This window comes from Pristiophorus japonicus, chromosome 17 (genome assembly GCF_044704955.1).
Source record: "Pristiophorus japonicus isolate sPriJap1 chromosome 17, sPriJap1.hap1, whole genome shotgun sequence".
NCBI lineage: Eukaryota > Metazoa > Chordata > Chondrichthyes > Pristiophoridae > Pristiophorus > Pristiophorus japonicus.
This window is the reverse complement of record NC_091993.1, coordinates 67,652,160-67,796,338: the sequence shown is the minus strand read 5'-3', so window position 1 is coordinate 67,796,338 and position 144,179 is coordinate 67,652,160. Positions and strand designations below refer to the sequence as shown.

The following is a 144,179-nucleotide window of genomic DNA, read 5'->3' as shown; positions in this document are numbered from 1 at the left end:
AACTATATCTATAGTTATATTGAGGGTGTTTGCAACACCGGAAATAGTTGCTGAAGGTTAAACACACCATGCAGACAGGGTGAGGAGAAAGGTAAACATTATCATTGCTTCAAAATTCCCTTTTTGATAGCCATGTGCGAGACATCATCTCATTGCACAGCCCACTGAAGCCAATCCTCCCCATATCTGGCATTAATTAATTTTGCAGACCAAAAAAGATTAATTTAAATGGATGTTATTTGTATTGTTTTCATTTCTGTGTGTAGGGTAGGTACTATGTGCCATTTTAACAGACTTGAATTTGGAGGGAGGGGAGAAATTGGACCTCATTGCGCCCATTTTCCGGCCTGAAAATCAAAGATGACAGCCAGAATATCATCTGATTTTTTGCAGTGAGTTGTTTGGTGACTGATAAGACCTATTGCTGTTGGGAATGAGTGTCGGCAGATTGAACAGTGGATCCCCGATGCGCCAGGTTGGAAATATTGATTTTTGAAGGGAGACTTCCTTAGCTGGTCTTTGCATTCAGCATTAGCAATGCGTAATGCCTCATAGTAGGGGGTGCCTTCATGGATGGTTTATCGCCATGACTTCTTATCTTGAGATAAGATCTAAATAGAGGCAAAGTTTAGGGGGCCAACCTCTGAATAGCATCAGAAATAAGTCTGCTACTATATTGTCTCAGGCGTAAAGGCTTCCTGACAATCAGCTAAATCAGACATTAGGCCCCTGGAGTATGCTAATAAATGGCCGAATACCAGAAATTGATTTGCCCTGATTGCAGCAAGCGTTGGGCCTGCTGCATTCAGCATTATCTGGTCTATATGCGGCCGCTACCAAAAAGGTAAGTTTAAAAAATACCTACTTGAATGTGGAGCAGGAGTTCACCTCGCAGCTCCACATTAAAACTGCCATTACCACTCACCCTTCTAATTCCCTCCTATACTCCCCAGACTTGCCTTAGACCCTTGCCCGCCATCCCTGCTGACTTACCTTGCTACCCCACTGCGACTGATGAGCTGTCTCTGGGGCCATGGCTGGTGCCTGCAGCTCACTGGTATGATACTAATGAGGCCGGCGGATCAATTTGCTTGCCGCCAACCGGATTAGACTCAATTTGGGTGTGATCCAATTTCTGGGCCGGGGTCCCCCGTGCCAGTTCACCTCTGATTTTAAAATATGTAGGTTTTCTGAGTGATTCATTAATGTGATCATAATGATTAATCTTTCACATTTAAATCCTGATTTTGAAACAGGATCTTAATTAAAGCATCTTTATTATAAACATCAGAAAGGCTTGCATTTCTGTTGCCATCTTTGATAATCCAATATGACTACTTTGTAAACAAAGTGTTCTGAATTGCAAACCAGAATGTCCCTAGGGAAGCTTCTCTTAAGAAACATGTCAAGTTGTTTGTTAATCAGCCCAATGTACTTAAGAGTCAGAGTGTAGGAAATATCATTATTGCTTTGGTCAAGCTTTGGATGGGAGTGGGATCTGTTTTGAGTTGTGTTTTATCATTCGGAAGTTTTTCAGGGCAATAATTCTATACTTACAGGGATTCCTGGCTTTATTGGAAATTTTGTCCCAAAGAATACCAAAAGGAAAACAGCCATAAAGACCAGATCCAATCCCAGGTCTCAGTTACCTGATTTCAATCGGGCTGGCAGTGCTGCAGTTTACCCCGCTGCCCCTGGGCTACTCAAGGGAAAATCAGCCAACATGTCCACTCCCATTCTTGCTGGAAAATGTATGTGTTAATGGAAAGCCAGGTCAGAACCCGGCTCAATGGTGCTCCACTTAAATTACCTGCCAATCTTCACTATCTAGAATTATACATCAAAAGTAGCCATTTCCTGTTAGAATGTGAAATGTATTCAAGGGTCTTGAGCCGAGAAATTCGGTGATGCCTATTTTTGGGCATGCGAGGCCGCAAAATGCAATCCCTGCACCTGAATGGTGAGGCCGAGGCGCATCCGATCTTAAGTCTCATGCCTCATTTCCATGAAGTCAAGGAGCGACAGAGAGCCAAAGGCAGCTCACTGGCGAGCACGATGGAAGATCAAGGTGAGGCTGGTGTCACAGCTGTCCTTAACTGAGTGACGGGGGTCAAAGGAATTGGGCTGGAAGACAGAAGTGGCCGGACTGGGGAGGGAATAGTGGCTGGGGCAAAAAGGTGGTAATTGGGCAGGGGTTGTGGGGAAAATGGCGGCGATCTGGGGGGGGAGGGGGGTGGAGTGATGATCGGGTGGGGCTGGGGGTCGGGGGGAGTAGTGGCTGGCAGTGATTGGGATGGGGGGGGGAGCAGTGGCTGGCAGTGACTGGGGTGGGGGTTGGGGGGGTAGCAGTGGCTGGCGGTGATTGGGGTGGGGGGGTGGGGGAGCGGTGGCTGGCTGTGATCAGGGGAGGGGGTGGGGGGGAGCGATGATCGGGGTGGGGGGGTGGAAATTGTTGGCTGGCTGTGATCGGGGGGGGGGGCGCAGTGCCGGTGATCGGGGTGAGGGGGGGTAGGAGTGGCTGGCTGTGATCGGGGGGGGCTGCGGTGTCGGTGATCGGGGTGAGGGTGGGTGGGGGAGCGGTGGCTGGCTGTGATCGGGGGGGGGGAGCGTGGTGGCTGGCTGTGATCGGGGGGGGGGGGGGCGCGGTGCCGGTGATCGGGGTGGGGAGTTGGGGGAGCAGTGGCTGGCTGTGATCGGGGGAGGGGGTGGGGGGGGAGCGATGAGGTGGGGGGGGGGGCGGAGAGTGGTGGCTGGCTGTGATTGGGGAAGGGGGTGGGGGGAGCGATGATCGGGGTGAGGGGGTGTGGGGGAGCGGTGGCTGGCTGTGATCGGGGGAGGGGGTGGGGGGGGAGAGAGTGGTGGCTAGCTGTGATCGGGGGGGGTCGTCGCGGTGCCGGTGATCGGGGTGAGGGGGGGGTAGGGGAGCGGTGGCTGGCTGTGATCGGGGGAGGGGGTGGTGGGGTGGGGGGGGAGCGATGATCGGGGTGGGGGGGTGGGGGTGAGCGGTGATCAGTGGGGGGTGGGGAACGGTGCTGGTGATCTGGGTCTGTGGGACTGGCAGCAACCCTCGTATTTTGAATGTGGCTTTGGACGGACCATTCCTGCTCCTCTCGGCTCCACATTCAGGTAAGTATATTTTAGAAACCTAACTTGTTGGGTGGCCAGCAGCGGTCCCTTTAAGAAGTGCCTGTTAGGCCGCATGCAGCCTGATTTTCCTGAGTACAGGGCAAACAGATCTTGCGGTAGGGGCCTTAAACAGGCATTAGCTTGTTATTTACATTTGCAAAGGACCTAACACCTGTTCCACGTGTGGGCACTATAGTCACTTTGTAACCGTTACTAATATTGCGGGCGACACTTCTGGCTCGTAATGAGTATGCTTTTCCTGCCAGCCGTACTGGAAGCCGTTGAGCACGCATAAAATGGGCGCTGTCCAGTTAGATTGACCATTGCCTTTAGGAAAGGAGGAGTGAAAATTGGAAGGAAATTCCTTTTTGCTTGTTGGCTGTTTTTAATCTTCAGTTTCATAATTGAATAGTAATAATTTTCTTCTTTACATAGATTAGAAAGCTGTTTTATATAATTTTGCATTTATCTGTTCTTTAAATAGCTGCGCATCTTAAAGAGGCATCGCTCCCATAGGGCTCCTTTTAACGAAGTCTCACCTTCATGACCCATTTAAAGAGGAAGAAACATAGAAACATAGAAAATAGGTGCAGGAGTAGGCCATCCGGCCCTTCGAGCCTGCACCACCATTCAATAAGATCATGGCTGATCATTCCTTCAGTACCCCGTTCCTGCTTTCTCTCCATACCCCTTGATCCCTTTAGCCCGCAAGGGCCATATCTAACTCCCTCCCTCAGTGCACCTTTCATGGCAGGACCATTTTTAAGTAGTCTATGCATCAGTAATCACGCTTTAATAGAGATCAGCAGTATAGACTCCATCCCCCTCTCAAGCCACTGTCTCAGGCTGAAACAGACTGTTTGCAAACTTGGCAACCTATTTGATCCTGAGTTGAGCTTCCGACCACATATGCTCTCCATCACCAAGACTGTCTACTTCACCTATCTAACATTGCCTGATTCCACCCCTTGCCTCAGCTCATCTGCTGCTGAAACCTTCATCCATGCCTTTGTTACCTCTAGACTTGACTATTCCAATGCTCTCGTAGGCAGGCTCCCACATTCTACCTTCCGTAAACTTGAGCTCATCCAAAACTTTGCTGCTCGCATCCTAACTCGCACAAAGTCCCGTTGACCCATCACTCCTGTGCTCGTTGACCTTTGGTCTGGCAATGCCTCAATTTTAAAATTCTCATCCTTGTTTCAAATCACTCCATGGCCTCACCCCTCCCTATCTCTGTAAACTTCACCAGTCCTGCAACCCTCTATCATCTCGGAACTCCTCCAATTCTGGCCTCATGTGCACCCCAGATTATCTTTGCTCCATCATTGGCCCTAAGCTCTGGATTTCTCACCATAAATCTTTCCTCCTCATTCTCCTCCTCTCTATCTCTATTTCCTCCTTTAAGACACTCCTTAAAACCTACCTCTTTGACCAAGCTTTTGGTCATCTGCCCCAATATCTCTTTTATGTGGCTCAGTGTCAAATGTTGTTTGATAATCGCTCTTGTGAACGCCTTGGGACATTTTACTACATTAAAAGTGCTATATAAATGCAAGTTGTTGTTGTTTAGTGCTCCAAACAAGATTAATGGACAGAAGATGTGTATGATCACACATAGAAATTTATATAGCGTCTTTTACATGCTCAGTACATCCTAAAGTGCTTCACATTCATAGGATTACTTTTGCAATGTAGTCACTTGTTTTGTAGACAAATGTGGCAGCCAATATATGCATAGCAAGATCCCACAAACAGCAATGAAATGAGTGACTAGATAATCTGTTTCAGTGGCTTTGATTGAAAGTTAAATGTTAACCAGAACAGTAAAAAAAAAGGCGACTTATTTCGTCCACTTCAATAGGCAAACCAGGCCTCATTTGTCTTTTCATTTGCTCTCAGGATGTGGACAATCCTGACAAGGTCACATTTATTGCACATTCATAATTGCCCTGAGAGGGTGGGAGTGGGCCTTCTCCTTGAACCACTGTCATTCTTCTGCTGATGGTGTTCCCACAATGATGGTAGTAGGCAATTCCAGGATTTAACCGAGCAACAATGAGGAATGGCATATATTGCCAAGTCAGGTTGGATTGTGACTTGGAGGTGATGGTGTTTCCGTGACATGCTGCTCTCATCCTTCTCAGCGATAGATATTGTGAGGCTGGGAGATTTTGATGAAATAAACTTGGCATCCGGTAGTTAATATCTTGACCTTGTTTGATCTACAGCTGTGAGACTTCATGAGGTCTGGAGTTAAAGTCGAGGACTTCTAGGACCATGCCTATGACTGTAGACAGTGGACTGGACATTTCCAGCGATAGTTATTGAGGAGTCTGGGATATTGGTTGATAGAGATGACTTTGTGAATATGACTATAAGCTATAAGCTGTTGCTTGATTAGTCTGTGGGACAGTGATCCCAACATGGCACCACTTCTTATATGTTATTGAAGAGGTCAACTGGGCTGAAATTGCCTGAGTCTTGACCTGATCCAATGCCTGGGTCATTGCTGAAAAATGACTGGTATTTTTTCAATTGAATGGATTGCAGCTAAGACAGAGTTTATTAAGAGTCAAACAGAGAGGCCGGAATTTTGCCGGCACAGAGAGGGTGGGTTCGGAGGTGGGTCCGCGTGACAGCGGGTCGGCAGTCCGCTGTCAACCCGCCTCCACATTAGTTTCCCAAGTGCCGGGTCTGTCAACACTTTACAGACCCGACACCAAGCAGCGGGGGAGGCAATTGACATCATTAAGAGCTTGTTGAAAGGTACTTAAACAACATTTTACCATGTACTTAGCATTTTTCCAGCTTTTTAATGAGGTTCACAGTGCCCGGGGATCACGTTAGGTAAGTAGGGCGGGTTTTCAATGACTCTCCATTCTTCTGAATAGGTGACAGCTGCAAATGTGCTATAAAAGCTACCATTTAAGAGCTGTTCACTTTCCAATCTTAGAAGCTGGAGCCTTCAGGATTTAGAAGACACTTTTGAGCTTTATGCAGTTTGGAAGTGTTTGGAGTAAACGCTCTAAGCACTGTCAACTGCTTGGAGCATCCTTTCTCACAATTGACAGATCGCTTCTGTCATCTCAACTTCAGCTGCTATCAATTTCATAAGCATCGGTGCCCTTGAAGAAATCCCACCTTGGCCCTCAGAATCCCACCATGATCAGCTCTAACACCAACATCACCAGACATACCAGCATCACAAGCACCAACAACAACACCAACCTTCTCCGCAATCACCTGATGCTGCACAGCACACAGGGCATCAGCACCTGACCACATTGCTACCCGGGAAGCCAGGGATGGCCTCCCCATGGTAAAATTTACTTTATTTGACGCTGTACAACTTGGCTGCCACATGATACGCCAGGTTGGCACCACCCCACACCAGCACCATAAAGCATCCCTAAATGCTCAAGCCATTCCTTTCACACTCATCACCATTGTGGGGGATACTGTTCTGCATCACCATTCACTACAACTCACTAAGCCCCTTCACACAAATATGTCCACGAAGGCAAAGTGTTGAAAATAAAGATTTCAATGTTTGACAACACATTACCAGAAACCTTACATGAACAAGTGCCTACCCTTGTGTGTTGTTAGTTGGTATGATTGGACTAGGATGAGGTTGAGGTCCTGTGTGAGGGGTGGCTACTGAGATGAGGAAGTGATAATGTAGATAGAGAGAGAGGGATGGATGGAGGTACAAGGTAAGTTGGTATGAGTAAGGATGTCCAGGAGTAGGGTAGGGAAGGCAGAGTGATGAGGATGTGATGAGTGGCACAACAGGATGAGGTTGAGTGTGGCTTTGCACCAACATTTCGTGATCTACTAAGATCATTGAAAGGTTTGCGCCACTGCAGCCAGGTCCTCCTGACCACATCCCTGTTTATGCCCTCCTGTGCAATGTGCAACCAGGCTGCATTGGTGTTCTGGGGAGGTCTCTTCCACCCATTGGAAGGGACGAGAACCTCCCTGCATGCCGTGACTCCCTCCATAAGCATATAGGGGGAGTGATGGGAGAGCCTGGGTGCAGCCCTGTCCCTCTGTGCAGTGATTGTCAGTGTTTGCAGTACCTTAATGCTGTAGAACACTAACAGCACAACTGTCAAAATGAATGGGGACATGGTCCCTTTAAGGAAACCGTCTGATCACACGTCATCGAATGAAGTCATTAAACCCGCTTCCTTTTAACTGGCCGGGAACCTCGCAGGGCGAACTTACCAAGCCCCATCAACGTAAAATTCTTTTCACAGAGCGCGATGGAGCCAGGAGCGGGGTCACAACCCGCCACCTACCCTGACTGCACTGGACCCGCCTCGGTAGGTGAAATCGCGACCATATTGTGGGATTAAAGTCACATTTAGGCCAGACATTAGCAAACCATTTGGATTTTTGTGATGATAGCTAACAAATTGGCAGATTAATTGAATTCAATTTCTCAACTTGCTATGGTGGGATTTAAGCTCACAACCTATAGGTTGTTAGTCTAGTTTCATAATAACGAGGCAAATTCTGGAGGAGGGATTGAACCCAACACATTCTGACCACTGAACCAAGCTGGCACATCATGCTGAAGAAGATTAAAAATACTTATGTTCATCACACATAAAGCGACACGATAGATGCGCTCATTCAACCCATCAACTCATTCTATTTCATTTGAGTCCATTTGTACTTCCCATGTTAAGTTCACGGTGTGTTTCCCACTGACAAGCAGAGCTAGTCCATGGGCTATGTTGATGGGGACATGCCTTGCCACTTACCACCAATAGTATTCCAGGAAGGTAATCCAGACTGTAAAAACAAAGTGCGATGTAACCAGAACAAACGCATTATTGCTGTGACTGGGCCATTTTCCATAGCATCTGGATCCAGGTGGATCACAACAACATTACTGCCTTACACCACATGATCAATTCAGTCGACATATTTCAAGATCCAACAGGAGTCTCAAGGAGCAGTAAAGGGATATGATCATGGTAATCCTATTGTGATTTTAATCTTGATTATCACTGACTGCTAAGAATATGGCAAGTGTACTCAGAATTTCATAATTTACTCAAGAATGGCTCAACGGGCCAAATGGCTTTCTTCCGTGCTGTAACCTTTCTATGATTCTATGATTCTAAGATTCTATCTCCCAATTACTAGAAATCAAAGCTAGTCTTTCTCTGAGTGCTAGTAATCAGGGATCCATCTCCCACTATTAGGACCCTGGGTATTAGGGTCTTCCTCCTCCCATTAGAGTGCCAATAATCAGGACCTTCCCAATAATGCCATCAGCTAAAAAATATTTTTTTTAAACTTAAAAAATCATACATCTGTGTGTCACCGTTGCTTGGAACAGCGTGATATCATGCAGTAGCACTGGAAACATGCGCCATGCATAGACTTTGTCAGGCCCGAAATTCAGTACCGCTAGAAAGCTGGTGCTTCCCCGACCTTTTTGTGGCCATTAGCGCCGACATTTTTTTGTGGCTGGGCCAATCCACATTCAGCTCCAAAAGTGAACAAATGGGTTCCAGCGCTAATGAACCCTTCCAAAGTGGAGTTTTCAACGGTGTGGCTGTCTTAATTTGAGCATTATCATCATTGGGAAATTCAGCATGCAGGTAAGGGTTTTTGTTTGCAGCAAGATCCTGAGGGGGGAAGGAGGTTGGAAGGAGTCTGAAAGGATGAAAAGAGGTTCAAGGAGAGCCAACAGGTTCACTGATATGGAGCTGGAGACACTGATGGACCGTGTGGAGGACAGAAGAAGAATACTGTTTCTTGACGTGGAGAGACCTGGCAGACAGGCAGTACATAATAAGACCCTAAGAAATAGGAACAGGAGTAGGCCATACGGCCCCTCGAGCCTGCGCCGCCATTCAATAAGATCATGGTTGATCTGATCATGGACTCGGGTCCACTTCCCTGTCCGCTCCCCATAACCCCTTATCCCCTTATCGTTTAAGAAACTTTCCATTTCTGTCTTAAATTTATTCAATGTCCCAGCTTCCACAGCTCTCTGAGGCAGCGAATTCCACAGATTTACAACCCTCTGAGAGAAGAAATTTCTCCTTTTCTCAGTTTTAAATGGGCGGCCTCTTTTAAAACAGAGATGAGGAGAAATTGCATGGAGGGAGATTGCAGGGGAGGTGACAGGCACCTCCATATATCTGAGGACGCACCCTCTCAGGAGGGGGCTGGCCAGTCTGCACCCGGCCCTTCCAAGGTGACGATAGGTCGATGTCTCCTAGCTCTGGGGCGACGGGGATCCTCCTCCTCCTGCAACACCTCCTTCGCCTCCTGACCTCATCCTCCTCCTCCTTCTGCGCCTCCTCCACCTCATCAGGTGGTACTACTGGCTCGACCCCCAATGGCTGTCCCCTCATGATGGCCAGGTTGTGCAGCATACAGCAGACGATTATGGAGGCCTGTTGAGGAATGTACTGCAAGGTGCCACCAGAGCAGTCCAGGCACCGGAACCTCTGCTTAAGGATGCCTATGCACTGCTCGATGATGCACCTGGTGGCACAATGAATGTTATTGTATGCATGCTCTGGTGCTGTCCTGGGGTTCCACAGAGGAGTGAGCAGCCAAGTGGACAGGGGATATACTTTATCCCCATGCAGTCAATCGCAATCCTGATTCGGGACAGTCAAGACAGCGAGCACACTGGTCTGGTGCAGAATGAATGAATCATGGCTGCTGCCCTCTTGCCCGCTGCCTGTCTGCATGGTGCTGATGGCGACACCTTTTCCTGCGTGCCGTCCTGCTTCTGACCAGGTGTCACCCTCCCAACACTCCTCCCATCCTCAGGGTGAACCCTGCCAAGCGGGTCTCTGCAGCCCACAGGCCTTCACTAAAGAGTGAGATCTGAAAGTTGTACAAAATTATGTGCAAACCTCTGAGCAGCACTCAGCAGGTTTAATGGAGCCAAAATAATTAATAAAACTATATGAAAAGCTAAATACTGCGGATCATGGAAAATGACATTAAAAACACTGATAAGTAATAAAATTATTTACCTACCAAAAGGCCCCAGTGGTGTCACGTTCGAGCATCTCATCGAAAACCTCATGGGGCTACTGCCGGGAAAAGTCCTACCCTTTCCTTGGCGAATTTAGCCGTAGTAGTCCCTTTCCAGCAGCCCGTACACTGCTTCCTTCTCTGTTGGTAAGTCACCTTTGCAGCGGCTTCACCCTGCCGTTTCCGGCAGAAGTGAACAGCGCTCAAATCCTCCTCGAGCTGAATATGGCTTGGGGAGGGAAAATCATCGGACTGCGGCGGCCAATCGATTCTTTCGATCAGCCGCCCAAACCCCGCAGTAGCTGTCCCTTTGGGGATGGTGAATTTCGGGCCCATAATATCTTAAACCTCTTCACCATCCTGTTTTTAAAGGCAGTCCAACCTGGGCCCAGTGTGCTTGGATTGGATCAGAGTCAGGTGCGCCTTGTTGCCATTTCAGATTATTATTCAGTTTGTTTAATGTCTCTACTCTGTAATTTAATCATTTTATCAGAAAAACAACCTTCAGCTCTTGTGTATAAATTCAACTCATTCCTTCAGGTCAGTTACGAATAGGAATAGGGAGCAATGACCAAGCTCTTAAACTACCAGAAGAATCAATTTGGACTGACCTATTATGAATTATTGGATTCTTAACTAGTTTTAAAATTGTCGAACTCATTAAAACTCGGACTAAAGCCCAGATATCGAGTAAGATTACTGGCTGTGAGTACTATCCTTATTGTTCTGCTACGCACTTTTCTTCTGCTCTCTTGAAGGTTCTGAGCCTTCATGGCGTACAGTTCCATGGATACCAGACATCCTGAGGAACCTAAACAATGAATGTGGCTTTCAATCAGAGGGAGGAGGGTGCGGGGGTGGCGGGGACCACCGTTGAGGCTGATCCTCTCCACACTTGAGATCCACACATGCACTTTTCAGCAGGGTTACTGGATAACAATCAGAAGTGATGTTCTCCCTCTTCCTATCTTCTTCTTAGGCAGTCTATTGGAGTCGAGGATGACTTGCTTCCACATTAAAACTGAGCTCTCAGGTGACTGATGAGTCCAATGCGGGACCTAGTCTCTGTCACAGTTGGGGCAGATGGTGGTTGAAGGGACAGTTAATGATTGAAGCCCCAACCTCAATCAATCATAGGCAGTGCCTCGGAATCGAGGAAGACTTGCTTCCACTCTTAAAATGAGTCCTCAGGTGGCTGAACAGTCCAATACGAGAACCACAGTCTGTCACAGGTGGGACAGATAGTCGTTGAGGGAAGAGGTGGGTGGGACAGGTTTGCCGTACGCTCCTTCCGCTGTCTGCGCTTGATTTCTGCATGCTCTCAGCAACGATACTCAAGGTGCTCAGCGCCCTCTCGGATGCACTTCCTCCACTTTGGCCAGGGACTCCCAGGCGTCAGTGGGGATGTTGCATTTATCAGGGAGGCTTTGAGGGTGTCCCTGTAACGTTTCCTCTGCCCACCTTTGCTCATTTGCTGTGGACGCGTTCCAAGTAGAGGGCTTGTGTCAACCTAACGGCTCTGTGTCTAACTGATGCCCAGCTGAGACCAGCGCACACACTGTTGATTGGACGGAGTCTTTGTGGTTTTATTATGGTTCAATATCACACTAAGTGGTGCATGTTCACAACTTTTTGCAAAAATAGGGATTAAGAGAAATACTATGGACCTATTTTCACGTCTCTATTGCCCTGCTTATACCTGAAAACAGGGCGGTAGCAGGATGAAATCTGCAAGAAAAGAATATGGAGACTTACACCTGGAGATCCAGACATTCCAATACCCAGGCAGGCCTTGATTTCGGCGGCTAGTGCTCTTGCCGGCAACAACCCAATTAAAGGTATTGAAATAGGGTCAAATAATGCCGTTACAACCACAACGCGATTTTCATGTTGATCAGCGCTGCCAGTGTTGCCTCCTCAATCCGCCTGCAAAACATGGGCGGTACAGGTCAGGAAGCGGCCATTTCCAGCACTACTTAAAGGAATAATGAGCTGCTGTTAAGGGAACTCTAGAATCATTCCCCCCTATTCCTTTAATAGTTTTGCGCTTAAGGCTTCCTTAACTTCAAGTCCTTGCTGCTGTATGTATTCTTTAAATTTCTCCAATGCTAAATAAGCTGCTATTGACTGGCCACCCCCCCAGCCCTGATTTTTTTACAGTCCTTCTCTTTAAGGTGTTGCTGCAGTTTCATGATCAGTGTCTGCCCTGCCGGAGTTTCTGCCCTCCCAAAAGAGCCGCTGCCTGTAAGCAGCGTGATTAGTGCTGGCGGCTCACCGATTCAATGCCAATGACTGGGCCTCTCGCTGACAACATCGGCTGGGTGGGATGAGCAACGCGATCATTGCCTGACCGATCTGTGCTACACATGAAATGAAAACAGGAAATTATGAAAATAAACAGGAGCTTGATCACCATCTGTAAAGAGAAATAGTGGGTTAATTATTTGGGTGTAGACCTTTCGGCAGATCCCCAACATATTTCTACTGTCAGTGTTGCTTCATCAAATCCAGAGGTGCAGGAGCTGTCATTGGATGTAACATATACAAAGAAACATTGGATGGAGAATTGTCCAGCATCAGCTAACTTTCACAAAATGCAGGTACTGAACAATTTTCTTATAATGTGTGATTTGTATATGTACATAAAATCATAAATAGGCAAGACAGGGTTTTAACTGCAGGACTTCAAATGGCAAAATCTGGATATTGGTCAGACGTAGCTGACCAGAGGAAGGAATGAACAAAAAAGGTAGGCAAACTCATCCTCCAAATACACATAAAATGCTCCAGTGACTTTCATAGATATGAGCTAGAGATACACTGAGAAGTTTGGGAGCAGGCTGCCTGCTGCCCCCTTGCTGGCAGAGTAAGGAAATAAAAAACAGAAGAAAATGAGTAAAAATAACGCAGTATGTAACGGTGATACTGCACAAGTGAGAGCAACAGAATTATCTGGTCATTTTTCTGAGTCCCAAAAGCTGCCATCAAAAGCATTGGGAGAAGCAAAGCTGTTTATTATTGGATCTCAGTATTAAGGGCCAGTAGAGAGTCTCACATACATAACAACAGCCACTGCACCTCAAAGCAATTCACTCTATGTGAAGCACTTTGATATATTTTTGGGAGATGTAATAAATGCATGTTTTTCTTTTGATGAAGAAAAACTGAGAGCAGTGCTTAGATTATAGCTCTCCAGCATGGCTCTCTCAGTGCTGTAATTTCTGACCATGATTGCACACCCCCTACCCCTGTCCCTCTGCAAAGCCGCTGTTAGTTTGGATGATAAATATTGTGCTGCATGTTGAAATGCGACATTAATTCCTGTGAAATGCAACATTCAAAATCCAATAAGCTGCCTTAAGTTAGCCATCAGCCATACAGAATGTTGATTTGACCAAACCTCAGGCAGCTGCCAATCTGATGAGATTTGAATCTGTTTAACAGAGGTTAAAGTTAAAGTGGAAAATGTTTTAAAGATTAGATCACATTCAGCGTAGAGATAAATAATTCTGCGGAATTGGAAAGGGGCTACAGGTTCCCACAGATTTTTATTGTCCAGTGACTATAATTTCTTGGCAACTGTCCAAGGAACTTATTGAATTTTATTCCTCCCTCCTTTTGACTTTTGTCACCACAAATTTCTCCCCTCTTCTTCTGAAGGCAGCTATTCATACTGGGATGCAATTCCATTCAGGATTGGAGATCCCAGCAGATTTTGCTCCTCTCTAACCCATGCTCGCTGAGGATAAATGTAGTGTCTGCACTGCCTCGCTGGTTGAGGTCAGTAAGAATCTTCCTGAAAAGAAAGAAAGGACTTACATTTCTATAGCGCCTTTCACACCTCAGGTCATCCAAAAGCACTTTTGCAGCCAATGAAGTACATCTGAAGTGTAGTCACTGTTGTGATATAGGAAACACAGCAGCCAATTTGTGTACAACAAGGTCCCACAAAAGAAATGGGATAATGAAAAGATCATAATCTGCTTTTGTGATGTGGTTGAGGGATAAATATTGTCCAGGAGACCAGGGAGAACTCTCCAGCTCACCTTCAAATAGTTCTGTGGGATCTTTTAGGCTCACTAGAGAGGGCAGACTTGATTTCATATTTCATCCAAAAGATGGCACCTCTGACAGTGCAGCACTCTCTCAGTACTGCACTGGAGAGTCAGCCTGGATTATGTGCTCAAGTCTCTGGAGTGTGATCATAACCCATAATGTTCTGACTCAGAGGCTAAAGTGCTTCCATTGAGTCATGGCTGACACCTGAAATGTGTGGCTTTGTCCTACATCATAATTGATTGGGATAGTCCCTTCACTTTTTTAGTATTATTCAAATCCCTGTAATAATTTTAGATATGTAAATTCATCTTTATTGTTATCCCCATAGAATAAGGCCAGACAGGTACTTGCCTCAACATTGGAAGTACTTTATTATTTCTACCCCTTTGACGTGTATGCAAGCGTAGGTTAAGCAATATTCTTTCACAGTGTGCCATTATAAAATTATGAATTGTCCACATCCAGACTTGAAACTTGAAACAATTTCTAGCGTACTTAATTTTCAAATAAATATATTTTTGTAACTGAATTTTGGACTTGGGAAAGAGGAAAAACGCACCTTTATCTTTCTGAGAATTGGCATCTGATGAGTTGCCATGTCAATAAAATGCTCTCAGGTAGCACCAGCAGCAGGTCGGGGGTATAAGAGGAGGAGCCAGCCACTTCAAGATATAGCACAAGCTGTTCCAGGAGGGTGATAGCTTCAAGGAGGGCGACTGGGTAATGTCACCAAAACTCAGGTCGCTGATTGGAGCGTGGGCAGGAACTTCGGCGGGGCCCAGGTACAGCAGAGGTGCGGCGAATGATCGTGGTGGAGGAGCGGAGAGAGATCGAGGCCAAGGAGCGACGTGATCAGGGCCCAGGAGAGGTGAGAGTTCTGGGCCCAGAAGAGGCGAGGGCCCAAGGACAGCACGGGCCAGCCAACACTGCGATATGTGTACACACTAGGTCCGTGCAGCAGAGCTGGTCTCCAGTCGTCTTGGTTAATCCTTGCCACTGGACTAAGACCTAGCTCTGTCAAGCCCATGTGGTGGCTGATGTGCAACAGCCACCACACGTTAAAAACATCCACGCACAGGCATCTTCCACCCTTCAATATGTAGTTCGCGACCTGAAATAGAAACATAGAAACATAGAAAATAGATGCAGGAGCAGGCCATTCGGCCCTTCGAGCCTGTACCGCCATTCAATATGATCATGTCTGATCATGCAACCTCAGTACCCCACCCTTGTCTTCTCTCCATACCCCCTGATCCATTTAATAGAATATTAGGACTTAATCGAAACACCTGTGAACTCATCTCTTTTTGGTGTGGAAGCGGGTCATCCTCGATACGAGGGACCGCCTAAGAAAGAGAAGAGAAAATACTCTCTGGTTAAAGCCGTACATTCTCGTCATTTCTCTATATTGTGATTGTGTCTGTAGAATATTGCAACATTTTAAAATATGAATTAATTTTAAAGAGAGAGTCCCACCATTAAGATCTCTTTCAAAGAGGGGTCCTAGTCATTTTAAAGACAGAAATTCACTCTCAGGATCTCTTTCAAAGAGAGAATTTCAGAATGAGTAACTCTTTTAAAGAAAGAATCTCAAGGTCAGGCCCTTTTAAAGTGGAAAGGCCCATCACCACCTTCTCAAGAGCAACTAGGGATGTGCAATGAATATGTTCAATAATGTCTTGCCAGCGACACCCACATCCTGAGAATGAGGGCACCCATCATTAGGACTCATTTTAGAGGGTGAGCCTTACTATCAACACTTCCATGAAAAGTTTTTTTAATAAACTCTTTTTTTCTATTCTGTTCATTAGTCTGACCATCCATTTGTTTTTTCTTTATCACTTTTTTGAATGTACTTTTCTGGACAGGGTGAACTTGGATGAGGGAAGTTACAGAAAGTGACAGTGAAGAGTGAAGGGGCTGAATTACTATCAGTGGGAAGAGTCATTAACTGAGAAACAGTTCCTGATGCTTGTCATTTCCACTGTGTGTGCGAAATCAGTTCCCTCTTCTGCAAAGCTCACCAAGCCAGATCTCCTGATGGTAGCACATCACCTGTCCTCCCCCCCTCAAAAAAACTCCCTCCTCCTAGAAATCGACGGGAAATGAAACAGAAGATAGTTAAACTAGTTATAATAATTACTTCAAAAAGCTGATATTTGATTTAAATTAAATTAATTATAACATGGGAGATGAATAATTCTAGCAGCTAACTATTTCTTATGACATAATCCTCACATTGCAATTGGGTAATAATGTTACTTGTTAGCCAAATGAAATAGTTAAATGAAGTAGTACTGCTATGTTACTCATAAAACACAGACTTGGGCAATTTTAACCTAATCTACCCTTCAAGAAACCGACGGGATCAAGTGCAACTCTGGTTTCCCGCTCCCAACCACCCCGAATTTAATCTTCATTGAAGTCAACAGAGTCAACAGTAATATTGGGCGGATGTACAATGATTAAAATTGCTCCCACTTAAAGCAAGTGCAATGAAGCCACAGGCCACCCTTTGTTTATTATTATTGTTCTATTCTTTGTTCTGGTGTGATTATTACTACGCTTACTGGAAAATCCATCTACTGGCCCTTAGCCCATTACCTTAATTTAACTGTGTAATATATTCTTTACAACATCACAAACACAATGCACACAAGATAGCGCTACAGGAACTTATCAGGTGACCTTGTCATATATTACATGAGCAGTTGTATTACCACAGTAGTCCACTAGGTGAAGCAGTAGTCCACTAGGTGGAGCTTGATATTACACTTCTCCCTCCTTAATGAACAAGTAATCATAAACAAATAATCATCATACATAACTTGCATGGTTATACACAACAAAAGATATGGACTTATTTTTCCATGTTTACAACTCAAAATAACTACTAATTTTCTGTTTCGAAGAGATACCTTCGCTTTCGAACAGAACTTTCCAAACTTGGTGTCGAACTTAGACTTATTCTAGGCTGATCCTGAGGGATGACCTTGGTCTACATTTTGACTCTCTAGAACTTCAAACTGTTTGTCTGCCTGACTTGGACTCAGACTTAAATTTTGACTTTCTCTTATTTCTTATTTCTTAGACTTTTTCTTGTACATCTGATGTAGGATTTTCTACTGGTACTCTACTTGTAGCAAGACTATCTGACTCATCAGAAATAATCGAATAATTCCAACTTTCAACGACTTCCACATCTGTAGGTAAAATATGAGCAATGTGAACAAACCTAACCGTTCCATGATCAAACATCTTGACCAAATATGTGCGAGGACCATATATCTGCATTACTCTTCCTGCTACTTTAACCATTTATGGTGATGGTTCTTCACTCTCATCTTTTGATTTAATTTTACACTTCTCTCTCTTACTCTACCTCTATCATGATTCTTTTTCTGTCTTAATCGTTTCTCTTCTACGGACTGTGTCAAGTTTGGCTTTAACGATGAGAACCTGGTTCGTGGCTGTCATTTGAGAAACAACTCTGCTGCTGTTCTACCAATAGTTGTATGAGGAGTATTACGATAAGTAATTAGAAAATTTGCCAATTTGTGGCCAAAAACAACTGCTGTTTCTTTAGATTTGGATCCAATATTTGTTTGATGAAAGCACATTTACAATTTGCACTGTGCACTCTGCTGCACCATTTGAAGCAGGGTGGTATGGCAGATGAAGTATAATGTGGATAAATGTGAGGTTATCCACTTTGGTGGTAAAAACAGAGAGACAGACTATTATCTGAATGGTGACAGATTAGGAAAAGGGAAGGTGCAACGAGACCTGGGTGTCATGGTACATCAGTCATTGAAGGTTGGCATGCAGGTACAGCAGGCGGTTAAGAAAGCAAATGGCATGTTGGCCTTCATAGCGAGGGGATTTGAGTACAGGGGCAGGGAGGTGTTGCTACAGTTGTACAGGGCCTTGGTGAGGCCACACCTGGAGTATTGTGTACAGTTTTGGTCTCCTAACTTGAGGAAGGACATACTTGCTGTTGAGGGAGTGCAGCGAAGATTCACAAGACTGATTCCCGGGATGGTGGGACTGACCTATCAAGAAAGACTGAATCAACTGGGCTTGTATTCACTGGAGTTCAGAAGAGTGAGAGGGGACCTCATAGAAACGTTTAAAATTCTGACGGGTTTGGACAGGTTGGATGCAGGAAGAATGTTCCCAATGTTGGGGAAGTCCAGAACCAGGGGTCACAGTCTAAGGATAAGGGGTAAGCCATTTAGGACCGAGATAAGGAGAAACTTCTTCACCCAGAGAGTGGTGAACCTGTGGAATTCTCTACCACAGGAAGTAGTTGAGGCCAATTCACTAAATATATTCAAAAGGGAGTTAGATGAAGTCCTTACTACTCGGGGGATCAAGGGGTATGGCGTGAAAGCAGGAAGTGGGTACTGAAGTTTCATGTTCAGCCATGAACTCGTTGAATGGCGGTGCAGGCTAGAAGGGCTGAATGGCCTGCTCCTGCACCTATTTTCTATGTTTCTATGTTTCTATGTTTAGCACCATTCCTGCTATTGAACTGTGCAAATTCTTCTGAACAAAATTGTGGCCAATTATCAGACACAATTTCTTCTGGGAGACCATATGAAGAAAACAATTTTTGAAAACTGTCTACTTTTTTACTTATTGTTATTTTCCGCATCGGAAACACATCTACCCACTTCGAATGGCTATCAATCACAATGAACAATTGTTGTCCTTCTAGTTCTGCAAAATCTACATATAAACTTTGCCAGACTCAGAGGCCATTTCCATGGCTGTAATGGTACTGATGGTGGTTTCTTACTTACTGATTGACATGTCGGACAGTGGCTGACGATGTACTCGATATCTTTATCTAGACCTGACCACCATAAGTAACTGCGTGCAAAACTCTTGGTTAAGCACATTCCCAGGTACTGGTCATGAAGGTCTCCTAATAATTTGGACCTGAACTTTTTTGGAATAACTACTCTTGCATCCCACATGATACAATCTTTATCCACTGATAATTCATTCCTACAAGCGAAGTATGGATGAATATCTTTCTCTGATACTTGGTTTGGCCAGCCATTTGGCCATCAGACAGGAAGCAAAGAGGAGGAGTAAATGGGTACTTTTCAGAATGGCAGGCAGTGACTAGTGGGGTATTGCAATTCTGACGGGTTTGGACAGGTTGGATGCAGGAAGAATGTTCCCAATGTTGGGGAAGTCCAGAACCAGGGGTCACAGTCTAAGGATAAGGGGTAAGCCATTTAGGACCGAGATGAGGAGAAACTTCTTCACCCAGAGAGTGGTGAACCTGTGGAATTCTCTACCACAGAAAGTAGTTGAGGCCAATTCACTAAATATATTCAAAAGGGAGTTAGATGAAGTCCTTACTACTCGGGGGATCAAGGGGTATGGCGAGAAAGCAGGAAGGGGGTACTGAAGTTTCATGTTCAGCCATGAACTCATTGAATGGCGGTGCAGGGTAGAAGGGCTGAATGGCCTGCTGCTGCACCTATTTTCTATGTTTCTATGTTTCTATGTAATTGCCGCAGTTGGACTTGCCTCCTTTCTTGAAGATGGTCACGATTACAGCGTCCTTGATATTTCCTGGCATGCTCTCCACCTTCCAGATAAGAAGATGAGGTCATGTATTCATGCCAAAAGTGCTTCTCCGCCATGCTTTAGTGCTTTGGCGGGAATTCCATCTGCTCCTATTGCCTTGTTATTCTTCAGGTGATGCATAGTCTTTTCTACCTTGTGCTGGGCTGGGGTTTTGCTGAGATGGTGGCAGGTAGCATGGAGTCAAGGACACTCGTGTCAAAGACAGAGTCTTGGTTAAGGAGATCTTTGAAACTATGACGTATTTCCTTAGAGAGTACCATGTTAGTTCACTGAGGCACGTCATAGTGAACTAACATATTACTCTTTACCAACTGGCTTTTACACTTTTTGAATGCTGCGTCGCATTCTTCTGACCACTTCCAATGGAGCAGTTTTTTCAACAGCTCATTCAGTGGATGTAACACTGTAGCCAAATTTGGTAGGAACTTCCCATAACAGTTCAAAAAAACCCTAAATGATTGAAGTTCAGTGAAGTTTAGGAGTGGGTGCATTTCTGATTGCATCCAGCTTTCCCTTGGTTGGATGTAAACCATCTTTGTCTACTCTGTGCCCTAAGTACTCCACTGCGCTTTGAAATAACTCACACTTGTAAGCAGTCACTCATACTCTGTGCTTCTCTAGCCATTAGAGGACTTCATTCAATGTTATTATGGGTTTTCCTGTTTGGTGCTGAAATCAGAATGTCATCTAAATAACATACAACCCCTTCAATGCCTTGCAAAATCTGGTTCATCACCGCTTGGAATATGATGGGGGCGGAAGATACTCCAAATGGTAGCCTATTGAATTGCTATAGGCCCATATGACTATTTATAGTCAAGCATGACTTGGATTCCTCATCTAGTTCAAGCTGTAAGTAGGCATTTGTGAGATCTAACTTTCTGAGAAGATCTGACCAACTGTCAGTGTTGTGAACAAATCTTTCAAATTTGGCAATGTATTGGGTAGATTACCCTCTAGAACCTGGTTTATGGTTACTATATAATCATCTCACAACCTTACCTTACCATCTGACTTAGGTGCAACAACAATGGGTGTAGCCCAATTACTTAGATCTACCTTAGAGATAATGTTGTCAGTTTCTAGTCTTTTGAGTTCTTGCTCAACATTCTCCTTGAGTGCGTATGGTAGGGACTTGGTTTGCAGTAAGCTGGTCTAGCGTCCTTCTCTACTCTGACACTCGCCTTGAAGCCTTGGATCAGACTGCTTGATGATGTCATCTTTTGATGCAAATCACATTTCAACGTAAAAAATCTCATTCCAATCCAGCTACTAAGAGAGGCAAGCTCTGAAACTGATCCTTGTATTTCACCGGTACAGTGATGCATCCTATCACAGGGATTTGCTCTCCTGAGTAGCCTCGCAGGTCTACCTTCGATTTCTCTATTGGAAAATCACGCAATTTGTCGTGATATCGTGATTCCGGTACTAGGCTCAAGTATTCACCAGTGTTGATTTCCATGGATATCTTGGTTCCTGCAACGTCTACTTGGATGACGATACATCACGAATCACTGTTAGATACCTTCGTGCTCCTGACGACATGTATCTCCAAAACCTCCTCATCCTGTTGCTTCTCTTCCATGCTATGTATTCTCTGGCGATTTCTACTTATCGCCTTGAAAGTTGGTTTACTCTTCAGTCAGTATGCCTTTGCAAGATGGCCAGTTTTCTTGCAAATATGCCTTCACATATGGACTGCTTTGAGCATGAGGGGTCCCAGACACCAATAGCATGACTTCAATGCTCTGTTACCTTGGCCAGTTGCTGAGGCCTTGGGGCCCAACTGCCTTTTACTTTTAACCTGCAGGTGATTCACCTTGGTTGCCTGATGACTGGAAATGGTACAAAATTCTCAGGAATATTGGTCGGCCATATCCATTGACATAGCTCTCTGACAAGCTAAATCAAAAGTCAAGTTAGGAGTTGTCAATAACTGATTGTTTCACTTTTCATCCCACAAACAAAACGGTCATGCAATGTTCGGTCCTGAAAGTTTCCGAAATGACAATGAATAGATAGCTTTTTTAAAGCTATGCTGTACTCACTGATACTCTCGTCAGTTAATTGATCTCGTATTGCAAAACCTTAATTTTCAGCAATTTCCAGGGGCTCAGGACTGTAGTGCTGTTGGTTAGCACCTCTGTCAGTGGCCTGTCCTTCGACTTTAATATGTCCTTACTATACAGTATAAATGCACACGAGGCCCATATTTGAGAGAAGATCACTCTGTGACCAGTTAACAATATTACCAAGACTTCAAAGGCAGATGGTGGGTGAAGCTTCCCCTTTTATACCGGAAAGTCCAGGTTAGGAGTGTCTCCCACAAGTTCGTCCCCTGTGGTCAGTGTTCTCAAGGTGTACAACTTAGGTCAGCTTATACATGGGTTACAGTGACAGTTGAATACATGACATCACCTCCCCCCCGAAAGTCTTATTGGGATCACAGGTTGAGTCTCTCTGGTGGTTTACGCTCCCTTGTAGAGCGCCTGAGTTGGGGCTCCGTTGTTGGGCGCTGGCCTGAGTGTCTGCTGTTTGCGGTGCCTCAGGCCTGTCCGGACTGCCCACAGTGACTGGGCTCTCCTCCACATGGTTCCGGTGTTTGGTCACCTGTAGTGGAGTAAACTCTACGTCGTGTTCTTCCTCTGCTTTTTCTATGGGGTTGCTGAACCTCCTTTTAGTTTGATCCACGTGTTTGCGCAGATTTGTCCATTGGTAAGTTTAACGACCAAAACCCTATTCCCTTCTTTGGCAATCACAGTGCCTGCAAGCCATTTGGGCCCTGCAGCGTAATTAAGGACAAAAACAAGGTCATTGACATCAATACATCGCGCCCTCGCATTCCTGTCATGGTAGTCACATTGTGACTGACGCCTGCTCTCAACAATTTCTTTCATAGTAGTGTGTTTAAGGGATAACCTGGTTTTGAGCGTCCTTTTCACTAGCAGTTCTGCAGGTGGAACCCCTGTGAGCGAATGTGGTCGGGATCTATTGGCCAACAGGAGGCATGATAAGCGGCTTTGTAGGGAACCCTCTTGGATTCTGAGCATCCTCTTTTTGATTATCTGCACTGCTCGTTCCGCCTGGCCGTTTGAGGCCGGCTTGAACGGTGCCGTTCTGACATGGTTGATTCCATTGCCTGTCATAAAGTCCTGGAATTCAGTGCTTGTGAAGCACGGGCCATTGTCACTGACCAAGAAGTCCGGTAGATCATGGGCGGCGAACATTGCTCGTAGACTTTCTACCGTGGCAGAGGATGTGCTTGAATTTAAAATGGCACACTCAATCCATTTGGAGGAGGCGTCTACTACAACCAAAAACATTTTTTCCATGAAAGGACCTGCGTAGTCCACATGGATGTGTGACCATGGCTTGGTGGGCCAGGACCAGGGGTTAAGGGGGGCTTCCCTGGGTGCATTGCCCAGCTGAACACATGTGTTGCGCCTGCGAACACAAAGTTCCAGGTCTGCACCTATCCCTGGCCACCAAACGTGTGACCTGGCAATTGCCTTCATCATGACAATGCCCAGATGCTCATTGTGAAGTTCTCTGATAAATACCTCTCTGCCCTTCTGGGGCATGACTACTCGGTTTCCCCACAGTAGACAATCAGCCTGAATCGAGAGTTCATCCTTGCGCCTATGAAACGGTTTAAACTCCTCAGGGCATGGCCCGAACGTAGCTGCCCAGTCCCCATTCAGGACACATTTCTTAACTGAAGACAGTAGCGGGTCTTCATTTGTCCAGACTTTAATCTGACTGGCTGTCGTAGGTGAGCCTTCACTTTCGAAAGCTTCAACAGCCATGACCATCTCAGCATCATGCTCAGTTGCCCCCTCAGTGGTAGCCTGCTGAGTGCATCGGCACAGTTTTCAGTGTCCGGTCTGTGCCAAATTGTGTAGTCATAAGCGGCTAACCTAAGTGGCCACCTCTGTATGCGGGCCGATGCATTCGCATTTATGGCCTTGTTGTCAGCCAAAAGGGACGTTAGGGGTTTGTGATCTGTCTCCAGCTCAAATTTCCTGCCAAACAGGTACTGGTGCATTTTTTTTACTGCATATACACATGCTAGCGTTTCCTTTTCTACCATCCCATAGCCCCTTTCTGCCCGGGACAGACTTCTGGAAGCATAAGCTACCGGCTGTAACTGACCATTGGCATTCACATGCTGCAACACACACCTGACCCCATAAGACGACACATCTCACATTAAAACTAGTTCCTTACACGGGTCATATAACGTTAACAGTTTGTTGGAGCATAAAAAATTGCGTGCTCCATCAAAAGCCCTTTCCTGGTTGTCCCCCTAGACCCAATCATGACCTTTGCATGGGAGCACGTGCAGCAGCTCTAACAGCGGCTCAATTTTGGAAGAAAGTTGCCAAAATAGTTCAGGAGCCCCAGGAACGAACGCAGCTCCGTCGTGTTACGGGGTCTGGGTGCTCTCTGGATCGCTTCCGTTTTGGACGGAGTAGGTCTGATCCCGTCTGCTGTTACCTTCCTCCCCAGGAATTCTACCTCTGGAGCTAAGAAGAGGCACTTTGCCTTTTTCAGTCGCAGCCCTACCTGGTTCAGTGTGCCTAGCAACTCCTCCAGGTTGTGGAGGTGTTCTTCAGTATCGCGACCCGTGATGAGGATATCGTCTTGAAAAACCACCATCCTTGGAATCGGCTTTCCATATTTCGCTGAAAGATTGCGGCGGCTGAACGAATCCCGTACAGACATCTGTTGTACTCAAACAACCCCTTGTGTGTCGTGATAGTGGTCAACTTCTTCGACTTACTCGCCAGCTCCTGGGTCATGTAAGCTGAGGTCAGGTCCAATTTTGAAAATTGTTTGCCACCGGATAGTGTCGCAAAGAGGTCCTCCGCTCTCGGTAGCGGGTACTGGTCTTGGAGTGACACCCGATTGATAGTGGCCTTGTAATCATCACATATCCTGACCAACCCATCCGCCTTGAGCACCGGCATGATCGGGCTCGCCCAGTTACTGAATTTGACTAGCGAGATGATGCCCTCCCTCAGCAGGCAGTCCAATTCGCATTCTATCTTTTCCTGCATCATGTACGGCACCGCTCTGGCCTTGTGGTGTACTGGCATGGCGTCCGGATTTATGTGAATCACTACCTTTGTCCCCATGGGTTGAAATAATGAGTCAAATTTGTCCAGGACCTGTGAGCATGATACTCGCTCCACAGAAGAAATTGCATTGACATCGCCCCATTTCCAGTTCATGACAGCAAGCCGACTCCTCCCCAGAAGTGCGGGACTGTCCCCCGGGACAATCCAGAGTGGCAACCTGTTCTCCGAATCTTTGTGGGTCACGACTACCGTGGCGCTGCCTAGCACCGGAATGATCTCCTTTGTATATGTCCATAGCTGTGCGTCAATCGGCAATAATTTTGGCCTCCTGGCCTTGGACATCCACAACCTTTCAAACCATTTGATACTCATCAGGGACTGGCTGGCCTCCGTGCCCAGCTCCATTAATACTGGGATGCCATTGAGGAGCACTTTCATCATTATCGGTGGCGTCCTGGTATATGAACTGTATATGTGCTCCACATGAACTCGATTCCAGCGATTTCCCCCAGTATTCAATTGACCTCGTAGGGCTTACATCGGGCCCGTCCTCCTTGTACATCAACCTGGCTGCAGGCTTCCTGCACATACGTGCCAAGTGACTGCTGACATTGCAGTTTCTGCAGGTATATTGCTGATACCTGCAAGCTCTGGCTGGGTGTTTGCCTCCACACCTCCAGCATGAGCTAGAGGCCCCATTGTTGGAAACAAAAGGCCCATTACCAGTCGATCGTCTCTGACTGTCTCTGTAACTGTCCTTAAACGCACCATTAACAGGTGTTGATGGTCCCATTACTGGCCGCATTGTCCATTGCGATGGCATGAATCGCCGTTCAGTTAGCTACTGTCTCTGTTGAGTTCCCCCTTTGGGTTCGACTGCCTGCCCCTGGGGCATGTCCGATTGCCCTTGTTTGCCTCGAGAACTGTGTGCCACGTTAACAATATTGACTCTCTGGTCGTTTGCCGCATTTGAGCCAAGATTTTTGCCATAAATCATTCTGGTCTCTTCCTCCCCTGAGATAATTGTCTGGGCTATCAGAGCTGCCGCTTCCAAGGTCAAGTCTTTGGTCAATCAGTTTCCTGAAAACCCCAGCATGCCCCGATGCCCTCAATAAAAAAGTCTCGCGCATCTCTGCTCTGCATGCATCTGGGAACTTACATAGGCTCGCCAGTCGCTGGAGATCTGCCATGAAGTCTGGAATGTTTTGCCCTTCTCGCCGCCGGTGCGTGTAAAACCGGTGTCTCGCCATGTGCATGCTGCTCGCCGGTTTATAGTGTTCCCCGATCAACTTACTGAGCTCTTCGAATGTCTTGTCCGTCGGCTTCTCTGGCGCTAGAAGGTCCTTCATCAGGGAGTACGTTCTGGATCCACAAACCATCAGGAGATGAGCCCTGCGTTTGTCGGGCGAATTCTGTCCCAACCATTCCTTAGTGACAAAACTTTGCTGTAGTCTCTCAATAAAATCGTCCCAATCATCACCAACACAGTACCTCTCTTCTATGCTGCTAGTGCTCGCGTGGTTTAAACCCAAGTTTCTCGTCGCCAATAATATGTCCTTACTATGCAGTATAAATGCACACGAGGCCCATACTTGAGAGAAGGTCACTCTGTGACCAGTTACCTTTATTACCAAGACCTCAAGTGATGAAGGTGGGTGGAGCTTTCCCTTTTATATCGGAAAGTCCAGGTTAGGAGTGTCTCCCACAACTTCGCCCCCTGTGGTCAGTGTTCTCAAGGTGTACAACTTAGGTCAGCTTATACATGGGTTACAATGACAGTTGAATACATGACAGACTTGATGGGAACAAGCACATTTTACAGAGTTTCATCCACCTCGGGGCCTGCTTCAGTCTGGTAAATAGCCCGTTTTCTTTCTAACACCACCCGGTTATGGAGACTTCGACGATACTATTTTTGGTGAAAAACATTTCCAGCCGCTCCACATATGCTCTAATAGTCTCTCGGTCATGTTGGAACTCATCCAAGCGCCCTATTATTCCCTTAGGCACGGCCATCTGGACTCTTCAGTTCAGCCAAGTGTGTTTGTAATTTACCATAGATTTTAGCTGTGCTGCAAAACAAATAACCTCCCAACGTCGATCTGTCAGTTGGCAGAAACATACAAGCTATCGCTACAGGAACTTGTCAGATGACAATGATGCTTTTACTGTGTTACATGAGTAATTGCATCTTCACAGTAGTCCACTAGATGGAGCAGTGGCCCACTAGGCTGAGCTCTATATTACAAACTGGATTAATCTGAATGCTCTCAGTCACATGGTCACTTGAAATTATCAGCAAATGTTATGTTTTACTTAAGGCATCCTCCTTCATATTATTTGTAGGGATACGAGCAGGGAGCTCTGAGCAAACTCCTATGGACCATAAAATGCTACATGAGTTCCTCGTTAATCCCTTGAACAGTGGTAAATACAGATGAATACTCTGTTAGTGCTTTCTACTTTTTCCACAAAGACAAGAATGTTGGCATCTCATTAAAGTGCCGATTAGGTCAACTTTTGATGTTATATCAAATATAGTATACTGCAGGATGAGTTATCTTGTTGACAGCAGCAGTAGTTTGATAGCATTCAAAGAGATCAGGAAAATTAAGAGGATAAGCTCCATCACTCCAGTTTCAGCTCCATTACCTCAGTACTGCATTGAAATAATTCCATAAACAGATGCTTCTAAAATAGGCTGTGATCTTCAATGAAGTTCTGAGTTACTGAGCAGCTGGGGTGAGCGTAGTGATCTTAGCAAGATTAAATCCTGTGGTCTTTAAGAAATAAGTTTCAGTCACTGTTAATGGGATGTCAAAATCCTTGTCCTCATTTATGAATTCCTCCATGGCCTTTGTCCACTCTACCTCTGAAATCTTACAGCTTATACCCTCTTTCCTCTGCTCCACCTTTAGCAGCAAAACATTTGGCCATCATGACCATGGAATTCTCTTTCAAAGGGCTAAAAATTTGGGTGCGCCCCGTTTGGGGGCAGTAACACTTGCGAGGTGCGAGACTTAGTGCCAGGCACAGAAATTGGGATTACCGGGGGTGGTAGCGGGACGGACGCCTTGGGAGCGGGCGCACGGCTCAGCAGCGCTGCCACGTAGGAGGGTCGCTTAAAGGGAAGGGCCCAAGCTGCATACTCTGCATTAATGAAAGGGTTCTATCTGGACCACCGGGAGCAGGGGCACTGCGCGATCAGCCCGGCAATCAAGCAGCGTGCCGGGCTAACCAAACGCGGCACGGATCACACATCCAAAGCAGCAACGGGACGCACAAGAAAACCGGCCATTTATTTTTTGAACAGCAGCCCGCCTCCCCTTTAACTTTCAGCCCGCTAACGCAGCTTCTGGAGGCGATGCCCAATTTAGGGCCCGGGGCGCTAACAGGGTGCTGCGCACGGTGATGACGTCAGCCTGTGAGAGAGAAATTCAGCTCATGGCCGCCTGTGTCACACCTGAATTTGGGTGAAGTGTAAAACAGGTTGTCGATTTGTTATTGCCTATTTTTCGCTACAGCTTAAGACAAATTTCTACCCAATTGCTTTTGTCAGTAACTGCAAGTTTTCTCAGCTTGTATGGACAGCACCATCTCCCTCACTACACTTAATTTCAGGAGATGACGGTGTAACAATGGAGACCATGGAGTTGAAATTCCTTTATGGATGTTTCAGGCATGAAATGGGCGCCACACACAAAGTGCAAAACAGGTGACAACAAATCGACAGCCTATTTTACACTCCGCCCAATAAAGGTGCAGCACAGGCATCCATGAGTTGAATTTCTCCCCCCCCCCGCCGCCCCCTCCTCATTCCACAAAAAAACATTATTTTAATGGAGTGAGCCTGTCAAGTCGCCATAGGTAGCTAACCCATTTGAAGAAAAGAAAGTAAATGAATATTGAGTTGATCGCCTCGCCGGCAGCGGTCTGAAGGTAAGGATGGGAAAGGGGCGTGGAGTAGCAAAATGGGGACAGGCCGATTGGTTTACTATGGAGTCAGCGGAGAAATCCTGTTCTTGCAAGCTCCACAGTAGCAGATCACTTAAGAATCCCGAGTGGAGCAGGACCAACTGCAATATCCAGTTTAGCAGAGGGGACCTAAAACAGGCGTTAAGCTCTCACAAATGGTCTAATGCCTGCTTTAGGCGGCCATCAGGAACGCCTGAAAAATGACCTAAACCAATCTATCAGGTGCAATGTCCCCTCTAAGCTACGCGGCTGCACAGCTCTCTGCCGGTCCTGCACAGCCCATGTGTGAAACTGTGAATGTGCCACGCAGGCCCTTAGAGGGGCCGCCCATTCCCCAAAAAATTACCGGAAACATTGATCAGGTATCCTTTGGGAGCAGGATATTGGTCTCCAAAATTAGCCCTCAATAGGCCTGTTTTACACCCGTTTTACACAGTGAAGTTCAATTTTTACCTCTATGTATCAACCTCAAGCTATCCAGCTCAGTGAACTACTCGGAACTGGTGAGAAATCCATTCCTATATTTTCCACAGTTCATTTCTCAACGAAGATGGAAATTACTTGGCAGTACTTCGTGTTGCTCTGTACTGTTATATAACAGAGTCTCCAAGTCTCAAGCATCTGGCAATGTTTGTTATATATTTATTAAAAATAAAAAAAAATGTGCTTTAGAACAGATTGCTTCATTCCTTCCGTGCACCAAAGATCAAAAACCAAGGCTCAGACATTTCATTCTCAGAACTTGGCATGTGAAAAGCATGTCAGTGACTTTCAGTAAGTTAACTCCATTACTTCCCGTGAGTGAAGTCAGAAACAGTGAACCACTGAGCCAATCACTTGTGGCCAATTCGTAGTGAAGACTGAAATTATCCCTAAATTCTAACTTTGATTACTATAAATAACATGGACATTCTAATTCTGAAATGGTACCAGATCAGACCCGAATCAGGGGTTGGTTTCACCCAGGACAGATTTTGATGTAGTTATCTCTTGATATAATAGCCACTATTGTATCAGTTTGGCTCATTGGCATTAGTCCAAGGCTAGAAGGTTGAGGGTTCAAACCGCACTCCAGGTTTTGAGTATATAACCTAGTCTGACATTTCGCTGAGTGGGTGCTGTGTGGTTAAAAGTTATGCTGAACTCTGGCTCTACCTACAACAGCATTTTAAGAAGAGCAAGAAGCTCTCACACTGGCCTGCAAATATTTCACCTCAATCAATGTCACCAAAAGCAGATTAACTGGTTGTTTATCTTTTTTGCTGCTTATGGCACTTACTTTAAATAAATTGGCTGCTGTGCTTGCCTACATAGCAAAAGTGACTACACTTCAAAAGTAAGTCATTGATTGCGGACGCATTTTGGGGCATCCAGTAAATATGAAAGAAGTTATAGAAACATAAGTTATTTTCTCTGCTTCCTGATTCTTCTCAACCTTGACACTGTCCTATTCTATGGGCATTTGCTCTTTATCTCAGTTTCTGAATAATAAAATATGTATGACCACTGGTATAAATGGCCTTGCCATAGAATTTCAAAGTGATTAACTGCACAAACCTTTTTGTGTCCTTCTGCGCATGTGCACTGTGGATCCGCATCTTTTTGCGCACTCAATCCGGTCGCGCATACAGAGTACGGTATATGAGGAAGCCGGAAGTGCGGCCGAACCAAGTATCTGAGCCTGCTACTGGGGCTTTTGGGTTATCTTTCAAAATCACTGACTATACTAAAGGAGCCTCCATACTTTTAGAACATAAGAACATAAGAAATAGGATCAGGAGTAGGCCATACAGCCCCTCGAGCCTGCACCACCATTCAATAAGATCATGGCTGATCTGATCATGGACTCAGCTCCACTTCCCTGCCCACTCTCCATAACCCCTTATTCCCTTATCGTTTAAGAAACTGTCTATTTCTGTCTTAAATTTATTCAATGTCCCAGCTTCCACAGCTCTCTGAGGCAGCAAATTCCACAGATTTACAACCCTCTGAGAGAAGGAATTTCTCCTCATCTCTGTTTTAAATCGGCGGCCCCTTATTCTAAGATCATGCCCTCTAGTTCAAGTCTCCCCCATCAGTGGAAACATCCTCTCTGCATCCACCCTGTCAAGCCCCCTCATAATCTTCTACGTTTCGATAAGATTACCTCTCATTCTTCTGAATTCCAATGAGTAGAGGCCCAACCTACTCAACCTTTCCTCATAAGTCAACCCCCTCATCCCCGGAATCTACCTAGTGAACCTCCTTTGAACTGCCTCCAAAGCAAGTATATCCTTTCATAAATATGGAAACCAAAACTGCAAGTAGTATTCCAGGTGTGGCCTCACCGATACCTTATATAGCTGTAGCAAGACTTCCCTGCTTTTATGCTCCATCCTCTTTGCAATAAAGGCCAAGATACCATTGGCCTTCCTGATCATTGCTGTATCTGCATACTATCCCTTTTGTGTTTCCTGCACAAGTACCCCCAGGTCCCGCTGTACTGCGACACTTTGCAATCTTTCTCCATTTAAATAATAACTTGCTCTTTGATTTTTTTCTGCCAAAGTGCATGACCTCACACTTTCCGACATTATACTTCATCTGCCAAATTTCTGCCCACTCACTAAGCCTGTCTATGTCCTTTTGCAGATTTTTTGTGTCCTCCTCACACATTGCTTTTCCTCCCATCTTTGTATCGTCAGCAAACTTGGCTACGTTACACTCAGTCCCTTCTTCCAAGTCATTAATATAGATTGTAAATAGTTGGGTTCCCAGCACTGATCCCTGTGGCACCCCACTAGTTACTGGTTGCCAACCCGAGAATGAACCATTTATCCCGACTCTCTGTTCTCTGTTAGTTAGCTAATCCTCTATCCATGCTAATATATTACTCCCAACCCCGTGAACTTTTATCTTGTGCAGTAACCTTTTATGTGGCACCTTGTCAAATGCCTTTTGGAAGTCCAAATACACCACATCCACTGGTTCCCCTTTATCTACCCTGTTCGTTACATCCTCAATAACTCCAGCAAATTTGTCAAACATGACTTCCCCTTCATAAATCCATGCTAACTCTGCCTGACCGAATTTTGCTTTTCCAAATGTCCTGCTACTGCTTCTTTAATAATGGACTCCAACATTTTCCCAACCACAGATGTTAAGCTAACTGGTTTATAGTTTCCTGCTTTTTGTCTGTCTCCTTTTTTAAAGAGGGGCATTACATTTGCAGTTTTCGAATCTGCTGGGACCTCCCCAGAATCCAGGGAATTTTGGTAAATTACAACCAATGCATCCACAATCTCTGCCGCTACTTCTCTTAAGACCCTAGGATGCAAGCCATCAGGTCCAGGGGATTTATCTGCCTTTAGTCCCATTATCTTACTGAGTACTACCTCCTTAGTGATTGTGATTGTGTTAAGTTCCTCCCCCATATAGCCCCTTGACTACCACTGTCAGAATATTGTTAGTGTCCTCTACCGTAAAGACTGATACAAAATATTTGTTCAGAGTTTCTGCCATCTCCATGTTCCCCATTACTAATTCCCCGGACTCGTCCTCCTAAGGGACCAACATTTACTTTAGCCACTTTTTTCCTTTTTATATACCTATCGAAGCTCTTGCTATCTGTTTTTATATTTGTGCTAGTTTACTTTCATAGTCTAGCTTCCCTTTCTTAATCATTTTTTTAGTTGTTCTTTGCTGGCTTTTAAAAGCTTCCCAGTCTTTTGACCTCCACTAGTTTTGGCCACTTTGTATGCCCTTGTTTTTAATTGGATACCGTCCATTATTTCTTTAGTTAGCCACGGATGGCTATCTTTTCACTTACACCCTTTCTTCCTCACTGGAATATATTTTTCTTGAGAGTTGTGAAATATCTCCTTAAATGTACACCACTGTTCATCAACCGTCCTATACTTTAGATTATTTTCCCAGTCCACTTTACCCAACTCTGCCCTCATACCTTCATAGTCTCCTTTATTTAAGCTTAGTACATAGAAACATAGAAAATAGGTGCAGGAGTAGGACATTCAGCCCTTCGAGCCTGCACCACCATTCAATGAGCTCATGGCTGAACATGCAATTTCAGTACCCCATTCCTGCTTTCTCGCCATACCCCTTGATCCCCCTAGTAGTAAGGACTACATCTAACTCCTTTTTGAATATATTTAGTGAATTGGCCTCAACAACTTTCTATGGCAGAGAATTCCACAGGTTCACCACTCTCTGGGTGAAGAAGTCTCTCCTCATCTCGGTCCTAAATGGCGTACCCCTTATCCTCAGACTGTGACCTCTGGTTCTGGACTTCCCTAACATTAATAAGAACATAAGAACATAACATAAGAACATAAGAACATAAGAACATAAGAACATAAGAACACAAGAACATAAGAATTAGGAACAGGAATAGGCCATCTAGCCCCTCGAACCTGCTCCGCCATTCAACAAGATCATGGCTGATCTGGCCGTGGACTCAGCTCCACTTACCCGCCCGCTCCCCATAACCCTTAATTCCCTTATTGGTTAAAAATCTATCTGTGATTTGAATATATTCAATGAGCTAGCCTCAACTGCTTCTTGGGCAGAGAATTCCACAGATTCACAACCCTCTGGGAGAAGAAATTCCTTCTCAACTCGGTTTTAAATTGGCTCCCCCGTATTTTGAGGCTGTGCCCCCTAGTTCTAGTCTCCCCGACCAGTGGAAACAACCTCTCTGCCTCTATCCTGTCTATCCCTTTCATTATTTTAAATGTATCTATAAGATCACCCCTCATCCTTCTGAACTCCAACAAGTAAAGACCCAGTCTACTCAATCTATAAACATAAGGTAACCCCCTCATCTCCGGAATCAGCCAAGTGAATCGTCTCTGTAACCCCTCCAAAGCTAGTATATCCTTCCTTAAGTAAGGTGACCAAAACTGCACGCAGTACTCCAGGTGCGGCCTCACCAATACGGGGGAGCCAATTTAAAACCGAGTTGAGAAGGAATTTCTTCTCCCAGAGGGTTGTGAACAGTTGCAGCAGGACCTCCTTGCTTTTGTACTCCATCCCTCTCGCAATGAAGGCCAACATTCCATTCGCCTTCCTGATTACCTGCTGCACCTGCAAACTAACTTTTTGGGATTCATGCATAAGGACCCCCAGGTCCCTCTGCACCGCAGCATGTTGTAATTTCTCCCCATTCAAATAATATTCCCTTTTACAGTTTTTTTTTCCAAGGTGGATGACCTCACATTTTCCAACATTGTATTCCATCTGCCAAACCTTAGCCCATTCACTTAACCTATCTAAATCTCTCTGCAGCCTCTCTGTGCCCTCTACACAACCCGCTTTCCCACTAATCTTTGTGTCATCTGCAAATTTTGTTACACTACACTCTGTCCCCTCTTCCAGGTCATCTATGTATATTGTAAACAGTTGTGGTCCCAGCACCGATCCCTGCGGCACACCACTAACCACCGATTTCCAACCCGAAAAGGACCCATTTATCCCAACTCTCTGCTTTCTGTTAGCCAGCCAATTCTCTATCCATGCTAATACATTTCCTCTAACTCTGCGTACCTTTACCTTCCTCAGTAACCTTTTGTGTGGCACCTTATTGAATGCCTTTTGGAAATCTACGCTGGTTAGAGATCCAACTTTCTCACTCTCCATCTGAATTTGAAATTCAATCATGCTATGATCACTCATTCTGAGGGGATCCTTCACTCGGAGATTGTTTATTAATTCTGTCTCATTTCACAGGACCAGATCTAAGATAGCCTGCCCCCTGGTTGGTTCTGTTACATACTGCTCCAGGAACCCGTCCACTCTATGAACTCCTCCTCAAGGCTACCCTGACCAATTTGATTTGTCCAATCAATATGGAGGTTAAAATCACCCATGATTATTGCTAGAATATTGCTGTGATTATCTACACAAACATTTTCGCAGCCTTCTGAGAGAGAGAGGAAATCAGAGATGGGAGAGAAAAAGAGGGTCTAGGAGCGAGAGAGTCAGAGAGAGAGTGGCGGGGGGGAGAGAGAGAGTGGAGGGGGAGAGAGAGATTGGGGGGAGAGAGAGAGAGAGAAAGATTGGGAGAGAAAGAAAGAGCCAGAGAGAGAGTGGGGAGAGAGAGAAAGTGGGGGAGAGAGAGAGGGTAGAGTGAGAGGGAGGGAGAGAGGGAGAAGGTCTAAAGGGGGGGGGGGGAGTTGAGAGCGACAGCGTGATCCAGATGGTAAAATGGATCACGTTCTTCTAACCCCACCCCCTTTACACTCGCACCACCTTCTCCCTCTCTTCCCCCTACACCTGGTTGATTTCATGGAAGGTTCGGTGCATGTGTGGCAAGGACATCATTGGACTGGATGAAATCCCGAAGTCACGACACTGTCACTATTTGCTTTTTACTCAATAAACCTGTTAGCAATCCATGACCCACACACAATGCCCCATCTACGGTGTGTGGGGGGAGGTCAGTTCAGAAACTTGTTGAGGGGAGAAAGTCATGAATCCGTAGTGAAGAACTTGGGCAGGGGGAGATCAGGAACCCTGTGGGGGGAGGGAGGGTCGGTGGGAGGAGGTCAGGAACTTGGGCTGGAGGAGGTCAGAAACTTGGGCTGGGAGGGAGGAGGTCAGGAATTTGGGTGGGGAGAAGAGGTCAGGAACCTGGGCGGGGGTGGGAGAATGTCAGAAACTTGGGGGGGGGGGGGAGAAGCTCAGAAACTGGCTGAGGCGGGAGGAGGTCAGGAACTTGGGTGGGGGCAGGCGAAGGTCAGGCATTTGGGCTGGGGGGAAGGAGGTCAGGAACCTGGGCAGGGGAAGAAATTCAGAAACATGGGATGAGAAGCTCAGAAACATGGGCTAAGGAGGAGGAGGTCAGGAACTTGGGTGGTGGGGGGACGGTCTTAACCCATGAGAGTGAGCCCTAACTGTTCCAGGTAAGCTCTGTTCTGTCTGAAGTCAGAATGGCTCAAATTACACTTTGCAAAGAGAAACTGCTGGGTGTGTCTTATTCTTCAATGGGACCAATCAGGACTAGTCATCAAGGGGGTCTAATCAGAGCTTTAGGTGTTGCAAATTACCGCATCCAATTTTCACTGCCTCCACCCTCCTACCCCAATAACTCCTGACCACCAGTTCCTCTTCCACCAATCAAAGCCCATAATCATTCTGACTGCAGTTTTTAAAAAGCATTTAATTTTTATTGAATTCTGGTCCAAAGATGGCAATTCATATTCGAACAGGTGGACAGGAGGGAAAACTAGATGAACAAAGAGAAAATTGCTGGACAGGAAGAAAAAACGGTTGATGGGGGACGGGCAACTGGTGGACAGGAGGGGAACCTGATGGACAAAAGAAGATAATTAGTAGAGAGAAGGGGAATCTGATAGATAGGAGAGAAAGCTTGAGCAGGAAGGGCAAACTGGTGACAATGGATTTGGTCTTCTCAATATTTAGTTGGAGAAAATTTCTGCTCATCCAGTATTGGATATTGGACAAGCAGTCTGACAATTTAGAGACAGTGGAGGGTTCGAGAGAGGTGGTGGTGAGGCAGAGCTGGGTATCATCAACTTACATGTGGAGACTGGTGCTGTGTTTTTGAATGATGTCACCGAGGGGCAGCATGTAGATGAGAAATAGGAAGGGGCCAAGGATAGGTCCTTGGGTAGCACTGGAAGTATCAGTGTGGGAGTGGGAAGAGAAGCTGTTGCAGGTGATTTTCTGGCTACGATTAGATGGATAAGAATGGAACCAGGCGAGTGCAATCCCACCCAGCTGGATGATGGTGGAGAGGCGTTGGAGGAGGATGATGTGGTGAACTGTGTCAAAGGCTGCAGACCGGTCAAGAAGGATGAGGAGGGATAGTTTACCACAGTTACCACACATAGGATGTAATTTGTGACTTTGATAAGAGCTGTTTCGGTACTGTGGCAGGGGAGGAAACCCAATTGGCCAGATTCAAGCATGGAGTTCCATGAAAGATGGCCATGGATTTGGGAGGCGACAATATGTTCAAGGACCTTGGACAGGAAAGAGAGGAACTGTCTGAATTAACTCTGAGTGTTTATCTCTGTCTCTCCTCTTTTGCTTCTGTCTATCTCTTTTTCGTCTCTTATACAGCACTTATATTCTAACTCTTATTTTTTACATTTCTGTCTGTAGTCTTTTGCTTCTCGTTTTGTCTTTTTTTCCTTTTCTTCTTTCAGGTGCTTGGTGTGGCTCAGCGTGTCGGGATGTGGTGTGGCTTGGCATGTCATGGTGTGGCATGGCGTGGTGTGGCATGTCGTAGTGTGACTTGGCATGTTATGGTGTGGTGTGGCATGGCGTGGTGTGGTGTGGTGGAACATGTCGGAGTGTGGCTCAGCATAGCATGGTGTAGCATGGCATGGCATGACATGGTGTGATGCAGCGCAGCATGGTGTGGTATGGAACAGCATGGTGTGGTGTGGAACGGCATGGTGTGGTGTAGCATGGAGTGGTGTGGCACAGCATGGTGTGGTGTGGTGTGATGAGGTTTGTGGAGCAAATATGGCTCTCTTTCCATCTCTTCCTCCCAGCACTCCCTCACTTCCATTGCATTCTCCATCCTTTCAACTTCACATTACCCTTTCCATTTTTCAGCATGCCATCACTCCCATTGCTATCCCAATCTTCCCCTTTGAATTACCCACTCAGCTCTTATATCCTCCCTTATACTCATTCTGTTGACACTCACAACATTCCATCCGTTGCCCCCTGATTGCCACTCATGCCCCCTAGTGCGTGTAATGAGAGACCAGAGGGTCCCTCATCCTCACTCAACCTTATTCCCTGCGTGCCCCCTCCCCCTGCTGTTTCCATCAAAGATGCTTTGTTAACGTTCAAAATTAAACTTGCTTTTTTAAAGAATTCAAATTAGGATGAGAAAAGATGCCTTGTCCTTCTCTATCTTTCTATCTCTCTATCATTGTTTTATAGGGGCCAATAATGAGTATTTTTACATTTTCTGTTAACAAAAAATAGGTAGATAATTCGTCTTTCTTGCAACTACATTTTTGAAAGAATAATGCAAATTAAAATGAAGTTAGGTTCTCAGCTTAATTTCCATTCAGAAGTTTGTAGAATTCAAAACAAAAGCTACAACACTTGTGTAGTCAGTATAATTTGCCTTCTTTTTCTCTGTTTCTCACACCCACAAGCACGCACAACCTTCCTGTTCAAAAAAATCATTATCGACTTTACCTGAAAAAAACTTTCAAATTTGTCCTCTGGATTTTCAAGAAAACATGAAGCAGAAATTATTAAAAACTGAAGCAAAATATTCGAGCAGTTCATCTATTAAAAGCATCCTGGGAAATTGTGTATTCTGCACATTAAAAGACACAAAGGACAATTCAATTGATAAATGTAATTATATTTCTGTGAAACATGTTAAAATATTATTTGTTTAAAACCTTATTTTGGACATTGATAATTTCAGCTATTGAGAAAAAATAGTGTGCAAGACTTTTTCAGAAAAAAATTTGACAGATTTGTGGGGAACAATAATAAAGCATCATGTGATGGTGCAACAGGAAGCTATAAAATTAATGTTGAAGCACCTATTAGAGTGCCACAGGGAAACGGAACAGGCCAGTGTGGATATTTTAACTTGAAAATCGTGTCATGAGTATGTAACCTAAGTACGTTTTGCAATATATTATAGATGACGCCAGATGAGCAGTGGAATAGGTTTGCACACTGTCTTTTTACCTGTATGTCCTGGAATGATATCTAGTCCAGATTGCTGGCTATAATGGTCCTTTAGGTCTTGGCAGTCTCCGCCGTGTTCCTAAAGGGCATAAACCCACAGCGCGCAAGTGTTTGTAATTTGGCATAAACTTACTAAACTGGCAATCTCAATCAGAAAGGACATAAGGATGGCTCGTGCGGAAATTGAAAGGTCACACTAGTTCAGCGGTGGGTGCTATTCTCAAGTTGCAGAGGGTAGCGGGAGCTTCACTTGGCATGAGGCCTGTGCTATACCTGACCTGACATTGCCGATACTGGGTGAGAAAAAAACTTTCAATTTACCAGAAATGACATGTATCACCATAATGAGCACCAAAAATATAAATTTAGAAAGTAACAAAGGGCACTTTGGATGCACGGAACTGTGGAAGTTTATTGCTGTAAGATTGTGCAATGTAAACATGGTCACTGAAAGCAGAACCCAGACTGAATACTTATAGCCTTAGAATGCTTAAGGGATTAATTAGTGAAGTACTTTACTTTTGCTCAACAATACCATGACTGGGGAGAGGAGGGGGGTGAGGCGGGGCAGATGTACATCTACAGTTGAAGTTATGCATATCGGGTATCAGGAGTCAAATAAGAACCAGCAGATTCCTCTCATAGCTCAGTGAATATATTCAGTAAGTGGATGCACCATACAGATCAAGGGGGTGAAATTGGATAGTGCCAGCTTGCCGGTATAAATTGGTGCAGGGAATGATCCTTGCATTGGAACGGATATCCTAAGGCACACTCGATAGCTGGCCCCAATTAAACTATACTGGCATACTACAGACTTCTGCTGCACATTCCTAGGCAGCTCGCTGGCGTAGCATATTAAGTTTCAGGCCCCTGTGTCGCTGGAAGTATCCCTCAGGTAGGTATTGGGAGGGTAGCTTGCGATCGAGAGGGATGGTAGGCAGTGGGGGAGGGATCGGGAGGTGATCGGGAGAGGGTGGGAGGCGATCGGGAGGGATGGTAGGCAGTGGGGGAGGGGTCGGGAGGTGATCAGGAGAGGGTGGGAGGCAATCGGGAGGGGATGGGAAGTGTTCGGACGGTAGCCAAGCGGGCGCAGGCAACAGTCTCCGGGACTGCTGTGGAGCCAGGAGGGGTATTCCTACACCTCCTTGGATTCACATTCAAGTCAGTATGTTAGTGGCTTCCTGCAGTCTCTTTAGTTGGACTTGGGTATCCTAAACACAGCTGGCTCAGCACCAAGCTGCATTCAGGGCAGTCCAGATTTGGGAAGTGGACTTAAAACAGGAATTGAGTCCCTTATTTGAATATGCAAAGGACCTAACGCCTGTTTCAGGCGATAGCCCTGAACATCTATACTTCACCCTAGCGGGCAGTGCACTTTGGATCCCATGAAGTCTCATAGCATCAGGTGAAACATGGGCAAGGAAATCACCTGCTGATTACCACCTACCGTTGCCCCCTCCACTTCCCCGCCTCAGCTGATGAATCAGTACTTCTCCATATTGAACTCCACTTGAAAGAAGCACTGAAGGTAGAGAACATACTCTGTGTGGGGTTCTTCAGTATCTACCACCAAGAATGCCTCCATAGCTCCATAACTGAATGTGCTGGTCAAGTCCTGAAGGACATAACTGCCAGACTGGACTTTCGGCAGGTGGTCAGAGAAACAACAGCAGGGAAAAGCATATTTAGAAACATAGAAACATAGAAAATAGGTGCAGGAGTAGGCCATTCGACCCTTCGAGCCTGCATCGCCATTCAATGAGTTCATGGCTGAACATGCAACTTCAGTACCCCATTCCTGCTTTCTTGTCATACCCCTTGATCCCCCTAGTAGTAAGGACTACATCTAACTCCTTTTTGAATATATTTAGTGAATTGGCCTCAACGACTTTCTGTGGTAGAGAATTCCACAGGTTCACCACTCTCTGGGTGAAGAAGTCCTCACCAATCTAGCTGTCACAGATGCATCTGTCCATGACTGTATTAGTAGGAGTGACCACCATACAGCTATGGGCCAGCAGCAGCAGCAGAATTATATTCCGCCATAATCTGTAACCTCATGGCCTGGCATATCCCTCACTCTACCATTATGATCAAGCCAGGTGACCAACCCTGGTTCAATGAGGAGTGTAGACAAGCATGCCAGTATCAGTACAAGGTGTACCTAAAAATGAGGTGCCAACTTGGTGAAGCTACAACACAGAACTACATGCATGCTAAACAATGGAAGCAGCATGCTATTAACAGAGCTAAGCGATCCCACAACCAACGGATCAGAACAAAGCTCTGTAGTCCTGCCACATCCAGTCATGAATGGTGGTGGATAATTAAACAACTAAGGGAAGGAGGTGGCTCCATGAATATCCCCATCCTCAACAATGGTGGAGTCCAGTAAATGAGTGCAAAAGACAAGGCTGAAGCATTTGCAACCAGCTCCAGTCACAAGTACAGAGTGGATGATCCACCTCGGCCTCCTCCTGAGATCCCCGCCATCACAGATGCCAATCTTCAGATAATTTGATTCACTCCACGTGATATCAAGAAACGACTGAGTGCACTGGACACAGCAAAGGCTATGGGCCCCAAGAACATCCTGGCTGTAGTGCTGAAGACTTGTGCTCCAGAACAAGCCGCACATCTAACCAAGCTGTTCCAGTACAGCTACAACAGTGGCATCTATCCGACAAAATGAAAAATTGCCCAAGTATGACCTGTCCACAAAAAGCAGGACAAATCCAATCCAGCCAATTACTGTCCCATCAGCCTACATGCAATCAACAGCAAAGTAAGGGAAGTTGTTATCGAGCGGCACTTACTCACCAATAACCTGTTCACCGATGCTCAGTTTGGGTTCCGCAAGAACACTCGGCTCCAGACCTCATTACAGCCTTGGTCCAAACATGGACAAAAGAGCTGAATTCCAGAAATGAGGTGAGGGCATCGCTGCAGGAGTTCCTCAGTGTAGTGTCCTCGACCCAACCATCTTCAGCTGCTTCATCAATGACCTTTACTCCATTGTGAAGTCAGAAGTGAGGAGGTTCGCTGATGATTGCACATTAGCAAACATTCTCATTCGCAGTTCCATTGGAAAATCCTCAGATAATGAAGCAGTCCGTGCCTGCATGCAGCAAGACCTGGACAACATCCAGGCTTGGGCTGATAAGTGGCAAGTAACATTCACGACACACAAGGGCCAGGCAATGAGCATCTCCAACAAGAGAGAGTCTAAGCACCTCCCTTGACATTCAACGGCATTACCATTGTCAAATCCCCAATCAGCATCCCGGTGGTCATCCTTGATCAGAAACATAACTGGACCAGTCACATAAATACTGTGGCTACAAGAGCATGTCAAAGGCTAAGTATTTTGCAGCAAGTGTCTCGCCTCCTGATTCCCCAAAATCTTTCCACCATCATCTATCTACAAGGCACAAGTCAGGAGTGTGATGGAATACTCTCCACTTGTCTGGATGAGTGCAGCTACACAACACCCAAGAAGCTTGGTACCATCCAGGACAAAGCAGCCTGCTTTATCGTTAATACGTCCACCACCTTCATCATTTACTCCGTCCACCACCGGCGCACCGTGGCTGCAGTGTATGCCATCTTCAAGATGCACTGCAGCAACTCGCCAAGGCTTCTTTGACAGCACCTCCCAAACCCGTGACCTCTACCACTGAAAAGGGCAGCAGGCGCATGGGAGCACCATCACCTTCAAGTTTCCCTCCAAGTCACACACCATCCTGTTTTAGAAATATATCACCGTTCCTTCAATGTCATTGAGTCAAAGGTCTGGAACTCCCTTCCTAACAGTACTGTGCGAGTACCTCCACCACACGGACTGCAGTAGTTCAGGAAGACAGCTCAATACCACCCTCTCTAGGCAATTAAGAATGGGCAATAAATGCTGGCCTTGCCAGCAATGCCCATATCCCGTGAATGAATAAATACATTTTTTTTTCATTCTCTTACTGCTGCTGGTGATATTTTTGTGGCAACGAAGTCAAATTGGAATTCAATCAAATTCCAATTGAATGCAATCTGTAATCAATCAGGAACACAATAATGCACAACTGTAAGCTTGGGCATAATACAATGGGGTTTTACAAAAAAAACTGTATAACATAAATAAGAAAAAGTTCTAAACTGATTATTACCATGATTAAAATATTCCCCTATTGAAATGAAATGCAAAATGCAAAAAAGTTCTGCCACTTGTTAGAGATGTAATTAGATTCCATTTCTCAATAAATTTGCAGAAATGTATTATATAGCTCACATCCTATAGTTATTTACTAGAATCTGTTCTTATCAAATACAAGCCTCATTATAAATAATCTTTTTATTTATCAATTCCAGAGAATGGGATGAAATCTTTAATGTTGATTTTTTTTTGGTCAAATTTCCCGATGGGCAGGTATAATGCAGGGTACACTGCTTGAACTGTTTTAGATACGAGTGTTCACATTTTTACAATTGCAGCATTTCAATTTTGAATAATTAAGTTTGTTATAACTGGCTTTCCTCTTTTTTCAGTGCCTATCAAGGAGTCTTATCAAAATACCTGAATAATAAACAGTACATAAATGAAACACTGGACAGGGTCAGAGGCCAACATGGCTGCACATAGCCACTTAGCGCTCTCAGATGGATACTGCCTTGCAGAACCACCCCAGCTATACGGTATGTATAAACTCTTCACAGTTTCTTGTAAATGGAAGATAAAAAGGCCAACTTCTCTTGTTAGCCACAGTTGGACCACTTTTCCTGTGGGATTTTTGTGCCTTAAAGGAATGTAAAGTTGTTGTAAATTATGCATTAAATCTTTAAATGCTATCCATTGCTTGTCTAGTATCATACCTTTTAATGTAGTTTCCCAACCTACCTTAGCCAATTTGTCCCTCATACCTACGTAGTTTGCTTTGTTTAGATTTAAGATCCTAGTTTTGGATTAAACAAAATCATTTTCAACCTCAATTTAAAATTCTATCATATTATGGTCACTCTTCCCTAAAGGCTCCTTTACTACAAGCTTATTAATTAACCTTTTCTCATTGCACAATCTAAGATCTAAAATAGTCTGTACCCTAGTTGGTTCATCAACATACTGATCTAGAAAACTATCTTGTATACATTCAATGATTTCAGCCTCCATACTATGGCTGCAAATTTGGTTTGCCCAGTCAATATGTAAATTAAATTCCCCCATGATCACTGTATTACCCTTGTTACATGCACCTCTAATTTCCTGATTGATACTGTGCCCTACATTACAACTACTGTTTGGGGGCCTATAAACAACTCCCACCAATGTTTTCTGGCCCTTGCTGTTCCTTAGCTCCACCCAAACTGATTCGCCTTCTTGATTTTCGGAGCCAAGATCCTTTCTCTCTATGGTCTTTATCCCATCCTTTATTATCAGGGCTACCCCTCCTCCTTTTCCATTTTGCCTATCTCTTCTAAAGTTAAATATCTGGAATATTTTGCTCCCAACCTTGGTCACTTTTCAACCACAACACCGTAATGGCTATTAGATAGAAACATAGAAACATAGAAAATAGGTGCAGGAGTAGGCCATTTGGCCCTTCGACCCTGCACCGCCATTCAATAAGATCATGGCTGATCATTCCCTCAGTACTCCTTTCCTGCTTTCTCGCCATATCCCTTGATCCTTTTAGCCGTAAGGGCCATATCTAACTCCCTCTTGAATATATCCAATGAACTGGCATCAACAACTCTCTGTGGCAGGAAATTCCACAGGTTAACAACTCTCTGAGTGAAGAAGTTTCTCATCATCTCAGTCCTAAATGGCCTACCCCTTATCCAAAGACTATGTCCCCTGGTTCTGGAATTCCCCAACATCGGGAACATTCTTCCCGCATCTAACCTGTCCAGTCCCGTCAGAATCTTATACGTTTCTATGAGATCCCCTCTCATCCTTATAAACTCCAGTGAATAAAGGCCCAGTTGATCCAATCTCTCCTCATATGACAATCCAGCCATCCCTGGAATTAGTCTGGTGAACCTTCGCTGCACTCCCTTAATAGCAAGAACGTCCTTCCTCAGATTAGGAGACCAAAACTGAACACAATATTCCAGGTGAGGCCTCACTAAGGCCCTGTACAACTGCAGTAAGACCTCCCTGCTCCTATACTCAAATCCCCCAGCTATGAAGGCCAACATACCATTTGCCTTCTTCACCACCTGCTGTACCTGCATGCCAACTTTCAATATCTGATGAACCATGACACCCAGGTCTCGTTGCACCTCCTCTTTTCCTAATCTGCCGTCATTCAGATAATATTCTGTCTTCGTGTTTTTGCCCCCAAAATGTATAACCTCACATTTATCCACATTATACTGCATCTGCCATGCATTTGCCCACTCACCTAACCTGTCCAAGTCACCCTGCAGCTTCTTAGCATCCTCCTCATAGCTCATACCGCCACCCAGTTTAGTGTCATCTGCAAACTTGGAGATATTACACTCAATTCCTTCATCTAAATCATTGATGTATATTGTAAAGAGCTGGGATCCCAGCACTGAGTCCTGCGGCACTCCACTAGTTACTGCCTGCCATTCTGAAAAGGACCCGTTTATTCTGACTCTCTGCTTCCTGTCTGCCAACCAGTTCTCTATCCACATCAGTACATTACCCCCAATACCATGCACTTTGATTTTGCACACCAATCTCTTGTGCGGGACCTTGTCAAAAGCCTTTTAAAAGTCCAAATACACCACATCCACTGGTTCTCCCATGTCCACTCTGCTAGTTACATCCTCAAAAAATTTCAGAAGATTCGTCAAGCATGATTTCCCTTTCATAAATCCATGCTGACTTGGACTGATCCTGTCACTGCTTTCCAAATGCACTGCTATTTCATCCTTAATGATTGATTCCAACATTTTCCCCACTACTGATGTCAGGCTAACCGGTCTATAATTACCCGTTTTCTCTCTCCCTCCCGTTTTAAAAAGTGGTGTTACATTAGCTACCCTCCAGTCCATTGGAACTGATCCAGAGTCGATAGACTGTTGGAAAATGATCACCAATACATCCACTATTTCTCAGGCCACTTCCTTAAGTATTCTGGAATGCAGACTATCAGGCCCTGGGGATTTATCGGCCTTCAATCGCATCAATTTCCCTAACACAATTTCCTGCCTAATAAGGATATCCTTCAGTTCCTCCTTCTCACTTGACCCACTGTCTCTTAGTACATTCGGAAGGTTATTTGTGTCTTCCTTCGTGAAGTCAGAACCGAAGTATTTGTTCAATTGGTCTGCCACTTCTTTGTTTCCCATTATAAATTCACCTGAATCCAACTGCAAGGGACCTACGTTTGTCTTCATTAATCTTTTTCTCTTCACATATTTATAGAAGCTTTTGCAGTCAGTTTTTATGTTCCCTGCAAGCTTTCTCTCATACTCTATTTTCCCCCTCCTAATTAAACCCTTAGTCCTCCTCTGTCGAATTCTAAATTTCTCCCGGTCCTCAGGTTTGTTGCTTTTTCTAGCCAATTTATATGCCTCTTCCTTGGTTTTAACACTATCCTTAATTTTCCTTGTTAGCCACGGTTGAGCCACCTTCCCCATTTTATTTTTACACCAGACAGGAATGTACAATTGCTGAAGTTCATCCATGTGATCTTTAAATGTTTGCCATTGCTTATCCACTGTCAAACCTATTCATTTATATCTCCGCTATTACTTCGTCTATTTTGTTGCGAATGTTTTGTGCACTCAGATACAGTACCTTTAGCTTTGACTTATTTCTATTCTTCCCTGATATCACCGTAGTCACTGATGTCTGATTACCTTTGTTACTCTCTTTGTCCCGTATGCAAATAAGTGGCCTAGGTCCTCTCTCCAAGATTGGTCTTCCCTGAGGCAACCACCTCCATCGCCATCATAGACTGCACTCAGTGGAATCAGTCTTAGAGATTGCCGCCAACCAAGGAGGCAAGTAACTCACTTGAATGTGGAGCTGAGAGGAGCAGGAGTGCTCGTCCCCATTCCACATATAACCACCCTCGCGATCGGTTTCATTTCTGACCCCAGATCCTCCAACATCCCAACCCCGTCCCCTCCCCTCCTCCTACCTGGTCTCCTGTGCCAACCAAAGCTCCCTCTCATTCTTTTTGTGCGTGATCCCTTTAAATTTGTTGCGCGACTGCGCATGTGCGTTATCTCTTCCAGCGGCAACAGCTTGTGAGCGGCCTGCGTGGGACCTAAGAGGAACTTTGCTCCCAAACCCTCACAACCCCAGATCCCTTTAACCCAAATCCGACCTCTGCTCTGACCCCTGCACCTGCAGGCCCCCCCTTGACCCGATTGTGACCTCCCTCGCCGCAACTCCAGGCTCCCGACTCGATTCCGATCCCCTCCAGACCCCCACAACCGGATTCCGACCTCTGGCACCCGCAACTCCGGATCCCCTGTCCTGATTCTGACTGCTGGCCTCCGCAACTTCAGAATACCTGACCCACAGCCCCCTTCCTGCGTTGTCAAGCCTCCCCCCGCATCCCCGAACCGACCCCGGACTTACTTACCTGAGGGCCACAGCAACGCTAGCAGCAGCCCGATTTTTCTGTATTCTACGCCCTTCGCTGGCAGATGTTGCAGCATGCTGGCACTATTACAGTGAGGTCCGAAGCCCAATATCAGTGAAGCCTCGGACCTCATCGTTCAGGTGCATGGATCGCTCCCCTAGTCTCCCCCGCATCCACATTTCTAGGACTAAATACTGGTACCAGTATATTTGCAAAAAAAAATACAAAATTACATCTTTTTAAAATTTGCTTCACTGTTGCCGCGTTTAAAAGAACCGTTCTCAGTGAGTGGCACGGTCGATCTAGTAAGCTCTCCAACCACCGTGTAGTCCCGTAATTTGTCAAAATTGAGTAACATTTGACGGAAAATTGCAAAAATGGGCAGGATTTACAATAGAAATTAAGCTACTTTTAAGACAACCTGGCACCCTGGTGTAAACTGTTGCATTTACCAAATCACCTATTGTAAGCAAAATCCATCAATAGCGATTTAAATGCAATTAAGAACGCGTCTGTTTGACATGAACCGTATTTGTAATTGATGCAGCAGCTAGAAATAGTTGTAAATGTTCAATTTTTCATAAGTTTGCATCAAAGGAAACGCTGGCGCCTATCATCATCATAGGCAGTCCCTTAGAGAGGAAGATGACTTGCTTCCACTCTAAAAGTGAGTTCTGAGGTGACTGAAGAATCTAATGCAGGAATTACAGTTTCTGTCACCGGTGGGGCAGATGGTGGTTGAAGGGACGGATAGATGGGGAGCCTGGGTTGTCGTGCCGCTGTCTGTGCTTGGTTTCTACTTGCTCTCGGCGATGAGACTCGAGTGCTTAGCACCCTCCCGGATGCTCTTCCTCCACTTTGGACGGTCTTGGGCCAGGGATTCCCAGGCGTCGGTGGGGATGTTGCCCTTTATCAAGGAGGCTTTAAGGGTGTCCTTGAAGCATTTCCTCACCCACCTGGGGCTCGCTTGCCGTGTAGGAATTCAGAGTAGAGCACTTGCTTTGGGAGTCTCGTGACGGGTATGCGGACAATGTGGCCCGCCCAACGGAGCTGATCGACCGTGGTCAATGCTTCGATGCTGGGGATGTTGGCCTGATCGAGAACACTGACATTGATGCTTCTATCCTGCCAATGAATTTGCAGGATCTTGCGGAGGCAACGCTGGTGGTACTTCTCCAGTGTTTTGATGTGTCTGCTATACGTAGTCCATGTCTCTGAGCCATATAGGAGGGCGGGTCTCACTAGTGCCCTATGGACCATGAACTTGGTGCCAGATTTGAGGTCCTGGTCTTTAAACACTCTCTTCCTCAGGCAACCGAAGGCTGCGCTGGTGCACTGGAGGCGGTGTTGGACCTCATTGTCAATGTCTGCCCTTGCTGACAGTAGGCTCCCGAGAAATGGAAAATGGTCCACATTGTCCAAGGCCTCATCATGGATTTTGATAACCAGGGGGCAGTACTGTGTGGCGGGGTCAGGTTGGTGGAGGACCTTTGTCTTAAGGATGTTTAGCATAAGGCCCATGCTCTTATACGCCTCAGTGAAGGTGTTGACGATGGCTTGGAGTTCGGCCTCCGAGTGTGTGCAGACGCAAGCGTTGTCTGCATACTGTGGTTCAATGACAGAGGATGGGCGACCTTCGATCTGGCCTGGAGGTGGCGGAGGTTGAACAGATTCCCATTTGTTCTGTAATTTAGCTCCACTCCAGTGGGGAGCTTGCTGAGGGTGAGATGAAGCATTGCAGCAAGGAAGTTCGAGAAGAGCGTTGGTGCGATGATGCAGCCTTGCTTGACCACGGTCCGGATGTGGATTGGGTCTGTGGTGGATCTGTTGGTCAGGATTACAGCTTGCATGTCATCATGGAGCAGGCGGAGGATGGTGTAAAACTTTTGAGGGCAACTGAAATGGAGGAGGGTGCTCCATAGTCCATCACAGTTGACAGTGTCAAAGGTCTTTGTACAAGGGCTGGTGCTGTTCCCTGCATTTCTCTTGTCGTTGTCGTGCGGTGAAGATCATGTCTGTTGTACCCCTTAGTGGACGGAATCTGCATTGTGATTCTGGGAGGAGCTCTTCAGCCACAGGGGGAAGGCAATTGAGGAGGATTCTTGCGATGACTTTCCATGTGGCCGACAGCAGAGAGGTTCCTCTGTAGTTACCACAATCGGACTTGTCCCCTTTCTTGAAAATGGTCACAATTATGGCATGTATGAGATCTCCCAGCATGCTCTCCTCCTTCCTCCTTTCTCTTACCTGGTGCCTATAATGTACAAGCAACACAAGTATCCTATAATAGTTATTTAAAGAGGACGCACATGCAATCTATACAGCTGCTGGACCAGACAAATGACTCCAGATCTTTTGTCGCTAAAACAGCTTGCCACACCTTTGAACATCTACTTTATTGCTATATTGGGGCCAATTTCCCTTGGTTTCTCTGCTTTGGCTGTGGACAGCAGCAATGTACTTCAAGTGTGCTGCACCTGTCCAGGTTGAAGCACGGCAATTTTGATGTTCCTGGCAAGGTCTTGTGCCAGCAAAAGAGGGAGAAAAGTATATTGCAACCCTGGGCCTGAGGGCCAGCAACTGCTGCTCTGTCCAGTAGCATTCTCGCTGGACAGCAGCAGTCAGAAGGATCAAGATCTGAAGATCTGCTCATCCTATTTATCTTTCTGTCAAGCCTCTCTTAGACTCTCTGGTCTTGGTACAGTACATCTCAAGCTTCTTGTGATGAATTTACACTATGTAGGTTAATGCAGGGAAAAGAGTTGGGAGGCTAGGAATTCCCTCTTCCATACATTTGCCTGATGGGCCTATGCCTATTGTAGGTGCAGGCCCAATTGTCCCCTCCCTAGGAAGACCCAGATATCCAAGGGCAATGTAAAGAGGGTGAAGCTCTATTATGCCAGGTCTCCACCTCTTCCTGATATCTGTGCCCAAAAATGGACATTGCCCAGAGCAAAAATGAGGAAAGTTATTCTGTTACTTGATAACATGTTTGTAAGTGAATTATCAGAATGTTGTACATTCTGTGTGTGTGCATGTGCGTGCTCAAGAAGAATATTTTTCATATTTTATTTAAAACAAGTAATTCTTATTGGAATTTAGTTGACGAATCTCTATACATTTCACTGCCAAAAATTGAAATGCACCTAAAAAGTCTGGAAATATCGCAACATTGGAACCAATCCACAAAATAATAAATAGCTACAAAAGACAGTTTTTATTCACAGTTGGTTTATGCTGAAGAACACTATCTGCAACCTATTACACCTGAAATGAATCTTGATGTTTGCTGAGCGAGAGCTGATTCAAATTAATAGTAAAGAGAGTTGTTCTTATGCAGAGCACATTTTAGGCGATATTTTCCTGTCCATCTTCATGTTATTTGGGAGCCCTACAGTTACTTCTCTTTTTAATGTAGGAAATCGCCTTAGCACGTACAATACCACTAAATTTGACTCCGAGACACAAGGCAAAATCCTAGCCTTGATAATTATACTTGGCTAGTTCTGTTGAGATGATCAATATGTGTATGGGATGAAGGGCAGCAGCGCAGAATGCTGGCTGCATCATGGTATAAATGGTGTTTGTGGAGATATCCATCTGCTTCACCCATCTTTCCCGTAGAGAAAACTGCATTTATATAGAAAGATAATGCGGATATAGTAAAGGGAAGAAAGTAGAGAAGGAAACTAGTCTATAGTTACATTAAGTGAGAATTTTGTGTTGTCTGGAAGTTGTCAATCAAAGGGATTACCTGAATTAAAAACTACAAAGGAGCTAATGCATATCATTAGTTGATATGGCAAGATAAGACCGATGCTGATTCATCTCCCTATTGATTTAGCCTCAGCTACCATTGCAAGTAACTACTCGTGATGATAGTGAGAGTTCTTCCTCAATCTGGATCTTTTGAGGAATTGAAGATCTTCTTAATCCTGATGGTGTGATTGCAATGAGAATTTTAAGTGAAAAGATTATCGAGGCTTCCTAAGTTAATGGCTATCTATTGATACTTATTCAATTTCTTCACATTGTCAGAAATATTTCTGATGACTCAAACATAATTTTGAATTATTTAATTTGAAGTGCTTTATCATATTTATCAAAATTCCTTGAAACTATTTCAATGTATCATCCTTCCAAGTGCTGACTTTTTTTTAAACTAGTAGTATTTTGGCAGGCCGCTGTACACTACAAATTGAATCTGCTTTGAAGAGCAGGGCAAGATGCTCATTGTGTTTAAATAGTAACAATACATTCCCGAAGACTAATGCACAATTGGCTTTAAAAACAATCAGCTGAGTGGGTTCTTCAGATTGTCACCAAACAGCTGTCACTGTGATGGGTCTGTGAATAGCTTTCTCCCAACCTCCAGCCTGTTTTTGTAACATAAGTAGCGCAGACTCAAGGGTTGATTGTGGATTATCATTTTTATTCCATAACTCAGAAATCCCACACAACTCAGAAGCTTCTGAATATTGCCTAAATTATTTAAGTTACATGGGCAATATTGCAATATAGATAATACTTACAAAACTTGTGTTTCAAAACATCATTCTAAATAGCGCTTGATTAATTTTTGGAGTAGTTTTTATTTAGCCAGCTGAGAGCTTTCACTAACTCCATACTCAATTATAAAATTATAGTCTCGAAATTACTGTTCGTAATATGAGAGGACGAATACTTATCTTGTTTGTATGACATTTCTTTTCCCATGATTTTAGCAGACATGTTAACCCATTTCAAATAGAGGAGTTAACACCTGTGTTAAGATCGGAAATTCATACAAGTACATTGACTGCTCATCGACTAATATCAGGCAATAGTAATGAATGGGTTTGTGTTTTATCTGGTCCTGTAACATCATGCATTATTTGACTTGGTTGAGTACAGCAGCATGCTAAGTGCTCTGATGTAACATTTTTATATATTTTGGTGAATTTTCGGTGAACCTTAACCTGTTTTTTCCCTCTTTTATATGCCGATGAACTAACAGTGTATTTCAAACATTTCTATGAGGCTAGAAATTACTGTTGGTGATAATAGGAAACGGATACTTAATATGTTCGTATGACATCCCTCTGTGCCCTATTCTAACAGGGATTATCCTATTTCAAATAAATGCCCTCCATTAAAGCAGCAGAGAGAGGAAAGTCATTGGAAAATGATAAGTATTTATCTGCAATTATCAATCATTTCTGGTCCTTAATGCTTTTTTGACTGAGCTAAAATGGTTTATTTTCTTGCATGAAAAATAAAATCTATTGCTCACTGCAGTCATTAAAAAAATGATTTGCAGGAATGGGAGGCTGAAATAGGGAAGAAAACTGGCCATCATTACCCGGTCTGACCTATACGTGACTCCAGTCCTACACCAGCGAGGTTAACTCTTATCTGCCTTCTGAAGTGGCCTAGCAAGTCAATCAGTTGAATCACCACCTTCTCAGGGATGGGTAAAAAATGCAGGCCTTGCCAGCGACACCCACATCCTGAGAATCAATTTTAAAAAGTAGCACACGTTAGTAAAATACTAAATATGGGAAACCCAGTACAATTTTTTAATTAATTAAAATTCATCACCACACAAACCCCACTGCTGTTTTATTTCTACACCCTAAGAAACCAGTGCACGGAGAGGAGTACTGAAATAATGTCAGTTAATGCATTCACACTAGGGAATATATCTTAATTATCTTTAAAAAGTGGCTGCAACAAAGCAATAGTAAAGAAACTATTACAGCTGTGAGGAGCGATGATGATATGTTAGAGGGATCATCAAACGAGGCCATATGAGTCGAAATGAAAAACAATAAAGGGCCGATCACACAGCTGGGAGTGTAAAGAGTAGGAGTAAATGGGTACTTTTCAGAATGGCAGGCATTGACTAGTGGGGTATCGCAAGGTTCTGTGCTGGGGCCCCAGCTGTTTACATTGTACATCAATGATTTAGACGAGTGGATTAAATGTAGTATCTCCAAATTTGCAGATGACACTAAGTTGGGTGGCAGTGTGAGCTGCGAGGAGGATGCTATGAGGCTGCAGAGTGACTTAGATAGGTTAGGTGAGTGGGCAAATGCATGGCAGATGAAGTATAATGTGGATAAATGTGAGGTTATCCACTTTGGTGGTAAAAACAGAGAGACAGACTATTATCTGAATGGTGACAGATTAGGAAAAGGGGAGGTGCAACGAGACCTGGGTGTCATGGTACATCAGTCATTGAAGGTTGGCATGCAGGTACAGCAGGCGGTTAAGAAAGCAAATGGCATGTTGGCCTTCATAGCGAGGGGCTTTGAGTACAGGGGCAGGGAGGTGTTACTACAGTTGTACAGGGCCTTGGTGAGGCCACACCTGGAGTATTGTGTACAGTTTTGTTCTCCTAACTTGAGGAAGGACATTCTTGCTATTGAGGGAGTGCAGCGAAGGTTCACCAGACTGAATCCCGGGATGGCGGGACTGACATATCAAGAAAGACTGGATCAACTGGGTTTGTATTCACTGGAGTTCAGAAGAATGAGAGGGGATCTCATAGAAACGTTTAAAATTCTGACGGGTTTAGACAGGTTAGATGCAGGAAGAATGTTCCCAATGTTGGGGAAGTCCAGAACCAGGGGTCACAGTCTAAGGATAAGGGGTAAGCCATTTAGGATCGAGATGAGGAGAAACTTCTTCACCCAGAGAGTGGTGAACCTGTGAATTCTCTACCACAGAAAGTTGTTGAGGCCAATTCACTAAATATATTCAAAAATGAGTTAGATGTAGTCCTTACTACTAGGGGGATCAAGGGGTATGGCGAGAAAGCAGGAATGGGGTACTGAAGTTGCATGTTCAGCCATGAATTCATTGAATGGTGGTGCAGGCTCGAAGGGCCGAAAGGCCTACTCCTGCACCTATTTTCTATGTTTCTATGTTTCTATGTACTATAGACCCCCAAACAGTGAGAGGGAGATAGAAGAGCAATTATGTAGGCAAATTTCTGAGAAGTGCAAAAACTATAGGGCAATAATAGTAGGGGATTTCAATTATCCTAATATGAACTGGGACAAAATTAGTGTGAAGGGTATAGAGAGTGCGGAATTCCTAAAATGCATTCAAGAGAACTTTTTAGCCAGTATGTAGCAAGCACAACACGGGAGGGGGCGGTTCTGGATTTAATTTTAGGGAAGGAAGCTGAACAGGTGGAAGGGGTATCAGTGGGCGAGCATTTAGGTGCTGTAGGGGGTGGTGTGTGGGGTCACGTTTACCTCTCGCCTTCTGAGCGGTTCGAATCGCTCCCACTCCCTGTGTTCTAGACTTTGGATTTATTTGGGGGATGTGATAAAGTGCAAGAGACAACTGGTTTGGTGCAAAGAACTTCAATTTTATTAAAGATAAGAAAATACAATGTCAAATTTGTAATCATTCAAATAAAGAACCCTATATCACAAATTCAAAGGGGTTACAGAAATAATACACCCCCCCACCTCCCAATGCCTAACTCTGACTAGGTTAAACTCCAAGGCAAACAGGGACTATGCTCACCAATCCTTTATTGTCAGCTGGCAGCAGTTTGCGATTTCGGGGTTCGCTGGACTCTGTATGGTTCTGCTTGCCGTACCCCGAACGTTGTAGAGGACTTCTCACTGCATAGTCTTTAGTTGGGTGGTGTCCGCTGATGCGGTAGGACACATATTGGACTTATGGGGTGAGTACCCACTTTCTTTCGTTAGAAATAGATTTCAAAAGTCACTTTAGATAATGCTTCACCTGTTGGTAGTCAGAACTAGATTGTAGAGTGGAAACTTTCAAATCTTCGGTTTCTTCTTTGAGGAGTTTTGTTTCGGAGTTGGTCGATCGCGGTGTTTCGATGGTACCACGTTGGCTGTGGTCAGTTGCTGCCGCGATGGTGATGTCCGGAGTTACTAGGGCTGCTTTCTCTGCTGTGGTGATGTTCTTCCTTCTTCTTCGATAGCAGAGCAGTGTGGCCCAGGAGTGTCGTCGAGGCTGGAGAGGCTTGTTAAAACTGCTGCGGTGGTCTCTCTCCTTTCTCCCTCTGATGCATTGCCATACATTCGTTAAAACAGGACCCCAGTTATACTTTGGGAGCTGTTCTAATCTTCACGCCAAATCATCCCAGTTTCTTTGTTTAATTTTTGGCGGGCTTGATATCTCTTTGTCATATTTTGGCGGGCCCATTAATGTTAACCTGTCGCGGATGAGTCGATCTTTACATTTGTTTCTTGATGGGGAAAAATTAGCTTTGGTATTTGTAATGTCTGCCTAGGCCTGGGTTCTCCATGCGGCTGGATGAGCCATTGTCATTATGTATACGCTGGATTGGTTTCTTGCTCAGCGTGATGGCTGGCTATCTCTGGGTTGATTGTTGCTATGTTAATGTCTCCTGGGAGAAGGATTTTCGAGTTTACACAATTCCCCAGACAATTTGTTTTAGTTTCAATACTCAAAACTGGTTTATTTTGAAGGATAGTTATCCTTTAATTCTTAACCCTTCCCACAAGGACCCAATCTTATAAAATCCCAAATTCGATTAAAACTCGTAGTTTCTTCCATGTGCACTTTAGGATCTCAAACTTTCTGGTAGATAGTTCCAAATTAAATTTCCTTTCCAATGAGTCCAAACACTTTGGAGGTGGGGTGGGGGGGGGATTTCCCACAAATTTTGCAACACTACAGTGCTAGTGACCATCATTTAGTTAGATTTAATATAGTTATGGAAAAGGACAAGAATAGACCAGTAATAAAAGTTCCAAATTAGGGAAAAGCCAACTTTGCTAAGCTGAGAGGTGATTTAGCCATAGTGGACTGGAAACAGCTACTTGAAGGAAAATCAGTGTCAGAGCAGTGGGAGGCATTCAAGGAGGAGATCTGGAGGGTTCAGGACAAATATGTGCCCTTAAAGAAAAAGGGTGGGACTAAAAAATCTAGAGACCCCTGGATGTCTAGGGACATACAGGGTATGATAAAGAATAAAAGGGAAGCTTATGACAGATACCGAGGGCTAAATATTGCAGAATCTCTGCAGAGGAGTATAGAAAGACCAGGGGTGAAATTAAAAAGGATATTCAGAAAGCAAAGAGCATGAAAAATCCTTGGCAAATAAAATCAAGGAAAACCCAAATATGTTTTATAAATATATTAAGAGCAAGAGGATAACTAAAGAAAGGGTAGAGCCTATTAGAGACCATGAGGGTAATCTGTGTGTGGAGATGGAAGATGTGGGTATGGTTCTTAATGAATAATTTGCATCTGTTTTCACAAAAGAGAGGGGCGATGCAGACACTGCTATTAAGGAGGAGGAGTGTGAAATATTAGATGAAATAAACATAGTGAGACAGGAGGTATTAAGGGGTTTAGCAACTTTGAAAGTGGATAAGTCCCCAGGCCCAGATGAAATATATCCCAGGCTGTTAAGCAAAGCAAAAGCAGAAATAGCAAAGGTTTTGACCATCAATTTCCAATCCTCTCTGGCTTCAGGTGTGATACCAGAGGGCTGGAGGACTGCTACTGTGGTATCTTTGTTTAAGAAGGGGGAAAGGGATAGACCAAGTAATTACAGGCCAGACAGACTGTAACATCAGTGGTGAGAAAATTATTGGAAAAAATTCTGAAGGACAGGATAAATCTTCATTTAGAAAGATACAGATTAATCAAGGACAGTCAGCATGGAATTCTTAAGGGAAGGTCGTGTCTGACTATCTTGATTGAATTTTTCGAGGAGGTAACCAGGTACGTCAATGAGGGTAGTGCGTATGATATAGTGTATTTGGATTTTAGCAAAGCTTTTGATAAAGTCCCACATGACAGACTGGTCACAAGAGTAAAATCCCATGGGATTCAGGGCAAAGTGGCAAGTTGGATCCAAAATTGGCTCAGAGGCAGGAAGCAAAGGGTAATGGTTGATGGGTAGTTTTGTGACTAGAAAGATGTTTCCAGTGGGGTTCTGCAGGGCTCTGTACTAGGTCCCTTGCTTTTTTGTGGTATACATCAATGATTTAGACTTGAATATAGGGGGTATAATTAAGAAGTTTGTAGATGATAATAAAATCGGCTGTGTGGTTGATTATTCATAAGAAAGCTGCAGACTGCACGAAGATATCAATCAACTGGTCAGATGGGCAAAACAGTGGCAAATGGAATTTAATCCGGAGAAATGTAAGGTAATTCATTTGGGGAGGGCTAACAAGGAAAGGGAATACACATTAAATGGTAGGACACTGAGAAGTGTAGATTAACAAAGCGACCTTGGAGTGCTTGTCCACAGATCCTTGAAGGTAGCAGATCAGGTAGATAAGGTGGTTAAGAAGGCATATGGAATGCTTGCCTTTATTAGCCGAGGCATACAATACATGAGATGGGGGGTTATGCTTGAACTGTATAAAACTCTGGTTAGGCCACAGCTGGAGTACTGTCTGTAGTTCTGATCACCGCATTACAGGAAGGACATGATTGCACTGGAGATTTATGAGGATGTTGCCAGGAGTGGAGAATCTTAGCTATGAGGACAGATTGGATATGTTGGGTTTGTTTTCCTTGGAACAGAGGAGGCTGAAGGAAGACCTCATTGAGATGTATAAAATGATGAGGGGCCTAGATATAGTGGATAGAAAGGACCTATTTCCCTTAGCAGAGGGGCCAGCAATCAGGGGGCATAAATGTAATTGGTAGACGGTTTAGAGGCGTTTTGAGGGGAAATTTCTTCACGCAGAGGGTTGTGGGGGTGTGAAACTCACTGCCTGAAAGGGTGATAGTGGCAGAAACCCTCACCACATTTAAAAAGTACTTGGATGTGCACTTGAAGTGCCGTAACCCGCAGGGTTACGGACCTAGAGCTGGAAAGTGGGATTAGGCTGGATAGCCTCTTGTTGGCCGGCACGCACATGATGGACCGAAATGGCCTTCTTCCATGCTGTAAACTTCTATGATTCTATAATTCTATGATTCTATGAGAACCAGTCCCAATGCCCCAGGAATCTAAAGCCTCCCTCCTGCACCATTTCTCCAGCTACACATTCATCTGCTCTATCCACCTATTTCTATACTCACTTGCTTGTGGCATCTAGAGCATTCCGGAGATTATTACCTTTGACGTCCTGCTTATTAATCTCTTTCCTAGCTCCCTAAAATCTGCCTGCATGACTTCGTCCCTCATTTTACCTCTGTCGTTAATACCGATATGAACCACGATATCTGGCTGTTCACCCTCCCCCCTCAGAATGTTCTGCAGCCGTTCAGAGATATCCTTGACCCATTGTACCAGGGAGGCAACATACCATCCTGGAATCATGTCTGTGTCACAGAATCACATGTCTGTTCCCCTAACTATTGAATCCCAATCACTATTTCTTTCCCGATCCTCCTACTCCCCCACATCCCCACACCTCCCATACAGATGAGCCACCCATGCTGCTGGGGACTTGGCTCTGGTTTTACTCCCCAGTGGAGTCATCGCCCTCAGCAATATTATACCGGTTAAAGAGTGAGATGCACTCAGGGGACTCCTGCACTATCTGCCTGGTCCTCCTTGAATGCCTGATAGTCATCACTTCCTCTTTGCCTGCAAACACTTAAGCTGTGGGATGACCACCTCCTGAAACATGCTATCCACATAGCTCTCAGGCTCTCGGATGCACTGCAGTGACGCCAGCTGCTGTTCAAGCTCTGAATCCTGGAGCTTGAGCTCCTCCAGCTGACGACACTTCCTGCACATTTGGATGTCCAGGACACGGGAAGCATCCTGGATTTTCCACATGGCATAAGATATGTGGTACCCTGCTATGCCTCTATTTGATAGATTATTAACTAACTTAACATAAATAAACTCAAAGACTTAAAAAAAGTACTCACCAGCTACTCACCAATCATCTCCTTCCCTTGTGCTGACGTCACTTTAGCTATTTTTATCCTGATGTCACTCTTTCAAATTCTGCCTGTGTTGAGTTGCTCCCACTGCCTGTTGCTCCTGTGGCTCCCTGGGGAAGGTAATATACTCACTCACCTTGGAGAACTGTGCATCAATCACTTTCTTGATATAATGATTCACCGCAAACTGACAAATGCTGGCATTTTTGCCAGTGATCCCTGAATGTTACATGAGGTATAGAAGCTCAAGGTCATGGTAACCTTAACAGTGACAGGCAGAGCTGTGCCAGCCCTACAATGTAGCTGAAGGTCGTTCTCAACCTCTCAGGCAATCTTTCTGTTGAACCAAAGGCAGCGAAGGCACTGCTCCTCTGAATGGTGTAGGTAGATGTAAAAAAGGTCCTCTGGAGATGAAAATATCCTTCCCAGGTGCTTCCACCTCTGGTAATGCCTGACTTTTCTGCCATCCAAAATGGGGCCCTGCTTGCCCTCCTCTTCTTCCTCCAAGGAACACGGATATGGGGGAATTGCAAAGCAATTCAAGTTACAGACTTCCACAAACTCTGAGCAATATGTCAGTAAATTGCAAGTATTGCTTTGAACATTAAAACTCTCAACGAATTTAAGCAGTTAGTTTAAATGGGGGCTGGTAACATCTGACCTGTGACCAATGGCAATGCACGAAATAAGGGTACAGGTCAGGATAATATCAACTTGTCTTGTTTTGCATCTGATTTAAATTTGATAACCTCCCCATAAACCCTGACAGAAATCCAGGGGCATCACATTGGAGCACAGGATGGCGTACCCCTGAAAATGGCCTTTCTGGAATGTGAGAGCCAGGAACTTACTTTAGTTTGAACCCTTGTCTAACATAACTGTGCACTCCACAGCTGGATCAATCCAAGTTTATATCATTTATACCAGTTAACTAACTTCTTGGATGGTTGAGAAGTGTTGGATCATTATTGCAGGTGTGCCATGATTGGCTGATATTGTTCATTACAGGTAATATTTACATAGAAACATAGAAAATAGGTGCAGGAGCAGGCCATTCAGCCCTTCTAGCCTGCACCGCCATTCAATGAGTTCATGGCTGAACATGAAACTTCAGTACCCCCTTCCTGCTTTCTCGCCATAACCCTTGATCCCCCTAGAAGTAAGGACTTCATCTAACTCCCTTTTGAATATATTTAGTGAATTGGCCTCAACTACTTTCTGTGGTAGAGAATTCCACAGGTTCACCACTCTCTGGGTGAAGAAGTTTCTCCTTATCTCGGTCCTAAATGGCTTACCCCTTATCCTCAGACTGTGACCCCTGGTTCTGGACTTCCCCAACATTGGGAACATTCTTCCTGCATCTAACCTGTCTAAACCCGTCAGAATTTTAAACGTTTCTATGAGGTCCCCTCTCATTCTTCTGAACTCCAGTGAATACAAGCCCAGTTGATCCAGTCTTTCTTGATAGGTCAGTCCCGCCATCCCGGGAATCAGTCTGGTGAATCTTCGCTGCACTCCCTCAATAGCAAGAATGTCCTTCCTCAAGTTAGGAGACCAAAACTGTACACAATACTCCAGGTGTGGCCTCACCAAGGCCCTGTACAACTGTAGCAACACCTCCCTGCCCCTGTATTCAAATCCCCTCGCTATGAAGGCCAACATGCCATTTGCTTTCTTAACCGCCTGCTGTACCTGCATGCTAACCTTCAATGACTGATGTATCATGACACCCAGGTCTCTTTGCACCTCCCCTTTTCCTAATCTGTCACCATTCAGATAATAGTCTGTCTCTCTGTTTTTACCACCAAAGTGGATAACCTCACATTTATCCACATTATACTTCATCTGCCATGCATTTGCCCACTCACCTAACCTATCCAAGTCACTCTGCAGCCTAATAGCATCCTCCTCGCAGCTCACACTGCCACCCAACTTAGTGTCATCCGCAAATTTGGAGATACTGCATTTAATCCCCTCGTCTAAATCATTAATGTACAATGTAAACAGCTGGGGCCCCAGCACAGAACCTTGCGGCACCCCACTAGTCACTGCCTGCCATTCTGAAAAGTACCCGTTTACTCCTACTCTTTGCTTCCTGTCTGACAACCAGTTCTCAATCCACGGCAGCACACTACCCCCAATCCCATGTGCTTTAACTTTGCACATTAATCTCTTGTGTGGGACCTTGTCGAAAGCCTTCTGAAAGTCCAAATATACCACATCAACTGGTTCTCCTTTGTCCACTTTACTGGAAACATCCTCAAAAAATTCCAGAAGATTTGTCAAGCATGATTTCCCTTTCACAAATCCATGCTGACTTGGACCTATCATGTCACCATTTTCCAGATGCACTGCTATGACATCCTTAATAATTGATTCCATCATTTTACCCACTACTGAGGTCAGATTGACCGGTCTATAATTCCCTGTTTTCTCTCTCCCTCCTTTTTTAAAAAGTGGGGTTACATTGGCTACCCTCCACTCCATAGGAACTGATCCAGAGTCAATGGAATGTTGGAAAATGACTGTCAATGCATCCGCTATTTCCAAGGCCGCCTCCTTAAGTACTCTGGGATGCAGTCCATCAGGCCCTGGGGATTTATCGGCCTTCAATCCCATCAATTTCCCCAACACAATTTCCCGACTAATAAAGATTTCCCTCAGTTCCCCCTCCTTACTAGACCCTCTGACCCCTTTTATATCCGGAAGGTTGTTTGTATCCTCCTTAGTGAATACCGAACCAAAGTACTTGTTCAATTGGTCTGCCATTTCTTTGTTCCCCGTTATGATTTCCCCTGATTCTGACTGCAGGGGACCTACGTTTGTTCGTTCTTGCAGGAATTACATGGTGTGCAATTTTGCTTTTTTATGACTGGCTAAAAAAAGCAGATCTCATAATTTTCATGAAAATAATAATTCAGTACCAATTGATAAATGTCACTCAGATATCATGCGATTGCTGATGTGGGGAATGAGAATACCATATTGGTATTTTAAGGGATGCTCATTTTGCATCAGCACATTATAGTACAGAAATAGTACGAGACATGCTCCATTATAATGGCAGCTTGCTGTTTTAGAGCCACACAATGCCTCTAAAAGTAAACAATAACAAACTTTTCATTACTACAACATTTCAACTGAATTAAAAGTGAATTTCTTCAAGTTAAGGATAGTTCAATAAATTCACAGAGTGGCTGTACATTGGAAATGTTCATAGGTTTATGTTCACACTTTTTGCTAAACAGTAATTTCTAGTTTGTTTTAAATCCAGAGGTTATGACAGATCAGATCAGCTATCCGCTTCAAGACCCAGATCTACAGATGACTCCATACAGCCAGTATCCCAGCATGCAATTCTCTCCGATGGCAACACCCCAGCCGCAAACACACTATTCTGCCCACAATTACTACCCACAATATTCACCAGAAGGACATTATTCATCGAGCTCATATGAGCTAAACAAACCACAGTACCTGGGCCCCAATGATGTTGATGGAGGAATACCTGTGATGAAAAGACCTAGACTCAACCATTCATCTTTGCGAATAAAGGGTGAGGAGGAGCTGTGTGTGGTGTGTGGGGACAAAGCTTCAGGGTATCACTATAATGCACTAACCTGTGAAGGATGCAAAGGTAAGAATGCATAACTATCTTTTTATATTACAAGGCTGTATCTTCATAATTCAATGTCAGCTGTGGCTCAGTGGGTCGCGCTTTCGCCTCTGAGTCAGAAGGTTGTGGTTCAAGTCCCTCTCCAGAGACTTGTGCACATAAATCTCCAGTGCAGTGCTGAGGGAGTGCTACATTGTTACAGGTGCCGTCTTTCAGATGAGACATTAAACCAAGGCCCCGTCTGCCCTCTCAGGTAGATGTAAAAGATCCCATGGCACTATTTGAAGAAGAGCAGGGGAGTTCCTCTCGGCATTTTGGCCAATATTTATCCATCAATCAGCATCTCTAAAACAAATTATCTAGTGATTAACACATTGCTGTTTGTGGGAGCTTGCTGTGTGCATATTGGCATCCGCGTTTCCTACATTACAACAGTGACTACACTTCAAAAAGTACTACATTGGGTGTAAAACGCTTTGGGATATCCGGTGGTCATGAAAGACGCTATATAAATACAAGTCTTTTTGTTCTTTCCTTTTCTAACTACTCATCATTAATGAGATATAAGTTTGTACTCACCACTGCAATAGATCTTTCACCTATCTAAGTGTGTCCAATTGTGTGTACAACTGAGGCTGAGAAGTTTTCTGTTAGCTTACTGAAAGAGATGAAATTTGAAGATTTTCTGCTATAAAAATATACAAAACAATAAAAGTTATGTTTTACAATTTAATTACACTGTTTCAAATACTTATTAACACGTTACAACTGTAATCCCTATGAATGGAAACAACCCAAAAACTCAGTTCTTTGGCATCCTTTAGTGTAATTTAAAAGCCAACTACATTTACAACAGAAAATCAATGTTTGTCCACTCCGTTATCAAACCATTGCACGATGCTGGAATTGGTCATTGTGTAAGTACTTTTCCTCTTAACATACAACTATTCTCACTGATTCACCATATGTAAATCGCTAAACACAATAAATACAAGAGTTCTGGACTGGACAATAGCTTTGTAATTCAATTGTGGTAGCAAAAAATGATCACCGTAAAATATGTGTGTGCACCCATGTATCTGTGCATGAGTATTTGTATGCCTCTGGAATATGTTATGCATGCGTTTCTGTATACATCTGCATATATATGCATCTGTGTCTGTAGATATGGGAAAACAGTATGTATGGATGCATGCATATATGTCAATTTCTCTGTATTTGTACATATTTCTGTTGACGTGTATGCATCTATACATGTGCCTGTGTCTGTACATATGAATGTCTTTATGCATATATGTACATGTTAGATTATTAACAAGCACATGGAATGCACAACATAATTGAATCAATAAACAATGCATCCAATAAATATAAAATATAAAATGAATAAATCAATAACATTTTTAAAAATCCTACAGGCCAACATAGAAAAGTTATTGTTTCAGATGGTTGCAATCTACCTAACTAAAGAGGTAGTTCCTTTAAAGAGGGAGTCAAGACTCATTTTAAAAATTAAATACACACAGAAAATTGTGTTTAATGCTTGTCTTTTTTCATCCATTCATTTTGGTCATTTTTCAAAATGTCTTTATTTAATCAGTGTGTAATAATGGCATCACTCTAACTATTGGCTTGCAGTGCCTACTGATTCTGGCAATATGCAGAAGCTGAATTAATTCTGTACTGAAGGGGTGCCTCAAGAAGCTATTGAGAGTAGGGCATATGAAACAATGCCACCTCACATGTGCCAACAACATTACACCTGACTTCAGTGGCACTGCTCCACAACTTGGACTGCCACTGTGCAACTTGAGGTGTGAAGGAGATTATATTTTTAGTATGGTCCTATTCATTTTTTTTAAATTTCAAAATATACTTTATTCATATAAAAATTTGCACAATACATTGGAAGACAGTTCAGTACATTTGGATGCGGTCAGCAATTCCATACAATACATTTGGATGCTAACGACAGTTCCGTTCAATAGATTTGCTTGCTTTACATTTACAGGTACATTTCAGTACAATTCAGGATACATTGTAATACAGTTATCATATTACTTTACTAGTGGCACTATACGGTACACGGAATGGGTGAGGGTACAGTTACATTTCTTTGCAACATACATTACTTATCAGAACTTGCATTATACATGGCACTACATAGGTTTTTTCAGATCATGGTGCTCTATGTATACAAAAACTTTACAAGTACAGCCCGAAGGGAGTTTTATACTGATTCCAGCCCCTGGGTTTATCGTGGCGGAAGAGCTTTAAACTGTGGCTCTTCCCCACCGTGCCTTTGCGGCGACTGCACCAATTTTTAGTGCGTCCCTCAGCACGTACTCCTGGATCTTGGATTGCGCCAGTCTGCAACACGCAGACGTGGACATCTCCTTGCTCTGGAAGACCAGCAAGTTTCGGCAAGACCAAAGTGCGTCTTTCACCGAATTGATGGCCCTCCAGCAGCAGATGATGTCTGTCTCGGTGTGTGTCCCTGGGAACAGCCCGTAGAGCACAGAGTCCTGTGTTACAGAGCTGCTTGGGATGAACCTCGACAGCGTCATCGACTGTACACATGTCATCATCATCATAGGCAGTCCCGCGAATTGAGGATGACTTGCTTCCACGCCAAAAAAGGATAAGTTCACAGGTGTTCCAATGAAGGACCTAAAATTCCAGGTCCTGAACTACATCCTGAAGGGTGGAAGATGCCTATGCGTGGATTCTTTTAACGTGTGGTGGCCATTGCACACTAGCCACGACACAGGCTTGACAGAGCTAGGTCTTGGTCCAGTGGCAAGGATTACCAAGATGGCTGGAGACATGCTCTGCTGCACGGCCCTAGTGCGCACACATATCGCAGTGTGGCCTGGCCCATGCTGCCCCTGGGCCCCTGGCCCAAAACTCACGCCTCCCCTGGGCCCCGATCACAAGCGTTGTGTACACAACAGTACAGTTTACAACAGTACAACCCTGGCTTGTCCAACAAGCTCCTGTCATGCTGACTTACCATGACCTAAAGACACCCTTCCATGAACTAAACTATCACCAGGCCCTTTCAACACTAAACTCCCTCTGGTTTGGTAAGAACATACAGGCACCCCCTTTCCCAGTGAAATGGTCTTGTGGGAGTGTAAGCTTGGCAATGCTCACCTAGGTTGCCCTTGATTTTGCTTGCAGCTTCTTCCCATACGTCTCGGCTTCCTGGTTCCATACCGGCCCTGCGTTTTGCGAGTCCCAGTCTGAGTCAAAGTCCGTCTGGGTTGGAAGAGCAAGGCTCAGCTCCTCTGGATGTCCCGTTGTGGTGAGAGCAGGAGAGAGAAAGAGAGAGCTATTCAAAACGGCTCTCTGAGAAGGCACTCCATCATTACCCAGGTGCGATTGTGAATTGCAAGGGCTACCATTCCCTTCAATTTGCATCTCATCTGCAACCGTAAAAAGATAATTATGTGTGCGCTAGATTCCCTGGCACTGTCATGACTCTTTCGTTCTGTGGCACCCACCCTCTCTCAGCTCTTTGCACCTTCAAACACACTTACCGGCTGGCTGCTTGGAGATAAGAACTATCCGCTGAAGACGTGGCTAATGACACCCTTGAATATACCAAGTACTGAGGCCAAGGAGCATTATAATGAGAGTCACATCTCTATCAGATGTATCTTACAGCAAACAATAAGCAGGCTGAAGATGCCTTGACAGATCTGGAGAAGCCCTTCAGTACGCACCAGCCAGGGTCTCCAGAATCATCGTGGTCTGCTGCGCCATGCACAATGTAGTGCAGCAGCGAGGATTGCAGCTGCAGGAGGAACAAGGCACACTACAGTCTCTTCAGAGGAGGAACAGAAGAAATATGAGCAGGAATAGGCCATTTGGCCCCTCGAGCCTGTTCTGCCATTTAATAAGATCACGACTGATCTGATCATGGACTCAGCTCCACTTCCCTGCCCGCTCCCCATAACCCTGGGCCCCGATCACAAGCGTTGTGTACACAACAGTACAGTTTACAACAGTACAACCCTGGCTTGTCCAACAAGCTCCTGTCATGCTGACTTACCACGACCGAAAGACACCCTCCCATGAACTAAACTATCACCAGGCCCTTTCAACACTAAACTCCCTCGAGGCGGGAGTCGAGAGAGGCAGCGGCCGATAAAAGGCTCAGCAGTCCGGGGAGCGTCGAGAGAGGCAGCGGCCTATAAAAGGCTCAGCAGTCCGGGGAGCATCGAGAGAGGCAGCGGCCTATAAAAGGCTCAGCAGTCCGGGCAGCGTCGAGAGAGGCGGGAGTCGAGAGAGGCAGCGGCCTATAAAAGGCTCAGCAGTCCGGGCAGCGTCGAGAGAGGCGGGAGTCGAGAGAGGCAGCGGCCTATAAAAGGCTCAGCAGTCCGGGCAGCGTCGAGAGAGGCAGCGGCCTATAAAAGGCTCAGCAGTCCGGGCAGCGTCGAGAGAGGCGGGAGTCGAGAGAGGCAGCGGCCTATAAAAGGCTCAGCAGTCCGGGGAGCATCGAGAGAGGCAGCGGCCTATAAAAGGCTCAGCAGTCCGGGCAGCGTCGAGAGAGGCAGCGGCCTATAAAAGGCTCAGCAGTCCGGGCAGCGTCGAGAGAGGCGAGAGTCGAGAGAGGCAGCGGCCTATAAAAGGCTCAGCAGTCCGGGCAGCGTCGAGAGAGGCAGCGGCCTATAAAAGGCTCAGCAGTCCGGGGAGCGTCGAGAGAGGCGGGAGTTGAGAGAGGCAGCAGCCTATAAAAGGCTCAGCAGTCCAGGGAGCGTCGAGAGAGGCGTACCGGTGCAGCTCCAGCTGAGAGAGAAGGCAAAAAAGGCAAAAAAGAAGTAGAAAGAAATCAAAAGGTGACGTCACAGCCAACGTGTAAGTGATTGGCTGGTGATTGGTGAGTAGTTTTTCTTTTTCTTTATTAGTCAGTAACTTTTAACATTGTTGTCGCCAATTTAAGTGTATCTAAGGGTTAAGTCATGGCAGGACAGCTCGGTCACGTGATATGCTCCTCCTGTACCATGTGGGAACACGGGGACAACACCAGTGTCCCTGACGACTACATGTGCGGGAAGTGTATCCACCTCCGGCTCCTGACGGTCCGCGTTGCGGAGTTGGAGCTGAGGGTGGATTCACTCTGGAGCACGTGGAGCGAGTTTGTCTTACCGCAGGAAAAGGGTCCACAGCCAGCGAGGGAATGGAAGACCAGCAGGAAGAGAAGTGCAAGGAAGGTAGTGCAGGGGTCCCCTGTGGTCATCCCACTGCAAAACAGATACACTGCTTTGAGTGCTGTTGAGGAGGATGACTCATCAGGAGAGGGCAGCAGCAGCCAAGTTCATGGCACCGTGGCTGGCTCTGTTGCACAGGAGGGCAGGAAAAAGAGTGGGCGAGCGATAGTGATAGGGGATTCAATTGTAAGGGGAATAGATAGGCGTTTCTGCGGCCGCAACCGAGACTCCAGGATGGTATGTTGCCTCCCTGGTGCAAGGGTCAAGGATGTCTCGGAGCGGATGCAGGACATTCTAAAAAGAGAGGGAGAACAGCCAGTTGTTGTGGTGCACGTTGGTACCAACGACATGGGTAAAAAAAGGGATGAGGTCCTACGAAATGAATTTAAGGAGCTAGGAGCTAAATTAAAAAGTAGGACCTCAAAAGTAGTAATCTCGGGATTGCTACCAGTGCCACGTGCTAGTCAGAGTAGGAATCGCAGGATAGCTCAGATGAATACGTGGCTTGAGCAATGGTGCAGCAGGGAGGGATTCAAATTCTGGGGCATTGGAACCGGTTCTGGGGGAGGTGGGACCAGTACAATCCGGACGGTCTGCACCTGGGCAGAATCGGAACCAATGTCCTCAGGGGAGTGTTTGCTACTGCTGTTGGGGAGGAGTTAAACTAATATGGCAGGGGGATGGGAACCAATGCAGGGAGATAGAGGGAAACAAAAAGGAGGCAAAAGCAAAAGACAGAAAGGAGATGAGGAAAAGTGGAGGGCAGAGAAACCCAAGGCAAAGAACAAAAAGGGCCTTTGTACAGCAAAATTCTAAAAGGACAGAGGGTGTTAAAAAAACAAGCCTAAAGACTTTGTGTCTTAATGCAAGGAGTATCCGCAATAAGGTGGATGAATTAACTGTGCAAATAGATGTTAACAAATATGATGTGATTGGGATTACAGAGACGTGGCTCCAGGATGATCAGGGCTGGGAACTCAACATCCGGGGTATTCAACATTCAGGAAGGATAGAATAAAAGGAAAAGGAGGTGGGGTAGCATTGCTGGTTAAGGAGGAGATTAAGGCAATAGTTAGGAAGGACATTAGCTTGGATGATGTGGAATCTATATGGGTAGAGCTGCAGAACACCAAAGGGCAAAAAACGTTAGTGGGAGTTGTGTACAGACCTCCAAACAGTAGTAGTGATGTTGGGGAGGGCATCAAACAGGAAATTAGGGGTGTGTGCAATAAAGGTGCAGCAGTTATAATGGGTAACTTTAATATGCACATAGATTGGGCTAACCAAACTGGAAGCAATACGGTGGAGGAGGATTTCCTGGAGTGCATAAGGGATGTTTTTTTAGACCAATATGTCGAGGAACCAACTAGGGGGGAGGCCATCTTAGACTGGGTGTTATGTAATGAGAGAGGATTAATTAGCAATCTCGTTGTGCGAGGCCCCTTGGGGAAGAGTGACCATAATATGGTGGAATTCTGCATTGGGATGGAGAATGAAACAGTTAATTCAGAGACCATGGTCCAGAACTTAAAGAAGGCTAACTTTGAAGGTATGAGGCGTGAATTGGCTGGGATGGATTGGCGAATGATACTTAAGGGGTTTGACTGTGGACGGGCAATGGCAGACATTTAGAGACCGCATGGATGAACTACAACAATTGTACATTCCTGTCTGGCATAAAAATAAAAAAGGGAAGGTGGCTCAACCGTGGCTATCAAGGGAAATCAGGGATAGTATTAAAGCCAAGGAAGTGGCATACAAATTTGCCAGAAATAGCAGCGAACCTGGGGACTGGGAGAAATTTAGAACTCAGCAGAGGAGGACAAAGGGTTTGATTAGGGTAGGGAAAATGGAGTATGAGAAGAAGCTTGCAGGGAACATTAAGACGGATTGCAAAAGTTTCTATAGATATGTAAAGAGAAAAAGGTTAGTAAAGACAAACGTAGGTCCCCTGCAGTCAGAATCAGGGGAAGTCATAACGGGGAACAAAGAAATAGCGGACCAATTGAACAAGTACTTTGGTTCGGTATTCACGAAGGAGGACATAAACAACCTTCCGGTTATAAAAGGGGTCGGGGGGTCTAGTAAGGAGGAGGAACTGAGGGAAATCCTTATTAGCCGGGAAATTGTGTTGGGGAAATTGATGGGATTGAAGGCCGATAAATCCCCAGGGCCTGATGGACTGCATCCCAGAGTACTTAAGGAGGTGGCCTTGGAAATAGTAGATGCATTGACAGTCATTTTCCAACATTCCATTGACTCTGGATCAGTTCCTATGGAGTGGAGGGTAGCCAATGTAACCCCACTTTTTAAAAAATGAGGGAGAGAGAAAACAGGGAATTATAGACCGGTCAGCCTGACATCGGTAGTGGGTAAAATGATGGAATCAATTATTAAGGATGTCATAGCAGTGCATTTGGAAAGAGGTGACATGATAGGTCCAAGTCAGCATGGATTTGTGAAAGGGAAATCATGCTTGACAAATCTTCTGGAATTTTTTGAGGATGTTTCCAGTAGAGTGGACAAGGGAGAACCAGTTGATGTGGTATATTTGGACTTTCAGAAGGCATTTGACAAGGTCCCACACAAGAGATTGATGTGCAAAGTTAGAGCACATGGGATTGGGGGTAGTGTACTGAGATGGATTGAGAACTGGTTGTCAGACAGGAAGCAAAGAGTAGGAGTAAATGGGTACTTTACAGAATGGCAGGCAGTGACTAGTGGGGTACCGCAAGGTTCTGTGCTGGGGCCCCAGCTGTTTACACTGTACTTTAATGATTTAGATGAGGGGATTAAATGTAGTATCTCCAAATTTGCGGATGACACTAAGTTGGGTGGCAGTGTGAGCTGCGAGGAGGATGCTGTGAGGCTGCAGAGCGACTTGGATAGGTTAGGTGAGTGGGCAAATGCATGGCAGATGAAGTATAATGTGGATAAATGTGAGGTTATCCACTTTGGTGGTAAAAACAGAGAGACAGACTATTATCTGAATGGTGACAGATTAGGAAAAGGGGAGGTGCAAAGAGACCTGGGTGTCATGGTACATCAGTCATTGAAGGTTGGCATGCAGGTGCAGCAGGCAGTTAAGAAAGCAAATGGCATGTTGGCCTTCATAGCAAGGGGATTTGAGTACAGGGGCAGGGAGGTGTTGCTACAGTTGTACAGGGCATTGGTGAGGCCACACCTGGAGTATTGTGTACAGTTTTGGTCTCCTAACCTGAGGAAGGACATTCTTGCTATTGAGGGAGTGCAGCGAAGGTTCACCAGACTGATTCCCGGGATGGCGGGACTGACCTATCAAGAAAGACTGGATCAACTGGGCTTGTATTCACTGGAGTTCAGAAGAATGAGAGGGGACCTCATAGAAACATTTAAAATTCTGACGGGGTTAGACAGGTTAGATGCAGGAAGAATGTTCCCAATGTTGGGGAAGTCCAGAACCAGAGGTCACAGTCTAAGGATAAGGGGTAATCCATTTAGGACCGAGATGCGGAGGAACTTCTTCACCCAGAGAGTGGTGAACCTGTGGAATTCTCTACCACAGAAAGTTGTTGAGGCCAATTCACTAAATATATTCAAAAAGGAGTTCGATGAGGTCCTTACTACTAGGGGGATCAAGGGGTATGGCGAGAAAGCAGGAATGGGGTACTGAAGTTGAATGTTCAGCCATGAACTCATTGAATGGCGGTGCAGGCTAGAAGGGCCGAATGGCCTACTCCTGCACCTATTTTCTATGTTTCTATGTTAACCCTTTATTCCCTAATCGCTCAAAAATCTGTCTATCTCCGCCTTAAATATATTCAATGACCACCCAGCCTCCACAGCTCTCTCGGGCAGAGAATTCCACAGATTTACAACCTCCTGTAAGAAGAAATTCCTCCTCAACTCAGTTTTAAATGGGCGGCCTCTTATTCTGAGACATAGGCTCAATTTTCCCCAGTGCCATTTTTTTTGTGTATTATAAGAGTTAATCCGCATTTTTTAGGCCCTGACTACTCCAAAAAAATAATGAGCAAGTTTCCCTATTCTATTTTTTCAAATTGGTGCCACACGTAGGATGGACACATCATGGGTTCTCCCAGGGTATCTCGTATCAACTGACATGATGCGATGCATGCCGTCACAGACGAGCTGCACATTCACGGAGTGGAAGCCTTTTCTGTTCCGGTACATCTCAGAATCCTCCAAAGGTGCTCGCAAGACGATGTAGGTACAATCAATGCAGCCCTATACCTTTGGGAAGCCATCAATCCTGGAGAAGCCCACAGCCCACATTGTCTGGGTGGTCATGGGGTACTTTATAGTCATTCCTCTGGGCATATAGTGCAGCAGTCACCTGCGGAATGCAGATATGTGTTGCATGTTGAGAAATGGCGCACACATCCCCAGTTGTGGCCTGGAATGATCCAGATGCATAGAATGAAAGTGCAGCTGTAATCTTCACTTCAACTGACAAAGCAGTCCTCCTGATGCTTCTAGGTTGCAGGTCTGCTTTTACTAACTCACAGACCTCGGTTTCAACTTCTTTGTGGAAACGCAGCCTTCTCACACAGTCTGCATCACTCAGGTGCAGGTATGAACGCCTGTCTTGATATACCCGACATGGGTCAGGCCTCCTGCCCATCATCCTACGTGCTCTGAGGTTCCTCATGCAATGACGTTGAATCAATCATCAACTCCACAGCACCATATGGCATTGTCAATATTGCCCCCATAATTAAATTGTATCTTTGCAAGAAGCTCAAAACAACAGGACAAGGAGTTAAAGCTTCTTTGTTCTCTCTCTCCCCAAGGTCGACGGCTAGTATGGACCACACCCAAGTCTGCGCATATGCAATAGGCTTGCTTAAAACGGGAAGCTAGGCATTCAAATAAGGACATTTGAGGCAACGAAATCTAATGCAATTCTTTAATTTTAGATTTTTTTCAAAGTATCATCCCACCACTGACCGAACGTTTCCTCACTGGGCTCAAGGGTCGGCCGGCAGAATAGCTCCCTCGCCCGGACACAGGGGCTCAGCAAACATCCCCCCCCCCCCCCCCCCGAGTTTCTTTTGATGCTGCTGCATAGTATAAGGCTTCGCATGCCTTCAGTTCGGCTTCCACCCCCCACCCACCGCCCCGGGATTCTTTTGAATCCGAGCCCAGAGCCCCTGTGTCCGGGCGAGGGACCAATTCTGCCGGCTGACACTCCGGCCCTTGAGCCCGGTGACTTTCAGTAATGGCGTGGCATTTTGAAAAATATTCAAAATTAAAGAATTGTATGAGACTTCCAGTTTCTCTCCTTTAAGTTTGAAAAAAATTAAGGTTCATGGTGCATAGTTAATGTGTACTTGACTCCATCCAAAACTTTGCATAAAAACAATGTCATCATTCTGCGTGTGCTATTTTCAGTAACTCACAGAAACACACACAGCCTTAAGATGGCAGAACAGTCAGGTGACCTGTTCCCTTTATTATAAACAGCACTGGCTGCAGTACCACAGGAGTCCATAGGTGGTGCTATATATATTACACTTCTCCCTCCTTAATGAAGAATCATCATACATAACTTGCATGGTTAAACATAACAAAAGATATGGACTTATTTTGCCTGATTATTGTTTCGAAGAGGATACCTTCGTTCTCGAACAGAACCTTCCAAACATGGTGTTGAATTTAAATTCATTCAAGGCTGATCCTGAGGGAAGATTTCCTCCAAGGGATGCCCTTGATTTCCATTTGAACTCTTTCTAACTTCAGACTGTTTGTCTGCCTGACTCAGACTCAGACTTAAATTCCTACTTTCTTTTGGATTTGTTTCCAGTACATTGGATGTAGAATATGCTACTGGTGTATCAAAACTATCTGATGAGTCAGAAATAATTGAATCATTCCCACCTTCAACTACTTCCATGTCTGTAGGTAAAATATAATCAATGCGAACAAACCTAACCTGTCCATGATCAAACATCTTGACCAAATATGTGTGAGGACCACATATCTTCACCACTCTTCTTGGTAACTACTTTAACCATTTATGGCGATGATTCTTCACTCTTACCTTCTGATTTAATTTCACACTTTTCTCTTTTACTCTACCTCTATCTATATTCTCTTTCTGTCTTAATTGTGTCTCTTCTACGGACTGTGCCAAGTTTGGTTTTAACAATGAGAATCTGGTTCGTGGCTGTCGTTTGAGAAACAACTCTGCTGGTGTTCTAGCAGTAGTTATATGAGGAATATTACGATACGGAATTAGAAAATTAGCCAATTTGTGGTCCAGTGACAACTGTCGTTTTTTTGGATTTGGATACAACATCTGTTTGATGAGGCATGTTTTACAATTTGTACAGTGCGCTCTGCTGCACCATTTGAAGCAGGATGGTATGGTGGAACCTTGGTATGTTTCACACCATTTTTGCTTGTGAAATTGCAAATTCTTCTGAACAAAATTGTGGTGCCTTATCAGAAACAATTTCTTCTGGGAGGCCAAATGAAGAAAATAATCTTTGTAACATGTCTAATGTTATTTTCCCCATTGGAAACACCTCGACCCAGTTCGAATGGCTATCAATCACAATGAACAATTGTTGTCCTTCTAGCTTAGCAAAATCGATATGTAGCCTTTGCCACACCCTGGGAGGCCATTTCCATGGCTGTAATGGTACTGATGTTGGTTGCTTGCTTACCGATTGACATGTTGTACACTGACTGATGAAATACTCTATATCTTTATCAAGACCTGGCCACCATAAGTAACTGCGTGCAAAACTCTTGGTCAAGCACATTCCCAGATGTTGGTCATGGAGGTCTCCTAATAGTTTGGACCTGAATTTATTTGGTATAACCACTCTTGCACCCAACATGATACAATCTTTATCGACTGATCATTCATTCCTACAAATGAAGAATGGATGAATATCTTTGTCCGTTACCTGGTTTGACCAGCCATTTGCAATAAAATCATACACCTTTGACATAACTGTCAAACTGGTTGCTCTACAAATCTCTTCAGCTGTGACTGGCAGTTCATCAATGTATGAAAAATAAAATACTTCTTCCCTATCGGGTGTAACTTATGATGGGGAAGACAATCTAGACATAGCATCAGCATTCCTGTGATCAGCTGATCGTCTGTATTCAATATCATATGTATATGCTAACAAAATCAAAGCCCATCTCTGCATTCGGGCTGCAGCTAATATTGGAACTGGGGACTTTGGATGGAGGATTGCTGTCAGGGGCTTATGGTCTGTAACGATGGTAAACTTATGACCATACAAGTAATTGTGGAACTTCTTGACCCCAAAAATTAATGCCAAAGCTTCCCTTTCGATTTGTGCATAATTACGCTCATTGGCACAAAGAGTGCATGAAGCAAAAGCAATTGGTCTCTCCTCCCCACTACTTAATACATGAGAGATCACTGCCCCTCCATATGGAGAGGCATTACATGCAAGCTTGATCTCCTTAGTTACGTCATAGTGAACTAGCATGGTGCTCTCTACCAATTTGCTTTTACACTCCTTGAATACTGTATCGCATTCTTCTGATCACTTCCAATGGGCCTGTTTTTTTCAATAGTTCATTCAGTGGATGTAATACAATAGCCAAATTTTGTAGGAACTTCCCATAATAGTTCAAAAGACCCAAAAATGATCGAAGTTCAGTGACATTCTTGGGAGTGGGTGCATTTTTGATTGCATCCAGCTTTCCCTTGGTTGGATGTAAACCATCTTTGTCTACTCTATACCCTAAGTACTCCACTGAGTTTTGAAATAACTCACACTTGCGAGCAGACACTCGTTCTCTCTGCTTCTCTAGCCATTTGAGGACTTCATTCAATATGTTATTATGAATTTGCCTATTTGGTGCTGAAATGAATTTGTCATCTAAATAACATACTACCCCTTCAATACCTTGCAAAATCTGGTTCATCACCCCTTGGAATATGGCAGGGGCGGAAGACACTCCAAATGATAGCCTATTAAATTGATATAGGCCTAGATGAGTATTTATAGTCAAGCATGACTTGACTCCTTATCTAGTTCAAGCTGTAAGTAGGCATTCATAAGATCCAACTTTGAGAAGATCTGACCACCTGTCAATGTTGTGAACAAATCTTTTACATTTGGCAACATAATGGGGACATTACCCTCTAGAATCTGGTTTACAGTTAGTTTATAATCACCACACAATCTTACCATACCATTGGACTTAGGTACAACAACAATGGGTGCAGCCCAATTACATCGATCTATCTTAGAAATAATGTTCTCAGTTTCTCGTCTTTTGAATTCTTGCTCAACTTTCTCCTTGAGTGCATATGGTATGGAATGTGGTTTGCAGTAAACCTAGCATCCTTCTGTACCCTGATACTCGCCTTGAAGCCTTGGATCCGATTGCCCGTTTGACAGAACACCTTCGGATAATTCTTGATGACATCATCCTTTGATGCAAATCTCGTTTCAACATGAAAAATCTCACTCCAATCCAGCTTCAATGATTCCAACTAATTCTTCCTAGTAAGGCAGGCTTGTCTCCTGCCACTACTACTAGAGGCAAGCTCCTAAATTGATCCTTGTATTTCACCGGTACGGTGATATGACCTACAACAGAAATGTTCTCTCCCGAGAAGCGTCGCAGCTCTATCTTGGATTTCTCCAATGGGAAATCACGCAATTTGTCGAGGTATAGTGACTCCGGTACTACACTCACGGATACACCAGTGTCGATTTCCATGGGGATCTTGGTTCCTGCAACATCTATGTGGATTATGATACTTTTCGAATCGCTGTTAGTTAACCTCGTGCTCCTGATGATGTTTAGCTCTAAAATCTCCTCATCCTGTTGTTGTTCTTCCATGCTACGTAGTCTCTGGGGATTTCTACTCATAGCTTTGAAAGCTGGTTTACTTTGCAGTCGGCATGCCTTCGCAAGATGGCCAGTTTTCCTGCAGATGAAACACTCTGCCTTCACATATGGACAACTTTGAGCAATGTGTTGTTCCAGGCACCGATAGCAGGACTTCAATGCTCTGTTACCATTGCCAGTTTCGGAGACTTTGGGGCCCAACTGTCTTTTACTTTTAATCTGTAGGTGATTTTCCTTGGTTGTCTGACGACTGAAAATAGTATGAAATTCTCTGGAATATTGGTCGGCCATGTTCATTGATATAGCTGTCTGACACGCTAAATCAAAAGTCAAGTTAGGAGTTGTCAATAACTTTCTTCTGATCGTATCATTTGTCATCCCACAAACAAAGTTGTCACGCAATGCTTGGTCCTGAAAGTTTTCAAAATTACAGTGAATGGATAGCTTTTTTAATGCTACAATGTACTCACTGATATTTTCTTCGGTTAACTGATCTCGTATTCCAAAACGATAACTTTCAGCAATTTCCGGGGGTTCAGGGCTGTAGTGCTGAATCTGCTTAAGAGTTATGTCCTTTGGCTTGACAGACACAAGCAAATTTTTCAAGGAATCATACACCTCAGGCCCTGCTTCAGTTAAGAAAATAGCCCTTTGTCGTTCCAACACCACCCGGTTATGGTTTTCATCATTGGGGACTTCGATGATATTAATTGCAGTGAAAAACATTTCTAGCCACTCCACATATACTCGGAAACTTTCACGGTCATGTTGAAACTCCCCCAAACACCCTATTATTCCCATAGGTGCGGCCATCTGGACTCTGGCAGTTCAAACAAGTGTGTTTGTAATTTATCTTGGATTTGTAGCTGTTAATCAAACAGACAAGCTCTCAAGGTCTCTCTGTCAGTTGGCTGAATCCTCCACCAACAAAAATTTCAGCTTTTTTTCTGATAAATCCATCCTCGTCGCCATTGTGATATTTTCAGTAACTCACAGAAACACACACAGCCTTAAGTTGGCAGAACATACCAGAACTGACCAGTCAGGTGACCTGTTCCCGTTATTATAAGCAGCACTGGCTGCAGTGCCACAGGAGTCCACAGGTGAAGCTATATATATTACACTATGCCCAGAAGGTTTTTTGGGAGTGGTCACATACGCCATTGTAGGGGAAATGTAAGCTGGTCAAACATGCATAAATGTGAAAAATTGGCGCAGACATCAGGTTACGCCTATGACGCAAAACAAAACTAACCTAAAAAAATCGTAACTCACTGAGTTACGCAGGCGCGCAAACTTTGGTGAAACTTGGATATTTTAATTTAGGCAAAAAGAAGCGGCACAAAATTGAGCCTTATGTCTCCTAGTTTTAGTTTCTCCTATGAGTGAAAATATCCTCTCTGCATCCACCTTGTCGAGCCCCCTCATTATCTTAAGTCTTTCGATAAGATCACCTCTCATTCTTCTGAACTCCAATGTAGGCCCAACCTACTCAACCTATCTTCATAAGTCAACCTCCTCATCTCAGGAATCAACCTAGTGAACCTTCTCTGAACAGCCTCCAATGCAAGTATATCCTTCCTTAAATACGGAGACCAAAACTGTATGCAGTATTCTAAGTATGGCCTGTATGGTTGTAGCAGGACTTCTCTGCTTTTATACTCCATCCCCCTTGCAATAAAGGCCAACATTCCATTTGCCTTCCTGATTATTTGTTGTAGCTGCATTCTAACTTTTTGTGTTTCATGCACAAGGACCCCCAGGTCCCTCTGTACTGCAGCACTTCACAATTTTTCTCCATTTAAATTTTAATTTGCTTTTCTATTTTTTCTGTCAAAGTGGGTGACTTCACATTTTCCCACATTATACTCCATCTGCCAAATTTTTGCCCATTCACTTAGCCTGTCTATATCCCTTTGCAGATTTGTGGTGTCCTCCTCACAATTTGCTTTCCCACCCATCTTTGTATTATCAGCAAACTTGGCTACATTTATCTCGGTCCCTTCATCCAAGTCATTAATATAGATTGTAAATAGTTGAGGCCCCAGCACCGATCCCTGTGGCATTCCACTAGTTATGGTTTGCTGACTGGAAAATGACCCATTTATCCCGACTCTCTGTTTTCTGTTAGTTAGCCAATCCTCTATTACCCCCAACCCCGTGAACTTTTATCTTGTGCAGTAAACTTTTATGTCGCACCTTATCAAATGCCTTCTGGAAATCCAAATACACCACATCCACTTGTTCCCTCTTATCCACCCTGCTCGTTACATCCTCAAAAAACTCCAGCAAATTTGTCAAACATGATTTCCCTTTCATAAAACCATGCTGGCTCTGCTTGATTGATTATGCTTTTCCAAATGCTTTCTTAATAATGAACTCGAACATTTTCCCAATGACAGATGTTAGGCTAACTGGTCTATAGTTTCCTGCTTTCTGGAGGAGGAGGAGGATGAACCTGAATTGCAGATGGGACGATTAGTATAGCACATTGCTGCCCAGGAGGCCAGGGATGGCCTCATAATGGCGAGATTTACTTAACTTGCTCCAATGCAGCCACATGGCTGCCACATGCTGTACTAAGCTCCCCTCCAACAACACCATAAAGCAGCCCTACAATGACCAAGCCATCCTCTCACGCAAAGCCCCAGTGCTCGAGGTTAAGTAATGCCTCATCATTCATTACAAGTGACAAAGCCACTTCCAAGGTAGCAGGAAAAACTGGACAAGACCGGAAAGTGGTGCAAATAAAAACATTAAAATAACTGAAACTTAGCACTAATAGTTTTTGATATACCCAAGTGCAAAGCCGTGTGCATCTATTTTTGTGCCATTTTTCTTTTCTGAGTGCTTCTACGAGGTGCAACACGTGGCTTCAGCACAAGCATGGGCAGGCTGCTCACTTCCCTGCTGCAACTCGTTAGACACGTTTGGCAGATGTCCTCTGGATTTTGGAACCTGTATTGGGCCCGTCAATGTCTACTCCTCCTGCGACTATGCAGGGGCAAACTCGGCCATTGTCCAAGGAAGTATGTAAACCTCTGACTGAGGGGAAGGCAAAGGGAAGAAGTGAGCACTTTGAGAAGAGCCCCACTTCCATGTCCCCTCTCAGCATTATCCCTCTCATGGGCCACCCGCTCTTTCCTGCTATTATGGAGCTGGAGAGCACCTTGCTGCACAGCAGTGGAGCCATGGGGACCTAAGTCTATATTGACATCCCTTCGAGAGAGCAGGTCTATGAGCCTCTGCCACTTGTTCTCCATAGTGAGCATATGCTCATATGAGTGGTACACCTTGCAGTGGGCAATGAATGCCCAAATTCAGTTATTTTTAGCATAATTATGGATAATGACAAAGAAAAAGCAGGAATAAGGGTTCTAAATTGGGGAAAGGTCAATTTTACTAGACTAAGAAGTGATTTAGCAAAAGTGGACTGGAAGCAGTTACTTGGGGGTAAATCGGTGCCAGAGCAGTGGGAGCCATTCAAGAGGGAGGTGCATGCAGTTCAGGGTAACAATGTTCCCACAAAGAAAAAGGGTAGAACTGCCAAATATAGAGCCCCCTGGATGACAAGGTGCATATGGGATATAAGGAAACAAAGGGAAGCCTATATCAGATATCATGAGCTCAATACTGCAGAAAGCCTAGAAGAGTTTAGGAAGTGCAGGGGTAAAATTAAGAGGGAAATTAGGAAAGCAAAAAGAGGGCATGAAAAAATACTGGAAAGTAGAATCAAAGAAAACCCAAAGATATTTTACAATTCCATAAAGAGCAAGAGGATAACTAAGAAAAGAGTGTGACCTATTAGGAACCAAAATGGTGATCTATGTGTGGAGGCGGAGGATATGGATAAGATACTAAGTGAATACTTTGCGGCTGTCTTCACAAAAAAGGGGGACGATGCCTGACATTGAAGTTCAGGAGGAAGATAGTGAAATATTGGACAGGATAAACATAGTAAGAGAGGAAATATTAAAGGGTTTAGCATTCTTGAAAGTAGATAAATATAGCCGAGGCTAATAAAAGAAGCAAGGGAGGAAATTGCAGAGGCTCTGACCATCATTTTTCAATCCTCCTTTGTTATAGGAGTTGTGCCAGAGGATTGGAGAACTGCTAACGTTGTATCATTGTTTAAAAAGGGAGGAAGGGATAAACCGAGCAATTACAGGCCAGTTAGTTTAAACTCGGTGGTGGGAAAATGACTGGAATAAATTCTGAAGGACAGTATAAACCTTGATTTAGAAAGACAAATCAAGCATGGATTTGTTAAAAGGAAGGTCGTGTCTGACTAATTTGATTGAGTTCTTTGAGGAGGTAACAAGGAGGGTTGATGAGGACAGTGTATTTGATATAGTTTACATGGATCTTAGCAAGGTTTTTGACAAGGTCCCACATGGTAGGCTGATGAAAAAAGTAAAAGCCCATGGGATCCAAGGGAGAGTGGAAAATTGGATCCAAAATTGGCTCAGTGGCAGAAAGCAAAGGGTAATGGTTGAGGGGAGTTTTTGTGACTAGAAGGCTGTTTCCAGTAGGGTTCCACAGGGCTCAGTACTCTGTCCCCTGCTTTTTGTAGTATATATTCATGATTTAGACTTAAATGTAGGAGGCATGATAAAAAATAAATTTGCAGATGACACAAAAATTGGCTGTGTGATTGACAATGAGGAGGAAAGCTCCAGACTGCAGGAAGATATCAATGAACTAGTCAGTTGGGCAGAAAAGTGGCAAATGGAATTCACTCTGGTAAAGTGTCAGGTAATGCATTTTGGGGAGGGGGAAACAAGGGAAGAGAATACACAATAAATAGGAGGATACTGAGAGGTGTGGAGGAACAGAGGGACCTTGGAGTATATGTCCACAGATCCTTAAAGGTCGATAAGGTAGTTAAAAAGGCATACGGAATGGTTTCCTTTATTAGTTGAGGCATAGAATATAAGAGCAGGGAAGTTATGCTTGAACTGTATACGACACTAGTTAGGCCACAGCTTGAGTACTGCATACAGTTCTGGTCACCACATTTCAGGAAAGATGTGATTGCATGAGAGAGAAGCTCAAACTGCTGCCATCGTGTCTCTGGGTACCACTGTTGAAAGGGACTTCCAGGCCTCACAGCAGTCCAGCAATCTATTCTCCAAATGATTACCTGGATTTCCCAGTTTTCCTCTCCAAGCCACCATGTCCATAAATACAGCATGCCCGGAAAGGGGTGGAGGTAGGTTTGGGGCCATAGATGACTATTACTCACTCTCTGCCAGCCCAATGGTGCATATTAGCTACAAATATTCTTGCAACAGATAGCACAGTAGTGTATCGCCTCTCTGCTAACCCAGAGCCTGGGATGCCAATTCCCTATGGTCATTTAATGTAGGTGTACCTGAAGATGTGGTTGGTGGCACCTTGTCATTGTGGCCAATCAGGCAATGCTGACTGTTCATTCCCCTGGAATGCCTTCTCTCATGGAGTATCAGTTAAAGCATGATTTTCTGTGGTGGGGTGATTGTGAAGAACCATCTGGAATTACAATTAGGGCTTCAGAAATTGTACTCATGCTATTGGGACTTTCATCACAGGCTCCCTTGGGAATTGAAGCCTCCGCAAGTGTCAACCCTCTGATAATGCGAGGTATGTGTACCTCTGTTGTAGATGTGGGTGAGGTTTCCATCGGTGGACACAGAACATTGATGGTGTAGTCTGACCTGCCTGGCATCCTTCCATTGGTTTTCCTCTTCTATCTTCATAAAGCTTAGAGATAGGATGATTCCCACTGGGAAACCATTGCTGACAATAATTGGTGGATATAAGGGAAAAAAACAACAGAACAATTGTCACAAAGGCTAATGAGAACCTCAGTTGTAGCAGAAGAACTAACAGAGAATCAAAGAAAAATAGTGCAGAAATGGCATTAAAACTTTACGGAATCTTCTTCCTAAGTTCATTAAACAACTTCTGTATCCTGCTCATCTCTTACCATGAGCGACCATTAGATATGAATTGCACCTAGAATTCTGCATGCATGAGCGTTGGAAAGTAGGCTACAAAACAAAATTACACTACTCACCTATTTTTAATATTATGATGATGTTTCCTGCTCCCATTTGTTTACCTGCTGTTTACAGATTGTGACCAAATTTTTCATTCTGTACCAGTTTACAGGGCATAACTGAGATGAAATTCACCTCCCTTATCTTTAAAGATGGCCTTGGATGAACTTTGAACTTTGTTCTCTGCTTTTCATCAAGATATGGAAGATGCAGAAACAGAAATGAGCCACAAATCTGTAAAAAAAAATTAAATAAGAAGATTTGTGTATTTAAATGACTAATTAATCATTTACGTGAGACTGTCCCATTTTCCAACCAGGATTTTTCCGCCGGAGTATCACAAAGAATGCTGTGTATAAATGTAAGACTGGTGGGAATTGTGAAATGGATATGTACATGCGGAGGAAATGTCAGGAATGCCGGCTGAAGAAATGCAAGGCAGTGGGAATGCTGGCAGAATGTAAGTAATTAACAGTCACCATCAAAAAACAAGGTAGATAATCCTCACAAACCTATTATGGCTGATTTTTCCTGACACTCCAGCTGTACCTGGTGGAATTAAAAAGATTAAGGGGTGGATTTGATCAAAGTTTTTAAGATACTAAGAGGAACAAATAGGGTAGATAGAGAGAATCTATTTCCTCTAGATGGGGAGTTTAGGATTAGGGGACATCAGGAATGAAGTTAGAAAACACTTTTACATGCACAGGGTGGTAGAAGTTTGAAAACTCTCTTCTGCAAATGGCAGATGATGCTAGGTCAATTGTTAATCTTAAATCTGTGATTGATGGATGTTTGTTAACCAAGGGTATTAAGGGATATGGGAGAAAGACAATGGAGTTAGGTCACAGATCAGCCACGATCTCATTGAATGGCAGAACAGGCTTGAGGCTCGAGGGGATAAATAGCCTACTCCTGTTCCTATGTTTCGAGTAGGCAGGAGTAGCACCAGTCAAATTGCACTGCGCTTGCCCAGCCTATGATCATTAGGATCTCCTGTCATGGGCCACTTACCTTTAATGGGGAGATCCCCAACATTGGCTCTCCTGCTGGCAAGGCCAAGTACAGGTGGAAGAGACAGGAAAATGAGGTATCTGAAAGGTCTGCAGCAGCATGTCCAGCTTTGGCAAACAGGACTTCTAACTGACTAGCTTTTGGCCTTCCATTCTCTGCAGGTGTTGATTGGCTCAACTACTCCCTTACCTTCACCTTTGATACCATTATCCTCAGCAAAACCGCCACTGTCTCCTATCACAGCAGTTCCACCAGTTGTAGCCCCATCTTTGCTCCATCAAGTCCAAAGGGCTCAGACTTGAGCATACCTGGTGAACAACTGACTGAGCTATCCATCACAAGACCCAATTAAACCACATTAAACTATTTAAGGCTACATTGTCCTCTGTCAAAACCATCCACTACTCCAAGATCATCCTGGATAGCAAAAATAAACTGGGTCTTCTTTTCTCCACTACCATTCATTTCCTAAAACCCTTCTCTACTGCCCCCTCCATTCTGATTTCTTACAATGAGTGCAAGATAAAGACCATATCTGTTCAGCTGTGTCTGCTGCTTCCCTCCTTGCCTACCAAACCAAACCTATCCCTAGGACACCCCCTACCCTAGCCCTATACCCCCATCTCTCTGATTTCGCTCCCATCTCTCCCATGTGATAAGATTCATCTCCGGCTCCCTCAATCCCATTCTCGTTAAACCGATAACCACCTAGCTTCCCATTTGGACCCACGTGCTAGCTGATGTATTTGATTCCTTCTCCTTCGCCACAGTTCCTGTCCTTTCAGTACTGCCATTATTTCACTCCTCCTCAAAAAAGTCACCCTTAATCCATCCTTGTAAACTACTGACCCTTTCCTCTCCAAAGCTCTTGAACATATTGTTGCCTCCTAGAAACATAGAAACATAGAAACATAGAAAATAGGTGCAGGAGCAGGCCATTCAGCCCTTCTAGCCTGCACCGCCATTCAACGAGTTCATGGCTGAACATGAAACTTCAGTACCCACTTCCTGCTTTCACGCCATACCCCTTGATCCCCCGAGTACTAAGGACTTCATCTAACTCCCTTTTGAATATATTTAGTGAATTGGCCTCAACTACTTCCTGTGGTAGAGAATTCCACAGGTTCACCACTCTCTGGGTGAAGAAGTTTCTCCTTATCTCGGTCCTAAATGGCTTACCCCTTATCCTTAGACTGTGACCCCTGGTTCTGGACTTCCCCAACATTGGGAACATTCTTCCTGCATCCAACCTGTCCAAACCCGTCAGAATTTTAAACGTTTCTATGAGGTCCCCTCTCACTCTTCTGAACTCCAGTGAATACAAGCCCAGTTGATTCAGTCTTTCTTGATAGGTCAGTCCCACCATCCCGGGAATCAGTCTGGTGAATCTTCGCTGCACTCCCTCAACAGCAAGTATGTCCTTCCTCAAGTTAGGAGACCAAAACTGTACACAATACTCCAGGTGTGGCCTCACCAAGGCCCTGTACAACTGTAGCAACACCTCCCTGCCCCTGTACTCAAATCCCCTCGCTATGAAGGCCAACATGCCATTTGCTTTCTTAACCGCCTGCTGTACCTGCATGCCAACCTTCAATGACTGATGTACCATGACACCCAGGTCTCGTTGCACCTTCCCTTTTCCTAATCTGTCACCATTCAGATAATAGTCTGTCTCTCTGTTTTTACCACCAAAGTGGATAACCTCACATTTATCCACATTATACTTCATCTGCCACGCATTTGCCCACTCACCTAACCTATCCAAGTCACTCTGTAGCCTCATAGCATCCTCCTCGCAGCTCACACTGCCACCCAACTTAGTGTCATCCGCAAATTTGGAGATACTACATTTAATCCCTTCGTCTAAATCATTAATGTATAATGTAAACAGCTGGGGCCACAGCACAGAACCCTGCGGTACCCCACTAGTCACTGCCTGCCATTCCGAAAAGTACCCATTTACTCCTACTCTTTGCTTCCTGTCTGACAACCAGTTCTCAATCCACGTCAGCACACTACCCCCAATCCCATGTGCTTTAACTTTGCACATTAATCTCCTGTGTGGGACCTTGTCGAAAGCCTTCTGAAAGTCCAAATATACCACATCAACTGGTACTCCTTTGTCCACTTTATTGGAAACATCCTCAAAAAATTCCAGAAGATTTGTCAAGCATGATCTCCCTTTTACAAATCCATGCTGACTTGGACCTATCATGTCACCATTTTCCAAATGCGCTGCTATGACATCCTTAATAATTGATTCCATCATTTTACCCACTACTGAGGTCAGGCTGACCGGTCTATAATTCCCTGCTTTCTCTCTCCCTCCTTTTTTAAAAAGTGGGGTTACATTGGCTACCCTCCACTCGATAGGAACTGATCCAGAGTCAATGGAATGTTGGAAAATGACTGTCAATGCATCCGCTATTTCCAAGGCCACCTCCTTAAGTACTCTGGGATGCAGTCCATCAGGCCCTGGGGATTTATCGGCCTTCAATCCCATCAATTTCCCCAACACAATTTCCCGACTAATAAAGATTTCCCTCAGTTCCTCCTCTTTAATAGACCCTCTGACCACTTTTATATCCGGAAGGTTGTTTGTGTCCTCCTTAGTGAATACTGAACCAAAGTACTTGTTCAATTGGTCTGCCATTTCTTTGTTCCCCGTTATGACTTCCCCTGATTCTGACTGCAGGGGACCTACGTTTGTCTTTACTAACCTCTTTCTCTTTACATACCTATAGAAACTTTTGCAATCCGCCTTAATGTTCCCTGCAAGCTTCTTCTCGTACTCCATTTTCCCTGCCCTAATCAAACCCTTTGTCCTCCTCTGCTGAGTTCTAAATTTCTCCCAGTCCTCAGGTTCGCTGCTATTTCTGGCCAATTTGTATGCCACTTCCTTGGCTTTAATACTATCCCTGATTTCCCTAGATAGCCACGGTTGAGCCACCTTCCCTTTTTTATTTTTACGCCAGACAGGAATGTACAATTGTTGTAATTCATCCATGCGTTCTCTAAATGTCTGCCATTGCCCATCCATAGTCAACCCCTTAAGTATCATTAGCCAATCTATCTTAGCCAATTCATGCCTCATACCTTCAAAGTTACCCTTCTTTAAGTTCTGGACCATGGTCTCTGAATTAACTGTTTCATTCCTATACCCATCTCTCCCATAATCCCTTTTTTAATCTCTCCAATCAGATGTTTTCTCCTCTAACAGCACCTAACTGCTAAAACCAAAATCACAAATAATATTCCCAATGACTTTGACCATGGCGTCATTATTCTTCCTTGTCCTCCTTAAACTCCCTGCAGCATTAACATGGTTGTCCACATTATCCCTCTCCAATGCCTCTCCTTTGTTATCCAGCTTGGTGGATGACCTTCACTTGATTCCACCCTTACCATTCTTAACATTACTAATGATCTCTCTTCCCATGCTCTGCACTATCACTTTGGGAGTCCCCTGAAGATCTATCCTTGAATCTCTCTTGTTCCTCATCTATATGCTCTCCCTTGGCTACATCATCCACAGACATGTGCCGATAATAATCGGAATTACGTGGCCACCACCTCCCTGTTGAGCACTCTACTGGCTTTTTGCTGCCAAACTGTTTGTCTTGGATGAGCCACAATTATTTCCAGCTAAACAATTGCAAGGCCAAATCATTTGTCTTTGGTCCCAATACAAACTCCGTACCCTTGCAACTGGCTCCATCCCCCTCCCCGTCCAATGTATCAGATTGACTCCGACTGTTCCCAACATCAGCATCCTATTCGACACCAAGCTGAGCTTCCAACTCCATATTCTCTCCATCAGAAAGATCACCTATTTCCACCTCTAACCTGAGAAAATTCTATTTATTTTAACCTTAACACAAAAAAAAGAACATAAGAACTTAAGAATTGGGAGCAGGAGTAGGTCATTCGGCCCCCCGACCCTGCTCCACCATTCAATAAGATCATGGCTGATCTTCTACCTCAGCTCCACTTTCCTGCACTATCCCCATATCCCTTGATTCCCTTACTATCCCAAAATCTATTGATCTCTGTCTTGAATATACTCAAAGACTGAGCCTCCACAGCCCTCTGGGGTAGAGAATTCCAAAGATTCAGCATCCTCTGAGTGAAGAAGTGTCTCCTTATCTCAGTCCTAAATGGTCGACCCCTTATTCTGAGACTGTGACCCCTGGTTCTAGACTCCCCAGCCACAGGAAACATCCTCCCTACATCTACCCTGTCATGCCCTGTAAGACTATATATGTTTCAAAGAGACCACCTTTCATTCTTCTAAACTCTGGAGAATATAGGCCTAGTCTACTCAATCTTTCCTCAGAGGACAATCCCCCTATCCCAGGAATCAGTCTGGTGAACCTTCGTTGCACTCCCTCTGTGGCAAGTATATCCTTCCTTAGGTAAGGAGACCAAAATTGTACACAATACTCCAGGTGCGGTCTCACCAGGGCTTTATATAATTGCAGTAAGATGTCTTTACTTTTATACTCAAATCCTCTTGTATTAAAAGCCACCATACCATTTGCTTTCTTAATTGCTTGCTGTACCTGCATCTTAGCGTTCAGTAATTTGTGTACAAGGACACCCAGGTCTCTCTGAACACCAACATTTCCCAATCTTTCACCGTTTAAAAAATACTTTGCTTTTCTATTTTTCCTACCAAAGTGGATAACTTCATATTTCTCCATGTTATTTTCCATTTGCCACGTTCTTGCCCATTCACTTAGCCTGTCTATATTCCCTTGAAGCCTCTTTGCATCCTCCTCACAATTTATATTCCCACCTAGCATTGTATCATCAGCAAACTTGGATATATTACATTTGGTCCCCTCATCCAAATCATTGATATAGATTGTGAATAGCTGGGGCCCAAGCACCGATCCTTACGGCATCCCACTAGTTACAGTCTGCCAACCCGAAAATGACCTGTTTATTCCTACTCTCTGTTTTCTGTCCGTTAACCAATCCTCAATTCATGCAAGTATATTCCTCCAATCCCATGAGCACTAATTTTGTTTAATAACCTCTTGTGTGGCACCATATCGAATGCCTTCTGAAAATCCAAATACAGCACATTCACTGCTTCCCCTTATCTATTCCAGTTAAAACCTCAAAGAACTCTTAACAGATTTGTCAAACATGATTTTCCTTTTATAAATCCGTATTGACTCTGCCCAATCCTATTATTATTTTCTAAGTGCCCTGTAACCATGTCTTTAATAATAGATTCTAGCATTTTCCCTATGACTAATGTCAGGCTAGCTGGTCTGCAGTTCCCCGTTTTCTCTCTCCCTTCTTTCTTAAATAGTGGGGTTACATTAGATACCTTCCAATCTATGAGAACCATTTTAGAATCTATGGAATTTTGGAAGATGACAACCAATGCATCCACTATGTCTATAGCCACCTCTTTCAAAACCTTAGCATCATTCACCTCTGGGTAAAGAAATTTCACCTCAAATCTCCTCTAAATCTATGCCCCTGGTTGTTGACCCCTCTGCTAAGGCAAATAAGTCCTTCCTATCCACTATCTAGGCCCTTCATAATTTTATAGACCTCAATAATGTCTCCTCTGTTTCAAAGGGAACAAACCCAGCTTACCCAAGCTTTCCTCATAGCTACCATTCTCCAGTCCAGGCAACATCCTCATGAATCTCCTCTGTACCCTCTCTCATGCAATCACATCTTTCCTGTAATGTGGTGACCAGAACTGCATGCAGTACCCTGTGGCTTAACTAGTGTTTCATACAGTTCAAGCATAACCTCCCTGCTCTTATATTCTATACCTTGGCTAATAAAGGTAAGTACCTTTCTTAACGACCTTATCTACCTGGCCTGCCACTTCAGGGATCTGTGGACATGCACTCCAAGGTCCCTTTGTTGCTTTACACTTCTGTGTCCTACCATTTATTGTGTATTCCCTTGCCTTATTAGCCCTCCCCAAATGCATTAACTCACACTTTTCCGGATTGAATTCCATTTGCCATTGTTCTGCCCACCTGACCAGTTGATTGATATCCTCCTGCAGTCTACAGCTTTCTTCTTCATTATCAACCACATAGTCGATTTTAGTATCACCTGCAAACTTCTCAATCATACCCCCAACATGCAAGTCTAAATCATTGATATATACCACAAAAGCAAGGGACCGAGTACTGAGCTCTGCGGAACCCCACAGGAAACATCCTTCTAGTCACAAAGACACCCATCAACCATTACCCTTTGCTTCCTGCCTCTGAGCCAATTTTGGATCCAACTTGCCACCTTGCCCTGGATCCCATGAGCTTTTACTTTAGTGCCCAATGTGCCATGTGAGACCTTATCAAAAGCTTTGCTAAAATCCATATACACTGCATCATATGCACTACCCTCATTGGACCTCCTTGTTACCTCCTCAAAAAATTCAATCGTTAGTCAGACACGACCTTCCCTTAACAAATCCATGCTGACTGTTCTTGATTAATCCGTGTCTTTCTAAATGAAGATTTATCCTGTCTCTCAGAATTTTTTCCAATAATTTTCCCACCACCAAAGTTAGGTTAACTAGCCTGTAATTACTCGGTCTATCCCTTTCTCCCTTTTTAAACAAAGGTACCATGTTAACAGTCCTCTAGTCCTCCAGTACCACACCTAAAGCCAGGGAGGATTGGAAAATGATGGTCAGTGCCTATACTATTTCCTCTATTGCTTCTCTTAACAGCCTGGGATACATTTCATCCAGGTTTAGGGATTTATCCACTTTCAAAGCTGCTAAATCCGTTAATACTTCCTCTCTTACTATGTTTATTTCAATTAATATTTCACACTCCTCCTCCCTGACAGCAGTGTATGCATCGCCCCTCTCTTTTGTGAAAACAGATGCAAACTATTCATTAAGAACCATACCTATGGCTTCCGCCTCCACACACACATTACCTTTATGGTCTCTAATAGGCCCTACTCTTTCTTTAGTTATTCTCTTGCTCTTAATGATCTATAAAACATCTTTGGGTTTTCCTTGATTTTACTTGTCAAAATGTTTTCATGCTCTCTCTTTGCTTTCCTAATTTCCTTTTTAATTGCACTTCTGCACTTTCTATATTCCTCTCGAGTTTCTGCAGTATTGAGCCCTCGATATCTGTCATTAGCCTCCCCTTTTTTCTTTATCCTACCCTGTAAGTCCCTTGACATCCAGGGGGTTCTAGATTTGTTGGTCCCAACCTTTTTCTTTAAGGGAACATACTTGCTCTGAACCCTCCGGATCTTCTCCTTGAATGCCTCCCACTGCTCTGACACCGATTTACCTTCAAGTAGCTGTTTCTCGTCTACTATAGCTAAATCACCTCTCAGCCGAGCAAAATTGGCTTTTCCCCCAATTGAGAACGTTTATTCCTGGTCTAATTTTGTCCTTTTCCAAAACTACCCTAAATCTAACTAAAATGCTCTCCCACTGATGCCCCTTCCACCTGCCCAGCTTCATTTCCTAAAACTAAATCCAGAACCGTCCCTTCCCTTGTTGGACTTGCTACATACTGGCTAAAAAAGTTATCCTGAGTGCATTTTAGGAATTCCGCACCCTCTACACCCTTCACATTAATTTTATCCCAGTTAATGGCCCAGATTTTCCCTGTTTTTCGGCACCCAGTGATATTTTTGGCGCTGAAGATCAGTTTGAAGATTCCCCAGTGTTGGGGTGCCGGCGTCTACTACCAACGGCAGAATGTTTGGCGCCAAACATTCTACCGCTGGGCTACCTACAAAGAAGGCTCCCGCACCATTTCTGGGCATAGGGCCAAGTTTCCCCCGAAAGGCATTTTTAGAACCAGTGCACAGACTCTACAAGCACCGTAGGAAAAACCCTTACCTTCACTTACAGAAACCTGCGCTAGCCCGCTCCTATCCCTGGCTGAATGGACTCCTTGACTCATAATTTAAGTTTTAGCAAAATTAAAAATGCCTCAGGAACTGTATGTAAGTACAAAAATGTCAAATCTAAACTTACCAAAAATGCTGCTCCTTCGATGTTGAGTGTAATACATAAGAACATAAGAATTAGGAACAGGAGTAGGCCATCTAGCCCCTCGAGCCTGCTCCGCCATTCAACAAGATCATGGCTGATCTGGCCATGGACTCAGCTCCACTTACCCGCCCTCTCCCCGTAACCCTTAATTCACTTATTGGTTAAAAATCTATCTATCTGTGACTTGAATACATTCAATGAGCTAGCCTCAACTGCTTCCTTGGGCAGAGAATTCCACAGATTCACAACCCTCTGGGAGAAGAAATTCCTTCTCAACTCAGTTTTAAATTGGCTCCCCCGTATTTTGAGGCTGTGCCCCCTAGTTCTAGTCTCCCCTACCAGTGGAAACAACCTCTCTGTCTCTATCTTGTCTATCCCTTTCATGATTTTAAATGTTTCTATAAGATCACCCCTCATCCTTCTGAACTCCAACGAGTAAAGACCCAGTCTACTCAATCTATCATCATACGGTAACCCCATCATCTCCGGAATCAGCCTAGTGAATTGTCTCTGTCCCCCCTCCAAAGCCAGTATATCCTTCCTTAAGTTAGGTGACCAAAATTGCACGCAGTACTCCAGGTGCGGCCTTACCAATACCCTATACAGTTGCAGCAAGACCTCCCTGCTTTTGTACTCCATCCCTCTCGCAATGAAGGCCAACATTCTATTTGCCTTCCTGATTACCTGCTGCACCTGCAAACTAACTTTTTTTTGGGATTCATGCACAAGGATACGCCGCCGCGGAGTGTCTGATTAAGGTTAACGGGTCCTTGACGGTGCCCCTTCGCTTTAGGAGAGGGGTGCGCCAGGGATGCCCCATGTCCGGCCAGTTATATGCCATCTGCGTGGAGCCTTTCCTGCGCCTCCTGCGGACGAGGTTGACGGGACTGGCTCTGCAAGGGCCGGGCGTGGAGGTCATCCTCTCGGCTTACGCCGATGACGTGCTCCTCGCGGTAGAGTATCCCGCTGACCTGCGGAGGATGCGTGAGTGCCAGGAGATTTACTCGGCCGCGTCCTCCGCCAGGATCAACTGGGAGAAATGTTCCGGACTCCTGGTAGGTCAGTGGCGGGTGGACTCCCTGCCGGAGGAGCTCAGGCCTTTTGCTTGGAGCACGACCCATCTCCTCTATCTGGGAGTCTACCTTAGCCCCGACGAGGAAGCCTGGCCGGCAAACTGGCAGGAGCTGGAGGCCAAGGTCGCCGCTCGCCTAGGGCGCTGGACAGGACTGCTCCGAGTGCTGTCCTACAGGGGTTGAGCGCTAGTCATAAACCAGCTGGTGGCCGCAATGTTGTGGTACCGGCTGGTCACTTTGACCCCTCCCCCTGCGTTTGTCGCCAAGATACAGAAGAAGCTGGTGGACTTCTTCTGGAACAACCGGAAGCACTGGGTCTCTGCCGCGGTCTTGAGTCTCCCGCTTGAGGAGGGTGGTCAGTCGTTGGTGTGCGTCAGCGCCCAGCTCGCGACTTTCCGTCTTCAGACCCTGCAGAGATACCTTTACGTCGAGCCCCCTCCTAGGTGGTGTGCTCTGGCAACGTATTTCTTCCGCCAGCAGCGCGACCTCAATTACGACACGCAGCTCCTGTTTGTGAACTTGGGGGGTGTCAGGACCGCCCTCCAGGAGCTGCCTGTCTTTTACAAGGAACTCATCAGGGTCTGGAACAAAGTCTCCACCAAGCGCAGCTCTCCGCCGGCTGGAGTGGCGGCTGTCCTGCAGGAGCCGCTGCTCGGGAATCCGTACCTCCACGACCGAGGTTTTATGTGGCGGTCGGAAGAGAGGGCTGTGGCTGGTGAGGTGACCAGGGTCAGGGACCTGCTCGATGGTGGAGGAGTGGGCTGGATGGCGCCAGGCATGCTGGCGCGGCGCCTAAATTCAGCCAATGTCCGCCACGCGGCCGAAGCCATCGAGTCGCTAAAAACAGCTTTGGGCCCTGACTCTGTTAGGTGCATCGAGGAGGCTCAAGCACGTGGGGAGATCCCGTCCGAACTGACCCCCGTCCGGACGGAATTCCTCAATTGGCGCCAAACCCCGGAACCTCCCTCGGGGGCCGGCGCCTCACAACTTGAGCCGCCTCGGGGAAATCCCCTCCGTGCCTTTCAGTTCCGCGCGGAGGGGTTTCCTGTACGGGCTGCTCCTGCACACTCTCAACTTTGCCATCCTCGCCGGCCATCCGGACATGCCATGGCGTACCATCTTGCCGTCCGGAGGAGGCGGGGGTCCCCAATGGAGGGCACTCTATGCGGGAGTCCTCCCACTATTCATCGGGGACTTGGCCTGGAGGGTGGTGCACGGAGCAGTGCCGTGCAACAAATTTTTAAGCCGGTTCACGGACTCCCAGGCCGCCTGCAATTTCTGCGGTCTGGAGGAGTCCGTGTTCCATGTTTTAATGAGTGCACGAGGTTTCAGCTCCTGTTTCATTATCTAAAGGGGCTGCACTTCAGTCCCACTCTCCTGATCTTTGGGCACCCTGTGCGGAGGGGAGCGGGTAGGTCCGAGGGCCTCCTCGTAGGACTGCTCCTGGGCACGGCCAAGGGTGCCATCAGCCGGTCCAGGCAGCGGGCGGTCGAGGGGGTCGTTCAACCTGACTGCCTGCCTCTCTTCCGCTCTTACATCCGGTCCAGGGTGTCCTTGGAGATGGAGCACGCGGTGTCCACCGGTTCGCTCGCGGCCTTCCGCGAGAGGTGGGCACCGGAGGGACTGGAGTGCATCATCACGCCCGGCAACCAAATTTTAATTTGATTTTACATTTTAAAGTTTAATTTGTTTTAATTGCCGGTGCTTTTAGTGTCCCCCTCCCCTTTTATAGGGGGCACTGGAGGAAAAAAAAAATGTGATTTTAGTGCCCCAAAAAAAAAACCCCAAAAAAAAGAAAAACACAAAAAAAAAACACAAAAGAGAAAAAAAAAGGGCCTTGTAAATGTCTGGTGTGTCATCCAGGTCGGGTGGCACGGATTAATGTTTTATGTTTTTCAGATAAACTCCAAAAAGAGTTTCATGCACAAGGACCCCCAGGTCCCTCTGCATCTCAGCATGTTGTAATTTCTCCCCTTTCAAATAATATTTCCTTTTACTGTTTTTTTTCCCCAAGGTGGATGACCTCACACTTTCCGACATTGTATTCCATCTGCCAAACCTTAGCCTATTCGCTTAGCCTATCCAAATCTCTTTGCAGCCTCTCTGTGTCCTCTACGCAACCCACTTTCGCACTAATGTTTGTGTCATCTGCAAATTTTGTTACACTACACTCTGTCCCCTCTTCCAGGTCATCTATGTATATTGTGAACAGTTGTGGTCCCAGTACCGATCCCTGTGGCACACCACTAACCACCGATTTCCAACCTGAAAAGGACCCATTTATCCCGACTCTCTGCTTTCTGTTCGCCAGCCAATTCTCTATCCATGCTAATACATTTCCTCTGACTCCGCATACCTCTATCTTCTGCAGTAATCAGGCCATACCATTGAAGACATTTTTTTTTACAATTTTTCCAGCATTGTCTCTGGTTCCAAAAATCTTCTAAGAAGGTTCCAACCAAGGCCGAAGGTCCTCCACCTACATGGCCCACTGCTAGCCCAGGCCGAAGATCCTCCACTCATGCGACCCGCTGCTATCCCAGGCCGAAGGTCTGCACACAAAAGACAGTGCAAGACACTCCAGGCTCATAGGGAAGCAGCAGTGATCTCTAATAAAGGTATAAAAAAATAATCCCACCACAAATCTGTTATGTTTTTATGGAGTATTGGAGTGCTTAGGTGGACATTACATTATGTTTATTAAATATTCCCACCACAAATCATTCATGTTTTAATTGAGTTTTGGAGTGTTGGAATGCTTAGGTGGACAATAATACGAAGTTGTTGATGGATCCAGACTGGGTCAGGGTCACTGATATATTCTCCATGGTCCTTTGATGCATGCATCAGTGACCCAGAACAAGGCAGGCTCCATGAACACCTTAGTACATGAACCTGCACATGTATCATTTAAACCAATCAGTTGCAAGGGGTGAGGCCATTTTACATGTTGAGTCCGGTTATCCTGTAATATGTATTAGTGTAGCATTAAAAAATGAAGTGCAGGAGTCAGGTTAAAAGTCCAAAATTAAAATGTTTATTAAACATTTGTACAGCACAGTTGTAATTAGCTTAATATTACTTACCTTTAAACCTTCAGAACTTTTAAAAACTTTATTCAAAACCATGGCAAACTTTAAAAAGAACAATTAACTAAAGCAACCAAAAAACAAACAAGCCATCTATCCTCCTCCTTAGCGATATGCGCCAATCCTGCCCCAGTAGATGCCGCTACCCCTACACGTGCCTGTAGTTGCAGACTTCTGCTTCCTTGTCCCCTGTACCCCCAGGTGTAATCTATTTCTTTTCCGGAACGGCGTTTCTTGCTGCTGGGTTACAACAGGGACAGAGCCAAAATGTGTCATTGTGGAATGCCTGAGTTCCTCTTCGTAGTCAACCTCAGCCTCAGGATCAACCTTTAATTTTGGTGCAGAGTAGAAAGCGTTCCTTGCATTAATGACATTCTGGGTGAGCCCCCCTATTGCCGATACTGCCTCGTTCAACCGTCCCGAAAGTCTTTCCACCTGCAATGACAGTCCCCCCAACTCTGCCCTCACCCTACCAAAGGCTTCCAGGAGCAATCAAGATTGCTGGATATTTTCCCCGCTCATCCCCACAAGATGTCCCATGTTCTCAGAGTCCAGTATTTCTGGATCAGGTCTGGAATTCGTCCCGGAAGACGTGTCGCAGGTGTGGCTTGCTGCGACACATTTGTACCCGCAGCCTCAGGTGTCATACCGAGAAAAGTCCTCTCGCTTGATTCGCTCATGAAAGGGTTTGGAATCGTCGAGGGATTCAGCATCTCCAAATCCAGGGTAACCATCTCGTCGTCTATGACTTCTTGCTGCCCATCATTCTCCTGAATTGGAATATCTGGCATGGCGGTTTCTTGAACATTCTCTCCTTCAACTTCAGGTGCACCTTTTGTCTCCTCCTGATGCTCAGCCTCTGCGAAAGAAAAATAGATGCTTGGTTAGCACCATTGAGGAAGGAGAAGCATAGGAAGCATACGCAGTATGTAAAATTTAGCCAACCCAGACTGTGCAATTTGCAGGGCTTACCCTCCAATGGAAAACTGGGCCCAGCTTCTGCGTTGATTGTTGGTCTTCTCCTGTGACATTTAATTATTGACGCTATCCTCTGCTCCATGGCTGTTAGGTGCAGCCTAGTTGGGGGACTTCCACTAGTTTGTGACCGTTCTCGGTTGATCTGTGACACCATCTTCTGCAAAGATGAAAATGGAACTTTTTAAGAGAGGGTCCTTCTGAACACACACGCACAAACACACATACGGATCACATTTACAGATGTTATTGCAGTGCATAAATATACATATATTTAAAAGCACAAATAAATGTAAGTTTAAGGTATTACTTAGAGTCACTGCTTGTCCGAGGTCCTGCCACTTCTTTTTCAGCTGCACACCGGTTCTCGGAGTCATGGGCATTCCATTAAACTCGACTGTGACCTGGTCCCAAACTTTTGCGAGTGCAGATGGTTTAAACTTATTTTTACCGAAGCTCCCCTTGTTCTCAAGAACTCCCCATCTACTCTCAATTAAGTCTACCAGGGGCTCAATTTCTTCCGTGAGAAATCTCTTTGCCCTTACGGTTTCCCCTTCTCCGTCTCTGGCCCTTTCGCCTTCTCTATGCCCTTCCATTGCAGCCATCTCGTGATCGAAGCTATACTTTCTACCTGTAAATCCACCTCTGCCACCAATGGATCCTCACACTTGCTGTTTTTTTAATACTTTGTACTGCACATGTGCATTGCGCAGTGGGTTTAAAAAAAATTAATGTTTTCTCTGCATGATGCACTTGCACGATTTGGTGCCTATTTTTTTTTCCAGCGCATGCACTGTGGTGTTTAGGCACACATTGGAGGCTCCACCCTGCGAGCTCAGATTGGGTAGCTCCAGCGCCAGAGGGTGCGCATGTGGTGAGAAAACTCTGCATTTTTATTTTCAGCGCTGAGAGGCTGAAAAAAACGGGCGTCCAGGTAAGTGAGCGCCATTTTTCGCCCCCACCCCCCCCCCCCCCAACGAGGATATTGGTCCTGGCTCTGTTGAGGTGCAACCCGTCTGGCTTGTACAGGTCCCACCTCGCCCAGAAACGATCCCAATGCCTCAGGAATCTACACCCATCCCTCCTGCACCATCCCTGCAGCCATGCATTCATCTGTCCTATCCTCCTAGTTCTGTACTCACTAACACGTGGCACCATGATAAATCTGGAGATTACTACCTTTAAGATCCTGCTTTTTAATCTCTCTCCTAACTCCCTAAAATCTGCCTGTAGGACCTCATCCCTCTTTCTACCTATGTCATTGGTATCGATATGGATCACAATTCTAGCTATTCACCCTCTCCCCCAAGAATGCCCTGCAGCCGTTCGGTAACATCCTTGACCCTGGCACCAGGGAGGCAACATACCATCCGGGAGTTACGCCTGCGGCCGCAGAAACACCTATCTGCTCCCCTAACTATCGAATCCCCTACCACTATTGTTCTTCCACTCTTCTTCCTCCCCCCTGTGCAGCTGAGCCACCTGTCTTCCGTGAAGACAGATACAAAGTATTTGTTTAATTTATCTGCCATTTCCTTATTCCCCATTATAATTTCTCCTGTCTCAACCTGTAAGGGACGCACATTTACTTTCGCTAATGTTCTTTTTACATACCTATAGAAGCTTTTACCGTCTGTTTTTATTCTCTCGCTAGTTTACTCTCATATTCTGTTTTCCCTTTCTTCATCAATTTCTTGGTCATCCTTTGCTGAATTCTAAAATCCTCCCAATCCTCAGGCTTATTGCTCTTTTTGGCAACATTACAAGCCTCTTCCTTTGATCTAATACTATCTTTAACTTCTCCTGTTCGACTTGGTTGGACCACTTTTCCTGTGGGGCTTTTGTGCCTTAAAGAAATGTATGTTTTTGTAAATGATGTATTAATTCTTTAAATGCTCGCCATTGCTTGTCTACCTTAGCCATCTTGCCCCTCATATCTATGTAATTTGCTTTGTTTAGATTCTAGTTTCGGATTTAATTAAATCACTTTCAAACTCAATATAAAATTCTATCATCTCTTCCCTAAAGGCCCCTTTACTACAAGGTTATTAATTAACACTTTCTCATTGTACAATACTAGATCTAAAATAGTCTGTTCCCTGGTTGGTTCCTCAACATACTGATCTAGAAAACCATCTTGTATACATCCCATGAATTCATCCTCCACACTATTACTGCATATTTGGTTTGCCCAGTCTATTTGTAGATTAAAGTCCCCCATGATTACTGTATTACCCTTGTTACATGCACCTCTAACTTCCTGATTGATACTGTGCCCTACATTACAACTACTGTTTGGGGGCCTATAAACAACTCCCACCAATGTTTTCTGCCCCTTGCTGTTCCTTAGCTCCACCAAAACTGATTCCACTTCTTGATTTTCTGAGCTGAGATCCTTTCTCTCTACTGTCTTTATCCCATCCTTTATTATCAGGGCTACCCCTCCTCCTTTTCCATTTTGCCTATCTCTTCTAAAAGTTACGTATCCTGGAATATTTAGTTCCTAACCTTGGTCATTTTTCAACCACGTCTCTGCAATGGGTTTGGGAAGGATTTGAAACATGAGTTGGAAGGGGGCTTGAAAAGTCAGTGGACCTCAAACTAGGGCATGGGAGAAGTGGAAAGATGCAAGGAAAGTAAGTCAGGTGCTCCAAGACTGGGGAGGTGGAGGGAAAATATGATTGTTGGGATTTGGGAAAAGAGATAAGAAAAAAACAGAAGGGGCACAGAAAGTGGAAAAGAAAGTGAAGCAGGTGGAAAGGTAAAGAAGATACAATACAAAAAAGAAGAGTAGTTGGAGAGGAGGAAGGAAAAAACTCGAAGGAAAAAGAAGACATAAAAAGAGGTGAAAGAATCTTCTGGAAACAAAGGCAATAATTTTTAAAGGACTGGGGAGGGTCCTGTGATTTTTGCTGGATAGGACATGAGTGCATTCCAGCAAGTGGAAATACAAATACAATTTCCATGTGAGAGATTCTGTGTTAATATCTATGCAGTGGCCCGCAGGGCGACCATGGTGTTTTCATCCTTTCAGCAGCCTAGATATGTGCTGGTGAGTAAGGCAGAGAAGAAGCCAGGTTCTGGATTGTCTAGTGCTTACTCAGTGCTGGAAGATGTGGCCTGGTGCTTTTTGTTAGAGCATATAGGTGTCCTGAAGCAACACAAGGGTCAGAACTACCCTGTCCCTACCGGAGACAGGTGAAAGATATGCCAGAGCTCACCAGTGTGGCACAGGCATTATGGTGACATGGCTGGGGTGCAGGGTGGCTGTTCATATATAGAATATAGAGAGAAAGTGCTTTAGTTTTGATTACTAAACCCTTTATTTTTTTTATCCAGGAGCAACATTGAGGGGCATTAAATAGCATCTTTTAAATTCTTGCAGGTTTGCTGACAGAAATCCAGTGTAAATCTAAACGTCTGCGGAAAAACACCAAACAAGTCATGGACCTTTTCTGCAGCATAAAGATGGAGGAAGATGGAGTTGACAGCAAACAGGTTTCATCTACAACCAAGGCCGGGAAGGTAAGACAATTTGGATTTAGTATGATAAAGATCTCATTGTGTGTATCTTGCTTTTAATGAAATTCTTTGTTTTAAAAATGCAATGACTTCATGGTAACGTATTTATCATGTTTATTTTTTTGTGGAGAGAGAGGAGCCTTCATTTTTCTCACAGTGGGCATCACACCTACATTTGTAAATATTTCTTGTGGGGCCCAACTGCTACTGCACAAAATTAAGATAGGGACTCTGACACCTCTGGAAGGTGCCAATCAATCATTGTACACAACTATTACCCTTTTGCGCATATTTTTTCATTGTGCCTTAGTTGCTTGGCACATTTTTCCAAGCAACTAAGGTGGAAGTGATGATCAAACACAGTTAATAGACGCTGAGGAGCTCCACTACTCTGAGGAGATTAATAAGTGGGGTAAACAGCCATAAATGGAGAGATTAGCATTGATTTCATAAGAGCCATCGACTGGCAGTGAACTACAGCTACCTCCTGCTGCCCTGTGCCTGTCTTCGGGAACCTCTTAGATGAAGTACCAGACTGGCTAATCATGTACAAAAGCCAGCCACTGCTAGAAAGAGAAGAACTGTGGTGGAAAGAATTAGATAGACAGTCAGAACTGCATGTATGTGCAATAAATACATTGGCTGCACATTATACTTTTGACAAAGCCCTTTTAAAATTACTGTGAGTTGAGGTTTTTGTTGTAGGGAGAATGATAGTGAGAGGGTCTCTGGGTGGATTCAGAATATGTTTTTCAACAGATGTCTTTAATCCAGAGAAAGGTCAAGAGGGAGAAATGGAATATAGGGGTTATACTAGGTAACATGATCATGAGAACCAGGCTGTTTGCAGTCTGAGTTCAACAATTTCAAATCATGACCACTGCACCATTTTTTTGGACAACAGGTTCTGGTAATGATTTTGCTGTTGCCATTTACAGCTACGCCAGACCAATCTTTTGTTTCTTTACTTGTTACATACTATCCCCTTTTGTCTTGCCCTGCCATCCCTTTTGTCATTTAATCACTCCTGCCTTCCACACTATCACAGACCTAGCCTTTGGTCTTTCCTCCCTCCTCTGCTTTCATGCCTCTGTACTTAACTTAAAGCATGTTACATCTTTAACTTTCTCCAGTTCTGACAAAAGGTAATCGACCTGAATCGTTAACTCTGTTTCTCTCTCCACAGATGTTGCCTGACCTGCTGAGTATTTCCAGCATTTTCTGCTTTTATTTCTGTTCGCAACCTTGGTGTCCAATTCAATTCTGAGCTGAGCTTCCAACCCCACAACCTCTCTATCATGAGGACCACCTTCTTCCATCTCCATAACATCACCTACCGCCACCCCTACTTCAACCCATCTGCTGCTGAAACCCTCATCTATGCTTTTGGCACTTCCAGAAATCGCTATTCCAGTGTTCTCCTGGCCGGCTTCCCATCTTGCACCCTATGCAAAGGGCCGTTCATCCAGTACTCTTATGTCCATATCCTATTCTGCACACAGTTCCGATCACACATTACCCGTCCTCGTAGACCTACACTGGCTCTCGGTCCTCCAACACCTTCAATTTAAACTTCTCATCCTTGTGTTATTATCTCTTCATGACCTTGCGCTTGCCTGTCTTTGTAACCTGCTCCAGCCCTACAACCTCCTCCCAAACTCTTTGTTTTTGTGACTTTGGCCTTGTGCATTCCACCTCTCTTTGCCCTACCATTGGCAGCCACCTCTCAGCTGCCTACGTCCCATGCTCTGGAATTCCCTTTCTGAACCTCTCTGCCTCTCTACCTCCCTCTCCTCCTTTAAGACCTTCCTTAAAAGCTACTTCTTCGACCAAACTTTTGGTCACCCCTCTTAAATATTTATTTCTTTTGGCTCAGCCTCCATTTTTAGATTATATCTCAGTGAAGCACTTAGGAACATTGTTCTACTATAAAGGTGCTATATAAATACATGCTGTTGTTGTTTCCAGGATGAGATTTCTCCAACAGCTTTGGCCTGACTGCCCTATAGTCTGTCTGAAGTCTTGTCTTGTTCATCTGATGTATCACCTACACCTCCTCCACTTCTTACTCCTCCAGGTGCTTGCCTTTTTCAATAGCTTGGTTATGGAGCACACAGAATCTTGTATACCTTCCCTGGATTATATTGCATGGCACCCCCCGCAATGCTCCAGGCATGGGAACCTCTGTTACAAAACATCAATGGTGCTCCCAATGGTCACTCTAGTGGAAGTATGAGCTTTATTATATCTTCGCTCCGCATCATTTCGCAGTGGTCTCATTAACCATGATGAGAGTGTGTAACCAAAGTCCCCTACTGGCCAACCCTTTGAACCTTGTCTTTCTTCAAACAAGGATGGGATGCTGAATTTTGTGTGGATGAAGGCAGTGTGCAGAATGCTCGGGACCCAGCATTTACTTGCATTATTTTGTGCTGATGATCATACACTAGCTGGGACAATAATGGAATAGTATCTACTTTTATTCATGCAAAAGAAACATTTTGTTACGTGGAACCCCGCAGGTCCATGTGGCTTGCATCAATCACACAAGAAACAAGCAATTTAAAATCACTTCGAGATAACCACTGTCTCACCATGATCAACACTATGGGAAAAATCTGTTGGTATATGTTAAAAAGGCAGACCTTTAAAATAAATAAATAAACAAATAAATACATTGGTACACTCATGAGACCTTAAAATAATGATGAAGCCAAAAAAAGGCATATGAGATACCTGTGTATTTTAATGCTTCCTTTGATTTTTCATTGGAGGGAATCTTAATACTTATGCATCACTGTGTGATTTGTGTTTATTTCCTGCCACCTCCACGGATTTCCAACCCACAGAATAAGTAAATTAGTGCTTCAAGGCATTTTGCCAGAGTACACTGGCAAATTACATCAACATGCACAGCAGATCTAACTCCATGCCTCACCACCGCGCATCTAGTTTAGATGGGGATTGATATAATTGGATCAACTGGAGTAGTCTGAGTAATTTTCTATTTTTTGTACAGATCCAGGAGAGAGTAGAGTTTACATTTGAGCAACAACAGCTCCTTGATTACATTGTGGAAGCTCATCACAAGTATCGAATACCCCAAGAAGCAGCAAGAAAATTTGTATGTACTGAGAAAACTTTTAAAACAACTTTACATTGCACTTAAATGTTATAACTACATAAATACCTTTATTTCAATAGAACCAAAGGTAATTTGGTCCATATTTATCTGATTCTACCCTCAGTCTAGCAGCAGTACTGTATTCCATGCTTTGGCTGTGTAAAAATGATATAAATTTAATCACAAAACAAATTAAATTATAGTAGACACCTATCCATAGTATAAGAGTCCATAAGTTTTTTCATACCATCATTTCAAAGAAACAAATTGATGTTTGGACTTTTACCCTTTTTTCTGTGCCTAACAGTCGATCTTTCACTGGTGATAATATCACATAATGTGCTTCTGCATGATCTCTGTATTGGCATATATCCTGAAAGATGACATGCTGGGGGTGGAAGATTGCTGAATAAAACGTAGTGTTCTTCCACTGCAAAATCATGGAATTCAGATTTCCTCTGTAGTACAGGGTGATCAGGATTTAAGATAGGTCCCACTGGTTATTGTAACACTTATGGGTATAAAATATTCAACACACATTATTTTCCTCTTATGGGTTTATGATGATCAACCAATTTTATTTTTAAAGAAACCTCTGTGTGCAGTTTCTGATATCACTATTCTTTATGATTCAGCTGCTGGAACTTGCAAATCCTGTGGAGGATTTTCTCCGTCTCTCAGAGAATGCCACACTACATGTTGAAGTATTAGTGGAGTTTACCAAAAGATTGCCAGGTGAGAAAAGTTCACATTTTCAGTGTTACACTGATTATACGATGGGAACAGGGCCTGCAAGTAAAGTTCCATCAGTCCAACACACAACAGCACTAAATCCAGAAATGCCCTATTTTTGTGGCAATAAAGTGATTACAGCCAACAACAAATCTCTTTAATATCTATCTACAGCAACTTGCAAACTTCGGACTGAGAGGTACAGTATAACCATCTGAGCCAAGCTGATATGTATCTTTCTTATCACACTTACATAAGAACATAAGAATTAGAAACAGGAGTAGGCCATCTAGCCCCTCGAGCCTGCTCCGCCATTCAACAAGATCATGGCTGATCTGGCCGTGGACTCAGCTCCACTTACCCGCCCGCTCCCCGTAACCCTTAATTCCCTTATTGGTTAAAAATCTATCTATCTGTGATTTGAATACATTCAATGAGCTAGCCTCAACTGCTTCCTTGGGCAGAGAATTCCACAGATTCACAACCCTTTGGGAGAAGAAATTCCCTCTCAACTCGGTTTTAAATTGGCTCCCCCATATTTTGATGCTGTGCCCTCTAGTTCTAGTCTCCCCGACCAGTGGAAACAACCTCTCTGCCTCTATCTTGTCTATCCCTTTCATTATTTTAAATGTTTCTATAAGATCACCCCTCATCCTTTTGAACTCCAACGAGTAAAGACCCAGTCTACTCAATCTATCATCATAAGGTAACCCCCTCATCTCTGGAATCAGCCGAGTGATTCGTCTCTATACCCGCTCCAAAGCTAGTATATCCTTCCTTAAGTAAGGTGACCAAAACTGCACGCAGTATTCCAGGTGCGGCCTCACCAATACCCTATACAGTTGCAGCAGGACCTCCCTGCTTTTGTACTCCATCCCTCTCGCAATGAAGGCCAACATTCCATTCGCCTTCCTGATTACCTGCTGCACCTGCAAATTAACTTTTTGGGATTCATGCACAAGGACCCCCAGGTCCCTCTGCACCGCAGCATGTTGTAATTTCTCCCCATTCAAATAATATTCCCTTTTACTGTTCTTTTTTCCAAGGTGGATGACCTCACACTTTCCGACATTGTATTCCATCTGCCAAACCTTAGCCCATTCGCTTAACCTATCTAAATCTCTTTGCAGCCTCTCTGTGTCCTCTACGCAACCCGCTTTCCCACTAATCTTTGTGTCATCTGCAAATTTTGTTACACTACACTCTGTCCCCTCTTCCAGGTCATCTATGTATATTGTAAACAGTTGTGGTCCCAGCACCGATCCCTGTGGCACACCACTAACCACTGATTTCCAACCTGAAAAGGACCCATTTATCCCAACTTTCTGCTTTCTGTTAGCCAGACAATTCTCTATCCATGCTAATGCATTTCCACTGACTCCGCCTACCTTTATCTTCTGCAGTAATCTTTTGTGTGGCACCTTATCGAATACCTTTTGGAAATCTAAATACACCACATCCATCGGTACACCTCTATCCACCATGCTCGTTATATCCTCAAAGAATTCCAGTAAATTAGTTAAACATGATTTCCCCTTCATGAATCCATGTTGCATTTGCTTGATTGCACTATTCCTGTCTAGATGTCCTGCTATTTCTTCCTTAATGATAGCTTCAAGCATTTTCCCCACTACAGATGTTAAACTAACCGGCCTCTAGTTACCTGCCTTTTGTCTGCCCCCTTTTTTAAACAGAGGCATCACAGTAGCTGCTTTCCAATCCACTGGTACCTCCCCAGAGTCCAGAGAATTTTGGTAGATTATAACAAATGCATCTGCTATAACTTCCGCCATCTCTTTTAATACCCTGGGATGCATTTCATCAGGACCAGGGGACTTGTCTACCTTGAGTCCCATTAGCCTGTCCAGCACTACCCCCCTAGTGATAGTGATTGTCTCAAGGTCCTCCCTTCCCACATTCCTGTGACCAGTAATTTTTGGCATGGTTTTTGTGTCTTCCACTGTGAAGACCGAAGCAAAATAATTGTTTAAGGTCTCAGCCATTTCCACATTTCCCATTATTAAATCCCCCTTCTCATCTTCTAAGGGACCAACATTTACTTTAGTCACTCTTTTCCGTTTTATATATCTGTAAAAGCTTTTTACTATCTGTTTTTATGTTTTGCGCAAGTTTACTTTCGTAATCTATCTTTCCTTTCTTGTCTATTATACTTCCCACACTGCATCTGCTGAAGTGTGCATCCTTCTGCTGTAATAGAATTATTTAGCTCCTTTGTTGTTGCAAATGATTTTTAAAAAGGTGCAGTTTTATTGTGTGGAAAAAAAACACATTTGTGTTATTGTGTGTTTAACTTTTACTTCAGAAAGAGAGAGCCTATCCACGAGAAACACAAACAGACAAAGAGAAAGACTTTTACAATCTATATTTACAATCTATATTAACGACTTGGAAGAAGGGACCGAGTGTAATGTAGCCAAGTTTGCTGATGATACAAAGATGGGAGGAAAAGCAATGTGTGAGGAGGACAGAAAAAATCTGCAAAAGGACATAGACAGGCTAAGTGAGTGGGCAAAAATTTGGCAGATGGAGTATAATGTTGGAAAGTGTGACGTCATGCACTTTGGCAGTAAAAAAATCAAAGATCAAGTTATTATTTAAATGGGGAAAGATTGCAAAGTGCTGCAGTGCAGCGGGATCTGGGGGTACTTGTATATGAAACACAAAAGGATAGTATGCAGGTACAGCAAGTGATCAGGAAGGCCAATGGAATCTTGGCCTTTATTGCAAAGGGGATGGAGTATAAAAGCAAGGAAGTCTTGCGACAGCTGTACAGTGTATTGGTGAGGCCACACCTGGAATACTACGTGCAGTTTTGGTTTCCATATTTACGAAAGGATATACTTGCTATGGAGGCAGTTCAGAGAAGGTTAACTAGGTTGATTCCGGAGATGAGGGATTTACTTATGAGGAAAGGTTGAGTAGATTGGGCCTCTACTCATTGGAATTCAGAAGAATGAGAGGTGATCTTATCGAAACATATAAGATTATGAGGGGGCTTGACAAGGTGGATGCAGAGAGGATGTTTCCACTCGAGGGCATAATCTTAGAATAAGGGGCCGCCCATTTAAAACTGAGATGAGGAGAAATTTCTTCTCTCATAGGGTTGTAAATCTGTGGAATTCACTGCCTCAGAGAGGTGTGGATGCCGGGACATTGAATAAATTTAAGACAGAAATAGACAGTTTCTTAAACGATAAGGGAATAAGGGGTTATGGGGTGCGGGCAGGGACCTGAGTCCATGATCGGATCAGCCATGATCGTATTAAATGGCGGAGCAGGCTCGAGGGGCCGTATGGCCTACTCCTGCTCCTATTTCTTATGTTCTTATGTAGATGGCTAATTTGAACGTTTCAAATTCAAAATAATCATTGTATATCGGAAATGCATTTATTTTTCTCAGTGGAAACCATTGAGGCCCCATAAAAAAGATGTCATGTCTTTCTAGGCCTCCTTGGTCTTGCTATTTGTCTCTCACAGATCCTCTGAGCTGAGAAGGGTCAGGTCAAGGGCAATCATTTACTTCTTCTGGGTGCTCCTGTGTTTTGTCACCTGCCCAGTGAAAGTAGAATAAAACGAGGTAGAAGGCCGACTGAGGACTCCGGCTTCATTTACATATATGCCCCTTGCTTGCGCCTCCTGGGAGTTCACCATGAAATTCTTTGCCAACGTAAAGGGGTTGGGACTTTCTTGTCACAGTGTCCCGCTCTTTTGTTCCTCTCCTTTCCCCGTGAGAACTGAATGTTCCTCAGGTGTATAGGGTAAAAAAATCTGCCCCTAATATTCCTTCTTTTGTCCTTGTATTCTTTACCTTGGTGAGCAAATGCATGTGGAGAAATGAAAATGTATTAATTAGTTTTAAATATAGAAATGATGACGACTGATGAAGAAATAGCATTTGAAAAAATACCAAACATTAGATGTTAACATTTTCTAAAGTTTTTTGTGCTATTGATGTTGATGATTTGCTTTTTATGTATTCTGAATGGGGCAAATAAGAGGTTGAATGTTACACGCTGGAAATTCAGTAGTCTGTGTATTGTTTAAGGATTCCAGATATTAGACCACGATGACCAGATTGCGTTGCTAAAAGGTTCCACAGTGGAAGTGATGTTCCTCGGGTCTGCACAGCTGTACAACCAGCGCTTCACACAGAGTAGTCACCTATTGACCCAGGGTGAGTAATGGGTGATTCAAATAAAGAGTAGCTGCTCCATCATTAACACAGCTTGCGCTGCTCTCAACTGTTAGTGCCTTGGCTATACAAGTAATGTAGGAAATATGGCAGCCAAATGGCACACAGCATGGTTGCACAAACAGGAGTGTGATAATGACCAGATAATCTGTTTTAGTGATATCAGTTGGGATACTGTGAGAACTGCCCTACTCTTCTTTGAAAAGTGCAATGGAATATTGAGAGGGCAGACCAAGCCTCAGTTTAACGTTTAATCTGAAAAATAGCATCTCTGACAGTGCAGCACTCCCTGAGTACTTCACAGGAGTGTCAGGCTTTACTTTGTGCTCCAGTCTCTGGAGTGGGACTTGAACCCACAACCTTCTGCCTCAGAGGTGAGTTTTCCTCACTGAGCCACAGCTAACACAGTTTCCACATGATTTGCGCCTGATTTTTAGGAGCAACTGGTGGAGAACGGACTATCTTAGAAATCGCAATTCTCCACATTTTTTTTTCTGCAGTTCTAGGCAGGTAGAACAGTTCCACTTTGGAACAGAATTTTTTCTTTAAAAGGGGGCGTGTCCGGCCACTGACGCCTGATTTCAAAGTTTCCACAGTGAAAACGTACTCCAAACTAACTTAGAATGGAGCAAGTGAAGATTTTTGTAGAACTGAAAAAACCTGTTCTACACATTAAAAAATCAGGCGCAGGTTACAAATTAGGCGTCCAGAATGAGGTGGGGGGGAAGGGAAGTCATTAAATTCTATAATAAATCCTTATTTATACTTCTACAAATATTATACAAATAAATCCAATCTGAATAAACATTTATAAGCAAAGAAAAGATTAAATAAACCATCTTCCTACCTGTGTGAAAGTGCTTCAGCCATCGTCGTTCCCGCGGGGGGGGGGGAGCCGTTCTGTTCGTTCCCGCGGGGGGAGAGGGGGGGGGAGCCGTTCCGTTCATTCCCGCGGGGGGGGAAGGGGGGGGAGCCGTTCCGTTCGTTCCCGCGGGTGGGGGGAGCCGTTCCGTTCATTCCCGCGGGGGGGGAAGGGGGGGGAGCCGTTCCGTTCGTTCCCGCGGGTGGGGGGAGCCGTTCTGTTCGTTCCCGCGGGGGGGGGGAGGGGGGGAGCCGTTCCGTTCGTTCCCGACGGCGGGTAGGGGTGGGGAGGGAAATGGCTGCCTCAACTTTCTGAGGCTTCCTGCACCTTCTCACTGCTGCAAGCAGCCTCAGTGCTGATCATGGAAGGGCAATGTGCTTTTATTAAAACATTTTCAAAAATTAAACAGCTACAAAGAACTACAAAAATGGCCGAGTGCCAATGTTTCCTTCACACTGCGCATGCGCGAACGCTCCAACGCGCACGCGCAGCGTTGCCGACAGGAAAAAACCTAATTTAAATGGTACCCGCCCCCTCCCACTTACAAAATCGGCGCGAATGTAGGCTCCGTCCCCCTGGGCGCCGCGCCAGGCAGACAAGGAGCTGCAGGGCGCTCGAGAATAGCGCGTTTTTTTTAGGCGCCGTTTTAGGCGCGAAAAACGGGCGCCCAGCTCGGAGGGGCACCCGTTTTTTATCATGTGGAAACTTGGGCGCTGTATGTTAATAATCTAGCAACTATCAGCCAAAGTTTCAGAAGGGTAAGGACTTGTTTCATCAACCTATATCACTTTTTTCAGGAGGTTTCTTCCTCAAGCTATCCAAAGCTTTATGACATATGCAGTTTGACTCTCAGAAAGTTCCACACAAAAGGCTGCTTCATAAGCTCAGTAAGAATGGAACGTAAAATCTGGAAATTGATAAGAAATTGATTGAAGGAAAAGAAGCAACAGAAGCTTCTTAAAGGAACTATAAAAGAGGAGAGGGAAAAGCTGAGTGGAGTATATTAGGGGTTGATGCTCGAGCCTCTACTGTTTCTAATTTACATCAATGATAGAATCAGAAACTGAATGTATATTGTCAAATTTTTGGATAATGCTAAACTGTGGAAGCAGTATCCTGGCCAATATTTATTCCTCAACCAAAATCATGATTAACTGATCATTATCTCATTGTTGTTTGTGGGCAGATTGGCTGCTGCATTTCCTACATTACAAAAGTGACTGCACTTCAAAAGTACTGGGCATGAATATTGGTTGTACATGTCCTGAGATCAAGAAAGTCACAATATAAATGCAATGTTTTCTCTCTTTCTCTCATTTAAATCTCACGAGGCAGCCACCCAAATCTGTAGTTGGGCTGAGCAGTGGCAAATAAAATTCCACATATTGTACTGGGCCTTGGAGTAAGTAATGTGTGGTATAATAATTGCGTTTTTATCATGTCTGTCACATATTTGGAATGTCCCAAAGTGCTTCACAAAAATTTACACACAGCAAGGACCCACAACATCAATGAGATAAATACTAAATCTATGTTTGGTGGCATTGGTTGAGGGAAAAATAGGACACTTGAACTCCCCAACTCTTTGTTACATAACGCCATGGGATCTTTTATATCCACTTGAACAGGAAGATGGGACCTCAGTTTCACATCTTATTTGAAAGACAGCACTCCCTCAGTATTGTACTCAAGTATCAGATTAGATTTTATGCTTGAGTAACTGAAATGGGATTTGAACACACAATTTTCTGACTCACAAATAAGACGACTATCACTGGGCAAACTGACATTGTTGTACAAATGGCATTGAAGTATTGAAGAGCAAAGTAAAAAACAAAATTCCACAGCAGTTTTTCGATATCAATTTCACTGAGGAACAGTGTGTTCGAAGGCTGCACTTCAGCAAGGATGTAGTCACAGAGTTTTGACACCTCCTGCAACCAAACCTCGAGCCTCAGACCAGGGTGAGGACGGCTCGCTCAGTGGCAGTCAAGGTCACCATCGTGCTCAATTTCTATGCCAGTGAATCAGGAGGCATCTCCAACATCTCCCAGTTTGCCGTCCATTGCTGTATCTGTGATGTCACAGCTGGTCTCTACAGAAAGAGAAGGGATTACATTTCCTTCCCCATCACCAGACAGAAGCAGCACAAGTGTGCATGTGGCTATGCCAGGATAGCGGGCTTCCCCATGGTGCAGGGTGCCACTGACTGCACCCATATCGCTTTACGGACAACGCATAACAATCCTGAGATATTCCGTAACCGCAAAGGCTCCCACTCACTCAATGTGCAGTTGGTGTGCGACCATACATGCTGAATCCTCACCGTCAATGCTCGCTATCCTGGAAGCAGCTACGAAGCATTCATCCTGCCCCAGACCGGTGTGCCAGTTCTCTTCCAGCCACCACATCAAGCTCGCGGCTGACTGTTGGGAGGCAAGGGCTATCCGCTCTCCACCTGGCTCATGACTCCCCTCCGCAACCCCAACGCTCGGGCCCAGCACTCATACAAAGAGAGCCACGCTGCTATGAGGAACATCATTGAGCAGAGCATCGAAGTGTTCAAGGAATGGTTCCATTGCCTTGACCGCTCGGGAGGAGCCCTCGAGTACTCGGCTGAGCGGGTGTCCCTTTTTATTATCATTAACTGCATGCTGCACAACCTGGCCATCATAAGGTGCAACCATTGCCATCAGGCATAACTCCACCACCTCAGGAGGATGAGGAGGAACAGCAACAGCAGCAACGGAGAAGGCAGGTACTCAATCGGCCTTCTGCAGCGGCGGTCCACGACTGCCTCATCAGACGTAGGTTCCAATGAATTCTAGGTCAATTCCCAGTTGCTCTGCACGTCCCCATCATTACATCAATTTCCCATTCCATACCACAGCCCCAAAACTGAAATGAGAGACAGCACTGAACGTGCAATGTTACAATTAACATTTTATGCTAACATATTAACCACATATATAAACAACAATTACATTTTCTATTCACCATTATGCAAAACCTTATATCCCCTCTTAGCACAATCTTTACCTAAGATTGGTATCACTGCTCCTACGTAGTTTCTCCTCTGTGGCTGCAGCATGACTGGAGAAGGTTGCTCAGTGTCAGGACCAGAGACTACAGATGGCCTTGAGGATGCCCTCGACCAGCTCTGGGCCTGGAAGCCCCGGCTGTAGACTGCACCACTTCAGGCTGGGTGGCGACAGTCTGGGCTGGCTGGATGACAGGCAGCGACAAGTGCAATGACAGTGGTTGGTCCAGGAATGCTGTCATCCTGTTCACTGACCCACTACCACTTCCCCGGACCAGCATCTCAGAATCCCCACCAATCTGCTGGTGCAAAGATTGGTAGTCTGCTGCGACACCGTGAGATCAACGGTGGACTGTGGTGGACCCAGTGATGATGGTAGCAGTCAGAGCTTGCGTGGCATCCAGCTGAGACTGCATGAGTGCAATCTGAGCTTCGATGCCAGCAATCATTGTCGGCATTACAGCACTAGGATGTGTTGCTTCTGCCTGTGCTGCAATGGAAGCTACCACATCGCCCATGACACTGTCATGAGGTCTGGGTCCCTACAGTCTCTCTGGGAGTTCACCATCACCTGCAGACTGGAAATGATGGGCCCAATGGTGTGCGCAGAGCTCTATGAAATGTTGGAGGTGGACTCCTCCACGATCCTTACCATTGCCATTGCACCTATCATCTCAGACTGCATGGCCATCACGCTTGTTGTGACAGCCTCCACATCATAGACCCATCGGAGTCCTGTGTTGCAGAACTCGCACGCGAACTCTCCCTCGAGGGAGTTGGCTCCCGAGCTATCCATTTCCCCTGTCCTTGCTGCAGCCCGCTAGGCCCCGGTAGATCACCCAGTGCAGACCCCTCCACTAAGCTTGCCTCTAACAATCACATAGTGCCAGTTTCTGAGGTGGTGCCTGCGGGTGAGACATGCAGTGATATGGTGCTTGCGTCCTCCTCCTTTTCTCCTTTGTCACTGTCATTGGTGGTCTCAGGGGCAGGCTGGTCATCTACTGGCTGATTATCTGAAAGCATAAAGGCACAAACTCGCATTAAGGTGAGGGCAGTGGGTTGCAGGAATGGAGCAAGGAATCCAGACAGTATCAGGAGCTGGAAAGTAATAAAGCCTTCTGGTGTGAGGGGGAAGTGGGATGAGAAAGGAGAGGGGATGAAGATACCGTTGTTGCCCCCAATGGAGTCGATATCGCCAATGGCCACTGTGCCCACCACCTGCTACCCAATGAGTTGCAGCACTCGCTCCTCCAGGTCTGAGAGCTGCTGCAACTGAGGTTCATCCCCACCTGTCCTCAGCTGCCCCCTCCTATGGTGTGCCTTCTTAGCCTGAAAAAGAAACGAATGTGTGTGTCAGAGTCCAGCTATATATCAGGACTGGTGGGGAGCGGCGATCGGAAGCAGCGTGGAGCGGGGGTCGGGACTGGTGGGGAGCGCTGATCGGAAGCGGTGAGGAGCGGAGGAACGATGAGGTCGGGGTACAGGAGCGGAGCGAGATTGGGGCCCAGGTGCGGTGAGGTCAAGGTCCAGGAGCAGCAAGGTCATAGAAACACCTGAGAACTCATTTTTTTTTTAGTGTGGAAGCAGGTCATCCTTGACTCCGAGGGACTGCCTAAGAGAGAGAGAGATATGTCTGAGAGATATGCCTGCCTTTGTTGAATAGCTGTGAATGTAGGCAAGGCGTGAGATGAGGATGTGAATTTGAGTAGGTGCAGATGTTTGGTGGGTGAGTGGTGGGGGAGTGGTGGTTTGTGCAGTGTGCACAGACAGAGGTTCAGATGCTGGTATGTAGGACTTGTTGAAGCATGTACTCACCCTGACCACCTGACTGAGGTGGTTGAATTTTTAACAACATTGTTCCTGCATTCCACGACACTACTGGCCGAAAACTCCTGGGCCACTTCCCTCCACATTACCCTGAAGACCTGGGGCAATGGCTTCCTTCCACTGGCCGGGAACAGCACTTCTCTCCTTTGCTCCACTGCTGCCACCAATGCCTCCAAGGCGACGTCAGTGAACTGACGAGCTCTCTCCCTTGGATTTGGATTGGGAACAGCCATAGCCATGAGGTGTTTTACTTGCTCTCAGGTCGACTTCAGTTCCAGGCATGATGAAAATGAGCAGCAGCACATTGATACAACCTCCCCTTTAAGAGCCGGAATGAGCAAGTATGAAGGTTTGAAGGATGATTGTTGAATGCAAGTCACCTGAAATTCAGTCGCGCTCTGGTGGTAGCGCCCCTTGAGGTGATTAGCGCTTGATTTAGTACCCCACAACTTTTCTGGGGTGCTAATGCCTGATTTAGAAGAAGTTCAGAATTTTAGCTATGCTCTAAATTTTCAAAATTTAAAAAGTTAACGCCCCAAATGTGCTGCTACAGAATTTCTCCCCCTTGCCATTTAGCCGGAATCAACAAAGCAAATATAGGGGCCAAAATTCAAGCCCGTTACCACGGGAATGCAGCAGCCAGGCAGCAGAATCCAATGGCCGCCGCCAGCCAAATTCAGCAGGGGGGTTTTCTGCCGGTCCCCACTTCCGCCCCACTGCTGCCCTGTGGCTGTAAGTGCGTCATCAGTGCGCGCACCGCTGGGATCGCCCCACCTCCGTCGGAATTCAGGCCGAAAAATCTAATGCCTGCCGAGCGGTGCCCCCGACAGCTTTCTCTGTTGGTGCATCTTGTATTCTCTCTGTGAGTCCTGGTTCGGCCTGGCCGCCAACAGGCAGCCTGGCACCCCCTCTTGGGTGCCAGGCCGCTGGCCCAGCCAAAACCCTCTCTGGTGGCCCAGTGGCCGATTATAAATAATCGCTGCTTCTCTCTCCTTTAAGTTAAGGGGAGAGCGTAGTGACGCAGACGCGCAATGACATCATCACTACTCTGCTGCTGATTGACAGCAACGGAGAATCCATCCCACCTCCACTTCCGCCCCTCACCCGCACTTACCGCCGCACTTCTGCCCCCATTATGACCAACTTCCTGGCCGCTTCAAAAAAAAGGACGAGCTGAATATCGATCAAGAGTCGACCTCATCCTACCCGGCGGTAAAAACACTTAAAAAACAGTAAGTGTGCCAGGTTTCTGGCAGGTGTGAATTTCAGCCCCATAGTGTTGAACTAATTATTACTAAGCCAGTAGAATCTAAATCAGAGATTGTCATTGAAACCGAGTATTTAATCAGACTGTTTCTTGATTCTGAGTCCAATTTTTGTCGCTGAGACACAAGGAAAATATTCATGCCCTGAGGCGATATAGAGAATAGCCATAAGATGACCCCTGGTATCAATTATGAGGAAAGGCAAGTAAAAATATACAATATAAGAATGGTAAATATGGAATACTATTTAAAGGTAAGCCATGAAAGGAGGAGAAAGAGGTGTAGACACAAATTGATGAAAAGTAAATTTAAGATTGTGGTCAGTAAATTCTCTACAGAGAAAAAAGAATGAACTGAAAAACTAGGGAACTATTAAAATAAGAGTTGAATGCAATGATGGGGAGACTAACTTTTATTATGAATATGCTAAGATGGGCCATACATATTTTGTGATTTTATCGACTGTATATATTACATATTGGCTAGGATTTTCATGTTGCCATGCGTGCAGGATTGGAGCCGGATCGAGATTAAAACTTGCAACAAACAGAAGCGGGTCATTCCACTTCCTCGCGCCTTTAACTCAGGGGTGTTTGCTATCGCCGCACAGACTCAAACGGTACAGGCGGGCAACCTAATTATTTCATTAATGCCTTGTTGTCAGACCCATAACAGTGCTTTTAATCAGACCTTTTTGAATTTCACTGCATCACACAGCTCGGAAACTATGTCTGTTCAATGGCCATTGATTGAGGTAATTACTGCAGAGCATGGAAAACAAACAAAATATTGCCACTTGACACCTGCTTACTTGCTTAAGGGAAAGGCTCTTGCTGAGTGCATTTTGAGCACAGATTTAGGTGTCTACAGTTTGCAAGTTTTCCCTGCAAATTCAGAACCCATTCTTACCTCATTGCTACTACCTATCACACCATTGACAGATTGGTCAACCAATCGATACTTGACCTGCCATCTATTACATCAGCATGAGTGCCGTTTATACTGTCGCACCTTAGTCCTCAGAATTGGACCAGGAATAGCTCCAACACCAGCAGCAGCAGCATACCAGTAGCAGCAGGTACAACACCATCAACAGCACCAACAACCTTCTTCTCAACAACCTGATGCTCCACAGTACAGTGGGCATCAGCGCAGGGCTGCACCATGCCAGAGGCGATACTCCCAACACAGGGTATACAGGCAAAGGATAAGCTTCCTCAACATGACTGAGTAGCAGTACCAAAGGAGGCTCAGGCTATCGTGCCAGGTTGTCACACACATTTACAGCTTACTGGAACCAGATCTGCAATATGTATCCAGAATCGTGGTCATCTGCTACGCATTTCACAACATAGAAACATATAAACATAGAAAATAGGTGCAGGAGTAGGCCATTCAGCCCTTCGAGCCTGCACCACCATTCAATAAGATCATGGCTGATCATTCCCTCAGTACCCCTTTCCTGCTTTGTCTCCATACCCCTTGATCCCTTTAGCCGTAAGGGCCATATCTAACTCCCTCTTGAATATATCCAACGAACTGGCATCAACAACTCTCTCTGCAGGGAATTCCACATGTTAACAACTCTCTGAGTGAAGAAGTTTCTCCTCATCTCAGTCCTAAATGGCTTACCCCTTATCCTAAGACTATGTCCCCTGGTTCTGGACTTCCCCAACATCGGGAACATTCTATCCGCATCTAACCTGTCCCGTCACGTCAGAATCTTATATGTTTCTATGAGATCCCCTCTCATCCTTCTAAACTCCAATGTATAAAGGCCCAGTTGATCCAGTCTCTCCTCATATGTCAGTCCTGCTATCCCGGGAATCAGTCTGGTGAACCTTCGCTGCACTCCCTCAATAGCAAGAACGTCCTTCATCAGATTAGGAGACCAAAACTAAACACAATATTTTAAGGTGAGGCCTCACCAAGGCCCTGTACAACTGCAGTAAGACCTCCCTGCTCCTATACTCAAATCCCCTAGCTATGAAGGCCAACATACGAGTTGCCGCCTTCTCCGTCTGCTGTACCTGTATGCCAACTTTCAATATCTGATGAACCATGACACCCAGGTCTCGTTGCACCTCCGCTTTTCCTAATCTTCCGCCATTCAGATAATATTCTGTCTTCGTGTTTTTGCTCCCAAAGTGGATAACCTCACATTTATCCACATTATACTGCATCTGCCATGCATTTGCCCACTCACCTAACCTGTCCAAGTCACCCTGCAACCTCCTAGCGACCCCTCACAGCTCACACCGCCACGCAGTTTAGTGTCATCTGCAAACTTGGAGATATTACACTCAATTCCTTCATCCAAATCATTGATGTATATTGTAAAGAGCTGGGGTCCCTGCACTGAGCCCTGCGATTCTGAAAAGGACCCGTTTATCCTAACTCTCTGCTCCCTGTCTGCCAACCAGTTCTCTATCCACGTCAGTACATTACCCCCAATACCATGTGCTTTGATTTTGCACACCAATCTCTTGTGTGGGACCTTGTCAAAAGCCTTTTGAAAGTCCAAATACACCACATCCACTGGTTCTCCCATGTCCACTCTACTAGTTACATCCTCAAAAAATTCCAGAAGATTTGTCAAGCATGATTTCCCTTTCATAAATCCATGCTGACTTGGATCGATCCTGTGACTGCTTTCCAAATGCGCTGCTATTTCATCCTTAATAATTGATTCCAACATTTTCCCCACCACTGATGTCAGGCTAATTGGTCTATAATTACCCACTTTCTCTCTCCCTCCCGTTTTAAAAAGTGGTGTTACATTAGCTACCCTCCAGTCCATAGGAACTGATCCAGAGTCGATAGACTGTTGGAAAATGATCACCAATGCATCCACTATTTCTAGGCCACTTCCTTAAGTACTCTGGGATGCAGACTATCATGCCCTGGGGATTTATTGGCTTTCAATCCCATCAATTTCCCTAACACAATTTCTCACCTAATAAGGATTTCCTTCAGTTCTTCCTTCTCACTAGACCTTCAGTCCCCTGGTACTTCCGGAAGGTTATTTGTGTCTTCCTTCGTGAAGACAGAACCAAAGTACTTGTTCAGTTGGTCTGCCATTTCTTTGTTTCCCATTATAAATTCACCTGAATCCGACTGCAAGGGACCTACGTTTGTCTTCACTAATCTTTTTCTCTTCACATATCTATAGAAGCTTTTGCAGTCAGTTTTTACATGCCCGGTAAGCTTCTTCTCGTACTCTAGTTTCCCCCTCTTAATTAAACCCTTTGTCCTCCTCTGCTGAATTCTAAATTTCTCCCAGTCCTCAGGTTTGTTGCTTTTTCTGGCCAATTTATATGCCTCTTCCTTGGATTTAACACTAGCCTTAATTTCCCTTGTTAGCCAGGTTGAGCTACCTTCCCCATTTTATTTTTACTCCAGACAGGGATGTACAATTGCTGAAGTTCATCCATGTGATCTTTAAATGTTTGCCATTGCCTATCCACCATCAACCCTTTAAGTATCATTTACCAGTCTATTCTAGCCAATTCATGCCTCAAATCATCGAAGTTACCTTTCCTTAAGTTCAGGACCCTAGTTTCTGAATTAACTGTGTCACTCTCCATCTTAATAAAGAATTCTACCATGTTATGGTCACTCTTCCTCAAGGGGCCTCACACAACAAGGATTAGCCTGCATGAGGAGCAAGGCACAGAGCACAGAACATGTTCAGGGAAGGAGGATGAGCATTAGCTGGAAGACGAGAAGGAGCAGGAAGTACCTGATATCCAGATGCCAGCAGCACCAGGGCACATTGTTGCCTCGGCGGCAAGGGATTGCCAGAGAGAAGCAGGCGAAGCGAGCACGTGGCCTCGCCAAGGTAGCAGGCTTACCAGGTTCAGAGTGCCTTTGCATGCGCACACGTCACTTTGAGGACACTACATCTCAATTTGGAGATGTACCACAACCGGAAGGGATTCTACTGCCTCAATGTCGAGCTGGAATGCGGTCATACTTAGCGCATCATGCAAATCAATGCTCAGTATCCTGGTTGCAACCATGTTGCCTTCATTCTGTGGCAGTCCGCTGTACCATTAGCAATTGAGCCACCACGACAAACCAGAGGTTGGCTACTGGGCAACATGGGCTATCAACCGACCACCTGGCTCATGACTCCGCTGTGCAACCCAAGTATGTGTGGGCAGCATGCATATAACGAAAGCCATGCTGCCACATGGAAGCTGATAGATCTTTATGGACCTTTGGTGTCCATAAGCTATGCTTCTGCTGCCTGGACCACTCTGGAAGAGCCCTGCACTACTCACCAGTGCCTGTCTCAAGATTCTTAATAGTCTGCTGCATGCTCCACAACCTTGCCAACGTGACAGCTCAGCCCTTGCTGCCAGGCATGCAGCGACCAGCTGAGGAGGAATCGGAAGGGAGGAAGGAAACCCAAGCAGCTCCTTTCGACCCGAGCTGTCTATGATTAACTCATCCAACTGCAGTACCAATGAACGCAACCCAAATTTTCCATTCACTAATAGTCCCACACCTTACCTTCCCTCTTTTAATGACTATCATAACATCTTCTTAGTCACAATACCACACTAAAAGCCACCACAAAACAAACATTCCAAATCAATTTTATGAATCAAACCATTGCAGTATTCAAAAAGTCAATGATTTACCCTTGTGCATTCCCTTAGTGCTTGTCTTCCATGTGCCTTTTCCTATCCTAGTCCTCCTAGGCAGTGCTACCCAAGTGGATGCAGCATGGCTGGTGGAAGGCTGTTGACCTTCAGTGGGGGAGACGGCAGATGACGTCCAGTAACTCTGGGCCTAGTAGGCCCGGCTTCAGACTGCACCACCTCGGCCTGGGCAGCAGCAGTCTGGGCTGGCTGGCGGACAGGCAACAACAAGGGCACTGGTGGAGTGGCAGTGGTGGGAGGACGAATGCTGTCATCCTGAGAGAGGACAGCAGATTTGTGCTCCACGGAGCCACTGCCACTTCTTGGGACAGCGCCTCAGCAATCCTAGTAATCTGCTGGAGGACAGATTGCTGGATTGCTATGATATCCTGTAAGCTCCTTTGAACACTGGTAAACCCAGCCATGATGACAACAGTCTGTGCTTGCGTGGCATGACTTCAGTCTGAATTTTCTTTGCAGCACTCAGGCATTGGGTGGCTTCTGCTTGTGCTGCAATGGAAGCTGAGACATCGGCAATCAGACGCAGCACAATAGTTGGGACCACAAAAGCGCTAATGGATCTCTTCACTCCTTCCATGCTCGAAAGGATGGGCTCCAAGCTCTGAGCAAACCCCTGTGCAAAGTCGGAGCTGGACTCCTCCATGCTCCTTGACATTGTATTCAGGCTTTCTGGCAGGCCTGGCAATGCACCAAGCTTTTCATTGTGCATACCCATCAGCTTTGTTCTGTAGGCCAGCCCATTAAAGTCCATATCTGGATCCTGTGCAGCAGAACTCATGTGTGACCTCGCCTCTTAGGGAGATGGTACCCGGGTTACCCTTTCCCCCTGCCCTGGTTACAGCTCACTCATGCCTGGTGTCTCACCACATGCAGATCTAAGCTACCCTCTAAAGACCACTCAATGCCAGCATCTGAGCTGGTGACTGCGACTGTCAGATTGAGCGACACTGTTTCTTCTTTATCATCCTCTTCCTCTTGCACCACTAAATTTCTTGGGTGTCTGAAATGAAAAAGGCACAAGTGTAGTTTGTGGTGAGGGGTAAGTGGGCAGGAGATGGGAAGCAAGGGGTACATGCTAATATCATATACAGCTTCGAAATCAGAAGAGATAGTGGGATGAAACATAGAAACATAGAAACATAGAAACATAGAAAATAGGTGCAGGAGTAGGCCATTCAGCCCTGCGAGCCTGCACTACCATTCAATAAGATCATGGCTGATCATTCACCTCAGTACCCCTTTCCTACTTTCTCTCCATACCCCTTGATCCCTTTAGCCGTAAGGGCCATATCTAAATATATCCAATGAACTGGCATCAACAACTCTCTGCGGTAGGGAATTCCACAGGTTAACAACTCTCTGAGTGAAGAAGTTTCTCCTCATCTCAGTCCTAAATGGCTTACCCCTTATCCTTAGACTGTGTCCCCTGGTTCTGGACTTCCCCAACATCAGGAACATTCTTCCTGCATCTCACCTGTCCAGTCCCGTCAGAATTTTATATGTTTCTATGAGATCCCCTCTCATCCTTCCAAACTCCAGTGAATAAAGGCTCAGTCGATCCAGTTTCTCATTATATGTCAGTCCAGCCATCCCAGGAATTAGTCTGGTGAACCTTCACTGCACTCCCTCAATAGCAAGAACGTACTTCCACAGATTAGGAGACCAAAACTCAACACAATATTCCAGGTGAAGCCTCATCAAGGCCCTGTACAACTGCAATAAGACCTCCCTGCTCCTATACTAAAAACCCCTAGCTATGAAGGCCAACATACCATTTACCGCCTTCACTGCCTGCTGTACCTGCATGCCAACTTTCAATGACTGATGTACCATGACACCCAGGTCTCGTTGCATCTCCCCTTTTCCTAATTTGCCGCCATTCAGATAATATTCTGCCTTCGTGTTTTTGCCCCCAAAGTGGATAACCTCACATTTATCCACATTATACTGCATCTGCCATGCATTTACCCATTCACCTAACCTGTCCAGTCACCCTGCAGCCTCTTAACGTCCTCCTCACAGCTCACACCACCACCCAGTTTAGTGTCATCTGCAAACTTGGAGATATTACACTCAATTCTTTCATCCAAATCATTGATGTATATTGTAAATAGCTGGGGTTCCAGCACTGAGCCCTGCGGCACCCCACTTGTCACTGCCTGCCATTCTGAAAAGGACCCATTTATCCCGACTCTCTGCTTCCTGTCTGCCAACCAGTTCTCGAACCACGTCAGTACGTTACCCCCAATACCATGTGCTTTTATTTTGCACACCAATCTCTTGTGTGGGACTTTGTCCAAATACACCACATCCACAGGTTCTCCCTTGTCCACTCTACTCGTTACATCCTCAAAAAATTCCAGAAGATTTGTCAAGCATGTTTTCACTTTCATAAATCCATGTTGACTTGGATTGATCCTGTCACTGCTTTCCAAATGCACTGTTATTTCATTTTTAATAATTGATTCCAACATTTTCACCACTACTGATGTTTTCTCTCTCCCTCCTTTTTTAAAAAGTGGTGTGACATTAGCTACCCTCCAGTTCATAGGAACTGATCCAGAGTCGATAGACTGTTGGAAAATGATCCCCAATGCATCCACTATTTCTAGGGCCACGTCCTTAAGTACTCTGGGATGCAGTCTTTCAGGCCCCAGGGATTTATCGGCCTTCAATCCCGTCAATTTCCCTAACACAATTTCCCACCTAATAAGGATTTCCTTCAGTTCCTCCCTATCACTAGACCCTTGGTCCCCTAGTACTGCCGGAAGGTTATTTGTATCTTCCTTTGTGAAGACAGAACCAAAGTATTTGTTCAATTGGTCTGCCATTTCTTTGTTTCCCATTATAAATTCACCTGAATCCGACTGCAAGGGACCTACGTTTGTCTTCACTAATCTTTTTCTCTTCACATATCTATAGAAGCTTTTGCAGTCAGTTTTTATGTTCACGGCAAGCTTCCTCTCATACTCTATTTTCCCCCTCCTAATTAAACCTTTTGTCCTCCTCTGCTAAATTCTAAATTTCTCCCAGTCCTCAGGTTTGTTGCTTTTTCTGGCCAATTTATATGCCTCTTCCTTGGATTTAACACTATCCTTAATTTCCCTTGTTAGCCATAGTTGAGCCACCTTTCCCATTTTATTTTTACTCCAGACCGGGATGTACAATTGTTGAAGTTCATCCATCTGATCTTTAAATGTTTGTCATTGCCTATCCACCGTCAACCCTTTAAGTATCATTTGCCAGTCTATTCTAGCCAATTCACGTCTCATACCATCGAAGTTACCTTTCCTTAAGTTCAGGACCCTAGTCTCTGAATTAACTGTGTCACTCTCCATCTTAATAAAGAATTCTACCATATCATTCTTCCCCAAGGGGCCTCGCACAACAAGATTGCTAATTAGTCCTTTCTCAGTACACATCACCCAGTCCAGGATGGCCTGACCTCTAGTTGGTTCCTCGACATATTCGTCTAGAAAATCATCCCTAATACACTCCAGGAAATCCTCCTCCACCGCATTGCTACCTGTTTGGTTAGCCCAATCTATGCAGATTAAAGTCGCCCATGATGACTGCTGTACCTTTAATACATGTATCCCTAATTTCTTGTTTGATGCTGTCCCCAACCTCACTACTACTGTTTGGTGGGCTGTACACAACTCCCACGAGCGTTTTCTGCCCGTTGGTATTCCGCAGTGTTGTGTTCCTAACACAGATGAGACTGCACATAGGGAGGTTAAAGTAACAGTGACCTCAGTCTTTATTAAGACACTCCAGAGTGAGTAACAGGCCTTAGAGGCCGGCTTATATACAGTGCAACTTCAGGGGATGCGCTCGCTGATGGCGGAACATGGGAGTGCATGCTTTACAGATACACAACATCACTCCCCCCCACCCCAAAGTCAAAGTGAAAAATATTTACAAGGTGAGGCGGTCGGGAGCCTTTCTTTCCTTGGTGGTCCGCCTCGGTACAAATGTCTGTTCTGATGTGTTGGCTGTGCCCTCGCTCGGCTGGCGTGTTGTTGGCCCTGCAGGGCTGCTGGTTGAGCCTGGCCTTGCTGGGCTGTTGGACGTGATGGGTTCAATTTCCTGGTCTGGCGTGGTGTCGTTGATCCTTTGGGTGTGTGTTGTAGGCTCAAAAAAAGTGGAGTCTGCTGTGGGTAGTTCAGAGCAGTCTGTGAACCGCAGCCTCGTTTGGTCCAGGTGCTTTCTGCAAATTTGTCCATTGTCTAGTTTGACGACCAACACCCTACTCCCTTCTTTAGCTATCACCGTGCCCGCGATGCACTTGGGACCATGTCTATAGTTTAGCACATACACAGGGTCATTCAGATCAATTTCCCGTGACACAGTGGCACGACCATCGTTTACATTTTGTTGCTGCCGCCTGCTCTCTACCTGATCATGCAGGTTGAGGTGAACCAGCGAGACTCTGGTTTTAAGTGTCCTTTTCATGAGTAGCTCAACCGGGGGCACCCCTGTGAGCAGGTGGGGTCTCATGCGGTAGCTGAGCAGTACTCGGGACAGGCGGGTTTGGAGTGAGCCTTCTGTGACTTGTTTAAGGCTCTGTTTGATTGTTTGTACTCCCCGCTGTGCCTGCCCATTGGAGGCTGGTTTAAACGGGGCCGAGGTGACATGTTTGATCCCATTGCGGGTCATGAATTCTTTAAAGTCGGCACTGGTGAAACATGGCCCGTTGTCACTGACCAGTATGTCAGGCAGGCTGTGGGTGGCAAACATGGCCCTCAGGCTTTCAATGTGGTGGTGGCGGTGCTTCCCGACATTATTTCACATTCAATCCATTTTGGAAAAGCATCCACCACCACCAGGAACATTTTACCGAGAAACAGGCCTGCATAGTCGACATGGATCCTCGACCATGGTCTGGAGGGCCAGGACCTCAAACTTAGTGGTGACTCTATGGGCGCGTTGCTCAACTGAGCACACACGCTGCATTGCCGTATACAGGACTCTAAGTCAGAATCGATACCGGGCTACCACACGTGGGATCTGGCTATCGCTTTCATCATTACTATACCCGGGTTTGTGCTGTGGAGATCAGAGATGAACATTCCCTGCCCTTTTTGGGTAGCACTACGCGGTTACCCCACAACAGGCAGTCTGTCTGAATGGACAGCTCGTCTTTTCGCCGCTGGAATGGCTTGATTAGCTCTTGTATTACAACGGGGATACTGGCCCAGCTCCCATACATTACACAGTTTTTTACTCGGTCCAAGTCCTAATCTGGCGGGCCGTAACAGGTGATTTATCATTTTCAAACGCTTCCATGACCATCAACAAGTCTGTGGACTGCGCCACTATCAACAAGTTTGCAGACTGTGCCATTTCCACCCCCGTGGTGGGCAATGGTAGCCGACTGAGAGCATCTGCACAGTTCTCGGTGCCTGGCCTGTGGAGGATGGATAGTTATACATTGATAGTGCGAGTGCCCACCTTTTGTATGCGGGCTGAGGCATTAGTATTTATCCCCTTGTTTTCAGCGAACAGGGATATGAGGGGCTTGTGATCGGTTTCCAGCTCAAATTTGAGGCCAAACAGGTACTGAAGCATTTTCTTTGCCCCCGAACACACACGATAATGCCACTTTCTCAATCATGCTGTTGGCCCTCTCGGCCTTAGACAAGCTCCTGGAGGCATAGGCGACAGGTTGCAACTTCGCCGCAACGTTAACTTGTTGTAATACGCACCCGACTCCTTACGACGATGCATCACATGCTAGCACAAATCTTTTACACGGGTTATACAATACAAGCAGCTTGTTGGAGTATAAAATGTTTCTGGCTTTCTCAAAAGCAATTACTTGTTTTTTTCCCCATACCCAGTTCTCACCTTTACGCAATAACACATGTAGGGGCTCTAAGAGGGTGCTTAACCCCGGTAGGAAGTTCCCAAAATAGTTGAGGATTCCCAAGAACGACCGCAGCTCCGTGACGTTCTGGCCTGGGCGCGTTCCTGATAGCCTCTGTCTTGGCGTCTGTGGGCCGAATGCCATCCGCCGCGATCTTTCTCCCCAAAAACTCCACTTCTGTTGCCATGAAGACGCATTTCAACTTCTTCAACCGCAGCTCTACGCGATCCAGTCACTGGAGGACCTCCTCCAGGTTTTGTAGGTGTTCGACAGTGTCCCAACCTGTGACCAATATGTCGTCCTGAAAAACCACCGTGCGTGGTACCGACTTGAGTAGGCTCTCCATGTTTCTCTGGAAGATTGCTGCAGCCGACCGAATTCCAAACGGGCATCTGTTGTAGATGAACAGTCCCTTGTGCGTGTTGATGCAGGTGAGGCCCTTCGAAGACTCCTCCAGCTCCTGCGTAATGTCGGCCGAAGTCAGGTCGAGCTTGGTGAACGTCTTGCCTCCTGCCAGCGTCGCAAATATTTTGTCTACCTTAGGTAACAGGTATTGGTCCTGTAGCGAGAAACGATTAATAGTTACTTTCTAATCGCCGCAAATCCTGACCGTGCCATCACTTTTGAGTACTGGAACAATCGAGCTGGCCCACTCGCTGAATTTCACTGGGGAGATGATGCCCTCACGTTGCAGCCTGTCGAGTTCGATTTCCACTCTCTCCCTCAGCATGTGAGGTACCACTCGCGCCTTGTAATGAATGGGTCGTGCCTCTGGAGCCAAGTGGATCTGCACCTTCGCCCCGGAAAAGTTTCCAATGCCTGGCTTAAAAAGAGAAGGAAATTTGTTAAGAACCTGGGAACATGAGGCCTCATCGACATGTGATAGCGCTCGGATGTCATCCCAGTTCCAGAGGATTTTGCCCAGTCAGCTCCTTCCAAGCAGTGTGGGGTCATCGCCTGGGACAATCCAGAGTGTCAGTTCGTGCACCGTGCCCTCGTAGGTGACCTTGACCATGGCGCTGCCCAGGACTGTAAGAAGCTCTTTGGTGTACGTTCTCAGTTTCATGTGGATGGGGCTCAGGGCTGGTCTGAGTGCCTTGTTGCACCACAGTCTCTCAAACATCTTTTTACTCATGATGGATTGGCTCGCGCCAGTGTCCAGTTCCATGGCTATGGGTAAGCCATTCAATTTTACGTTTAGCATTATAGGTGGACATTTCGTCTCAAATGTGTGCACCCCGTGTACTTTAGCATCTGCCTCCTCTCTCTGAGGCTCGAAATTGCTTTGATCCACCATGGACCGATCTTCCTCTGCCACGTGGTGGTTAGCAGGTTTTGCAGAGCTTGCAGTTCGTTTGCAAGCTCGTTGGAGGTGCCCCATTGTTCCACAGCTCTTGCAAACATACCCTTTGAAGTGGCATGAATAGGCTGAATGGAAGCCTCCACAATGCCAACAAGCTGTGAATTGCCTTGCATTCATCCTTTGTTGCGAACTCTGAGTCATCTGGATCAACTGAGGCCTGCTGGCATTTGCAGACTCGTGGTTTCTGCCCTGTACATTTCTGCTCGCAAACGCAGTTCCAGTTAATTTATGAACATTGCTAGCTAGCACTTGTGTGCTGAGAGATTTGTTTGGTGTTATCACTGGTGGACATAAATGCCTTTGCTATCGCAATAACCTTACTGAGGGTCGGTGTCTCTACAGTCAAAAGTTTTCATAGGATGGTCTCGTGGCCAATGCCCAGTACAAAAAAGTCTCTGAGCATTTGCTGCAGGTAGCCATCAAACTCACATTGTCCTGCAAATCGCCTTACCTCGGCGACGTGACTCACCACTTCCTGACCTTCAGATCGCTGATACGTATCGAACTGATACCTCGCCATCAGCACGCTCTCCCTCGGGTTAAGATGCTCTCGAACCAGTGTACACAGCTCCTCATATGACTTATCTGTGGGTTTCACCGGAGCCAGAAGATTATTCATGAGGCTATAGGTCAGTGCCCCGCAGACTGTGAGGAGGACCGCTGTCCTTTTTGCAGCGCTTCCTTCTCCGTCCAGCTCGTTGGCTACAAAGTACTGGTCTAACCATTCGACATAGGCTTCCCAGTCCTCACCCTCCGAGAACTTCTCCAAGATGCTCACAGTTTGCTGTATCTTTGCGTTGAATTCATGTACTCGTCGCCAGTTGTTGTGTTCCTAACACAGATGAGACTGCACACAGGGAGGTTAAAGTAACAGTGACCTCAGTCTTTATTAAGATACTCCAGAGTGAGTAATAAGCCTTAGGGGCCAGCTTATGTACTGTGCTCCCAAGGGATTCTGGGATCCCTTGGAACTTCAGGGGATGCGCTGCCTGGTGGCGGAACATGGGAGTGCATGCTTTACAGATACACAACACGCAGCTACACCCATACAGATTCCACATCATTCAAGCTACTATCCTTCCTTATTATTGCGTTAATTTCCTCTTCAACCAGCAATGCTACCCCATCTCCTTTTCCTTTCTGTCTATCCTTCCTGAATGTTGAATACTCCTGGATATTGAGTTCCCAGCCTTGGTCACCCTGGAGCCATGTCTCCGTGATGCCAATTATATCATGTTCATTCATTGCAGCCTGTGCAGTTAATTCATTCACCTTATTACGAATACTCCTTGCATTGAGGCACAGAGCCTTCAGGCTTGTCTTTTTAACACAATTTGCCCTTTTAGAATTTTGCTGCAATGTGGCCCTTTTTGATTTTTGTCTTGACTTTCTCTGCCCTCCACTTTTACTTTTGTTCTTTCTATCTTTTACATCTGCCCCCATTCTACTTCCCTCTGTCTCCCTGCATAGGTTCCCATCCCCCTGCCATATTAGTTTAACCCCTCCCCAACAGCACTAGCAAACACTCCCCCTAGAACATCGGTTCCGGCCCTGCCCAGATGCAGACCGTCTGGTTTGTACTGGTCCCACCTCCCCAGAACCGGTTCCAATGGCCCAGGAATTTGAATCCCTCCCTTCTGCACCACTCCTCGAGCAACGTATTCATCTGAGCTATCCTGCGATTCCTACTCTGACTAGCACATGGCACTGGTAGCAATCCTGAGATTACTACCTTTTAAGGTCCTACTTTTTAATTTAACTGCTAGCTCCCTAAATTCAGCTTGTCGGACCTCATCCCATTTTTTACCTATATCGTTGGTACCTATATGCACCACGACAACTGCTGTTCATCCTCCCCCTTCAAAATGTCCTGCAACAGCTCCGAGACATCCTTGACCCTTGTACCAGGGAAGCAACATACCATCCTGGTGTCTCATTTGCGGCCGCAGAAACGTCTATCTATTCCTCTTACAATAGAATCCCCTTCCACTATAGCTCTCCCACTCTTTTTCCTGCCCTTCTGTGCAGCAGAGCCACCCACGGTGCCGTTGGCTTGGCTGCTGCTGCCCTTTCCTGATGAGTCACCCCGCCAACAATACCCAAAGTGGTGTATCTGTTTTGGAGAGGGATGACTGCAGGGGACCTCTGCACTACCTTCCTTCTACTGCTCTTCCTGTTGGTCATCCATTCACTATCTGTCTTTACCTGTGATAAGACCAAATCACTGAAACCATTCACGATATCCTCAGCATCACGGATGCTCTAGAGTGAATCCACTCTCAGCTCCAGTACCGCAATGCAGTCTGTCAGACTCTGCAGCAGGATACGCTTCCCACACATGTAGTCGTCAGGGACACTGGAAGCGTCCCTGACTTCCCACATAGCACAGGAGGAGCATGACACATATCCGAGCTCTCCTGCCATGACTTAACCCTTAGATTAACTTAATTTGGCAACAACAATGCTAAAGGTTATCTACTGATAAAGAAAAAGAAAAACTACTCACCAATCTCCAGCCAATCACTTACTCCCTTGGCTGTGACGTCACCTTTCGATTTCTTTCTACCTCTTTGTTTACCTGCTGCCCCTGCACCGGCTAGCCTCCGATGCTGCCTCGGACTTCCGCCTCTCTGACTGCCTCCTCGATCTCCCGCTGGGCCTTTTTATTGGCCTCCGATGCTGCCTCGGACTCCCGCCTCTCCGACTGCCTCCTCGATCTCCCGCTGGGCCTTTTTAATCAGCCTCCGATGCTGCCTCAGACTCCCGCCTCTCCAACTGCCTCCTCGATCTCCTGCTGGGCCTTTTTATAGGCCTCCGATGCTGCCCGGACTCCCGCCTCTCCGACTGCCTCCCCGATCTCCCGCTGGGCCTTTTTATAGGCCTCCAATGCTGCCCCGGACTCCCGCCTCTCCAACTGCCTCCTCGATCTCCCGCTGGGCCTTTTTATAGGCCTCCGATGCTGCCCTGGACTCCTGCCTCTCCGATGAGTGGGAAGTGGGATTTGAGGAGGCTTAGCTTTGAGCATACAATCATGTTCAATGGTTTCAGCGCCTCTACTGGCCATGAACTCAGTCACAGCAACTCCAATTATGCCGTGCATTGTTTCCTCAAGCAGGGTCAGGATATGGTGGCGCACCTAACCCCCTCCGGTTAGCTGCCACTGCCACGGATTGTGTGCCACCTTGTCTGCACGAGAGAGGGAAATGTGTTACTGAGTGTGGCTGTTGTGGCTCTCATGTTTGAGTAGCTTACAGTGTGTGCAAGCTGTGAGATGTGGGTGTGAGGCTTACAGCAGTGGTAAATGTGTGAGGATGAGATGGAGCATATGAATGTGAGGTATGAGTTGTAATTGATAGAAATTGTTGGTAGATGAGTAATGGGGATGTATTGAATTGAGCAGCCTGTGAGTCTAGTGGGGCAGTTTATGGGATATGGCAATTGAGGATGCATTCACTGACCTTGACTAATCATGTGAGGTCATTGAACTTCTTCCGGCACTGCATCCAGATCCTCGGGGCAACACTGTTGGCATTGCCAGCTATGACTATCTGCTCCCACTGCCTTTGCAGTGTCTGTCTAGAGGGTCTCCTGGAAACAGGACCTCTCTTCTCCTCCTGCACTAAGGCCTCTAGTGTCGTGACTTCAAGCCTTAGAGCCCTTTTTTTGGCCTGTTGTTCCATTATTATATGTTTCCCAGGTGAAACTCCCTTCTGCAATTACTTCCAGCACCTGTTGTCATCAAACTGCACCTCCCCTTTAAGAGGCACAGGCTGGCTTTAAAGAACTGCAGGCTAGCTTTAATTGAGCTAGTCTCGCACGAACTTTGGCCCCCTGCTAAACATGTAGCATTTTTAGTACTGGGCTGCCCACTACTATCATTTAAATTAGCAGGAAGCACAAAGTTTGTGTGTTGCTTGCATTACTTTGAACGGGCGTGGGTTAATCGCACATCGCGATTCCCGTGCCCATTTTCGGTGCTATTGACCTTTTAGCCCATTCTACAGCTTCATACTTCAAATTTCAGTGCTCATAATTTTTAACAAAAATAGTAGTCTAGGAGGGGACACAGAATGACAAAGATCACATGTATATTTACCAGTTCACCATCTGAGAACATAGGTATATAACTATCATCTTAATTACCAGGTAAATAGTAATATATACAGTGATCTAATGTTCATAAGGCTACCTCTGATCTAACATTTTACAAATACTGTATTAAAAAAGTTGATTCTATAAAAGAATGGACCATAATAATTTCTCTCTACCCTTTTATTGCTCAATTGACCACTGGCTTGTGCCCATCCCATTTTGTGTCCTTCTCAGTAATGGCTCGTACCTCATGATTACCTTTTAATTCAATCTATCTGACTATACTACTCATTTTCTAAACTGCCGATTGCTATCCAAAATAGCAGGGCTGTTTTTTATATATAACCTTAACGGCGTGACAGTTGCCAATTACCAGAAGCTGCGCAAAAGCATTCTGCACATAAATCTGTGGTGGTTTCGGTATGAATGTATACTAATATGGACAGAGCTATTTGCACTAGAAGAATGCTCCGATTTGCTCTCCATTATCACATAAACTGACTGCTGATTGGTCCCCTTTGAGGATAAGCCACACCCAGAAGTTTCTCTGGAATGTGTAATTGGAACTGCCCAGCCCAAGTTCGAAGTGACTTTGCAAAGTGTAATTCGAGCCATTCTGACTTAAGACCCCAGAGAGGACAGAGCTCCCCAACTCAGCCAAAGTTCCTGACCCCATCTCAGTCCAAGTTCCTGACCTTACCCACCCCCAGCCAAAGTTCGTGCCCCCCCAGCCAAAGTTCCTGACACCCTCAGCCCAAGTTCCTGACACCATCCCAGTCCAGGTTCCTAAACCCATCCTAGCCCAAGTTCCTGATCTCACCCCCCCCAGCCCAAGTTCATACCACCCCAGCCCAAATTCCTGACCTTACCCCAAGCCCAAGTTCCTGACTTACCCCCCCCAGCCCAAGTTCATGCCACCCCAGCCCAAGTTCCTGACCTTACCCCCAGCCCAAGTTCCTTACCTTACCCCCCCCAGCCCAAGTTCCTGACCTTACCCCCAGCCCAAGATCCTGACTTACCCCCCCAGCCCAAGTTCATGCCACCCCAGCCCAAGTTCCTGACCTTACCCCAAGCCCAAGTTCCTGACCTTACCCCCTGCCCAAGTTCCTGACCTTACCCCAAGCCCAAGTTCCTGATCTTACCCCCAGCCCAAGTTCCTGACCTTACCCCCAGCCCAAGTTCCTGACCTTACCCCCTGCCCAAGTTCCTGACCTTACCCCCCCAGCCCAAGTTTCTGACCTTACCCCCCCAGCCCAAGTTCCTGACCTTACCCCCCCAGCCCAAGTTCCTGACCTTACCCCCCTCAGCCCACGTTCCTGACCTTACCCCCCCCAGCCCAAGTTCCTGACCTTACCCCCCCAGCCCAAGTTCCTGACCTTACCCCCAGCCCAAGTTCCTGACCTGACCCCCAGCCCAAGTTCCTGACCTTACCCCAAGCCCAAGTTCCTGACTTTACCCCCCCCAGCCCAAGTTCATGCCACCCCAGCCCAAGTTCCTGACCTTACCCCCAGCCCAAGTTCCTTACCTTACCCCCCCAGCCCAAGTTCCTGACCTTACCCCCAGCCCAAGTTCCTGACTTACCCCCCCAGCCCAAGTTCATGCCACCCCAGCCCAAGTTCCTGACCTTACCCCAAGCCCAAGTTCCTGACCTTACCCCCCCCAGCCCAAGTTCCTGACCTTACCCCAAGCCCAAGTTCCTGACTTACCCCCCCCAGCCCAAGTTCATGCCACCCCAGCCCAAGTTCCTGACCTTACCCCCAGCCCAAGTTCCTTACCTTACCCCCCCAGCCCAAGTTCCTGACCTTACCCCAAGCCCAAGTTCCTGACTTACCCCCCCCAGCCCAAGTTCATGCCACCCCAGCCCAAGTTCCTGACCTTACCCCAAGCCCAAGTTCCTGACCTTACCCCAAGCCCAAGTTCCTGACCTGACCCCCAGCTCAAGTTCCTGACCTTACCCCAAGCCCAAGTTCCTGACTTTACCCCCCCCAGTCCAAGTTCTTGACCTTACCCCCCAGCCCAAGTTCCTGACCTTACCCTCCCCAGCCCAAGTTCCTGATCTTATCCCCAGCCCAAGTTCCTGACCTTACCCCCAGCCCAAGTTCCTGACCTTACCCCCAGCCCAAGTTCAGGCCCCCCCAGTCCAAGTTCCTGAAACCCTCAGCCCAAATTCCTGACCCCATCTCACCCCCAGCCCAAATTCATTGCTTTTCAAAAGCTAACCCAAAAGCCCTAGTAGCTGCCAATAGTCACTGACCCAAAAGACACGGAAGTAATTAAAAAAATGTAGTGACATTTATTGACACAGCAAAAAGACCAGTGCGACCAGGAGCTCGGGGAGTCGGCGAGAGGCGGGAGTTCCGACGGCAGTGTTGGTGAGGCCTACAAAAGGTCAGTGCGACCAGGAGCTCGGAGAGTTGGCAAGAGGCGGGAGTTCTGGCGGCAGTGTTGATGAGGCCTACAAAAGGCGTGCTTCTGCAGCTGCAGTGGGGTGAGAAGGCAAAAAAGTAGTAGAAAGAAATCGAAAGGTGACGTCACAGCCAAGGGGGTAAGTGATTGGCTGGTGGTTGGTAAGTAGCTTTTCTTTTTCTTTTCTTTATCAGTAAGTAACATTTAGCATTGTTGTTGTCAAATTAAGTTTATCTAAGGGTTAAGTCATGGCAGGAGAACTCAGACACGTGTTATGCTCCTCCTGTACTATGTGGGAACTCAGGGACGCTTCCGGTGTCCCTGACGACTATGTGTGTGGGAAGTGTAGCCGCCTCCAGCTCCTGACGGACCGCATTGTGGCACTGGAGCTGCGGGTAGATTCACTCTGGAGCATCCACGATGCTGAGAATGACGTGAATAGCACATTTAGTGAGTTGGTTTTACCGCAGGAAAAGGGTACACAGCCAGACAGGGAATGGAAGACCAACAGGAAGAGCAGTGCAAGGAAGATAGTACAGGGGTCCCCTGCGGTCATCCCCCTGCAAAACAGATACACCGCTTTGGGTACTGTTGAGGGGGGTGACTCATCAGGGGAGAGCAGCAGCAACCAAGTCCATGGCACCGTGGGTGGCTCTGCTGCACAGGAGGGCAGGAAAAAGAGTGGGAGAGCGATAGTGATAGGGGATTCAATTGTAAGGGCCACTTTAGAGCAAAATTTTGAAGGGTCAAAGTGTGTTAAAAAGGCAAGCCTGAAGGCTCTGTGCCTCAGTGCGAGGAGTATTCGGAATAAGGTGGACGAATTAACTGTGCAGATAGCAGTTAACGGATACGCTGTGATTGGCATCACGGAGACATGGCTCCAAGGTGACCAAGGCTGGGAACTCAACATCCAAGAGTATTCAACATTTAGGAAGGATAGACAGAAAGGAAAAGGAGGTGGGGTGGCGTTGCTGGTTAAAGAGGAAATTAATGCAATTGTAAGGAAAGACATTAGCTTGGATGATATGGAATTGGTATGGGTGGAGCTACGGAGTACCAAAGGGCAGAAAACATGAGTGGGAGTTGTGTACATGCCACCAAATAGTAATAGTGAGGTTGGGGACAGCATCAAACAAGAAATAAGGGATGTGTGCAATAGAGGTACAGCAGTAATCATGGGCGACTTTAATCTACATATTGATTGGACTAACCAAACTGGTAGCAATGCGGTGGAGGAGGATTTCCTGGAGTGTATTAGGGATGGTTTTCTAGACCAATATGTTGAGGAACCAACCAGAGAGCTAGCCATCCTAGACTGGGTGATCTGTAATGAGAAGGGATTAATTAGCAATCTTGTTGTGCGAGGCCCCTTGGGGAAGAGTGACCATAATATGGTAGAATTCTTTATTAAGATGGAGAGTGACAAAGTTAAATCAGAAACTAGGGTCCTGAACTTAAGGAAAGGTAACTTTGATGGTATGAGACGTGAATTGGCTAGAATAGACTGGCAAATGATACTTAAAGGGTTGATGGTGGATAGGCAATGGCAAACCTTTAAAGATCATATGGACGAACTTCATCAATTGTACATCCCTGTCTGGAGTAAAAAGAAAACGGGAAAGGTGGCTCAACCGTGGCTAACAAAGGAAATTAAGTATGGTGTCAAATCCAAGGAAGAGGCATACAAATTCACCAGAAAAATAAGCAAACCAGAGGACTGGGAGAAATTTAGGATTCAGCAGAGGAGGACAAAGAGTTTAATTAAGAGGGGGAAAATAGAGTACGAGAGGAAGCTTGCCGGAAACATAAAAACTGACTGCAAAAGCTTCTATAGATATGTGACGAGAAAAAGATTAGTGAAGACAAACGTAGGCCCCTTGCAGTTGGATTCAGGTGAATTTATAATGGGGAACAAGGAAATGGCAGACCAATTGAACAAGTACTTTGGTTCTGTCTTCACAAAGGAAGACACAAATAACCTTCCGGATATACTAGGGGACCGAGGGTGTAGTGAGAAGGAGGAACTGAAGGATATCCTTATTAGGCTGGAAATTGTGTTAGGGAAATTGACGGGATTGAAGGCCGATAAATCCCCAGAGCCTGATAGTCTGCATCCCAGGGTACTTAAGGAAGTGGCCCTAGAAATAGTGGCTGCATTGGTGATAATTTTCCAGCAGTCTATCAACTCTGGATCAGTTCCCATGGACTGGAGGGTTGCTAATGTAACACCACTTTTTAAAAAAGGAGGGAGAGAGAAAACAGGTATTATAGACCAATTAGCCTGACATCAGTCGTGTGGAAAATGTTGGAATCAATCATTAAGGATGAAATAGCAGCGCATTTGGAAAGCAGTGATAGGATTGGTCCAAGTCAGCATGGATTTATGAAAGGGAAATCATGCTTGACAAATCTTCTGGAATTTTTTAAGGATGTAACTAGTAGAGTGGACAAGGGAGAACCAGTGGATGTGGTGTATTTGGACTTTCAAAAGGCTTTTGACAAGGTCCCACACAAGAGATTGGTGTGCAAAATCGGTATTGGGGGTAATATACTGACGTGGATAGAGAACTGGCTGGCAGACAGGAAGCAGAGAGTCGGATAAACGGGTCCTTTTCAGAATGGCAGGCAGTGACAAGTGGAGTGCCGCAGGGCTTGGTGCTGGGTCCTCAGCTCTTTACAATATATATTAATGATTTAGATGATGGAATTGAGTGTAATATCTCCAATTTTGCAGATGACACTAAACTGCGTGGCGGTGTGAGCTGTGAGGAGGACGCTAAGAGGCTGCAGGGTGACTTAGACAGGTTAGGCAAATGGGCCTAACATGGCAGATGCAGAATAATGTGGATAAATGTGAGGTTATCCACTTTGGGGGCAAAAACACGAAGGCAGAATATTATCTGAATGGCGGCCGATTAGGAAAAGTGGAGGGACAGCGGGACCTGGGTGTCATGGTTCATCAGTCCTTGAAAGTTGGCATGCAGGTACAGCAGGCGGTGAAGAAGGCAAATGGTATGTTGGCCTTCATAGCAAGGGGATTTGAGTATAGGAGCAGGGAAGTCTTACTGCAGTTGTACAGGGCCTTGGTGAGGCCCCACTTGGAATATTGTGTTCAGTTTTGGTCTCCTAACCTGAGGAAGGACATTCTTGCTATTGAGGGAGTGCAGCGAAGGTTCACCAGACTGATTCCAGGGATGGCAGGACTGACATATGAGGAGAGACTGGAGCAACTGGGCCTTTATACACTGGAGTTTAGAAGGATGAGAGGGGATCTCATAGAAACATATAAAATTCTGACGGGACTGGACAGATTAGATGCAGGAAGAATGTTCCCGATGTTGGGGAAGTCCAGAACCAGGGGACACAGTCTTAGGATAAGGGGTAGGCCATTTAGGACCGAGATGAGGAGAAACTTCTTCACTCAAGAGAGTTGTTAACCTGTGGAATTCTCTACCACAGAAAGTTGTTGATGCCAGTTCATTGGATATATTCAAAAGGGAGTTAGATATGGCCTTTACGGCTAAAGGGATCAAGGGGTATGGAGAGAAAGTAGGAAAGGGGTACTGAAGGAACGATCAGCCATGATCTTATTGAATGGTGGTGCAGGCTCGAAGGGCCGAATGGCTTACTCCTGCACCTATTTTCTATTTTTCTTTGTAAAACAAGCAAATATCACAGATTTAAAGGACAGGTGAATTTCTAGCAACATTAAAAAGCAAACAAATGCGATCGCAGCTCGGTTTTGTATTTTTAGTGGTCGGAAGCTCCCAGCTTGATCAACGCGGTTGGAATCTCGCAGCTCCCTATGAACAGCACTGGGAATCTCGGTAACTGTGGTCAGCAGCGCAGCTCCCAGCTTCAAGAACAACGGTCTCAACAGCTTCAAGGTTTGAAACAACGCGGTCAGATGGGTCAGGTGAACGCAGTCAGATGGGTCGGGACAACGCGGTTGGAAGGGTTGGAAGATCAGCAGCACAACAACACAGTCATGCGGTCGGAACAATGCAGTCACTGCAAGCCCCACTTCCGGTTCCAGGTTCGAGGAGTCTGCGCATGTGCGAGAGACTTTGGTGGCGGAGTCCAGAGAATGCTGGCGCAGAAAAACCTAGTGCAAATAGTCACTCTGTAATAGTAGTCATAGCATGCCTAAATCTATGGAATCTATGGAGCTATGGGTTGGTTTAATAATGTATAATAATATCATGGGTTAGTTTAAGTTTTAATGTATAATATTTTCACCGAGGGAGGAAGTGCGGAGATTTTTTTGTACAGAGCGCAAGCTCCGTGTGAAGGGAAAGGAGAAGAAAATTAATAAAAATTGATGTTTACTATGTTTTGCTGACGCATATTTTATTTTCCTGATGCAGCTGTGTTCGGCAGTAGCAATTTCTTTCTCCCCTCCTTTCTCTCTCGAAGTGTTTTCTTTGTAATGGTGACAATATTTTCTTTTCAGTTAGCAAACAACCGAAAAAACACAAACTGCGCATGCGTAACTACTTCAACCTTGTTGGCAGCAGTCGCTGCCTAACATTAATTAGTAACCTATTATTTTCTCATCTTGTTCAATACCTTAAAATTAATACTTTACAATGAATATCTCACTTCCCCTTGTTCTGAATTGCTTTGTTTGCACTGAGGCTTAAATATTCACTGATGTACAAAAAGTAAATCAAATAGTTCTGCTGAATACTTCCAAACAATTCTTTCCTTTGTTTTACAGACACTGATCACTATTCCACACTCTCTGGGTGCTGTCATAATCAGTGTTTTGAAGAGCATATTCCAGCTGTTATGATGGAGCAGTCTCATTTGGATGAAATCTCGATTATAGTTCCAAATCGCACATTAGGTACCATTTGTTCCTATACTAATACTGTGCTGCAATAATTGAGGTAAAGGAGATTGCGACTCACTTGATTTCATTTTCATATTGAGCGTAGGGGAAATTGTGGAGAGCAGTTATCGATATAATATCTAGGGAGTGATCATTATCTCAATGCACTAGAGTTAGCATATATGCTAAGTATGTATTAAAGACAGTAATTGTATGCATTCACAGCAATGGAGCCCTGATATCCACACATTTGATCCTCTGTCTACATGTGCACCATGCTCACATTCTCCTCTCACTGAGTGGCCGACATAGAGGCTATGACGAAGATAACATTTAAAACATTATCCTTGTTTATCAGATCAAGTGTGAATACAAACAAAACAATGAAGTGCTACAATCATGATGATGTTACAAGTGTGTAATTTCTCAAATCAACAGGTCATAGTCAAGCAATGGAATAATAACTATTTTCCCTTTATTTTTGCAATAACTAAATTAGTGGCTTGACCAGTGAAAATAATTTAATTGATTCTGAGTGATTATCCAAATAAAACTGGTAGGTTCCTTTACTTCTAAAATGTGATGCCATTTCCACAACATTGCTTTCTACAGTAAACCCCTTGATACAATTCACACTCAGATGCAGGTATGCTAAAAGCACATCTTCTGTTTTGGAATGCTGCAAATTCCAGATGAGACTATCTTCATTATTTTTCTATCACTGGGCTGCTATTTCATGAGAAGGGAATGAGCATTTCAATTTATGCATATAGCTGAACTCTTAAAGTGTCACTATGTTTAGTGTTTAGTGCTCATTTAACTTATTTTTATCTATCTCTAAAACTTTTGCACACATCCATCACACTTCCGATATCACATATCATGTGCATGTTTTTGTTGAAAATTGAATTTGGAAAACTTAATGTTGCTTCTCTGTGTAACCAGGTATAGGTGAAGAATTTGTAACACCAATGTTCGATTTCTACAGAAGTATGGGGGAACTGAATGTGACAGACACTGAATATGCCCTACTTTCTGCAACCACGATTCTTTTTTCAGGTAAAAACATTCACTAATTAGGTTGGACCAGCACTATAATTGGCAAACCTAATCCAACCAAACACAGATTTTATTCAGAATTGGCTCCAGTGAAGTAAAACTGAAATGGTATGGAAGTTAATACCTCTTAGCTGGGAACTGTTCAGTGGATCTGTATGTGTGAGGAAAAGAGTGTTTGAAGACCAGGCCCTTAAAACTGCCACCAAGCTCATGGTCTACAGGGCTGTAGTAATACCCACCCTCCTGTATGGACCATGTATAGTAGGCATCTCAAGTCTCTGGAGAAATACCACCAACGATGTCTCCGCAAGATCCTACAAATCCCCTGGGAGGATAGGCACACCAACATTAGCCTCCTCGACCAGGCCAACATCCCCAGCATCAAAGCACTGACCACACTTAATCAGCTCTGCTGGGCAGGCCACATAGTTCGCATGCCAGACAGGAGACTCCCAAAGCAAGCGCTCTACTCAGAACTCTTTCACGGCAAATGAGTCAAAGGTGGGCAATGGAAATGTTACAAGGCCTCCATGATAAAGTGCAACATCCCCACTGACACCTGGGAGACCCTGGCCAAAGATCACCCTAAGTGGAGGAAGCGCATCCGGGAGGGCGCTAAGCACCTCGAGTCTCGTCGCCGAGAGCGCGCAGGCAGCGGAACAAGCATGCGGCAAACCAGTCCCACCCCCCCCTTCCCTCAACGACTATCTGCCCCACCTCTGACAGAGACTGCGGTTCTCGTTTTGGACTGTGCAGCCACCTAAGAACTCATGTTAAGAGTGGAAGCAAGTCTTCCTCGATTCCGAGGGACTGCCTATGATGATGATGTGTGATGGGTAGAATCTCCATCTACTTGTCTGTCAATATATGCTTATGCTATTGGAGTTTTAACAGAAATGGTAATTTACTTTAGCACAATGTTTAGAGGTTTGTAGCTTTACAGATATGTTGCTGGCACACAGTGTTGTGCACAGAAGGAATAAATAGGCAATATGGAACCCATTTTTTAATGGTTTTTCAATGTCAATGGGCTATTTGTGACTTGCATTACTTGCTTTTTTGTTGAAGTTGATTTTATTACAATAACTAAGATTTATTACATGAATTTAAAATGGGAATAACCCAGAATATGCAAACTAAAATATATTTAATGACAGTCCAGAATGTGGAAAACAAAATTGTATAAAGTAACAAGAAACTATATCATGAAGCCTCTGGGTTTTAGCTTCTCTTCACCCAGACAGGCTTATAGTTCCTCTCTCTGTGATCCAATAAGATCCAGTCCTGGTATGTGCAATATTCACACTGGTGATCGGCCAATTATAATTAGATTCAAGATGGCCTGAATTGGTCCAAAATGTAGAATATCTTAATTTTGATCACTTGTATTCATGTGAGCCTGTTCTATTCAAGAGTCCCATTCATTGACAGTGGATTAGCACAAGTTCCTTTCATTTCTGTCATCTGGCTTGAATCAGGCCCACAGTATTTTGATAATCTCCTTTCTACGCTCTGAGAGGTATCTGAGTTTGTGTCCGTCTCGTTGCTTTTTCTAGTGGGCATAGACCCGTAGCATTAAACTATTCAAAACTTGGTAACAATTCGCAATTGCACTCAGATACGGTTACATTTTGGAAATGAAAATGTTGCAGTGTTAAGATAGAGTGCACATTCTGAAGCTAGGTTAAAATACATTGTTGTGGCAGTATAGAGCTTTATTTTCCATCACACTTAATGAGAAATAAAAACAGAAAATGCTGGAAATACTCAGTAAACATTTTAGGTCGATGATCTTTCATCAAAACTGGAAGAAGTTGTAGACCTAACAGTTTTTAAGCAAGTACAAAGGCGGGGAAAGGTTGGGGGGTGGCGGAGGGGCGGTGTGCAGGGGAGAAGGGGTGGAAAGAACAGAAGGGAAGGTCTGTGTTAAGGTGTAGGCAGGAGAGATTGAATGACAAAAGGAACAAGGCAAAAGGAGGTGGTAATAGGACAAGTGAAGAAAAGAAAGGTGGGTCTCGAGGAGCTGTAAATGGCAACAGCAGAAACATTACCAGCATGTATTGTCCGAAAAAATAGGAGCAGTGGCTATGATCTGAAATCAATGTTGAGTCCGGAAGGTTGTAAAGTGCCTAATTGAAAGATGAGATAGCTTAATTGTGAACACCGAGTAGCAAAAGATTCCATTCCAGCTTCCTTTACCTGGATAAACAAAAATTACCGGCACAAAAAAATTATTTTACATTTTATTTCTCTCACACAAAATTCATATATAAGTGTTAAGACATTGTACTATGTGAGTCTTTAACCTATAACCTGACTCTCAAAAAGCTCCTCTGCCTTGCATTGCATGTATTTATAGTATTGGCTTTCTTTGTGTTTGTGGGGTATTTCTGTTGGAAAAAAGACAACACTTACAGGCTACTGACAATTCAAAGTCATTTTTGTGCTACAAAGAACTGCTGCAGTTATGGCATACGAAGAAGCAAGAAGGCTGGACAGTCAGGTTGATGGCAACTACAATTTTTGAATGACTGCGTTTATTGGTGGTGGGAAAGTGAAGACACACATTGCATCTGTTACCAATGACTTTTGAAAACTCAGCAAAAAAGCATATTTTCTTATATTTGCTCTTTGGAATTCTCAGCATTCATGTTACAACTGGGAACCAACTTAGTCATTCCTAAAGATTCTATTTGTAACCATAATTAATGTGTTAGTTTAACACTGAACCTTTTGCTTCACTCACTTGAACAATTTCATTAGAATACTACCAGCAACATGGGGTTAGATGTTTGTCTTTACCAGCTGGTTGGTAATCATTGCATAGGCAGAGCGCAGAAAGGAAGTTCACACACCCCTAACAGTACTAGCTGGATTTTCCTCCCATTAAATTCAATGAAAGAAAAAACTAGCGGGTACTGTTTGGGACATGCAAACCTCCCTGTCAGATTTTCCTTTCTATGCTCTACCTAAGTGATGCTTAATGCCTTAGCTAAAAGTCAAAGTCAACTCCATGTATTTTCACATTTGTAATAAAATTATGCCATGTTTGGTTGTTCACAACTTATGGCTCTTTGTGTTCTTCTGTAGATCGACCCTATGTAAAGAATAAAACACATGTAGAAAAGCTACAGGAGCCTCTTTTGGAGATTTTGTACAAGTACTCCAAGATCCATCATCCAGAGAGTCCACAGCGCTTTGCTCGGCTGTTGGGCCGACTTACTCAGCTTAGAACCCTCAACCACAACCATTCAGAGGTATTAATGTCATGGAAGATGAAGGATCAGAAACTCACACCATTGCTTTGTGAAATTTGGGATGTACAGTGAAGGATTATAGCAGAACTTTGATAGATGTTTTTGGACTGGTCAGTCCAGCTGCAAACCAGGCCTCTTTTTTTGTAGTACAAAACCACAGAAAATTAATGATGGAAGATCTCACTTTAATGTCCATCAGTGAGCAGCTACTATGTGGAAGGCAAATCAATTGTCATGGCAGTCATTACTGCAAGTGAGGCTTTTGTTTTTATATCTAACTTTTATTTACTATATTGACCAACAGCTCTTATTTGGTTTGTTACCAACCATTTGGCCATTATATTTTTACTTTGTAAAGCATTTTTTTCTCAATCAGTGCAAGACTGTTCCACCAGTAATTAAGACTGTTTCTAATTCATCTTTCTAAATTAACAAGACTAGGGAGTTTGTTGGGAAAGTTTAACCTGAGCACAAGCTGCAAAAGCAGCCTTTTGGAAAGTTACATTCCCCAAATGTTTCTAAATTCTCACACAATCTTTTTTAATTTTAACATGAATTTACATAAAATACAACAAAATATTGGTAAAATATGAAATTACAAATTCACCAAAATGCACTTCAAATTGTTTTATAGATCTGTTATATGTGAGTGTTTTATAGAAGAGAAAGCAACATATCGTGAAATGCTAAAATTTAAGAATATTCAATAAACTATTATGTTGTACATTGCTTGTGAATTTTAATTGAAAACAATGGGCATTCATAGAATTTATTGTGAGTGAGGATCTTTACAGGCTTTCATCCAGAGTAAGCAACTTTAAAGAATATGAAAATGATTTTTTTATCAATAAGGAAGTATTACAATTATAACTATATGGTGTAAGATAAACTAAGTGAATGGTTAGACATGACACCACAAGGGGGCTTTTACTGTTACTAGTTTCGAATGCTTTCTGATCATTTCAAATCTGTATTGTGACCCTTCAGAGGTAGCTTATGTTACCTTTACATTTAATGGCAAAACTCAATTTGCAAAAATTGGCAAAATACACATAAATGGCATGCGCCTGACAGAAAATGCATATGCCTGTGACTACTCGACTGCTTAACAGCCCCTCACATCATAATGAAAGAGCAATATTTGGTGTTTTTATGTGTATTCACTGAATTAA

The 144,179-nt window shown here is 45.0% G+C and overlaps 1 protein-coding gene across 1 annotated transcript; it reads left to right on the top strand.

Moving 5' to 3' along the window:
• Positions 1-43,153: 43,153 nt before the first annotated feature.
• On the top strand, positions 43,154-143,690 carry LOC139228203 (bile acid receptor-like). Its single transcript, XM_070859388.1, has 10 exons — positions 43,154-43,250; positions 62,253-62,615; positions 83,027-83,167; positions 100,258-100,397; positions 103,414-103,518; positions 104,154-104,253; positions 108,317-108,445; positions 138,578-138,706; positions 139,637-139,750; positions 142,841-143,690. The coding sequence occupies exons 1-10, from the start codon at positions 43,154-43,156 to the stop codon at positions 143,077-143,079; spliced, it is 1,557 nt and encodes a 518-aa protein (XP_070715489.1). The 3' UTR covers positions 143,080-143,690.
• Positions 143,691-144,179: the final 489 nt, after the last annotated feature.

Bases quoted from the DNA above. Each gene is read 5' to 3' on its own strand.
- LOC139228203 (XM_070859388.1), top strand. From the start codon at position 43,154: ATGAAACACTGGACAGGGTCAGAGGCCAACATGGCTGCACATAGCCAC. The intron at 83,168-100,257 runs GTAAGTAATTAA...AAATTCTTGCAG, and splicing joins AGTGGGAATGCTGGCAGAAT to GTTTGCTGACAGAAATCCAG. The intron at 138,707-139,636 runs GTACCATTTGTT...CTGTGTAACCAG, and splicing joins AGTTCCAAATCGCACATTAG to GTATAGGTGAAGAATTTGTA.